We start from the raw sequence: 144,179 nt of genomic DNA, 5'->3' as shown, positions 1-144,179 counted from the left end.
ACAATACATTATATTGTACAGTGACTGTGTCCTCCTCACCAGTGTCACCAGGAGGAAGATCTGCATCCTACAGGAGATAACACAGCACATCTGTATAACAGCACCTCCGGCAGCTCTGTGTACTACAGCCAGGCTGGACAATACATTATATTATATAGTGACTGTGTCCTCCTCACCAGTGTCACCAGGAGGAAGATCTGCATCCTACAGGAGATAACACAGCACATCTGTATAACAGCACCTCCGGCAGCTCTGTGTACTACAGCCAGGCAGGACAATACATTATATTATACAGTGACTGTGTCCTCCTCACCAGTGTCACCAGGAGGAAGATCTGCATCCTACAGGAGATAACACAGCACATCTGTATAACAGCACCTCCGGCAGCTCTGTGTACTACAGCCAGGCAGGACAATACATTATATTATACAGTGACTGTGTCCCTCCTCACCAGTGTCACCAGGAGGAAGATCTGCATCCTACAGGAGATAACACAGCACATCTGTATAACAGCACCTCCGGCAGCTCTGTGTACTACAGCCAGGCAGGACAATACATTATATTATACAGTGACTGTGTCCCTCCTCACCAGTGTCACCAGGAGGAAGATCTGCATCCTACAGGAGATAACACAGCACATCTGTATAACAGCACCTCCGGCAGCTCTGTGTACTACAGCCAGGTAGGACAATACATTATATTATACAGTGACTGTGTCCTCCTCACCAGTGTCACCAGGAGGAAGATCTGCATCCTACAGGAGATAACACAGCACATCTGTATAACAGCACCTCCGGCAGCTCTGTGTACTACAGCCAGGCAGGACAATACATTATATTATACAGTGACTGTGTCCTCCTCACCAGTGTCACCAGGAGGAAGATCTGCATCCTACAGGAGATAACACAGCACATCTGTATAACAGCACCTCCGGCAGCTCTGTGTACTACAGCCAGGCAGGACAATACATTATATTATACAGTGACTGTGTCCTCCTCACCAGTGTCACCAGGAGGAAGATCTGCATCCTACAGGAGGTAACACAGCACATCTGTATAACAGCACCTCCGGCAGCTCTGTGTATTACAGCCAGGCAGGACAATACATTATATTATACAGTGACTGTGTCCTCCTCACCAGTGTCACCAGGAGGAAGATCTGTATCCTACAGGAAGTAACACAGCACATCTGTATAACAGCACCTCCGGCAGCTCTGTGTACTACAGCCAGGCAGGACAATACATTATATTATTACAGTGACTGTGTCCTCCTCACAAGTGTCACCAGGAGGAAGATCTGCATCCTACAGGAGATAACACAGCACATCTGTATAACAGCACCTCCGGCAGCTCTGTGTACTACAGCCAGGCAGGACAATACATTATATTATACAGTGACTGTGTCCCTCCTCACCAGTGTCACCAGGAGGAAGATCTGTATCCTACAGGAGGTAACACAGCACATCTGTATAACAGCACCTCCGGCAGCTCTGTGTACTACAGCCAGGCAGGACAATACATTATATTATACAGTGACTGTGTCCTCCTCACCAGTGTCACCAGGAGGAAGATCTGTATCCTACAGGAGATAACACAGCACATCTGTATAACAGCACCTCCGGCAGCTCTGTGTACTACAGCCAGGCAGGACAATACATTATATTATACAGTGACTGTGTCCTCCTCACCAGTGTCACCAGGAGGAAGATCTGCATCCTACAGGGGATAACACAGCACATCTGTATAACAGCACCTCCTGCAGCTCTGTGTATTACAGCCAGGCAGGACAATACATTATATTATACAGTGACTGTGTCCTCCTCACCAGTGTCACCAGGAGGAAGATCTGCATCCTACAGGAGATAACACAGCACATCTGTATAACAGCACCTCCGGCAGCTCTGTGTACTACAGCCAGGCAGGACAATACATTATATTATACAGTGACTGTGTCCTCCTCACCAGTGTCACCAGGAGGAAGATCTGCATCCTACAGGAGGTAACACAGCACATCTTTATAACAGCACCTCCGGCAGCTCTGTGTATTACAGCCAGGCAGGACAATACATTATATTATACAGTGACTGTGTCCTCCTCACCAGTGTCACCAGGAGGAAGATCTGCATCCTACAGGAGATAACACAGCACATATGTATAACAGCACCTCCGGCAGCTCTGTGTACTACAGCCAGGCAGGACAATACATTATATTATACAGTGACTGTGTCCTCCTCACCAGTGTCACCAGGAGGAAGATCTGTATCCTACAGGAGATAACACAGCACATGTGTATAACAGAACCTCCGGCAGCTCTGTGTACTACAGCCAGGCAGGACAATACATTATATTATACAGTGACTGTGTCCCTCCTCACCAGTGTCACCAGGAGGAAGATCTGCATCCTACAGGAGATAACACAGCACATCTGTATAACAGCACCTCCGGCAGCTCTGTGTACTACAGCCAGGCAGGACAATACATTATATTATACAGTGACTGTGTCCCTCCTCACCAGTGTCACCAGGAGGAAGATCTGCATCCTACAGGAGATAACACAGCACATCTGTATAACAGCACCTCCGGCAGCTCTGTGTACTACAGCCAGGCTGGACAAAACATTATATTATACAGTGACTGTGTCCTCCTCACCAGTGTCACCAGGAGGAAGATCTGCATCCTACAGGAGATAACACAGCACATCTGTATAACAGCACCTCCGGCAGCTCTGTGTACTACAGCCAGGCAGGACAATACATTATATTATACAGTGACTGTGTCCTCCTCACCAGTGTCACCAGGAGGAAGATCTGCATCCTACAGGAGGTAACACAGCACATCTGTATAACAGCACCTCCGGCAGCTCTGTGTACTACAGCCAGGCAGGACAATACATTATATTATACAGTGACTGTGTCCTCCTCACCAGTGTCACCAGGAGGAAGATCTGTATCCTACAGGAGATAACACAGCACATCTGTATAACAGCACCTCCGGCAGCTCTGTGTACTACAGCCAGGCAGGACAATACATTATATTATACAGTGACTGTGTCCTCCTCACCAGTGTCACCAGGAGGAAGATCTGCATCCTACAGGAGATAACACAGCACATCTGTATAACATCACCTCCGGCAGCTCTGTGTACTACAGCCAGGCAGGACAATACCTTATATTATACAGTGACTGTGTCCTCCTCACCAGTGTCACCAGGAGGAAGATCTGCATCCTACAGGAGATAACACAGCACATCTGTATAACAGCACCTCCGGCAGCTCTGTGTACTACAGCCAGGCAGGACAATACATTATATTATACAGTGACTGTGTCCCTCCTCACCAGTGTCACCAGGAGGAAGATCTGCATCCTACAGGAGGTAACACAGCACATCTGTATAACAGCACCTCCGGCAGCTCTGTGTACTACAGCCAGGCAGGACAATACATTATATTATACAGTGACTGTGTCCCTCCTCACCAGTGTCACCAGGAGGAAGATCTGCATCCTACAGGAGATAACACAGCACATCTGTATAACAGCACCTCCGGCAGCTCTGTGTACTACAGCCAGGCAGGACAATACATTATATTATACAGTGACTGTGTCCCTCCTCACCAGTGTCACCAGGAGGAAGATCTGCATCCTACAGGAGATAACACAGCACATCTGTATAACAGCACCTCCGGCAGCTCTGTGTATTACAGCCAGGCAGGACAATACATTATATTATACAGTGACTGTGTCCTCCTCACCAGTGTCACCAGGAGGAAGATCTGCATCCTACAGGAGATAACACAGCACATCTGTATAACAGCACCTCCGGCAGCTCTGTGTACTACAGCCAGGCAGGACAATACATTATATTATACAGTGACTGTGTCCTCCTCACCAGTGTCACCAGGAGGAAGATCTGCATCCTACAGGAGATAACACAGCACATCTGTATAACAGCACCTCCGGCAGCTCTGTGTACTACAGCCAGGCAGGACAATACATTATATTATACAGTGACTGTGTCCCTCCTCACCAGTGTCACCAGGAGGAAGATCTGCATCCTACAGGAGATAACACAGCACATCTGTATAACAGCACCTCCGGCAGCTCTGTGTACTACAGCCAGGCAGGACAATACATTATATTATACAGTGACTGTGTCCTCCTCACCAGTGTCACCAGGAGGAAGATCTGCATCCTACAGGAGATAACACAGCACATCTGTATAACAGCACCTCCGGCAGCTCTGTGTACTACAGCCAGGCAGGACAATACATTATATTATACAGTGACTGTGTCCCTCCTCACCAGTGTCACCAGGAGGAAGATCTGCATCCTACAGGAGATAACACAGCACATCTGTATAACAGCACCTCCTGCAGCTCTGTGTATTACAGCCAGGCAGGACAATACATTATATTATATTATACAGTGACTGTGTCCTCCTCACCAGTGTCACCAGGAGGAAGATCTGCATCCTACAGGAGATAACACAGCACATCTGTATAACAGCACCTCCGGCAGCTCTGTGTACTACAGCCAGGCAGGACAATACATTATATTATACAGTGACTGTGTCCTCCTCACCAGTGTCACCAGGAGGAAGATCTGTATCCTACAGGAGATAACACAGCACATCTGTATAACAGCACCTCCGGCAGCTCTGTGTACTACAGCCAGGCAGGACAATACATTATATTATACAGTGACTGTGTCCTCCTCACCAGTGTCACCAGGAGGAAGATCTGCATCCTACAGGAGATAACACAGCACATCTGTATAACAGCACCTCCGGCAGCTCTGTGTACTACAGCCAGGCAGGACAATACATTATATTATACAGTGACTGTGTCCTCCTCACCAGTGTCACCAGGAGGAAGATCTGCATCCTACAGGAGATAACACAGCACATCTGTATAACAGCACCTCCGGCAGCTCTGTGTACTACAGCCAGGCAGGACAATACATTATATTATACAGTGACTGTGTCCTCCTCACCAGTGTCACCAGGAGGAAGATCTGCTTCCTACAGGAGATAACACAGCACATCTGTATAACAGCACCTCCGGCAGCTCTGTGTACTACAGCCAGGCAGGACAATACATTATATTATACAGTGACTGTGTCCTCCTCACCAGTGTCACCAGGAGGAAGATCTGCATCCTACAGGAGATAACACAGCACATCTGTATAACAGCACCTCCGGCAGCTCTGTGTACTACAGCCAGGCAGGACAATACATTATATTATACAGTGACTGTGTCCTCCTCACCAGTGTCACCAGGAGGAAGATCTGCATCCTACAGGAGATAACACAGCACATCTGTATAACATCACCTCCGGCAGCTCTGTGTACTACAGCCAGGCAGGACAATACATTATATTATACAGTGACTGTGTCCTCCTCACCAGTGTCACCAGGAGGAAGATCTGCATCCTACAGGAGATAACACAGCACATCTGTATAACAGCACCTCCGGCAGCTCTGTGTACTACAGCCAGGCAGGACAAAACATTATATTATACAGTGACTGTGTCCTCCTCACCAGTGTCACCAGGAGGAAGATCTGCATCCTACAGGAGATAACACAGCACATCTGTATAACAGCACCTCCTGCAGCTCTGTATACTACAGCCAGGCAGGACAATACATTATATTATACAGTGACTGTGTCCTCCTCACCAGTGTCACCAGGAGGAAGATCTGTATCCTACAGGAGATAACACAGCACATCTGTATAACAGCACCTCCGGCAGCTCTGTGTACTACAGCCAGGCAGGACAATACATTATATTATACAGTGACTGTGTCCCTCCTCACCAGTGTCACCAGGAGGAAGATCTGCATCCTACAGGAGATAACACAGCACATCTGTATAACAGCACCTCCGGCAGCTCTGTGTACTACAGCCTGGCAGGACAATACATTATATAATACAGTGACTGTGTCCTCCTCACCAGTGTCACCAGGAGGAAGATCTGCATCCTACAGGAGATAACACAGCACATCTGTATAACAGCACCTCCGGCAGCTCTGTGTACTACAGCCAGGCAGGACAATACATTATATTATACAGTGACTGTGTCCTCCTCACCAGTGTCACCAGGAGGAAGAGCTGCATCCTACAGGAGATAACACAGCACATCTGTATAACAGCACCTCCGGCAGCTCTGTGTACTACAGCCAGGCAGGACAATACATTATATTATACAGTGACTGTGTCCTACTCACCAGTGTCACCAGGAGGAAGATCTGCATCCTACAGGAGATAACACAGCACATCTGTATAACAGCACCTCCGGCAGCTCTGTGTTCTACAGCCAGGCAGGACAATACATTATATTATACAGTGACTGTGTCCTCCTCACCAGTGTCACCAGGAGGAAGATCTGCATCCTACAGGAGGTAACACAGCACATCTGTATAACAGCACCTCCGGCAGCTCTGTGTACTACAGCCAGGCAGGACATTACATTATATTATACAGTGACTGTGTCCTCCTCACCAGTGTCACCAGGAGGAAGATCTGCATCCTACAGGAGATAACACAGCACATCTGTATAACAGCACCTCCGGCAGCTCTGTGTACTACAGCCAGGCAGGACAATACATTATATTATACAGTGACTGTGTCCTCCTCACCAGTGTCACCAGGAGGAAGATCTGCATCCTACAGGAGGTAACACAGCACATCTGTATAACAGCACCTCCGGCAGCTCTGTGTACTACAGCCAGGCAGGACAATACATTATATTATACAGTGACTGTGTCCTCCTCACCAGTGTCACCAGGAGGAAGATCTACATCCTACAGGAGATAACACAGCACATCTGTATAACAGCACCTCCGGCAGCTCTGTGTACTACAGCCAGGCAGGACAATACATTATATTATACAGTGACTGTGTCCTCCTCACCAGTGTCACCAGGAGGAAGATCTGCATCCTACAGGAGATAACACAGCACATCTGTATAACAGCACCTCCGGCAGCTCTGTGTACTACAGCCAGGCAGGACAATACATTATATTATACAGTGACTGTGTCCTCCTCACCAGTGTCACCAGGAGGAAGATCTGCATCCTACAGGAGATAACACAGCACATCTGTATAACAGCACCTCCGGCAGCTCTGTATACTACAGCCAGGCAGGACAATACATTATATTATACAGTGACTGTGTCCTCCTCACCAGTGTCACCAGGAGGAAGATCTGCATCCTACAGGAGATAACACAGCACATCTGTATAACAGCACCTCCGGCAGCTCTGTGTACTACAGCCAGGCAGGACAATACATTATATTATACAGTGACTGTGTCCTCCTCACCAGTGTCACCAGGAGGAAGATCTGCATCCTACAGGAGATAACACAGCACATCTGTATAACAGCACCTCCGGCAGCTCTGTGTACTACAGCCAGGCAGGACAATACATTATATTATACAGTGACTGTGTCCTCCTCACCAGTGTCACCAGGAGGAAGATCTGCATCCTACAGGAGGTAACACAGCACATCTGTATAACAGCACCTCCGGCAGCTCTGTGTACTACAGCCAGGCAGGACAATACATTATATTATACAGTGACTGTGTCCTCCTCACCAGTGTCACCAGGAGGAAGATCTGCATCCTACAGGAGATAACACAGCACATCTGTATAACAGCACCTCCGGCAGCTCTGTGTACTACAGCCAGGCAGGACAATACATTATATTATACAGTGACTGTGTCCTCCTCACCAGTGTCACCAGGAGGAAGATCTGCATCCTACAGGAGATAACACAGCACATCTGTATAACAGCACCTCCTGCAGCTCTGTATACTACAGCCAGGCAGGACAATACATTATATTATACAGTGACTGTGTCCCTCCTCACCAGTGTCACCAGGAGGAAGATCTGTATCCTACAGGAGATAACACAGCACATCTGTATAACAGCACCTCCGGCAGCTCTGTGTACTACAGCCAGGCAGGACAATACATTATATTATACAGTGACTGTGTCCTCCTCACCAGTGTCACCAGGAGGAAGATCTGCATCCTACAGGAGATAACACAGCACATCTGTATAACAGCACCTCCGGCAGCTCTGTGTACTACAGCCAGGCAGGACAATACATTATATTATACAGTGACTGTGTCCTCCTCACCAGTGTCACCAGGAGGAAGATCTGCATCCTACAGGAGATAACACAGCACATCTGTATAACAGCACCTACGGCAGCTCTGTGTACTACAGCCAGGCAGGACAATACATTATATTATACAGTGACTGTGTCCTCCTCACCAGTGTCACCAGGAGGAAGATCTGCATCCTACAGGAGGTAACACAGCACATCTGTATAACAGCACCTACGGCAGCTCTGTGTACTACAGCCAGGCAGAACAATATGTAATACCCTGAAGCTATTGCACCATGGAGATCCCCTTGTGATTTTTTTTTTTTTGTTTACATTGTGGAACTACAAGTCCCAGAGTAGATCGTGGGCTGAACTTTATGTGACCCTGTCAGATTGGGACAGGGATTTTGCCGCCAATTCTCTGGTCCTGTCACTTCTTACCCAGCAACATAAAAAGTCTGGGAAACATGTCCCCAGCTGATTGGGTCCCCTGGGTTGTAGGGCAGAGTGACCAGGGGGTAGTCTGTTGCTGGGGCCCCGGGAGCCAGTCATCATAGAGGAGAGGGGAGGTGGAGGAGCACCAGGACCCTTAAAAGAAGCCTCACAGCACAGGAGAAAGAGCCCCTGGAGGAATGGGAATATGTACCTGGGGAAGTGGAGCCATGTAGTGTCCAGAGCCTGAAGACTGGAGTATGCAGCGCTGGGAGGATCGCTGCCAGAGGAGCCCTGGAGGAATGGGAAGATTACCTGGGGAAGGTGTCGCCATGTAGCCCCAGGAGCCGCCTGCCAGTGTGTGAGGACCGTCTGCGCAGAGAAGAATCCGAGGGGAGAACCAGCGACCGGAGCACCAGTGCCAGAAGAATGCCGGAGACCCTGCCTGAGGAGAAGAGCTGGCCGCGTCAGTGCCAGCGGGGATGGAGTGCGGAGAAGAGCCGCCGCTGCTGAGAGACTGGAGCGCTGGGCCGGAGGAACCGCTGCCCGTCCAGCAGAGCAGTGATGACATCCGTCCCCTGGATTCCAAGGAGCGGCAGATGAGAAGCGCGCAGGCACCGCGAAGGACGACCCCGGGAAGAAGACCCCAGCGAGGACCCCTGGCGGCTGGAGTACGGCGAGGACCCGAGAAGACCCCAGCGTAGAGATGACGGCGCGGACCGGAGCCTGCTACACGGAGAAAAGCGACCTGCGGCTGGAGACCAGTTAGAGGACGGCGCGGACCCGCGGCTGGAGACCAGCGAGAGGACGGCGGGGACCGGAGCAGAAGAGGACATCGCCAGCAGAAGGAATGAAGAAGCGGAGCATCGGAGGTGGCAGAAGCGCCGCAGCAGGTGGTGAGACCCTGATCGCCCTTCCGCTGCCATACTCTGCCCCTGTTGTGCCCTCCGCTGCAAAAACTCTGCTAATAGGGGACATAGTATTTAGTAAAGGGTGTAGACACCCCTAAGATCCCCTGTGTCCGGTATTTAACCCCTTCCGCTGCATGAACTCTGCATTTGGGGAACATATTTACTAAGTGGGTAGGTTGCCCTTCATGAGTGCCCCGGTGAGACAATTAATAATAAAAAGGGGTGGGCTCCCCTCATCACAGTACCCCCGCAAGTTTAGATAATTAGGGGTTGCGCTCCCCTCATTTGTATGTGCCCGGCTTAACCCCCTCTGCTGCAAAGACTCTGTAATCTGGGGGCAATATATTGTATTCCAGGGGAAGAGGCTCCCCACTAGTGCTGTGCCCGGCATATTTGTTTTGTAATGTTAATGCATTTGTCCGCTATTAAGGAATGCTGGTACTGATAGTTCTTTTTATGCAAGTTCCGCCCAGCAGTGTGAAAGCTAATGTTAATGCATTTATCTGCTATTAAGGAATGCTGGTACTGATAGTTCTTTTTATGCAAGCTCCGCCCAGCAGTGTGAAAGCTAATGTTGATGCAAGTTCTTTTTATGCAAGCTCCGCCCAGCAGTGTGAAAGCTAATGTTAATGCATTTATCTGCTATTAAGGAATGCTGGTACTGATAGTTCTTTTTTATGCAAGCTCCGCCCAGCAGTGTGAAAGCTAATATTAATGCATTTGTCCGCTATTAAGGAATGCTGGTACTGATAGTTCTTTTTATGCAAGCTCCGCCCAGCAGTGTGAAAGCTAATGTTAATGCATTTATCTGCTATTAAGGAATGCTGGTCCTGATAGTTCTTTTTTTATGCAAGCTCCGCCCAGCAGTGTGAAAGCTAATGTTGATGCAAGTTCTTTTTTTATGCAAGCTCCGCCCAGCAGTGTGAAAGCTAATGTTAATGCATTTATCTGCTATTAAGGAATGCTGGTACTGATAGTTCTTTTATTGCAAGCTCCGCCCAGCAGTGTGAAAGCTAATGTTAATGCATTTATCTGCTATTAAGGAATGCTGGTACTGATAGTTCTTTTTTATGCAAGCTCCGCCCAGCAGTGTGAAAGCTAATGTTAATGCATTTATCTGCTATTAAGGAATGCTGGTACTGATAGTTCTTTTTATGCAAGCTCCGCCCAGCAGTATGAAAGCTAATGTTAATGCATTTATCTGCTATTAAGGAATGCTGGTACTGATAGTTCTTTTTATGCAAGCTCCGCCCAGCAGAATGAAAGCTAATGTTAATGCATTTATCTGCTATTAAGGAATGCTGGTACTGATAGTTCTTTTTTTATGCAAGCTCCGCCCAGCAGTGTGAAAGCTAATGTTAATGCATTTATCTGCTATTAAGGAATGCTGGTACTGATAGTTCTTTTTATGCAAGCTCCGCCCAGCAGTATGAAAGCTAATGTTAATGCATTTATCTGCTATTAAGGAATGCTGGTACTGATAGTTCTTTTTATGCAAGCTCCGCCCAGCAGTATGAAAGCTAATGTTAATGCATTTATCTGCTATTAAGGAATGCTGGTACTGATAGTTCTTTTTTTTATGCAAGCTCCGCCCAGCAGTGTGAAAGCTAATGTTAATGCATTTATCTGCTATTAAGGAATGCTGGTACTGATAGTTCTTTTATTGCAAGCTCCGCCCAGCAGTGTGAAAGCTAATGTTAATGCATTTATCTGCTATTAAGGAATGCTGGTACTGATAGTTCTTTTTATGCAAGCTCCGCCCAGCAGTGTGAAAGCTAATGTTAATGCATTTGTCTGCTATTAAGGAATGCTGGTACTGATAGTTCTTTTTTATGCAAGCTCCGCCCAGCAGTGTGAAAGCTAATGTTAATGCATTTATCTGCTATTAAGGAATGCTGGTACTGATAGTTCTTTTATTGCAAGTTCCGCCCAGCAGTGTGAAAGCTAATGTTAATGCATTTATCTGCTATTAAGGAATGCTGGTACTGATAGTTCTTTTTATGCAAGCTCCGCCCAGCAGTGTGAAAGCTAATGTTAATGCATTTATCTGCTATTAAGGAATGCTGGTACTGATAGTTCTTTTTTTTATGCAAGCTCCGCCCAGCAGTGTGAAAGCTAATGTTAATGCATTTATCCGCTACTAAGGAACGCTGGTTACCTGAGACTGTTGTTTACAAGCCATAACCAGCCTGCTTTAATTGTGCACAAGTTACCTGCTTACCTGCTACTTGTATTGATAACGCTGGTTACCTGAGACTGTCGTTTAATAGCCATAACCAGCCTGCTTTAATCGTGCACAAGTTCCTGCTTACCTGCTACCTGTATTGCTGACGCTGGTTACCTGAGACTGTCGTTTAATAGCCATAACCAGCCTGCTTTAATCGTGCACAAGTTCCTGCTTACCTGCTACTTGTATTGCTAACGCTGGTTACCTGAGATTGTCGTTTAATAGCCATAACCAGCCTGCTTTAATCGTGCACAAGTTCCTGCTTACCTGCTACTTGTATTGCTGACGCTGGTTACCTGAGACTGTCGTTTAATAGCCATAACCAGCCTGCTTTAATCGTGCACAAGTTCCTGCTTACCTGCTACCTGTATTGCTGACGCTGGTTACCTGAGACTGTTGTTTAGTAGCCATAACCAGCCTGCTTTAATTGTGCACAAGTTACCTGCTGACCTGCTACTTGTATTGCTAACGCTGGTTACCTGAGACTGTCGTTTAATAGCCATAACCAGCCGGCTTTAATCGTGCACAAGTTCCTGCTTACCTGCTACCTGTATTGCTAACGCTGGTTACCTGAGACTGTTGTTTAGTAGCCATAACCAGCCTGCTTTAATTGTGCACAAGTTCCTGCTTACCTGCTACCTGTATTGCTAACGCTGGTTACCTGAGACTGTCGTTTAATAGCCATAACCAGCCTGCTTTAATCGTGCACAAGTTCCTGCTTACCTGCTACTTGTATTGCTAACGCTGGTTACCCGAGACTGTCGTTTAATAGCCATAACCAGCCTGCTTTAATCGTGCACAAGTTCCTGCTTACCTGCTACCTGTATTGCTGACGCTGGTTACCTGAGACTGTTGTTTAGTAGCCATAACCAGCCTGCTTTAATTGTGCACAAGTTACCTGCTTACCTGCTACTTGTATTGCTAACGCTGGTTACCTGAGACTGTCGTTTAATAGCCATAACCAGCCTGCTTTAATCGTGCACAAGTTCCTGCTTACCTGCTACCTGTATTGCTGACGCTGGTTACCTGAGACTGTTGTTTAGTAGCCATAACCAGCCTGCTTTAATTGTGCACAAGTTACCTGCTGACCTGCTACTTGTATTGCTAACGCTGGTTACCTGAGACTGTCGTTTAATAGCCATAACCAGCCTGCTTTAATCGTGCACAAGTTCCTGCTTACCTGCTACCTGTATTGCTGACGCTGGTTACCTGAGACTGTTGTTTAGTAGCCATAACCAGCCTGCTTTAATTGTGCACAAGTTACCTGCTTACCTGCTACTTGTATTGCTAACGCTGGTTACCTGAGACTGTCGTTTAATAGCCATAACCAGCCTGCTTTAATCGTGCACAAGTTCCTGCTTACCTGCTACCTGTATTGCTGACGCTGGTTACCTGAGACTATTATTTAGAAGCCATAACCAGCCTGCTTCAATTGTGCACCAGTTACTTGCTTACCTGCTACCTGTATTGCTAACGCTGGTTACTTGAGACTGTTATTTAGAAGCCATAACCAGCCTGCTTCAATTGTGCGCCAGTTTCCTGTTTACCTGCCACTTGTAAATTTTGTTAGGATAATAAAATGGAGTTGGATACTATATTATGTTTGTGTTGTCATTGTGTCTGAGAGGTAAAGCAGGTCTGCCGCTCTGATCACCCGAACCTGACTCACACTAGCACCCCACAATTTAGTTCAAGTTTTCGGCACCGTAAATGTCATGTGTTTGTTTGTGGGTGGACATTACATAAATTTTGGCGTCACGAACAGGATCAGAGAATCGCAGGCGGGCCTGTGCTCCAGACACAATGACTTGTTTGCCAACAGAGCTGTACCCAGTTCAAGGCTTATGTTAACCGATGTATAGTGTTAAGGTGTATACGTGAGGACACGTATAATTTTAGGGGGGAAGAATGTAATACCCTGAAGCTATTGCACCATGGAGATCCCCTTGTGATTTTTTTTTTTTGTTTACATTGTGGAACTACAAGTCCCAGAGTAGATCGTGGGCTGAACTTTATGTGACCCTGTCAGATTGGGACAGGGATTTTGCCGCCAATTCTCTGGTCCTGTCACTTCTTACCCAGCAACATAAAAAGTCTGGGAAACATGTCCCCAGCTGATTGGGTCCCCTGGGTTGTAGGGCAGAGTGACCAGGGGGTAGTCTGTTGCTGGGGCCCCGGGAGCCAGTCATCATAGAGGAGAGGGGAGGTGGAGGAGCACCAGGACCCTTAAAAGAAGCCTCACAGCACAGGAGAAAGAGCCCCTGGAGGAATGGGAATATGTACCTGGGGAAGTGGAGCCATGTAGTGTCCAGAGCCTGAAGACTGGAGTATGCAGCGCTGGGAGGATCGCTGCCAGAGGAGCCCTGGAGGAATGGGAAGATTACCTGGGGAAGGTGTCGCCATGTAGCCCCAGGAGCCGCCTGCCAGTGTGTGAGGACCGTCTGCGCAGAGAAGAATCCGAGGGGAGAACCAGCGACCGGAGCACCAGTGCCAGAAGAATGCCGGAGACCCTGCCTGAGGAGAAGAGCTGGCCGCGTCAGTGCCAGCGGGGATGGAGTGCGGAGAAGAGCCGCCGCTGCTGAGAGACTGGAGCGCTGGGCCGGAGGAACCGCAGCCCGTCCAGCAGAGCAGTGATGACATCCGTCCCCTGGATTCCAAGGAGCGGCAGATGAGAAGCGCGCAGGCACCGCGAAGGACGACCCCGGGAAGAAGACCCCAGCGAGGACCCCTGGCGGCTGGAGTACGGCGAGGACCCGAGAAGACCCCAGCGTAGAGATGACGGCGCGGACCGGAGCCTGCTGCACGGAGAAAAGCGACCTGCGGCTGGAGACCAGTTAGAGGACGGCGCGGACCCGCGGCTGGAGACCAGCGAGAGGACGGCGGGGACCGGAGCAGAAGAGGACATCGCCAGCAGAAGGAATGAAGAAGCGGAGCATCGGAGGTGGCAGAAGCGCCGCAGCAGGTGGTGAGACCCTGATCGCCCTTCCGCTGCCATACTCTGCCCCTGTTGTGCCCTCCGCTGCAAAAACTCTGCTAATAGGGGACATAGTATTTAGTAAAGGGTGTAGACACCCCTAAGATCCCCTGTGTCCGGTATTTAACCCCTTCCGCTGCATGAACTCTGCATTTGGGGAACATATTTACTAAGTGGGTAGGTTGCCCTTCATGAGTGCCCCGGTGAGACAATTAATAATAAAAAGGGGTGGGCTCCCCTCATCACAGTACCCCCGCAAGTTTAGATAATTAGGGGTTGCGCTCCCCTCATTTGTATGTGCCCGGCTTAACCCCCTCTGCTGCAAAGACTCTGTAATCTGGGGGCAATATATTGTATTCCAGGGGAAGAGGCTCCCCACTAGTGCTGTGCCCGGCATATTTGTTTTGTAATGTTAATGCATTTGTCCGCTATTAAGGAATGCTGGTACTGATAGTTCTTTTTATGCAAGTTCCGCCCAGCAGTGTGAAAGCTAATGTTAATGCATTTATCTGCTATTAAGGAATGCTGGTACTGATAGTTCTTTTTATGCAAGCTCCGCCCAGCAGTGTGAAAGCTAATGTTGATGCAAGTTCTTTTTATGCAAGCTCCGCCCAGCAGTGTGAAAGCTAATGTTAATGCATTTATCTGCTATTAAGGAATGCTGGTACTGATAGTTCTTTTTTATGCAAGCTCCGCCCAGCAGTGTGAAAGCTAATATTAATGCATTTGTCCGCTATTAAGGAATGCTGGTACTGATAGTTCTTTTTATGCAAGCTCCGCCCAGCAGTGTGAAAGCTAATGTTAATGCATTTATCTGCTATTAAGGAATGCTGGTCCTGATAGTTCTTTTTTTATGCAAGCTCCGCCCAGCAGTGTGAAAGCTAATGTTGATGCAAGTTCTTTTTTTATGCAAGCTCCGCCCAGCAGTGTGAAAGCTAATGTTAATGCATTTATCTGCTATTAAGGAATGCTGGTACTGATAGTTCTTTTATTGCAAGCTCCGCCCAGCAGTGTGAAAGCTAATGTTAATGCATTTATCTGCTATTAAGGAATGCTGGTACTGATAGTTCTTTTTTATGCAAGCTCCGCCCAGCAGTGTGAAAGCTAATGTTAATGCATTTATCTGCTATTAAGGAATGCTGGTACTGATAGTTCTTTTTATGCAAGCTCCGCCCAGCAGTATGAAAGCTAATGTTAATGCATTTATCTGCTATTAAGGAATGCTGGTACTGATAGTTCTTTTTATGCAAGCTCCGCCCAGCAGAATGAAAGCTAATGTTAATGCATTTATCTGCTATTAAGGAATGCTGGTACTGATAGTTCTTTTTTTATGCAAGCTCCGCCCAGCAGTGTGAAAGCTAATGTTAATGCATTTATCTGCTATTAAGGAATGCTGGTACTGATAGTTCTTTTTATGCAAGCTCCGCCCAGCAGTATGAAAGCTAATGTTAATGCATTTATCTGCTATTAAGGAATGCTGGTACTGATAGTTCTTTTTATGCAAGCTCCGCCCAGCAGTATGAAAGCTAATGTTAATGCATTTATCTGCTATTAAGGAATGCTGGTACTGATAGTTCTTTTTTTTATGCAAGCTCCGCCCAGCAGTGTGAAAGCTAATGTTAATGCATTTATCTGCTATTAAGGAATGCTGGTACTGATAGTTCTTTTATTGCAAGCTCCGCCCAGCAGTGTGAAAGCTAATGTTAATGCATTTATCTGCTATTAAGGAATGCTGGTACTGATAGTTCTTTTTATGCAAGCTCCGCCCAGCAGTGTGAAAGCTAATGTTAATGCATTTGTCTGCTATTAAGGAATGCTGGTACTGATAGTTCTTTTTTATGCAAGCTCCGCCCAGCAGTGTGAAAGCTAATGTTAATGCATTTATCTGCTATTAAGGAATGCTGGTACTGATAGTTCTTTTATTGCAAGTTCCGCCCAGCAGTGTGAAAGCTAATGTTAATGCATTTATCTGCTATTAAGGAATGCTGGTACTGATAGTTCTTTTTATGCAAGCTCCGCCCAGCAGTGTGAAAGCTAATGTTAATGCATTTATCTGCTATTAAGGAATGCTGGTACTGATAGTTCTTTTTATGCAAGCTCCGCCCAGCAGTATGAAAGCTAATGTTAATGCATTTATCTGCTATTAAGGAATGCTGGTACTGATAGTTCTTTTTATGCAAGCTCCGCCCAGCAGAATGAAAGCTAATGTTAATGCATTTATCTGCTATTAAGGAATGCTGGTACTGATAGTTCTTTTTTTATGCAAGCTCCGCCCAGCAGTGTGAAAGCTAATGTTAATGCATTTATCTGCTATTAAGGAATGCTGGTACTGATAGTTCTTTTTATGCAAGCTCCGCCCAGCAGTATGAAAGCTAATGTTAATGCATTTATCTGCTATTAAGGAATGCTGGTACTGATAGTTCTTTTTATGCAAGCTCCGCCCAGCAGTATGAAAGCTAATGTTAATGCATTTATCTGCTATTAAGGAATGCTGGTACTGATAGTTCTTTTTTTTATGCAAGCTCCGCCCAGCAGTGTGAAAGCTAATGTTAATGCATTTATCTGCTATTAAGGAATGCTGGTACTGATAGTTCTTTTATTGCAAGCTCCGCCCAGCAGTGTGAAAGCTAATGTTAATGCATTTATCTGCTATTAAGGAATGCTGGTACTGATAGTTCTTTTTATGCAAGCTCCGCCCAGCAGTGTGAAAGCTAATGTTAATGCATTTGTCTGCTATTAAGGAATGCTGGTACTGATAGTTCTTTTTTATGCAAGCTCCGCCCAGCAGTGTGAAAGCTAATGTTAATGCATTTATCTGCTATTAAGGAATGCTGGTACTGATAGTTCTTTTATTGCAAGTTCCGCCCAGCAGTGTGAAAGCTAATGTTAATGCATTTATCTGCTATTAAGGAATGCTGGTACTGATAGTTCTTTTTATGCAAGCTCCGCCCAGCAGTGTGAAAGCTAATGTTAATGCATTTATCTGCTATTAAGGAATGCTGGTACTGATAGTTCTTTTTTTTATGCAAGCTCCGCCCAGCAGTGTGAAAGCTAATGTTAATGCATTTATCCGCTACTAAGGAACGCTGGTTACCTGAGACTGTTGTTTACAAGCCATAACCAGCCTGCTTTAATTGTGCACAAGTTACCTGCTTACCTGCTACTTGTATTGATAACGCTGGTTACCTGAGACTGTCGTTTAATAGCCATAACCAGCCTGCTTTAATCGTGCACAAGTTCCTGCTTACCTGCTACCTGTATTGCTGACGCTGGTTACCTGAGACTGTCGTTTAATAGCCATAACCAGCCTGCTTTAATCGTGCACAAGTTCCTGCTTACCTGCTACTTGTATTGCTAACGCTGGTTACCTGAGATTGTCGTTTAATAGCCATAACCAGCCTGCTTTAATCGTGCACAAGTTCCTGCTTACCTGCTACTTGTATTGCTGACGCTGGTTACCTGAGACTGTCGTTTAATAGCCATAACCAGCCTGCTTTAATCGTGCACAAGTTCCTGCTTACCTGCTACCTGTATTGCTGACGCTGGTTACCTGAGACTGTTGTTTAGTAGCCATAACCAGCCTGCTTTAATTGTGCACAAGTTACCTGCTGACCTGCTACTTGTATTGCTAACGCTGGTTACCTGAGACTGTCGTTTAATAGCCATAACCAGCCGGCTTTAATCGTGCACAAGTTCCTGCTTACCTACTACCTGTATTGCTGACGCTGGTTACCTGAGACTGTTGTTTAGTAGCCATAACCAGCCTGCTTTAATTGTGCACAAGTTCCTGCTTACCTGCTACCTGTATTGCTAACGCTGGTTACCTGAGACTGTCGTTTAATAGCCATAACCAGCCTGCTTTAATCGTGCACAAGTTCCTGCTTACCTGCTACTTGTATTGCTAACGCTGGTTACCTGAGACTGTCGTTTAATAGCCATAACCAGCCTGCTTTAATCGTGCACAAGTTCCTGCTTACCTGCTACCTGTATTGCTGACGCTGGTTACCTGAGACTGTTGTTTAGTAGCCATAACCAGCCTGCTTTAATTGTGCACAAGTTACCTGCTTACCTGCTACTTGTATTGCTAACGCTGGTTACCTGAGACTGTCGTTTAATAGCCATAACCAGCCTGCTTTAATCGTGCACAAGTTCCTGCTTACCTGCTACCTGTATTGCTGACGCTGGTTACCTGAGACTGTTGTTTAGTAGCCATAACCAGCCTGCTTTAATTGTGCACAAGTTACCTGCTGACCTGCTACTTGTATTGCTAACGCTGGTTACCTGAGACTGTCGTTTAATAGCCATAACCAGCCTGCTTTAATCGTGCACAAGTTCCTGCTTACCTGCTACCTGTATTGCTGACGCTGGTTACCTGAGACTGTTGTTTAGTAGCCATAACCAGCCTGCTTTAATTGTGCACAAGTTACCTGCTTACCTGCTACTTGTATTGCTAACGCTGGTTACCTGAGACTGTCGTTTAATAGCCATAACCAGCCTGCTTTAATCGTGTACAAGTTCCTGCTTACCTGCTACCTGTATTGCTGACGCTGGTTACCTGAGACTATTATTTAGAAGCCATAACCAGCCTGCTTCAATTGTGCACCAGTTACTTGCTTACCTGCTACCTGTATTGCTAACGCTGGTTACTTGAGACTGTTATTTAGAAGCCATAACCAGCCTGCTTCAATTGTGCGCCAGTTTCCTGTTTACCTGCCACTTGTAAATTTTGTTAGGATAATAAAATGGAGTTGGATACTATATTATGTTTGTGTTGTCATTGTGTCTGAGAGGTAAAGCAGGTCTGCCGCTCTGATCACCCGAACCTGACTCACACTAGCACCCCACAATTTAGTTCAAGTTTTCGGCACCGTAAATGTCATGTGTTTGTTTGTGGGTGGACATTACAAATACATTATATTATACAGTGACTGTGTCCTCCTCACCAGTGTCACCAGGAGGAAGATCTGTATCCTACAGGAGATAACACAGCACATCTGTATAACAGCACCTCCGGCAGCTCTGTGTACTACAGCCAGGCAGGACAATACATTATATTATACAGTGACTGTGTCCTCCTCACCAGTGTCACCAGGAGGAAGATCTGCATCCTACAGGAGATAACACAGCACATCTGTATAACAGCACCTCCGGCAGCTCTGTGTACTACAGCCAGGCAGGACAATACATTATATTATACAGTGACTGTGTCCTCCTCACCAGTGTCACCAGGAGGAAGATCTGCATCCTACAGGAGATAACACAGCACATCTGTATAACAGCACCTCCGGCAGCTCTGTGTACTACAGCCAGGCAGGACAATACATTATATTATACAGTGACTGTGTCCTCCTCACCAGTGTCACCAGGAGGAAGATCTGCATCCTACAGGAGATAACACAGCACATCTGTATAACAGCACCTCCGGCAGCTCTGTGTACTACAGCCAGGCAGGACAATACATTATATTATACAGTGACTGTGTCCTCCTCACCAGTGTCACCAGGAGGAAGATCTGCATCCTACAGGAGATAACACAGCACATCTGTATAACAGCACCTCCGGCAGCTCTGTGTACTACAGCCAGGCAGGACAATACATTATATTATACAGTGACTGTGTCCTCCTCACCAGTGTCACCAGGAGGAAGATCTGTATCCTACAGGAGATAACACAGCACATCTGTATAACAGCACCTCCGGCAGCTCTGTGTACTACAGCCAGGCAGGACAATACATTATATTATACAGTGACTGTGTCCTCCTCACCAGTGTCACCAGGAGGAAGATCTGCATCCTACAGGAGGTAACACAGCACATCTGTATAACAGCACCTCCGGCAGCTCTGTGTACTACAGCCAGGCAGGACAATACATTATATTATTACAGTGACTGTGTCCTCCTCACCAGTGTCACCAGGAGGAAGATCTGCATCCTACAGGAGATAACACAGCACATCTGTATAACAGCACCTCCGGCAGCTCTGTGTACTACAGCCAGGCAGGACAATACATTATATTATACAGTGACTGTGTCCTCCTCACCAGAGTCACCAGGAGGAAGATCTGCATCCTACAGGAGGTAACACAGCACATCTGTATAACAGCACCTCCGGCAGCTCTGTGTACTACAGCCAGGCAGGACAATACATTATATTATACAGTGACTGTGTCCTCCTCACCAGTGTCACCAGGAGGAAGATCTGCATCCTACAGGAGATAACACAGCACAACTGTATAACAGCACCTCCGGCAGCTCTGTGTACTACAGCCAGGCAGGACAATACATTATATTATACAGTGACTGTGTCCTCCTCACCAGTGTCACCAGGAGGAAGATCTGCATCCTACAGGAGATAACACAGCACATCTGTATAACAGCACCTCCGGCAGCTCTGTGTACTACAGCCAGGCAGGACAATACATTATATTATACAGTGACTGTGTCCCTCCTCACCAGTGTCACCAGGAGGAAGATCTGTATCCTACAGGAGATAACACAGCACATCTGTATAACAGCACCTCCGGCAGCTCTGTGTACTACAGCCAGGCAGGACAATACATTATATTATACAGTGACTGTGTCCTCCTCACCAGTGTCACCAGGAGGAAGATCTGTATCCTACAGGAGATAACACAGCACATCTGTATAACAGCACCTCCGGCAGCTCTGTGTACTACAGCCAGGCAGGACAATACATTATATTATACAGTGACTGTGTCCTCCTCACCAGTGTCACCAGGAGGAAGATCTGCATCCTACAGGAGATAACACAGCACATCTGTATAACAGCACCTCCGGCAGCTCTGTGTACTACAGCCAGGCAGGACAATACATTATATTATACAGTGACTGTGTCCTCCTCACCAGTGTCACCAGGAGGAAGATCTGCATCCTACAGGAGGTAACACAGCACATCTGTATAACAGCACCTCCGGCAGCTCTGTGTACTACAGCCAGGCAGGACAATACATTATATTATACAGTGACTGTGTCCTCCTCACCAGTGTCACCAGGAGGAAGATCTGCATCCTACAGGAGATAACACAGCACATCTGTATAACAGCACCTCCGGCAGCTCTGTGTACTACAGCCAGGCAGGACAATACATTATATTATACAGTGACTGTGTCCTCCTCACCAGTGTCACCAGGAGGAAGATCTGCATCCTACAGGAGGTAACACAGCACATCTGTATAACAGCACCTACGGCAGCTCTGTGTACTACAGCCAGGCAGGACAATACATTATATTATACAGTGACTGTGTCCCTCCTCACCAGTGTCACCAGGAGGAAGATCTGTATCCTACAGGAGATAACACAGCACATCTGTATAACAGCACCTCCGGCAGCTCTGTGTACTACAGCCAGGCAGGACAATACATTATATTATACAGTGACTGTGTCCCTCCTCACCAGTGTCACCAGGAGGAAGATCTGCATCCTACAGGAGATAACACAGCACATCTGTATAACAGCACCTCCGGCAGCTCTGTGTACTACAGCCAGGCAGGACAATACATTATATTATACAGTGACTGTGTCCCTCCTCACCAGTGTCACCAGGAGGAAGATCTGCATCCTACAGGAGATAACACAGCACATCTGTATAACAGCACCTCCGGCAGCTCTGTGTACTACAGCCAGGCAGGACAATACATTATATTATACAGTGACTGTGTCCTCCTCACCAGTGTCACCAGGAGGAAGATCTGTATCCTACAGGAGATAACACAGCACATCTGTATAACAGCACCTCCGGCAGCTCTGTGTACTACAGCCAGGCAGGACAATACATTATATTATACAGTGACTGTGTCCTCCTCACCAGTGTCACCAGGAGGAAGATCTGCATCCTACAGGAGATAACACAGCACATCTGTATAACATCACCTCCGGCAGCTCTGTGTACTACAGCCAGGCAGGACAATACATTATATTATACAGTGACTGTGTCCTCCTCACCAGTGTCACCAGGAGGAAGATCTGCATCCTACAGGAGGTAACACAGCACATCTGTATAACAGCACCTCCGGCAGCTCTGTGTACTACAGCCAGGCAGGACAATACATTATATTATACAGTGACTGTGTCCTCCTCACCAGTGTCACCAGGAGGAAGATCTGCATCCTACAGGAGATAACACAGCACATCTGTATAACAGCACCTCCGGCAGCTCTGTGTACTACAGCCAGGCAGGACAATACATTATATTATACAGTGACTGTGTCCTCCTCACCAGTGTCACCAGGAGGAAGATCTGCATCCTACAGGAGATAACACAGCACATCTGTATAACAGCACCTCCGGCAGCTCTGTGTACTACAGCCAGGCAGGACAATACATTATATTATACAGTGACTGTGTCCTCCTCACCAGTGTCACCAGGAGGAAGATCTGCATCCTACAGGAGATAACACAGCACATCTGTATAACAGCACCTCCGGCAGCTCTGTGTACTACAGCCAGGCAGGACAATACATTATATTATACAGTGACTGTGTCCCTCCTCACCAGTGTCACCAGGAGGAAGATCTGCATCCTACAGGAGATAACACAGCACATCTGTATAACAGCACCTCCGGCAGCTCTGTGTACTACAGCCAGGCAGGACAATACATTATATTATACAGTGACTGTGTCCTCCTCACCAGTGTCACCAGGAGGAAGATCTGCATCCTACAGGAGATAACACAGCACATCTGTATAACAGCACCTCCGGCAGCTCTGTGTACTACAGCCAGGCAGGACAATACATTATATTATACAGTGACTGTGTCCTCCTCACCAGTGTCACCAGGAGGAAGATCTGTATCCTACAGGAGATAACACAGCACATCTGTATAACAGCACCTCCGGCAGCTCTGTGTACTACAGCCAGGCAGGACAATACATTATATTATACAGTGACTGTGTCCTCCTCACCAGTGTCACCAGGAGGAAGATCTGCATCCTACAGGAGATAACACAGCACATCTGTATAACAGCACCTCCGGCAGCTCTGTGTACTACAGCCAGGCAGGACAATACATTATATTATACAGTGACTGTGTCCCTCCTCACCAGTGTCACCAGGAGGAAGATCTGCATCCTACAGGAGATAACACAGCACATCTGTATAACAGCACCTCCGGCAGCTCTGTGTACTACAGCCAGGCAGGACAATACATTATATTATACAGTGTGACTGTGTCCCTCCCCAATATAATAAGACGCTTTTCTGCAGGAAGATGTAAGACAAATTGTTCCAAATATGATTGTAAAATATCAGAAGGTGCCGGGAGCATTATACATGAGCAAAGACAATAAATAAACTCTCTGATTAAAAAAAACACCTGATTTAAACTTTCAAGTAATGCAAAAGTAAAAATGATCAGGTACAGCTCTGCAGCTGGTGTATATATCTATCTTGTATTCGGTGAGTGTAGCTACAATATGTTAATAATCCCAAACATACAAAGTAATAATTCATCCTGATTGGCCCAAACCCACCCTTAAATGCTCCCAGACTGTGAGAACACGTATGACCCCAGATCGCAGAGAACATGTGTGACCCCAGACCATGCAGAACATTTATGACCGCAGACCATGCAGATTATCCCACGTACCTGCTTCTTCTCCAGCACCGATGTGATGCAATATTCTGTACAGCTCACTCTCCTATATAGGAAGACAGGACATTATATGGGTCTGAGGGTTGCTCCCTGAGTAAACATCTCTCTGGCCTTCTGCACACACATATGGTCCTATAAAGTTATGTTATAGAGAATGTACAGAGAGTGTGAGGGATCCTGGGTGTGTATACAGTATATGTTATATCTCTTATTATTGATTGTGATTATCTCTAGGTGTAACCACTGTTTGTCCGGGTGAAAGTGTTATCCTCATCTTCTACAGTACTGTACCTTGCAGAACACCTGGCCGCTGCTCGGTCTCTCTCCCGCCTGTGCTGGCATTCAGTATATAAGTGGCCCTGCACATCAGAGCCGGACTGAGGGTTGTGGGGGACCCTGAGCAACTAACTTGTGGGGCACCTACCACTAAAATTGGAGCAATTCTATACTGCTGGCTTAATTAAGACGTATAATGAATAAATGCTCCCAGCGCTGCAGTGCCCCCACTCCGCAATACGCCACAGTGCCCCCAGCCAGCAATACGCCACAGTGCCCCCAGTCCGCAATACGCCACAGTGCCCCCACTCCGCAATACGCCACAGTGCCCCCAGTCCGCAATACGCCACAGTGCCCCCAGCACGCAATACGCCACAGTGCCCCCACTCCGCAATACGCCACAGTGCCCCCAGCCAGCAATACGCCACAGTGCCCCCAGTCCGCAATACGCCACAGTGCCCCCACTCCGCAATACGCCACAGTGCCCCCAGCCAGCAATACGCCACAGTGCCCACAGTCCGCAATACGCCACAGTGCCCCCAGTCCGCAATACGCCACAGTGCCCCCAGCACGCAATACGCCACAGTGCCCCCACTCCGCAATACGCCACAGTGCCCCCAGTCCGCAATACGCCACAGTGCCCCCAGCACGCAATACGCCACAGTGTCCCCCAGCCAGCAATACGCCACAGTGCCCCCAGCCAGCAATACGCCACAGTGCCCACAGTCCGCAATACGCCACAGTGCCCCCAATCCGCAATACGCCACAGTGCCCCCACTCCGCAATACGCCACAGTGCCCCCACTCCGCAATACGCCACAGTGCCCAGTCCGCCACAGTGCCCCCAGTCCGCAATACGCCACAGTGCCCCCAGTCCGCAATACGCCACAGTGCCCCCACTCCGCAATACGCCACAGTGCCCCCACTCCGCAATACGCCACAGTGCCCAGTCCGCCACAGTGCCCCCAGTCCGCAATACGCCACAGTGTCCCTAGTCCGCAATACGCCACAGTGTCCCTAGTCCGCAATACGCCACAGTGCCCCCACTCCGCAATACGCCACAGTGCCCCCACTCCGCAATACGCCACAGTGCCCCCACTCCGCAATACGCCACAGTGCCCCCAGTCCGCAATACGCCACAGTGCCCCCAGTCCGCAATATGCCACAGTGCCCCCACTCCGCAATACGCCACAGTGCCCCCAGTCCGCAATACGCTACAGTGCCCCCAGTCCGCAATACGCCACAGTGCCCCCAGTCCGCAATATGCCACAGTGCCCCCAGTCCGCAATACGCTACAGTGCCCCCAGTCCGCAATACGCCACAGTGCCCCCAGTCCGCAATACGCCACAGTGCCCCCAGCCAGCAATACGCCACAGTGCCCCCAGTCCGCAATACGCCACAGTGCCCCCACTCCGCAATACGCCACAGTGCCCCCAGCCAGCAATACGCCACAGTGCCCACAGTCCGCAATACGCCACAGTGCCCCCACTCCGCAATACGCCACAGTGCCCCCAGTCCGCAATACGCCACAGTGCCCCCAGCACGCAATACGCCACAGTGCCCCCACTCCGCAATACGCCACAGTGCCCCCAGCCAGCAATACGCCACAGTGCCCCCAGTCCGCAATACGCCACAGTGCCCCCACTCCGCAATACGCCACAGTGCCCCCAGCCAGCAATACGCCACAGTGCCCACAGTCCGCAATACGCCACAGTGCCCCCAGTCCGCAATACGCCACAGTGCCCCCAGCACGCAATACGCCACAGTGCCCCCACTCCGCAATACGCCACAGTGCCCCCAGTCCGCAATACGCCACAGTGCCCCCAGCACGCAATACGCCACAGTGTCCCCCAGCCAGCAATACGCCACAGTGCCCCCAGCCAGCAATACGCCACAGTGCCCACAGTCCGCAATACGCCACAGTGCCCCCAATCCGCAATACGCCACAGTGCCCCCACTCCGCAATACGCCACAGTGCCCCCACTCCGCAATACGCCACAGTGCCCAGTCCGCCACAGTGCCCCCAGTCCGCAATACGCCACAGTGCCCCCAGTCCGCAATACGCCACAGTGCCCCCACTCCGCAATACGCCACAGTGCCCCCACTCCGCAATACGCCACAGTGCCCAGTCCGCCACAGTGCCCCCAGTCCGCAATACGCCACAGTGTCCCTAGTCCGCAATACGCCACAGTGTCCCTAGTCCGCAATACGCCACAGTGCCCCCACTCCGCAATACGCCACAGTGCCCCCACTCCGCAATACGCCACAGTGCCCCCACTCCGCAATACGCCACAGTGCCCCCAGTCCGCAATACGCCACAGTGCCCCCAGTCCGCAATACGCCACAGTGCCCCCAGTCCGCAATACGCCACAGTGCCCCCAGTCCGCAATACGCTACAGTGCCCCCAGTCCGCAATACGCCACAGTGCCCCCAGTCCGCAATATGCCACAGTGCCCCCAGTCCGCAATACGCTACAGTGCCCCCAGTCCGCAATACGCCACAGTGCCCCCAGTCCGCAATATGCCACAGTGCCCCCACTCCGCAATACGCCACAGTGCCCCCACTCCGCAATACGCTACAGTGCCCCCAGTCCGCAATACGCCACAGTGCCCCCGGTCCGCAATACGCCACAGTGCCCCCAGTCCGCAATACGCCACAGTGCCCCCGGTCCGCAATACGCCACAGTGCCCCCAGCCAGCAATACGCCACAGTGCCCCCAGTCCGCAATACGCCACAGTGCCCCCAGCACGCAATACGCCACAGTGCCCCCACTCCGCAATACGCCACAGTGCCCCCACTCCGCAATACGCCACAGTGCCCCCAGCACGCAATACGCCACAGTGTCCCCCAGCCAGCAATACGCCACAGTGCCCCCAGTCCGCAATACGCCACAGTGCCCCCAGTCCGCAATACGCCACAGTGCCCCCAGCACGCAATACGCCACAGTGTCCCCCAGCCAGCAATACGCCACAGTGCCCCCAGTCCGCAATACGCCACAGTGCCCCCAATCCGCAATACGCCACAGTGCCCCCGGTCCGCAATACGCCACAGTGCCCCCAGCCAGCAATACGCCACAGTGCCCCCAGTCCGCAATACGCCACAGTGCCCCCAGCACGCAATACGCCACAGTGCCCCCACTCCGCAATACGCCACAGTGCCCCCAGTCCGCAATACGCCACAGTGCCCCCAGCACGCAATACGCCACAGTGTCCCCCAGCCAGCAATACGCCACAGTGCCCCCAGTCCGCAATACGCCACAGTGCCCCCAATCCGCAATACGCCACAGTGCCCAGTCCGCCACAGTGCCCCCAGTCCGCAATACGCCACAGTGCCCCCAGTCCGCAATACGCCACAGTGCCCCCACTCCGCAATACGCCACAGTGCCCCCACTCCGCAATACGCCACAGTGCCCAGTCCGCCACAGTGCCCCCAGTCCGCAATACGCCACAGTGCCCCCAGTCCGCAATACGCCACAGTGCCCCCACTCCGCAATACGCCACAGTGCCCCCACTCCGCAATACGCCACAGTGCCCCCAGCACGCAATACGCCACAGTGCCCCCACTCCGCAATACGCCACAGTGCCCCCAGTCCGCAATACGCCACAGTGCCCCCAGCACGCAATACGCCACAGTGTCCCCCAGCCAGCAATACGCCACAGTGCCCCCAGCCAGCAATACGCCACAGTGCCCACAGTCCGCAATACGCCACAGTGCCCCCAATCCGCAATACGCCACAGTGCCCCCACTCCGCAATACGCCACAGTGCCCCCACTCCGCAATACGCCACAGTGCCCAGTCCGCCACAGTGCCCCCAGTCCGCAATACGCCACAGTGCCCCCAGTCCGCAATACGCCACAGTGCCCCCACTCCGCAATACGCCACAGTGCCCCCACTCCGCAATACGCCACAGTGCCCAGTCCGCCACAGTGCCCCCAGTCCGCAATACGCCACAGTGTCCCTAGTCCGCAATACGCCACAGTGTCCCTAGTCCGCAATACGCCACAGTGCCCCCACTCCGCAATACGCCACAGTGCCCCCACTCCGCAATACGCCACAGTGCCCCCACTCCGCAATACGCCACAGTGCCCCCAGTCCGCAATACGCCACAGTGCCCCCAGTCCGCAATATGCCACAGTGCCCCCACTCCGCAATACGCCACAGTGCCCCCAGTCCGCAATACGCTACAGTGCCCCCAGTCCGCAATACGCCACAGTGCCCCCAGTCCGCAATACGCTACAGTGCCCCCAGTCCGCAATACGCCACAGTGCCCCCAGTCCGCAATACGCCACAGTGCCCCCAGCCAGCAATACGCCACAGTGCCCCCAGTCCGCAATACGCCACAGTGCCCCCACTCCGCAATACGCCACAGTGCCCCCAGCCAGCAATACGCCACAGTGCCCACAGTCCGCAATACGCCACAGTGCCCCCACTCCGCAATACGCCACAGTGCCCCCAGTCCGCAATACGCCACAGTGCCCCCAGCACGCAATACGCCACAGTGCCCCCACTCCGCAATACGCCACAGTGCCCCCAGCCAGCAATACGCCACAGTGCCCCCAGTCCGCAATACGCCACAGTGCCCCCACTCCGCAATACGCCACAGTGCCCCCAGCCAGCAATACGCCACAGTGCCCACAGTCCGCAATACGCCACAGTGCCCCCAGTCCGCAATACGCCACAGTGCCCCCAGCACGCAATACGCCACAGTGCCCCCACTCCGCAATACGCCACAGTGCCCCCAGTCCGCAATACGCCACAGTGCCCCCAGCACGCAATACGCCACAGTGTCCCCCAGCCAGCAATACGCCACAGTGCCCCCAGCCAGCAATACGCCACAGTGCCCACAGTCCGCAATACGCCACAGTGCCCCCAATCCGCAATACGCCACAGTGCCCCCACTCCGCAATACGCCACAGTGCCCAGTCCGCCACAGTGCCCCCAGTCCGCAATACGCCACAGTGCCCCCAGTCCGCAATACGCCACAGTGCCCCCACTCCGCAATACGCCACAGTGCCCCCACTCCGCAATACGCCACAGTGCCCAGTCCGCCACAGTGCCCCCAGTCCGCAATACGCCACAGTGTCCCTAGTCCGCAATACGCCACAGTGTCCCTAGTCCGCAATACGCCACAGTGCCCCCACTCCGCAATACGCCACAGTGCCCCCACTCCGCAATACGCCACAGTGCCCCCACTCCGCAATACGCCACAGTGCCCCCAGTCCGCAATACGCCACAGTGCCCCCAGTCCGCAATATGCCACAGTGCCCCCACTCCGCAATACGCCACAGTGCCCCCAGTCCGCAATACGCTACAGTGCCCCCAGTCCGCAATACGCCACAGTGCCCCCAGTCCGCAATATGCCACAGTGCCCCCAGTCCGCAATACGCTACAGTGCCCCCAGTCCGCAATACGCCACAGTGCCCCCAGTCCGCAATATGCCACAGTGCCCCCACTCCGCAATACGCCACAGTGCCCCCACTCCGCAATACGCTACAGTGCCCCCAGTCCGCAATACGCCACAGTGCCCCCGGTCCGCAATACGCCACAGTGCCCCCAGTCCGCAATACGCCACAGTGCCCCCGGTCCGCAATACGCCACAGTGCCCCCAGCCAGCAATACGCCACAGTGCCCCCAGTCCGCAATACGCCACAGTGCCCCCAGCACGCAATACGCCACAGTGCCCCCACTCCGCAATACGCCACAGTGCCCCCACTCCGCAATACGCCACAGTGCCCCCAGCACGCAATACGCCACAGTGTCCCCCAGCCAGCAATACGCCACAGTGCCCCCAGTCCGCAATACGCCACAGTGCCCCCAGTCCGCAATACGCCACAGTGCCCCCAGCACGCAATACGCCACAGTGTCCCCCAGCCAGCAATACGCCACAGTGCCCCCAGTCCGCAATACGCCACAGTGCCCCCAATCCGCAATACGCCACAGTGCCCCCGGTCCGCAATACGCCACAGTGCCCCCAGCCAGCAATACGCCACAGTGCCCCCAGTCCGCAATACGCCACAGTGCCCCCAGCACGCAATACGCCACAGTGCCCCCACTCCGCAATACGCCACAGTGCCCCCAGTCCGCAATACGCCACAGTGCCCCCAGCACGCAATACGCCACAGTGTCCCCCAGCCAGCAATACGCCACAGTGCCCCCAGTCCGCAATACGCCACAGTGCCCCCAATCCGCAATACGCCACAGTGCCCAGTCCGCCACAGTGCCCCCAGTCCGCAATACGCCACAGTGCCCCCAGTCCGCAATACGCCACAGTGCCCCCACTCCGCAATACGCCACAGTGCCCCCACTCCGCAATACGCCACAGTGCCCAGTCCGCCACAGTGCCCCCAGTCCGCAATACGCCACAGTGCCCCCAGTCCGCAATACGCCACAGTGCCCCCACTCCGCAATACGCCACAGTGCCCCCACTCCGCAATACGCCACAGTGCCCAGTCCGCCACAGTGCCCCCAGTCCGCAATACGCCACAGTGTCCCTAGTCCGCAATACGCCACAGTGCCCCCACTCCGCAATACGCCACAGTGCCCCCAGTCCGCAATATGCCACAGTGTCCCTAGTCCGCAATACGCCACAGTGCCCCCAGTCCGCAATACGCCACAGTGCCCCCAGCACGCAATACGCCACAGTGTCCCCCAGCCAGCAATACGCCACAGTGCCCACAGTCCGCAATACGCCACAGTGCCCCCAATCCGCAATACGCCACAGTGCCCAGTCCGCCACAGTGCCCCCAGTCCGCAATACGCCACAGTGCCCCCAGTCCGCAATACGCCACAGTGCCCCCACTCCGCAATACGCCACAGTGCCCCCACTCCGCAATACGCCACAGTGCCCAGTCCGCCACAGTGCCCCCAGTCCGCAATACGCCACAGTGTCCCTAGTCCGCAATACGCCACAGTGCCCCCACTCCGCAATACGCCACAGTGCCCCCAGTCCGCAATACGCCACAGTGTCCCTAGTCCGCAATACGCCACAGTGCCCCCACTCCGCAATACGCCACAGTGCCCCCAGTCCGCAATACGCCACAGTGCCCCCAGTCCGCAATATGCCACAGTGCCCCCAGTCAGCAATACGCCACAGTGCCCCCACTCCGCAATACGCCACAGTGCCCCCAGTCCGCAATACGCCACAGTGCCCCCAGTCCGCAATATGCCACAGTGCCCCCACTCCGCAATACGCCACAGTGCCCCCACTCCGCAATACGCTACAGTGCCCCCAGTCCGCAATACGCCACAGTGCCCCCAGTCCGCAATACGCCACAGTGCCCCCAGTCCGCAATATGCCACAGTGCCCCCACTCCGCAATACGCCACAGTGCCCCCAGTCCGCAATACGCTACAGTGCCCCCAGTCCGCAATACGCCACAGTGCCCCCAGTCCGCAATACGCCACAGTGCCCCCAGTCCGCAATATGCCACAGTGTCCCCACTCCGCAATACGCCACAGTGCCCCCACTCCGCAATACGCTACAGTGCCCCCAGTCCGCAATACGCCACAGTGCCCCCGGTCCGCAATACGCCACAGTGCCCCCAGTCAGCAATACGCCACAGTGCCCCCCGGTCCGCAATACGCCACAGTGCCCCCAGTCTGCAATACGCCACAGTGCCCCCAGTCTGCAATACGCCACAGTGCCCCCCGGTCCGCAATACGCCACAGTGCCCCCACGCTGGTGATGTAACTATGAGTGAGGGACCCTGGGCGGCTGCCCTGATGCTAATCTGCATTTCTGCGCATGAAGCTGTGACTGCAGGGAAGAAGATTAAGGGGGATATTCAATTACCTGCACTGACTGTCGGGTGTAAAAGTATCGCCGGGGGGGTATTAAATTAGCCCCAATAAGCCGTTGCGTGCCGTGGCTTTATGGGTAAAGTCCCTGAAAACAGGGCTGCTTCTACCTAACACACAGGTTTTGCTGAACCTGTGTGTTTTCGGGAGAAAAATATTTTTTCTGGGTGAAAAAACATCAATGAAACACTGGGAAATATCACCCGAAGCTTTATCGTCGGTAACTGAATATCCCCCATAGGGGTAAATGTGATCCCCACCTGTGACTTGCAGGTGTTGGCGAGATTCCAGCAAGTCTGCTGATGTTTTAAAGCGGCAATCATTTAAAAGGCAAAACCAGCCTGGTTTTTATTCATATATGATATCTGCCTTTAAGACGTTGGGCAGTCTCCCCGGGTTCTCGCTGACGCCTGTATGTCACAGGCTATTACATTCACCCCATAGTTTAGATGCCGCAGGGGGCGCAGTGATCCGCACTGACATAAATGGATGATTTTCTCCGCTCCAGCACCTAAAACTCAGTGTGTAGTACAGGCCTGGCCACCCTGCGGCTCTCCAGCTGTTCTGACACTACACGGCCCAGCATGCCCTGTCACAGTTTTATAATTCCCTAAAAGCTAATCTGTTGCAGGGCATTCTGGGATTTGTAGTTTCATGACAGCTGGAGAGCCACAAGTTGAAAAGGCCTGGTGTAGTATGTAACTGTCTTATCACAACACACAACACTTATCACAACACACAACAATGTTCACCTCACTGGTTAGAGAACAACTCTTGGCTCAGGAGCTTGCACTTTCCCAGGGGTGGTCTCTTTCTACTTCAGTAGTAGACTAGCTCTCTCAGGGTTAGTCTCTTTCTCAGGTATAGTCTGTCCCAATGGTAGTCTTTGTCAGGGTTGGACTGGCCCACAAGGGTAAAGGGGAAACCCCCGGTGTGTCCCACTGCCTGGGGGCCCATCTCCTCCTCTAAGGATCAGGTTCCAGATTGTGCACTAGAAATGGACATTGATCGTAGCTGGAACTAGAAGACCAGCTTGAGTATAAGCTTGTGCAATCACCATTCTAATCCATCTTGCCAGCGTTTGCTTATTAGCAGGAAAGCCCCACTTGTGAAATCCGAAGAGGATAAAGAGGTCATCCGACTGTCTAATAGAGGCTGTACAGTCCACATAGACACAGAAAGCCCTAACCACATCCAAAGAACGTTCTTTAGCCGACAGTTCTGGAGAGATAAAGGCTGGGACTACAATCTCTTGATTGAGTTGGAAGGATGACACCACCTTAGGCAGATAACCAGATTGAGTACGTAGAACTGCCCTGTCCCAGTGAAATATCAACAAGGATGGACAACAGGACAATGCACTTAAGTCTGAAACCCTCCTTGCAGATGCAATAGCCAGCATGAACAAGACATTGGACGTGAGCCATTTAAGGTCCACAGATTCTAGAGGTTCAAACAGAGCTTCTTGAAGAGCCTCCAATACAACAGACAGATCCCATGGAGCCACTTGAGGGACTTAGGGAGGCTGAATACGTATCACAAACTTGTTCAACGATTTGATCCTCCTTGTTTAAACTTTCGAAGAACTCTGGGCAGGAGTGACACTGGAGGGAACATGTAAGGCAGATGAAAGTTCCACGGAACTGCCAATGCGTCCACAAACATCGCCTGAGGGTCCATGGTTCGGGATCTGAAGACCGGAACCTTGTGATTGTGTTGAGATGCCATAAGATCCACGTCTGGTAGGCCCCATCTGTCGATCAGAAGTTGAAATACCTTGGGATGAAGGGCCCACTACCCTGAGTGAACATCCTGATGACCGAGGAAGTCTGCTTCCCAGTTGAGTATGCCCAAAATGAACACTGCTGATATGGCTGGCAGATGGCGTTCCGCCCAACAAAGAATTTTGGACACCTCCAACATTGCCCAGCGACTTTGAGTGCCACCCAGATGGTTGATATACGCCACCATGATGGCATTGTCTCACTGTATTAGAACAGGCCGGTTTTGCAGGAGAGGCCGAGCCAGAGACAGAGCGTAGAACACTGCTCTCAACTCCAGTATATTGATTGGAAGCAGAGATTCTTCCCTGGTCCAACGACTCTGAAATGAGTGTTGCTCAGTCACTACTCCCCAACCCCGAAGACTGGCGTCCGTTGTTAGCAGGACCCAGTTGGGGGTCCAGAAGGGTCGACCCACACTCAATTGCTGATCCTGTAGCCAGCAGGTCAGCAACAACCGAACCTCTGGAGTCAATGAGATCATTTGAAATCTGATCCGGTGAGGAAGGCCATTCCATCTGGAAAGAATCAACATTTGTAGAGGATGGGAATGAAATTAAGCATACTCTATCATGTCAAAGGATGACACCATCAGACCGAGTATTTGCATCGCCGAGTGTATGGACACCCAGGGACGATGAATTAAATGATGTATCCTGTCCTGAATCTCCAGAACCTTGTCTGGGGGTAGGAACAGTCTCTGACTGTGCGTATCCAGAAGTGCCCCTAGGGGTACCATGCACTGTGATAGGACCAGAGAGGACTTCTTCCATTTTATCAGCCAACCGTGTGTCTGAAGGAAGGTTGCCGTTAGTTGGAGATGACTGAGGAGAATTTCCTGTGACTTCGCCAATAGCAGAAGATCGTCCAGAATTTGGATTCCCTGCCAACAAAGGTAGGCCGTCATAACAGCCATAATCTTGGTACAGACATGAGGAGATGTAGTCAGTCCAAACGGCTGAGCCTGGAATTGGTAATGAAGGCTGCTAATAGCAAACCGCAGGAACTGCTGATGCGACTTGGCAATAGGAATATGCAGATATGCATCCTGTATATCCAGGGATACCATGAAGTCTCCAGGTTTCATAGCCAGAACTATTGAGCGCAAAGTTTCCATGCAAAACTTGGATACCCTCAGAAACTTGTTCAATGATTTGAGGTTGAGAATAGGCCGGTGAGACCCATTGGGATTTGGAACAAGAAACAGGGTCGAGTAATAACCTCTGCCCCTTTGGGACTGAAGGAGGGAAATGACCACCGTTTGCAGAGTCTGCACCCTTGCCGGGTCTGATGGAAGGCCCATGGTAAAGTACTGTTGAGGGGGACATCCCTTGAACGGGATAACATAACCGTGGAAGACAACTTCTAGCACCCAAGCATCCGAAGTGGTCATATGCCAAACCTTGGCAAAGTGCAGAAGTCGGCTTCCCATTCCGCAATGCGGCAGGCTTGACAGGATTATTGGAAGGCTGACGAGTTGCCCAGGACTGCTTGGATTTGGGCTTGGAGGATTTAGGGTTGCGAGACTGTATAGGGAAAGACTGTCCTTTCGCTTTTCACTGAGGTCAGAAGGAGCGAAATGTGGTACCCTTGACCTTCTTTAAAGGATTCGAAAGGGGTAGAAATCAGGGACGTGCAGTCAGGGGAGGCAGGGGAGGTAGGAGGCAGTGCCTCCCCTGTCATAATGATTAAAATAATAAAAAGAAGATATTTATAACAGAGTCTGTGATAAATATCTTCTTTTATTATTGGAATCATTTTTCCCCTCTTGCTATGGCTGCGTGTGATGGTGTGAGGCAGCGGGAGAGGTGCCTCCCGCTGCTAACACTAAAAGTCCGGGCAGCGGGGGGCGGGCAGGGGGCGGGGCGCAGCAATGGGCTGTGAAAGCCCATTGAAAATGAATGGTGAAGCGGCACCTATACTGGTGCCTCAATGACAGGGGCGTGCATTCAGCCCCGATGAATGCACGCCCCTGTCAGTGCCCCAGATGTGATTGGCCCAGCGGATCCAGTGCTGGGTCAGCTGTCCAATCAGTAGCAAGCCCCCTTCCCGGCTGCAGCGAGCGCCGTGGGCTGTGTGGGCGTCCGCTGCAGCCAGCGCCGCTGACTGACACCAGAGGTCATAATTGACCCCTAGTGTCTGAGCGGCGCTGCTATGGGAGAGACTTCATTAGTCATGATGTTTCTCCCATAGTAGAGAGGAGCCGGCGGACGGAGACGGAGGACAGCGCTGCAGGAGCGGTAAGTATGTGTGTGTGTATTTTTTTTTTTTTTATGTGTTTGTGTTGGGGGCACAGCTACAGGGGCACAGCTACAGGGGCACAACTACAAGGGGCACAACTACAGGGGGCACAGCAACTGGGGGCACAGCAACTGGGGGGCACAACTACAAGGGGCACAGCAACTGGGGGGCACAACTACAAGGGGCACAGCAACTGGGGGCACAGCAACTGGGGGGCACAACTACAAGGGGCACAGCAGCTGGGGGGCACAACTACAAGGGGCACAGCAACTGGGGGCACAGCAACTGGGGGGCACAACTACAAGGGGCACAGCAACTGGGGGCACAACTACAAGGGGCACAGCAACTGGGGGCACAACTACAAGGGGCACAGCAACTGGGGGGCACAACTACAAGGGGCACAGCAACTGGGGGGCACAACTACAAGGGGCACAGCGTGCTGGGGGCACAACTACAAGGGGCACAGCAACTGGGGGCACAACTACAAGGGGCACAGCAACTGCGGGCACAACTACAAGGGGCACAGCAACTGGGGGGCACAACTACAAGGGGCACAGCATGCTGGGGGCACAACTACAAGGGGCACAGCAACTGGGGGGCACAACTACAAGGGGCACAGCGTGCTGGGGGCACAACTACAAGGGGCACAGCAACTGGGGGCACAACTACAAGGGGCACAGCGACTGGGGTCACAACTACTCGGGGCACAGCTAGGGTGCACAGCTATTGGGGGCAAAGCTACAGGGGGCACAGCTACAAGGGACACAGTGACTGGGGTCACAACTACAAGGGTCACAACTACTGGGGGCACAGAAACTGGGGGCAAAGCTACAGGGGCCACAGCAACTGGGGGCACTGCTACAAGGGGCATAGTTACAAGGGGCACAGTTACAGTGGTCACAACTACTGGGGGCACAGCCACAAGGGGCACAGCTACTGGGGGCAAAGCTACAGGGGGCACAGCTACAGAGGGCACAGCTACAGGGGGCACAGCTACAGAGGGCACAGCTACAGAGGTCACAGCTACAGAGGGCACAGCTACAGGAGGCACAGCGACTGGGGGCACAACTACAGGGGTCACAACTACTCGGGGCACTGCTACTGGGGGCACTGCTACAGGGGGCAAAGCTACTGGGTTCACAACTATTGGGGGCGCCTGCTCCATCATCCCAGCCAGCAGCAGCACTCTCCCCTGTCTGTGCTAACGTCTTCCAGCGTTAGCGAGTGTATAATATTCATTCATTTCTCTCTCTCTCTCTCTCTCTCTCTCTCTCTCTCTCTCTCTCTCTCCCTGTGGATTACTTCGTTTGTAAGTATAATTTTCATTTTTACAGGAACCACCTATTGGATTCTACATGGACAAGTGGACGTTACCGGCGTGGGATGTAGGTAAGTAATCTCTCTCTCATTTTTACAGGTACCCCTATTGGATTCTACATGGACAAGTGGACGTGACCGGCGTGGGATGTAGGTAAGTATGTGTGAGTATGTAAGTGTGTTTTAATAAACTTTTACTTTCACGGTGTGTGTGTTGTTTTTATTTGGGTATTTTTTTGTTGTAGAACTACAGGTACCAGCGGGCCCGTTATTTCCCCGCATGCTGGTACTTGAGGTTCTCCAAGTACCAGCAAGCGGGGGAGGCTTGCTGGGCCTTGTAGTTCCACAACAAAAAACAATATTCTTTTTTTTACACACTTATGGCTATCAGTCCGGCACCCACCGCCCAGGGGTGCTGGGGACAGCCTCGGGCTTCACCCCTGGCCCTTGGGTGCCTGGAGGGGGGGACCCCTTGATTTAAGGGGTCCCCACTCCTCCAGGGAACCCCGGCCAAGGGTGACTAGTTGGGGGGGTAATGCCACGGCCGCAGGGACCTACATAAATGTGTCCCCCGGCTGTGGCATTATGTCCCTGGCTGGTGGAGCCCGGTGCTGGTTTTAAAAATACGGGGGACCCCTACATCTTTTGTCCCCCGTATTTTTGGAACCAGGACCGGTCTAAGAGCACGGTGCTGGTTGTCTAAATACGGGGAACCCCTGTCCAATTTTTTCCTAGTATTTAAACAACCAGGACCGGCTCAAAGAGCCCGAGGCTGGTTATACTTAGGAGGGGGGACCTCACACATTTTTTTTTACATTTTTTTAACCCATTAAGACCCTTCTCCATTAAGTTAATGGAAGCCCTGGGCAACAAAATTGCATTCATGTCCTCCTCCCACTCCCTTCCCAGTCCCAAACACTAATTTTTATTTTTTTCTATAAAAATGTACAATATATCACAAGTATGGTGAGCAGGCAGGCAGCGGGCATTGGCGGCATCGGACTGAGATGCAAATTAGTGGCGGAGGGCTGGGTCAGTTGATGGTGGGCGAGTTTGTAAGCCACTGGCGGTGGCAGCAGGCATCGGCTCAGAGGCAGTAGCGGGCATTGGCTCGGCGGCGGTAGGGGTCATCGGCAGGATCTGGCGTACATTATGGCTGTAGTGCTTCACCAGCCACTGACCTCACCGCACGCCACTGGTAGAAATGCTGTCTTGGCAGCCACTAAATCAGACACAATCTTATTAAATTCTTCCCCAAACAGAATATCCCCAGTAAATGGGAGGATTTCTAAGGTTTTCTTAGAACCCAGGTCCACCTTTCATGACCTCAACTACAAAATATGACGCACCAGAATAGACGTAGCAGATGCCTTGGCGGCCAACACACCTGCCTCAGATGAAGCTTCCTGAATGTAATAGGAAGCTGTTCTGATATGGACAGGTATTGTCTGGCTTCCTCTGAGATATGATCGGGCAGCTCATCCTCTAGCGCCTGAACCCAAGCCGCAATCGCCTTTGCTGCCCATGAGGCAGCTATAGTAGATCTATGGACAGCCCCTGTAAGGGAGTAAATAGACTTCATGCAACCCTCAATATGTTTATCAGTCGGTTCCCTTAGGGAAGTGACCGTAGTAACAGGTAGGGTGGATGATACCACAAGGCCAATGACATTTTCCCATTAACCCGGCTGAGCACACTCTGCATGATCCTAATACAGGGGCTATGACCTGTTTGCGGCCCTTTTTGCCAGACATAATAGGACTGAGGAACAAAGTGGACTTACATAGTGGGCGGGATGTATTAACATACATCGCCGCCCCTCGCCGGTTACCGCAGCGATGTTGATCGCATATGTACTAACATATGCGATCAACATCGCGATGCGGTGACGGAGGCCCCCCGCGATACCTGTTAGGTGGTCAGCGGGGGGTCTCCGTCACCTCCCCGGGGTCCCCACACTGGCTAGATGCCGGGAAGCAGCAGCAGGCTGCCCCCGGAACTAGAGATGAGCGGGTTCGGTTTCTTTGAATCCGAACCCGCACGAACTTCACTTTTTTTTCCACGGGTCCGAGCGACTCGGATCTTCCCGCCTTGCTCGGTTAACCCGAGCGCGCCCGAACGTCATCATGACGCTGTCGGATTCTCGCGAGGCTCGGATTCTATCGCGAGACTCGGATTCTATATAAGGAGCCGCGCGTCGCCGCCATTTTCACTCGTGCATTGAGATTGATAGGGAGAGGACGTGTCTGGCGTCCTCTCCATTAGAATAGAGATAGATAGATTAGATAGAGAGAGATTGTGCAGAGTCGCAGACAGAGTTAGTTTACCACAGTCAGTGACCAGTGCAGTTGCTAGTTAACTTTTATTTAATATAATATATCCGTTCACTTCTCTCTGCTATATCCGTTCTCTGCCTGAAAAAAAAAACGATACACAGCACAGTCAGTCACACAGTGTGACTCAGTCTGTGTGCACTCAGCTCAGCCCAGTGTGCTGCACAGTCATCAATGTATAAATTAAAAGCTTATAATTAATTGTGGGGGAGACTGGGGAGCACTGCAGGTTGTTAGCAGGAGCCAGGAGTACAATTATATTAATTAACAGTGCACACTTTTGCTGCAGGAGTGGTGACCAGTGCCTGACCACCAGTATAGTATTGTTGTATACTACTAATATCTCTTTAAATATCAACCAGTCTATATTAGCAGCAGACACAGTACAGTGCGGTAGTTCACGGCTGTGGCTACCTCTGTGTCGGCACACGGCAGGCAGTCCGTCCGACCAGAATTGTATTATTTATTATTATATACCTACCACCTAACCGTGGTTTTTTTTTCATTCTTTATACCGTCATAGTGTCATCCTAATTGTTACGAGTATACTACTATCTCTTTATCAACCAGTGTACAGTGCGGTAGTTCACGGCTGTGGCTACCTCTGTGTCGGCACACGGCAGGCAGTCCGTCCGACCAGAATTGTATTATTTATTATTATATACCTACCACCTAACCGTGGTTTTTTTTTCATTCTTTATACCGTCATAGTGTCATCCTAATTGTTACGAGTATACTACTATCTCTTTATCAACCAGTGTACAGTGCGGTAGTTCACGGCTGTGGCTACCTCTGTGTCGGCACACGGCAGGCAGTCCGTCCGACCAGAATTGTATTATTTATTATTATATACCTACCACCTAACCGTGGTTTTTTTTTCATTCTTTATACCGTCATAGTGTCATCCTAATTGTTACGAGTATACTACTATCTCTTTATCAACCAGTGTACAGTGCGGTAGTTCACGGCTGTGGCTACCTCTGTGTCGGCACACGGCAGGCAGTCCGTCCGACCAGAATTGTATTATTTATTATTATATACCTACCACCTAACCGTGGTTTTTTTTTCATTCTTTATACCGTCATAGTGTCATCCTAATTGTTACGAGTATACTACTATCTCTTTATCAACCAGTGTACAGTGCGGTAGTTCACGGCTGTGGCTACCTCTGTGTCGGCACACGGCAGGCAGTCCGTCCGACCAGAATTGTATTATTTATTATTATATACCTACCACCTAACCGTGGTTTTTTTTTCATTCTTTATACCGTCATAGTGTCATCCTAATTGTTACGAGTATACTACTATCTCTTTATCAACCAGTGTACAGTGCGGTAGTTCACGGCTGTGGCTACCTCTGTGTCGGCACACGGCAGGCAGTCCGTCCGACCAGAATTGTATTATTTATTATTATATACCTACCACCTAACCGTGGTTTTTTTTTCATTCTTTATACCGTCATAGTGTCATCCTAATTGTTACGAGTATACTACTATCTCTTTATCAACCAGTGTACAGTGCGGTAGTTCACGGCTGTGGCTACCTCTGTGTCGGCAGTCGGCAGGCAGTCCGTCCATCCATAATTGTATTATTATTATAATATATACCACCTAACCGTGGTTTTTTTTTCATTCTTTATACCGTCATAGTGTCATACTAGTTGTTACGAGTATACTACTATCTCTTTATCAACCAGTGTACAGTGCGGTAGTTCACGGCTGTGGCTACCTCTGTGTCGGCAGTCGGCAGGCAGTCCGTCCATCCATAATTGTATTATTATTATAATATATACCACCTAACCGTGGTTTTTTTTTCATTCTTTATACCGTCATAGTGTCATACTAGTTGTTACGAGTATACTACTATCTCTTTATCAACCAGTGTACAGTGCGGTAGTTCACGGCTGTGGCTACCTCTGTGTCGGCAGTCGGCAGGCAGTCCGTCCATCCATAATTGTATTATTATTATAATATATACCACCTAACTGTGGTTTTTTTTGCATTCTTTATACCGTCGTCATAGTGTCATACTAGTTGTTACGAGTATACTACTATCTCTTTATCAACCAGTGTACAGTGCGGTAGTTCACGGCTGTGGCTACCTCTGTGTCGGCAGTCGGCAGGCAGTCCGTCCATCCATAATTGTATTATTATTATAATATATACCACCTAACCGTGGTTTTTTTTTCATTCTTTATACCGTCGTCATAGTGTCATACTAGTTGTTACGAGTATACTACTATCTCTTTATCAACCAGTGTACAGTGCGGTAGTTCACGGCTGTGGCTACCTCTGTGTCGGCAGTCGGCAGGCAGTCCGTCCATCCATAATTGTATTATTATTATAATATATACCACCTAACCGTGGTTTTTTTATACCACCTAACCGTGGCAGTCCGTCCATAATTGTATACTAGTATCCAATCCATCCATCTCCATTGTTTACCTGAGGTGCCTTTTAGTTCTGCCTATAAAATATGGAGAACAAAAAAGTTGAGGTTCCAAAATTAGGGAAAGATCAAGATCCACTTCCACCTCGTGCTGAAGCTGCTGCCACTAGTCATGGCCGAGACGATGAAATGCCAGCAACGTCGTCTGCCAAGGCCGATGCCCAATGTCATAGTACAGAGCATGTCAAATCCAAAACACCAAATATCAGAAAAAAAAGGACTCCAAAACCTAAAATAAAATTGTCGGAGGAGAAGCGTAAACTTGCCAATATGCCATTTACCACACGGAGTGGCAAGGAACGGCTGAGGCCCTGGCCTATGTTCATGGCTAGTGGTTCAGCTTCACATGAGGATGGAAGCACTCAGCCTCTCGCTAGAAAACTGAAAAGACTCAAGCTGGCAAAAGCACCGCAAAGAACTGTGCGTTCTTTGAAATCCCAAATCCACAAGGAGAGTCCAATTGTGTCGTTTGCGATGCCTGACCTTCCCAACACTGGACGTGAAGAGCATGCGCCTTCCACTATTTGCATGCCCCCTGCAAGTGCTGGAAGGAGCACCCGCAGTCCAGTTCCTGATAGTCAGATTGAAGATGTCAGTGTTGAAGTACACCAGGATGAGGAGGATATGGGTGTTGCTGGCGCTGGGGAGGAAATTGACCAGGAGGATTCTGATGGTGAGGTGGTTTGTTTAAGTCAGGCACCCGGGGAGACACCTGTTGTCCGTGGGAGGAATATGGCCGTTGACATGCCAGGTGAAAATACCAAAAAAATCAGCTCTTCGGTGTGGAGGTATTTCACCAGAAATGCGGACAACAGGTGTCAAGCCGTGTGTTCCCTTTGTCAAGCTGTAATAAGTAGGGGTAAGGACGTTAACCACCTCGGAACATCCTCCCTTATACGTCACCTGCAGCGCATTCATAATAAGTCAGTGACAAGTTCAAAAACTTTGGGTGACAGCGGAAGCAGTCCACTGACCAGTAAATCCCTTCCTCTTGTAACCAAGCTCACGCAAACCACCCCACCAACTCCCTCAGTGTCAATTTCCTCCTTCCCCAGGAATGCCAATAGTCCTGCAGGCCATGTCACTGGCAAGTCTGACGAGTCCTCTCCTGCCTGGGATTCCTCCGATGCATCCTTGCGTGTAACGCCTACTGCTGCTGGCGCTGCTGTTGTTGCCGCTGGGAGTCGATGGTCATCCCAGAGGGGAAGTCGTAAGCCCACTTGTACTACTTCCAGTAAGCAATTGACTGTTCAACAGTCCTTTGCGAGGAAGATGAAATATCACAGCAGTCATCCTACTGCAAAGCGGATAACTGAGGCCTTGACAACTATGTTGGTGTTAGACGTGCGTCCGGTATCCGCCGTTAGTTCACAGGGAACTAGACAATTTATTGAGGCAGTGTGCCCCCGTTACCAAATACCATCTAGGTTCCACTTCTCTAGGCAGGCGATACCGAGAATGTACACGGACGTCAGAAAAAGACTCACCAGTCTCCTAAAAAATGCAGTTGTACCCAATGTCCACTTAACCACGGACATGTGGACAAGTGGAGCAGGGCAGGGTCAGGACTATATGACTGTGACAGCCCACTGGGTAGATGTATGGACTCCCGCCGCAAGAACAGCAGCGGCGGCACCAGTAGCAGCATCTCGCAAACGCCAACTCTTTCCTAGGCAGGCTACGCTTTGTATCACCGCTTTCCAGAATACGCACACAGCTGAAAACCTCTTACGGCAACTGAGGAAGATCATCGCGGAATGGCTTACCCCAATTGGACTCTCCTGTGGATTTGTGGCATCGGACAACGCCAGCAATATTGTGTGTGCATTAAATATGGGCAAATTCCAGCACGTCCCATGTTTTGCACATACCTTGAATTTGGTGGTGCAGAATTTTTTAAAAAACGACAGGGGCGTGCAAGAGATGCTGTCGGTGGCCAGAAAAATTGCGGGACACTTTCGGCGTACAGGCACCACGTACAGAAGACTGGAGCACCACCAAAAACTACTGAACCTGCCCTGCCATCATCTGAAGCAAGAAGTGGTAACGAGGTGGAATTCAACCCTCTATATGCTTCAGAGGTTGGAGGAGCAGCAAAAGGCCATTCAAGCCTATACAATTGAGCACGATATAGGAGATGGAATGCACCTGTCTCAAGTGCAGTGGAGAATGATTTCAACGTTGTGCAAGGTTCTGATGCCCTTTGAACTTGCCACACGTGAAGTCAGTTCAGACACTGCCAGCCTGAGTCAGGTCATTCCCCTCATCAGGCTTTTGCAGAAGAAGCTGGAGGCATTGAAGAAGGAGCTAACACGGAGCGATTCCGCTAGGCATGTGGGACTTGTGGATGCAGCCCTTAATTCGCTTAACAAGGATTCACGGGTGGTCAATCTGTTGAAATCAGAGCACTACATTTTGGCCACCGTGCTCGATCCTAGATTTAAAGCCTACCTTGGATCTCTCTTTCCGGCAGACACAGGTCTGCTGGGGTTGAAAGACCTGCTGGTGACAAAATTGTCAAGTCAAGCGGAACGCGACCTGTCAACATCTCCTCCTTCACATTCTCCCGCAACTGGGGGTGCGAGGAAAAGGCTCAGAATTCCGAGCCCACCCGCTGGCGGTGATGCAGGGCAGTCTGGAGCGACTGCTGATGCTGACATCTGGTCCGGACTGAAGGACCTGACAACGATTACGGACATGTCGTCTACTGTCACTGCATATGATTCTCTCAACATTGATAGAATGGTGGAGGATTATATGAGTGACCGCATCCAAGTAGGCACGTCACACAGTCCGTACTTATACTGGCAGGAAAAAGAGGCAATTTGGAGGCCCTTGCACAAACTGGCTTTATTCTACCTAAGTTGCCCTCCCACAAGTGTGTACTCCGAAAGAGTGTTTAGTGCCGCCGCTCACCTTGTCAGCAATCGGCGTACGAGGTTACATCCAGAAAATGTGGAGAAGATGATGTTCATTAAAATGAATTATAATCAATTCCTCCGCGGAGACATTGACCAGCAGCAATTGCCTCCACAAAGTACACAGGGAGCTGAGATGGTGGATTCCAGTGGGGACGAATTGATAATCTGTGAGGAGGGGGATGTACACGGTGATATATCGGAGGGTGAAGATGAGGTGGACATCTTGCCTCTGTAGAGCCAGTTTGTGCAAGGAGAGATTAATTGCTTCTTTTTTGGGGGGGGTCCAAACCAACCCGTCATATCAGTCACAGTCGTGTGGCAGACCCTGTCACTGAAATGATGGGTTGGTTAAAGTGTGCATGTCCTGTTTTGTTTATACAACATAAGGGTGGGTGGGAGGGCCCAAGGATAATTCCATCTTGCACCTCTTTTTTCTTTTCTTTTTCTTTGCATCATGTGCTGATTGGGGAGGGTTTTTTGGAAGGGACATCCTGCGTGACACTGCAGTGCCACTCCTAGATGGGCCCGGTGTTTGTGTCGGCCACTAGGGTCGCTAATCTTACTCACACAGCTACCTCATTGCGCCTCTTTTTTTCTTTGCGTCATGTGCTGTTTGGGGAGGGTTTTTTGGAAGGGACATCCTGCGTGACACTGCAGTGCCACTCCTAGATGTGCCCGGTGTTTGTGTCGGCCACTAGGGTCGCTAATCTTACTCACACAGTCAGCTACCTCATTGCGCCTCTTTTTTTCTTTGCGTCATGTGCTGTTTGGGGAGGGTTTTTTGGAAGGGCCATCCTGCGTGACACTGCAGTGCCACTCCTAGATGGGCCCGGTGTTTGTGTCGGCCACTAGGGTCGCTTATCTTACTCACACAGCGACCTCGGTGCAAATTTTAGGACTAAAAATAATATTGTGAGGTGTGATGTGTTCAGAATAGGCTGAAAATGAGTGTAAATTATGTTTTTTGAGGTTAATAATACTTTGGGATCAAAATTACCCCCAAATTCTATGATTTAAGCTGTTTTTTAGGGTTTTTTTAAAAAAACACCCGAATCCAAAACACACCCGAATCCGACAAAAAAAATTCGGTGAGGTTTTGCCAAAACGCGGTCGAACCCAAAACACGGCCGCGGAACCGAACCCAAAACCAAAACACAAAACCCGAAAAATTTCCGGCGCTCATCTCTACCCGGAACCTCCTCCTCCCCCCTGCAGCCGGAAGGACGTCCGGCTGCGTTGCTAGGGGGAGGAGGACACTACCTTCCGGGTCCAGGGCAGCCTGGAGGAAGGTAAGCCAGGGGGAAGGGGGGTCGGCGTCTGCGGCGGGGGTCGACGGTGTCGGCGGGTTGCGGCGGTCGGCGAAAAGAAGCCCATAGGCTTCTATAGGGTTTCGCCATCCAGAGATGGCGAAACCCTGGACGCCGAAAACGCTGCGGTAGGGTCTTAGTAAATATGAAAATGCGGTAAAACCCCCGTTTTCGGGGGTTTTACCGCATTTTTGCTTTAGTACATCCCGCCCATAGTGTGAGTACAAATAAACAGAACAGGGTATAATGTGACTGCAACACAGATGTAATATGCTTATATAAACATATAGATAAACATTGAAAACTGCAATTCTAACCCAAATGCACCTAGCCCAGGGTATAGAATATCGGGTATGGAACTCCAGGTCGACACAAAAAAAAAGTCGACACCAATTGGTCGACACACCTTAGATCGACATGGACAAAAGGTCGACGTGAACAAGATCGACATGAGTTTTTTATTATTTTTTGGTGTCGTATTCTCCGTAATGTGACTGGGAACCCCAATTAGTGCACCGTGTCCCCTCGCATGGCTCGCTTAACTCGCCATGCTTCAGGCAAGGTATCTCGCTGCGCTCGGCACAGGTTACCGTTCCTAATTGTAGTCCACGTGGATCGTAAAGTATGAAAAAGTTCAAAAAATGAAAAAAATTGTGAAAAACTCATGTTTTTCCATGTCGACCTTTCCATGTCGACCTTGTCCGTGTCGACCTATTGTCTATGTCGACCTTTTTCAGGTGTCGACCAATTGGTGTCGACCTTTTTGGTGTTGACCTGGAGTCTGGATACCTAGAATATCAGAGACAGATATCTGGGATACCTGAAAATGGAAACCAGACAGCAGATAAAGGCACTCAGGGGGTCATGCCGACCCGTTCGCACGCAGCGGTTCTTCGCTGCAGTGCGAACGGGCCGGAAATGCGCACGCGTGGCGCAACGACGCCGCCAGCGACAAATGTGATTGCAGCGGCAATCGCAAGAAGATGGACAGGTGGGAGGCGTTCCGGGGCGGATACTCACCGTTTCCAGCTGTTTTCGGAGAGTGGTAAGAAAAACGCAGACGTGTCCAGGCGAACGGAGGGCGGATGTCTGACGTCAAAGCCGAGCCCATCATCGCTGGATCCGTCGCACAGGGTAAGTATGTCCAGGGCTGGTCTTGTTTTGCAGGAAGCTTTGTTAGCATAGCAGCACTGCACAAGCGTTCGCACCCTGCTATGCAGAAATACACTCCCCCATAGGCGGAGATTAGTTGATCGCACCAGCAGCAAAAAGTTGCTTGGTGCGATCAACTCGGAATGAGGGCCTCAGTCACATACAATGCAGGCTACAAATAGTTAATAATGCTGCAAAAAGACCCTTATATCACAGCACAGCCCTGAGGCTGGAGGATAATGCAGGAAACTTGCACAAATGTAACTGCAATGAACACTTCCCTTCACTAGCGCTGCCTTATGAGACAGGTAGGATACTTAAGTGTAATGTATAAAACAGCCCTGTTCAGGCGTTTTTACAGAGAGGCTTGTCCTGCATCACGGAGACCTGCGGCTGCTGATGGCTGCCCGGACTCCTGTGACGGAAGAGGAAGGAGAGAAACAGCCCAAGGGTGGGAACATCTACTTGAGATGGTGCCCTGGGCTGAGGGAGAAGCTACAGGTCAAGCGCTGCCTTCCCTAAGCTGGACTTCCACCCCAGGTTCTATGGAGCCTTATATAAAACAGGTGTTAATACACCTGACCTGTGCTCCTAATGCCCTGGTGGTCTAGTGGGTCCCTGCTCAGTGACTGTGTCCACGCCAGCGCCGCGGTCCACCTATCTAGACCGCGGACCGAATGCAATTTCAAACTTACCTGTCCCCCAGTGACAGCCACACAATCCTGGGTAGCGTCTCACAGAAGTGCCTTGTGCCGTGAACGTTCCCTCCGCACGTACCCGGGCAAGGCAGTGGGAGTATGTAGCGCCACATGGAGGGTGATGGAGCTGCAGCGCTGAAGTCTCTCAGACTTACAGCGCTGCCAGACCTTGTTGAAAAGTTCATTCTGTAAAGCTTTCAGGCTGCCTGCGCGGCCCTCCTGTTTAGTGACCTGCTACTGCAGGCACCAACTACAAAACTGAGCTCACCGTGCCTGGAGGTGGGGTCATAGAGGAGGGCCCCAATGCATCCTGGGACAGCTAAAGCTTTACCCTTTTGGTGCCCTCGATCCAGATCCATCTCTACACCCTGATGTTTCCCTGTGGAAACCCTATGTACCCTGCTACAGAAATTCTGTTTTTACTGTTTTTGGATATTTAAACACATGTCCTTAGACTTTAGCACAGGCTCTGCTGCCTCCTCAATTGACAGAATAGATTTAAGTGCCTCAATTAAATCAGGAATATCCACTGCAGAACAGTGCTCCTCCTCGCTAGATGCAGATTCAGAATGGGATGATTCAGCTTCATCACCTGAAGTATCCTCTGATTCTGAAAATTGTGTAGACCGTGAAGATGTAGCTCCCTGTCTATCTGACCTCCATTCCTTTGGCCTATCAGCTTGTTTTTGCTGAAAGGCAGCCAAGAACTGATTTGAATCTAACACTGGATGTGGCATGACCCAAGTGGGATGTTGCATGTAAGGGTTAAGTGGTAGCCCCATACCTGGTACCATAGCAGGTGCTATACGATCTGCTAATTTAGACAATGACAGTGCAAAAGCTGCCCAAGGAGGTTCTTGTGATTGAACAGGTACCTGACTTGGAGCTGGTTTATTCAAAAGGCTTTTATGAACATTATAGCAATTTGCACACAAGTCATCTTGTACCAGATCCTGGGTGGCTAACCCAGCATTGCAGGACAAACATGATGTTAATGTAGGTGCCTCGTCACTTTTGCCTTTCTTGGACATAGCAACAAATATTACCACAATAATCAGCGTAATTATACGCATAAATGTGACCGTCCTCACGTTAATACTTTAAAGTGAAATACAATCAGATCCCACCCTGCTTTGCACCAGCATTGAGGATCTGAATAACAGAGAGAAACAGCTAACAGATACAGAGTTTAAAGTTAGCAGTCACACTAGCAATCAGTCACATAAAAGCATGCATTAATATTATGCAATATGAGCACATTTTCAACTACTCAATACCGCTAAGGCACCTAATCAGCTACTCAATACCGCCCAGGGTAGGGAGGAACTCAGTGCTGTATCACCTGCCTCAGGAGAGCGGGATACAGAGAGACTTAAACCCTGCTTCCATATGTGACCATGCTGCAAACAAACGGCTGCGCAAATTCAGACGCACCAGTGTACCCAACCGCACATGCGACTCTGACCGGTATAATATGTAATGCGTCTCAGATGGAAGCGGAAATAGCAGTTCATGGCAGGAGACTCGGCGGAAACTGGTCATCAACTAGGGGTAGGGACGACAAGGGGAGCGTCTTACTCCCCACTGCTGACATCAACATCAGGGATCGCGGTCCCATAGGCGTGCGCAGAGACTGACTGGCGGGTGCCGCTCCGGACTTCCCCCCCTCCACGGCATTATAGTGTTCTCTCACCTCCCCTGTCCTGCATATAGACTGCTCACCTGGTCCGCTCACCTGGGCCGCCCAGGTGAGCAGTCTATATCCAGGACAGGGGAGGTGAGAGAACACTATAATGCCGTGGAGGGGGGGGGGGGGGAAGTCCGGAGCGGCACCCGCCAGTCAGTCTCTGCACACACCTGTGCGCGGTCTCAACTACTCCCCAGAACCTATGATCCCTGAGACCTAGCGCTGGTGCACCCGAGGTGGCAGCCGCGTCAGTGACAGTCCGGTAGTCGCTCCCCTGAACAGTAAGGCTGCTGAATATGCATCTTAAACCGATAAGCGGAAAAAAACACCTTACCTTCTCCTCGTGCTCCAGCCGCAGCCTGGGATCGTCAGTATGGGATTGCTAGCACATCCAGTCTGGCGACCGCCGAAACAGCAGTGTACTCGGAGGTAACAGTTGTCAACGTCCCGGTCGGGGATTTGTGGGAGCGTCTTTTCTATTATGCTTTTTTTAGACGGATATAAAGATCACTCAGAAAAAGTAAAAATACTATATAAAATAACAAAGCTTGTAGCTGTGAAAATTTTTGCAGCCCAACCGTTCTACTGGTCCTGCTCCTGCCGCACCAAACAGAAAACTGAATTCCCTGAGCTAGGAGGCGGGGGTATAGGGGGCTGGCCCATTGCATCTTGGGAGTCTGAAAAGCTTAACTGTTTGGTGCCCAAACCGCTGTCACTGCCATATACCCCAAGGTAAATCCTGTGGATAACTGTGGACCCTGATAGAAAAAATGGGGGTAAGGTGCAATCAGGCAGATCAGGGAGATTGCTGGACTATTCAGGGAGTCAGGGATCTTGCTGCTATTTCAGGGAGTTTCCTGCAGAATGAGGGAGGTTAGGCAGATACAGTCCTCAGCACACTGGCACACACCCTGGAGCAGATTGTTTGCCTTTGGCAAGGTACAGTACATTATGTTTAGTCATTGCCATATCTGCCATGCATGATTTATTGCTATACCAATTAGATTTTGATACAGCTTTCTTAAATGGAGAACTAATTCATACGTGTGTATGGAACCTCCTCAGCATTACACAGGCCTAATTCAGATGTGGTTGCAAAGCGGCTATTGTACGCACATCGGTCAATGTTTTGTTACTGCGCATGTGTCTGAGCCGCAGAGCGCACATGCAGTAGTGAGTTGTGATTGCGGTCGCACCAAGGAATTAGTCACAAACTGAGTGACAGGAAGAAAGCGATTGGGGGTGTAATGGGGAGTGGTCAGGGTTTACTGAGCGTGTATAAATTAGCAGCTGCAATCTTATTTGCTACTGCAGAGCCCTCTGCGTCCCGGGAGAGCAGCTCAGCCTGTGCGTCTACAGAGGCACTCAGACTCTGTGACATGACCCGATGGTACCGATGTATCAGCAATTATACACCATCGGGCAGAAATTCTGCAATAGCAGTGGGCGTCCCTATGCACAGGGCAATTTCTGCCCATATCAGAAAATAATCACAACTGCATACAGCAAAAGATAGCAACAGTCAGGGTGAGACTATCAACATAGAACGGGACAACAAGGGTGCAAGTGACTTGTCCTACACTTGTCACTTTCCCCACTCACACTCAGCTGATTCAAAACAATATAAAAAACCATCAAACCTGATCATTCTCACATCTCCTATCTCCCTCCAAGTCACTAAAATGTGCATTCTGGAACGCACAGTATGTTTGTAACAACCTAACATCAATCCATGACCTCTTCATCTCTGACAGCATTAACCTGCTGGCTATAGCAGAAACATGGCTCACACAGACACAGTCTCCCCTGCAGCACTGTTACATGGTGGTCTCCACTTCACACACACCTCCAGGCCTGGTAACAGTAAACGAGGTGGGGTTGGAATATTACTATCACAATCCTTCACATACACAGCTCTACCACTGGTTCCATCACTCACATTCACATCAGTTGAAGTACATTCCATCAGGGTGTAAACTCCTTTCTCTCTGCGTGTTGCAGCTATCTATTGCCCACCTGGGCAACCCAATTTCTGGAAGATTTTTCTACTGGGTGCCTCACTTCCTATCCTCTGACATCTCCATTATCATCATGGGTGATTTCAGTATCGCTATTGACAGTTCACAATCTCCCCATGCCTCGAGAGTCCTCTCTCTAACCTCCTCTCTCGGCCTCGCACAATGGTCTGACTCCTCTGCTCATCAGGAGGGCCACTGCCTTGATCTTGTGTTCACCAGGCTCTGCATCGGTTTCTGATTCATTAATACTCCTCCTCCTCTCTCAGATCACAACTTTATCACCTTCTTGTTGTTATAGACTTCATGAAATCTAAGAAAACCAGTATTCGGCCGCTGATATTGAATAGAGAGGAGGTGGATAAGGTTACTGATGTGAAATTTTTGGGGATTAAATTTACCGAGGACTTATCATGGTCTCTGCATATCACGTCAGTGGTTGGGAAGGCCCAGCAACGTCTTTTCTTCTTACGGAAGCTCCGAGCAGCAGGTCTGCAGCAATAGACTCTTGTTAATTTTTACCGCTGCGTGATTGAGAGCTTGCTAACCTAAGATATCACGGTGTGATATGGTAATGCTAAGTGTTCTGATCTTGTTGCCTTGGATAGAGTGATTAAATCTGCAGAGAGGACCATTGGCCAGTCTTTGCCTAGGTTGGCGGATGTACTCACCGCAAGGAGTCTGTCGAAGGCAAATAAGATGATTGAAGATAGGGGTCACCCTTGTAATGTGTTTTTTTTCCCTCTAGCCGTCGGGGAGACGTTATAGGTGTTTGGGATGTCGAACCAGCAGGTTGAGGAATAGTTTCTTCCCCTCTGTGATTGTTGGCTTGAATTCTCAGCTTTGCTAATTTTATTTATGGTGTATTTTTTTAATATGACATGAGAGAACTGTATGTAATTTCGCTATACATGTTCATGCTATAGTGACAATAAAGTATTCTTATCTTATCTCTTAATATCTTCCATCACTCCAAACTCTATGACACTGAAATCAAGCAAGCCTCCTCTAACCTGCAGAAATACTAACACTATTAATTTTCAACAACTTCCCACCTCTCTGCAACAACTGATCTCACCAATTTCTACATTTACCTCTCCTGAGACTGCTTTATCCCACCTGAACCAGACTCTAGAGAGAGCCCCTGATGAAGTGGCTTCAGCTACCCATCACCCTCCACGTAGGCTTAGATGCCAACCGTGGCCCTCTAAATCAACAAGACACCTACAAAAACTGTCATGTAAAGTAGAACGTCAGTGGCGTAAATCTCAGAATCCATGTGACTTCCTCACATATAAGACTATCTACCACTCCTGCCATAATGCCCTGGACACTGCCAAACAAACATATTTCCAATCTCTCATCTCTTCTCATGCCACCAACCCCAAGTGACTTTTTAATACATTTTATTCACTTCTTATCTCTCCCTCAACCCACCCACTAGCTACTATCAGTGCACAAGGGCCCTCATTCCGAGTTGATCGCTAGCTGCTTTCGGTCGCAGCGCGGCGATCAGGCAAAAAAATCGGCTTTTTTGCGCATGCGTATGGCCCGCAGTGCGCACGCGCGAAGTACTTTCACTTAAAACTATGCAGTTTTACACAAGGTCTAGCGGCGCTTTTCACTCGCACTGCTGATCGGTGAGTGATTGACAGGAAATGGGTGTTTCTGGGAGGTAACTGACCGTTTTCCGGGAGTGTGCTAAAAAATGCAGGCGTGTCAGGTAAAAACGCAGGCGTTCCTGGGGAAACGGGGGAGTGGCTGGCCGAACGCAGGGCGTGTTTGTGACGTCAAAGCAGGAACCAAACTGTCTGCAGTGATCGCAAGGTAGGAGTAGGTCTGGAGCTACTCAGAAACGGCATGAAAATTTTTAACAGCAGAACTGCGAACCTTTCGGTCGCACTTCTGCTAAGCTAAGATACACTCCCAGAAGGCGGCGGCTTAGTGTTGCATTGCTGCTAAAAGCAGCTAGCGAGCGATCAACTAGGAATGAGGGCCAAGATCTTGCTTCCTACTTCAGGGACAAGACTGAAAAGATCTTAGATGAAATTGTATGCTCGTCCTTAGTCAGTGATCTGCTCAATTCCCTGCCTGAACCCTCTGACACTTTCTCTTCATTTCATCCCACAAATGAAGATGAAGTATCAACACACTTCTCATCCTCCTACTCTACTACCTCTCCTCTTGATCCTATACCCTCACAAATAATTAAAGCTCAGACTCCTGTGCTCATCCCAACCTTAACTAAAATCTGTAATCTCTCTCTCTCTCTACTGGTATCTTTCCTTCTCTGAACAAGCATGCAGTGATTACTCCCATTCTTGAAAAGAACATAATTCTGACCCTAAAGGCCAGTACTGACGGGAGAGATGTGTGCTGAGCGATCTTAACACACACCACTCAGCACATATCTCTCCGCCTGCTCAGCATAGCGCGATGTGTACTGAGCAAGACGGACGGACGGGCCGCTCATTTCACCCAGTGGGTGAAATGAGCAATGTGCTAGATTGAATATACAAAGAAAAAATAGTATACACCTACGCTGGAACAGTGAAGGCAGCAAACGAAAATCTTCCAGTGTTATCAAAACAGGAATAAATAAGGAACATAGAACAAAGATGTGATATTCAATCTGCGCCAAACAAATGAAGGGTAATAGATACTTATTTTCGAGAACGGTCCATATATAATTTTCAAAAGTCCCAATGTCTTGTTTCCTTGAATACAACCGAGAGACAGTCTCCTCCAAATGGATACCATATGTAAAAGAGAACACACAAAGAAATCCAATGTGTAGTATAGTTTTTTGTTATAAAAGTCTGGATAAAAGGTAATAAGGGAAGATCCGATAATACTCTTTAATTCCGTGAACTTCAAAGATTATAGGGTCACCCCAAAATCGTGCACTGATCAAAGAAATGGATGCTCACTCTTAGGCTTACATAGAGCAAAGGGTCCTATGCTTATAAAGGTATCTTTACTTTATACGTCCTCGATTGGCACCAAAGTGAACCTAATTCATACAGCCAGAAGAAAATTACGCTTACACGTATGCTTACTTGTAGCGAGTATTGTAAGTTCATGTAAAGGTTTCTTTACAATTCTTCCCCCGCTGTCGAGAATCTCCTCACAAATCCGTACCAGTATTTCGTGGAAAAAATTATAAAAGCAGGTCTCAGGCTAAAAGGACATTTCTCATACCTGTACAACTTTATATACAGTATATGTAATTAAAATGTAAGATATCAAACACGCTTACACGTGTGCTTACTTGAAATGGATATGGTCAAATCCCGTAGGGTTTTCTTTTCCTCCCCACACAAATGATTTGATTCCCAAAACACACAACCGTTTGTAAATAAAAACTGTGTTTATTGGGTACATAAAATAACAAATAAAACAACAAATGGGACACCAAGCTGTCAAAGCCTGACCTGGGTCATAGATTGAATTTCACAACTCAGTGGATAGACCATACGATTTTGGGGTGACCCTATAATCTTTGAAGTTCACGGAATTAAAGAGTATTATCGGATCTTCCCGTATTACCTTTTATCCAGACTTTTATAACAAAAAACTATACTACACATTGGATTTCTTTGTGTGTTCTCTTTTACATATGGTATCCATTTGGAGGAGACTGTCTCTCGGTTGTATTTAAGGAAACAAGACATTGGGACTTTTGAAAATTATATAAGGACCGTTCTCAAAAATAAGTATCTATTACCCTTCATTTGTTTGGCGCAGATTGAATATCACATCTTTGTTCAATGTGCTAGATTGAGCCTGCATGCAAGCCAATCTAGCACCGGCGATAGCGACATGCGGGACCGCGCATCGCTATTGCTGTGGGACATACACACGGAGAGATCAGTGCTTAACTTCTAAGTAATCTAGTCAGATTGCTTAGAATTTAAGCACTGATCTCTCCGTGTGTACCCCGCTTAACTCTCTCTACCATCCTATCTCTTAGCTCCCATGCCCCTCCAAGCTACTTGGGAAACTTGCCTACACTCGCCTCACACACTTTCTTAACTCATACAACTTTCTGGGCCCGCTTCAGTCAGGATTTCGTACCCAACACTCCACAGAGACAGCATTGATTAAGGTAGTGAATGATCTGGTCACTGCGAAGTCTGAAGGCCATTACTAACTTCTTATTCTTCTAGATCTCTCTGCTGGATGTGACACTGTGACCACTCTCTTCTCATACAAACACTACAATCCCCAGGTCTTCAGGACACGGCCCTCTCTTGGTTCCCATCCTACCTTATCTAATCGCTCCTTCAGTGTCCGTTTCTCTGATTCCACCTCCTTTTCCCTACCTCTATCAGTCGGAGTACTGCAAGGCTCAGTCTTAGGTCGTCTGCTTTTTTTCAATCTATACCTCACCTTTTGGCAAACTAATTAGCTCTTTTGGATTTCAGTATCATTTGTACGCAGATGATACTCAAATCTACATATCCTCCCCAGAGCTGTTACCATTGGTCTCTGAATGCCTTTGTGTCGTTTCATCTTGAATGTCATCTCGCCACCTCAAACTCAACATTTTCAAATCAGAATAAATTATATTCCCGCCAGCGAAGAGTAGTTACCAACATTATATCTTCATAACTGTCGACAACTCGACAATCATCCCTACCCCACAAGCTGCCTAGGTGTCATCCTTGACTCTAAATTGTAATTTGTTCCCCACATTTAATCTGTCACTAAATCACATTACATGCATCTAAAAAACATATCCAATTTATGACCTTATCTTACACAAGACACTGCTAAAACCCTAATCCATGCTCTCATTATCTCCCGCATTGATTATTGCAATAGTCTCCTGACCGGTCTTCCCAAACATAGGCTCTCACCACTACAATCCATTCTGAATGCAGCTGCGAGGCTAATCTTCCTCGCTAGACGTTCAGCGTCTGCAGATCCACTCTGTTAGTCCCTCCATTGGTTACCTGTATTCTACCGTATTCAATATAAAATACTTTTAATTACATATAAATCTATTAGCCAAACTACACCTACATACATCTCTTCACTCATCTCAAAATATCTCCCCACCCGACCTCTCCGCTCTGCACAATGTCGGTGTCTCTCATCCACACGGATTACTCCCATTCACGATTGCAGGACTTTCTTTGGCCTGCACCCACTCTGTGGAATGCCCTCTCACGCACAATAAGACTCTCCTTCAAACTTTCATGCGTTTTCTGAAAGCTCACCTCTTCAGGCAAGCATATTAAATTCCGTAACCGCTCACATAACCTTCAGAAGCATTAATATCTAATTACATCCCATCAGGACTATCTTTGCAATTTGGTGGGACCGCTATGCTAAAGATCCTTGTGCATCCTTCCTATTTCCCTTTAGGGTGTAAGCTTGTGAGCAGGGACCTCCTACCTCTATTTTTTTATTACCCAGTTTGTCTTATCACTGCTGTTTCCTATTGTAAAGCGCAACGGAATATGCTGCTCTATATAAGAAACAGTAAATAAATAAATAACAAATAAATACAGAGCAACGCCATCCCCACCGCATCTAAGCCCGCTGAAACAATCACATTCCAGGGTCTGGTGCATTAGCGGCCAAACCTCCAAAAACTGCATTTTTAACTTTGGGGCCTACGGCCCTTACACATGTTTAATCTAAAACAGCTCTGGGACATCACGGAGGAAATGGCAGAGTGAGAGCAGGAGATGTGAGAGAGGTCATGGGGGGAGAGGTAGATCTCAGTATCATCATGTATGAGCGATATAAACATGTATGAGACGTGTGGAGATAATTATCACTTGTTATAGTACATACAGTAATTCCTGGCACCACAGATGAATGTCAGTAATAAGTCAGTCAGGCAGCCTTCAGTAATGATATAGGAAAGTGTTTATTAATGCTGAGCAATGTGACTAATGATTTACACATTACAGCGCGTCCTCCCCTCTACAGTCCCTCTATAGACAAGACACGCCCCCGGCTCCATCTGACCAGTCCGTCTTTATAGCAGCAAATCAGCGGGGAATGCTGCAGGGTATATGGGTGTAATAGCCTCTGTCTACCAGCAGACATAATTGGATTCCTGATCCTGCTCATAGACCTCCACCTCACACACGTGCAGGACCCTCTGTACACCAGGAATGACTACGCTGACGTAGCGACCTTCCATCCCGTTACAGCACAGCGTGGTGATGTGATCAGCATCGGTGATGACGCCACAGCTGCGGACACAGAAGAGGAGAGAGGATGATGGGAGATGCAGTGTAATTGGTACATGTAACGCTGCACAATGAGACAATTTGGCTGATTCTGAGTTCGGAATAAAGCAAAAATAAAAAAGCCAGAACTTTGCATCTTGGAAAATATACGTTATGGTAAGAACTTACCGTTGATAACGGTATTTCTCCTAAGTCCACAGGTTCCACAGGATAACAATGGGATATGATGGAGCGACAGTGGATTTGCACCAATCAGTCAAAGCTTTCCGGCCTCCCAGCATTCAACGGGCCCGTCCATATATCCCCGCCCCCTGACTCCGGCAAATCAGTTGTATTTCAAAGCAGAAGGCAGGAGCATCATGTAGAACCTTAATCAGGCGAGAAGAACACACATGCACACCATTCCGTACAAGAAGGAAGAGGTTAGTGAGTAAAAAGGATCCTCAAATCAGGTGCGTCAGGGTGGGATCCCTGTGGAACCTGTGGACTTAGGAGAAATACCGTTATCAACGGTAAGTTCTTACCATAACGTATATTTCTCCGGCAGGGTCCACAGGTTATCCACAGGATAACAATGGGATTTCCCAAAGCAGTTTAGTGGTGGGGACGCTTCTGATGCATAGGAGAATCATTCGCCCGAGTTCAGAATTGTGAGAGGCAAAGGTGTCCAAAGCATAATGTCTATTGAATGTGTAAACGGCAGACCATATGGCTGCCTTACAACCCTGTTCTGTTTAGGCACCACATTGTGCTGCTCAGAAAGGACCTACTTTACGGGTAGAATGAACAGAGACATTAGCCAGAATAGGGAGATCAGCTTAGAGAATATGCTTCTGAAATCGTCCTCTGAAGCTATCTTGCCAGCATCTGCTTACCAGCCTGCCATCCTCTCTTGTGAAATCCATAGCGAATGAAGAGGGAATCTCTTTCCTGATGGCACTGGTATATTACAAGTAGATCCCTTATGCACGGATCACGTCTAGTGATGAATCTCCTGCAGCGAGGCCCGGAACTTGAAAAACCGGGACAGCATTTTCCTCGTTAAGGTGGAACTTAGTCATCACCTTGGAAATATACCCAAACCTAGGGGTAAATTTACTAAGGTCCCGATTTTGACAGAGATGCCGTTTTTTCATCAAAGTGTCATCTCGGTAATTTACTAAGCAATAATCACGGCAGTGATGAGGGCATTCGTAATTTTTTGGAAGTCCAACAAAAAAAATACAAATGAATACACCGTCGGTCAAAACGCGGCTGTTTAAGTATCAATCTCGGTAATTTCCTAAGAAGTGCAAAGCAAAAAAAAAAACAAACACTGCCGTGAAAAATTACAACTCGTAAAAAAGTGCTAAAAAAAAACAGACCTGCTTTTTTAATCCGTGATTGTATAGGCATGCACGGATCCATGAGATCCGTGCATGTATATCAGTGGGAAGGGGTGGGAAAGTGATTATTTTCTCAAAAAAAATTGCGTGGGGTCCCCCCTCCTAAGCATAACCAGCCTCGGGCTCTTTGAGCCGATCCTGGTTGCAGAAATATGGGAAAAAAATTGACAGGGGTTCCCCCATATTTAAGCAACCAGCATCGGGCTCTGCGCCTGGTCCTGGTTCCAAAAATACGGGGGACAAAAAGAGTAGGGGTCCCCCGTATTTTTAAAACCAGCACCGGGCTCCACTAGCTGGACAGATAATGCCACAGCCGGGGGTCACTTTGATATAGTGCCCTGCGGCCGTGGCATCAAAAATCCAACTAGTCACCCCTGGCCGGGGTACCCTGGGGGAGTGGGGACCCCTTCAATCAAGGGGTCCCCCCCCCCAGCCACCCAAGGGCCAGGGGTGAAGCCCGAGGCTGTCCCCCCCATCCAATGGGCTGCGGATGGGGGGGCTGATAGCCTTTTGTGATAATGAAAAGATATTGTTTTTAGTAGCAGTACTACAAGGCCCAGCAAGCCTCCCCCGCATGCTGGTACTTGGAGAACCACAAGTACCAGCATGCGGCGGAAAAACGGGCCCGCTGGTACCTGTAGTACTATTACTAAAAAAATACCCAAAAAAAGACAAGACACACACACCGTGAAAGTAAAGATTTATTACATACATGCACACAAACATACATACATACTTACCTTATGTTCACACGAGGGTCTGTCCTCTTCTCCAGTAGAATCCAAGGGGTACCTGTTGAATAAATTCTACTCACCAGATCCCGGGTCCCAGGGTCCTCGGGGCAACCATTTGTAATCCAGGTACTTGCATAAAATAACAAAACGGAAAGCCGAGCCACGAACTGAAAGGGGCCCCATGTTTTCACATGGGACTCCTTTCCCCGAATGCCAGAAACCCACTCTGACTGATGTCTAAGTGGGTTTCTTCAGCCAATCAGGGAGCGCTACGTTGTAGCACCCTCCTGATCGGCTGTGTGCTCCTGTACTGAGTGACAGGCGGCACACGGCAGTGTTACAATGTAGCGCCTATGCGCTCCATTGTAACCAATGGTGGGAACTTTCTGCCCTGCGGTTGACCTAAAGTGACGTCACCGCTGAGCAGAAAGTTCCCACCATTGGTTACAATGGAGCGCATAGGCGCTACATTGTAACACTGCCGTGTGCCGCCTGTCAGACAGTACAGGAGCACACAGCCGATCAGGAGGGTGCTACAACGTAGCGCTCCCTGATTGGCTGAAGAAACCCACTTAGACATCAGTCAGAGTGGGTTTCTGGCATTCGGGGAAAGGAGTCCCATGTGAAAACATGGGGCCCCTTTCAGTTCGTGGCTCGGCTTTCCGTTTTGTTATTTTATGCAAGTACCTGGATTACAAATGGTTGCCCCGAGGACCCTGGGACCCGGGATCTGGTGAGTAGAATTTATTCAACAGGTACCCCTTGGATTCTACTGGAGAAGAGGACAGACCCTCGTGTGAACATAAGGTAAGTATGTATGTATGTTTGTGTGCATGTATGTAATAAATCTTTACTTTCACGGTGTGTGTGTCTTGTCTTTTTTTGGGTATTTTTTTAGTAATAGTACTACAGGTACCAGCGGGCCCGTTTTTCCGCTGCATGCTGGTACTTGTGGTTCTCCAAGTACCAGCATGCGGGGAGGCTTGCTGGGCCTTGTAGTACTGCTACTAAAAACAATATCTTTTCATTATCACAAAAGGCTATCAGCCTCCCCATCCGCAGCCCATTGGATGGGGGGGGGACAGCCTCGGGCTTCACCCCTGGCCCTTGGGTGGCTGGGGGGGGGACCCCTTGATTGAAGGGGTCCCCACTCCCCCAGGGTACCCCGGCCAGGGGTGACTAGTTGGATTTTTGATGCCACGGCCGCAGGGCACTATATCAAAGTGACCCCCGGCTGTGGCATTATCTGTCCAGCTAGTGGAGCCCGGTGCTGGTTTTAGAAATACGGGGGACCCCTACTCTTTTTGTCCCCCGTATTTTTGGAAACAGGACCAGGCGCAGAGCCCGATGCTGGTTGCTTAAATATGGGGGAACCCCTGTCATTTTTTTTCCCATATTTTAGCAACCAGGATCGGCTCAATGAGCCCGAGGCTGGTTATGCTTAGGAGAGGGGACCCCACGCAATTTTTTTTTTGGATTTTACAGTGTTTAATTTAAAAAAAAAAAAAATATGAACCCCAGCACGGATCACACAGATCCGGCCGAGATTCATTGTAAAAAAGTCGGCAGTGTTTTGCTAATCACTGCCGTAAAAATAAAAAAATAAAACACGAATGACATCGACATCGGAACAAAAGAAAAACCCGAATACGACAGCTTAGTAAATCCGTCGTAACAAATTCAAAAAGTTGCAGTTTTACACTTTCGATGTCATTCGTGATTATTCTCCCACCAAATCGGGAGAATTACGAATGTTAGTAAATATACCCCCTAGTTCCGAGAACTGGTTTATGTGGATAAAAGATCAGAAATGGGGAACAACACGACCATGCCCCTAAGTCTGATATTCCTCTAGCTGACACCTTAGTCAGTAGAAAACACATTTATGATCCATTTTAACCAATGGTTCAAATTGGGCAACTTGAAGGGCTTTAAGGACTAACACTAGTCCCACGGCACTGTAGGAGGAACAACCAGAGACTGAATGTGCCGCATAACCTGGAAAAAATTACGCACATCCTGCAAGTTGGTTATTTAGTTTTGGAACCCTACAGTCAATGCCGACCCTTGCTTTTCCAAGGGAGCCATCTTCAAAGCTTTATCCATTCGTGCCCGAAAGTATGCTAAGACCCCAGAACTCTGAAAGATCTAAGATCCAACCTCACTGCAAGCCTGAACATAGGCTTGCCATATTTGGTGATAAAGGCGAGCTAAGGAAGGGTTCCTTGTTCTGACCTATTGTTTAAATCACCTGCTGCAAATATCCTGTTACCTTCAGAATAAATGTATCAAGGCCATGCCATCAAAGACCGTAGATCCAGATGTCTGTGATAACCAGGACCCTGCGTCAGTAGTTCTGGACCTTGGGAGAGCAGAAATGGAGTATCCATTGCCATTCTCTGCTGGTTTTCCTGTTTAGCTTTCTCACCACCCTGGCTGGGGTGCCTTGTTTCCACCAGGCTGACGACCTTCTTACTTTTATCGTAAATACCATTCCAATTTCATTATGTGAAGCCTTCCATAATTACCTACAGCACCTTGTATTCCCAGGTGGTTCCTCCAAGTACCAACCCGGACAACACTGCCCATCTTTCACGATCCAATGAGATTGGGCACATTTAGTGTGGTGTGACTGTAGATTCTATTTGGTAAAATTCAGACGCTGCAGAGACGTCGAGTGGAATTGTGCATACTTCACTCTGTTGATGTAGATACCATCAAACCCATCACCCGCTTTGTTGCGTGAATGGATCCATTTGACTGTGTAACAAAAACTTGAATCCTAGACTACACCCTGGATATTTTTGTTGCAAGGTAAAAATTACTTCTTGCAGACCTGATCCAGTACAGCCCCCAAGTGAATCATCCGATGTGACGGAACTGGAGACACTTAATGGTTCATTATTGATTCACTTGTGTTTCTACATACAGGTTATTGTCTGTTGCAGAGGACGTAAGGGTAATCCCTGCGTGTCAGGATTAAAGATCGTCTAGGTCTGAGAAAATTCTTAACCGCTGCTAGCGGAGATAAGATGTGCTCACCTTCATATGTTTGTTAAATAGTCCGGCTAACCGAAAAGGTAATCAGGCATGTCCAAACTGCGGCCCTCCAGCTGTTGTGAAACTACATATCCCAGCATGCCCTGACACAGTTTTGCGGTCAGAGAATGCTAAAGCTGTGTCAGGGAATGCTGGGATGTGTAGTTTCTCAACAGCTGGAGGGCCGCAGTTTGGACATGCCTGAGGTAAGTCCTAAAACTAAAAACTGCTGTTGGAAGATAGCAAATCCTTAAATAACTGTGATGGACAGTGATATAGCACCTGAAGGTAAGCATCCTGTAGATCCAGGGGTAGCCTTAATCCCCTGGCTCTATGCCAAGCATAAGGAACATGTTTGCAATTGCAAGTGCAACCGAGGTTCCAAATGTATTTGTTCAGCATTTTGAGATTGAGCATAGGCCGAAATGACCCGTTTGGCTTCTGAATTTACCAGGTTTGGGTAAAAACTTTGTCCTCATTTGCAAGAGGAATTGGAATGACTATTCTTGCTGAAGCAATTTCTGAACTGCTTCTCGCAAGCCTTGTCCTTCGTCTCTACCCAAGATGGCTGTGAAGGCAAAAACATACCTAGTACTGTGTCAGAACTGTATGCCTGAAGAAATCCCCCCCCCCCCCCACGAGCCTGGGGTCCCCATACCATGCTACTGATGGCTTATCTTTCTACAGCACCTGTCCAGATGGTCTCGCATCCGAGTATCAACCAGGCTCAACACTGCTTATCTTCCAAACTCCGTTGAGATTTGGCCTATCCAGTGTGGTGTAGCTGTAGATCCAACTGGACTTTTGGCAGCCCCATGCCTTATTAGTCTTCCTAGGAATCAAACCCAGGGGCCGAAAAGCAGAACTTTAAGCTTAAAACTGTATGTGGAAGAAAGTTGACCTTTTTGGAGTCTGCTCCTGATTTCAGAATATCTGTTAATTCTTTATCAAATAAACACTTTCCAGAAAGGACAACGATTCCGAACCTTTCCTAAATTCTGAATTGGCTTCCACCTTCCAGCCAAAACTGCTCTGCGTGCAGATATGATTGGGGCTAATGCCCTGGAGGAAATAGTGCCCAAATCTATTGGTGCTTCTCCAGGATCATTGCACTATATGAGAACTTTGCCATTATTGAAAAGATTCTCCTTCAATTGCATTAGCCCAGACAACCACTGTCTTTGCCATTTAAGCCAAAACCAAGGCTTGGCCCTATGACTGCCCCAGACAGGGAAAGCAAAGATAAAGTAGATCATCTTCCGATTAATTCAACAGTGTGTAGCCTGTGAATGTGAAGATTTTACTTAACATTGCTCTGAGCAGCTGCTGCTGGGAGTGATGCGCCATAGGTGGATCTGAATGTAAAGGCTCTACCTGGTACAGGATTCTGAAGAGATTATCCATTCAGCTTCTTGGATAAAACGTGTGCAAAGATAGCCCAAGGAGGATACATTTGTACCTGAATCTGCCTTGTATTTCTGCTGAAGCTAAACACTATGCACATAAACCATCCTGAACCAGATCATGAGAGGACAATACAGCTTTGAAAAACAAACATAATATGAGTGTCCTCACCTTTACCGCTTTTATACAAATAATCAGCACTTCCACAGTGTACTACACAATTTTGTGACTATAATCTTTAAATGATATTCATCCGACCCTCCATGCATCAGCACTGAGGATCTGCAAGACAGACTAAACATACATATAGTAAAGTCAGCCTAAATACTAGCAGACAGTCACATTAGTATAATAAGCAATATAAGTATATTATCAACTACAAATAACATATTATTTATGTAGGAGCACACATTTACTGAATCATGTTTAAAACAGATCTAACGTATTCAGACGCAATGTGAAAGAAACAACAGTAATGGTACAGACTCATATGCAATAGACACTTTATCTAACTATTCATACTCAAAAGGTAGATCGAGACTTGGGGGGTCATTCTGACCCGTTCGCTCGCTGTTTTTTATCGCAGCTGAGCGAACGGGTCCCTACTGCACATGCGCAGGCGCCGTAGTGCGCCGGCGCATGCCAGGCGCCCGAAGGCCGTAGCTGGGATGCGATCGCCTCTGCCTGATTGACAGGCAGAGGCGGTCACTGGGCGGAAGGGGGAGGAATGGTGGCGTTTGGCCGCCGTTTCGAAGGCGCGGTCTGGCCAATACAGGCGTGGACGGACCGTGCAGGGAGTGGCCTGCAGCGGCTGCATGACTTCATACGCAGCCGCTGCGGGCCGGGGAGCGACGAGTAGCTCCCGGCCAGCACGCTAAATCTGTGCCTGTCGGGAGCTACTCTTGCAGTGCAAAGGCATCGCCGCTGTGTGATGCCTTTGCACTTCTGTGGGGGAGCCGGCACTGACATGTGGGGCGGGATAGCCCTGTACTGGGCGTCCCCCCGCATGTCAGCGTGAATGATCGTAGCTGTGCTAAATTTAGCACAGCTACGATCATCTCGGAATGAGGGCCTTAGTGCTGTATTACCCGTACTCAGTAGAGTGGGATACAGGGAGACTCACCCCACTTCCAAGAAAGATCATACGTTAATGAACGCTGAGTGGATCCAGATGCTAGTAGTGTACACTGCCGCTTCCTAACCAGTGATCACAGACGCTCCGGTCACACAGCCGCCTATGCTGCGACCGGATCCCCTCGTGATAGCGCTTAGTGAATACAGACGCTCTGGTCACCCAGCTGCCTATGCTGTGACTGGGTCTCCTCGGGGTAGTCCTCAGTGAACACTGACTCACCCGTCACGCAGCAGCCTATGCTGCGACCAAGTCCCCTCGTGGTAGTGCTCAGCGAACACAGACGCACCAGTCACACAGCCGCCTATGCTGCGACTGGGTCCCCTCGTCTCCTAGTGTAGCTAGTAGTGTCTGAGACAGAAGCGAGGAAACAGTTCATGGCAGGAGACTCGGCGGAAACTGGTCATGAACCGGGGGGAGGGGCGACCAGGACAGCGTCTGACTCCCCACTGCTGACATCAACTCTAGGGATCGCGGCCTCATACTACTCCTGGAGCCTCAGAACCCTAAAGCCTAGCGCTGGAGCACCCGTGGTGGCGGCACGTCAGCTACTGTTTGGTAGTCTCCTCCCAAAACAGTGCGGCTGTGTCCGTATTCCCCTTCTAAGTGGAACCAATGCCTTACCTTCTCCCCGTGCTCCGGCCACAGCCTGGTAACGTTTGATGGACCTGCTAGTATATCTGACACAGATGCCTGCCAAAACAGCACTGTACTCGTGGGTAAGCGATGTCGCGACCCAGCTGAGAGTTGTTGGAGTGACTTTTTCTAATGTACGTATAAGACGCTGTTTAGAAAGAAAATAGTAACAGACTATAAAAATAAAATAAAGCTTAGTGCTGCTAAAAAAACTGCAGCCCTCTGACCATGGTCCGGCACCTGCCGCACCAAACAAAAAACTGATTTGCCAGAGCCTGGGGGCGGGGATATATGGACGGGCACGTTGCATGCTGGGAGGCCGGAAAGCTTTGACTGATTGGTGCAAATCTGCTGTCGCTCCATCATATCCCAGTGTTATCCTGTGGACCCTGCCGGAGAAAACCAAGACAGCAACAGTCAGAATGAGACTATCAACATAGAATATGACAACAAGGGTGCAACTGACTCTGTAACATGTGCAGAGAGACCTGGGTAACACCATGCTGCACAGCAGGAGGGACAGATGTAACATGTACAGAGAGATCTGGGTAACATTATGCTGAACAGCAGGAGGGGCAGATGTAAGATGTGCAGAGAGACCTGGGTAACACCATGCTGCACAGCAGGAGGGGCATATGTAACATGTGCAGAGAGATCTGGGTAACACCATGCTGCACAGCAGGAGCGGCAGATGTAAGATGTGCAGAGAGATCTGGGTAACACCATGCTCCACCCTGACGCACCTAGCTTCTATGGCAGGCTTTTTCAACCAGTGTGCCGTGGCACACTAGTGTGCCGCGACCAGTTGCAAGGTGTGCCGCGGAGCCAGAGCAGCTTCCTGCATCTACAGAGTGAACTGTTGGCCTGGGCTCTTCTTAGAGGATCAGTCATGCTCCGGCCGTGACCTATGCCTTCAAGACGCGGCGGTGTGATATCATAGGTCACGACCGCCGCGTCTCACCATCCAGCATGCCCACCCGCCTGCATACACATCTTCCAGTTTCTGCCTGCATACACAGCTTTCCTTGCCCACCCACATCCACACCTGCCCGACTGCCCACTGCTCAGTATTCGCAGCACTCCACTATGAACAACCCCCGCCACTGAGGGACAGGAAGGAGGACAGCTGACCGGTAGGGGCTAATATTTGTTATTTTAGTTTTCCTGTGGGGAACAATAGGATTTATGTGGGGAGAATAAGGATTCATGGGGGGAACAATGTGAATAATTCATGTGGGGAGCAATAGGATTTATGTGGGGAGCAATGTAATTGATTTATGTGGGGAGCAATAGGATTTATGTATTGAGCAACATGACTTATGTGGGAAGCAATGTGATTGTATTTTCTGTGTAGGCCAATGTATGTGTGGATTTTTTTTTTCTGTGCGGGCTAATGTGTGTGTGGGGGGGGGGGGGTTCTGTGGGGAACTTATGGTGTGCCTTAGCAATTTTAAAATATTGCTCGGTGTGCCGCGAGTAAAAAAAGGTTGAAAATCACTGTTCTATGGGTTTGTATGGCATTAGCCGCTGGTCCCTTCTCCTGTCGTGAGAACGTGATTCTATGTGACTAACATCTGCCTTCTTTTTTACCTGCTTCTACATTGGACTGATTATCGAAACTGAGCTCTCAGTGCCTGGAGGCGGGGTTACAGAGGAGGCCCCAATGAATTCTGGGACAGCTAAAGCTTTAGCCTGTTGGTGCCTCTGGATCAAGATCCACTCTACACCCTGATATTTCCCTGTGGAACCCTGTCAGTGATCGCAAAAACACACGCTATGGCGCGTATTTTACCCAGAAACGGCTACCTGGGACTCACGTTTAGAAGATGAGCTCATCTGGATCTGTGTTGGATCGCTCTAGCCATCAGCGGCACACAGGAGGTGACTGGCTGTTTGTGTCTCAGTGCTCTACCTGGTGCAATGTGTCTCAGTGTTCTACCTGGTGCAATGTGTCTCAGTGCTCTACCTGGTGCAATGTGTCTCAGTGCTCTACCTGATGCAATGTGTTTCAGTGTTCTACCTGGTGCAATGTGTCTCAGTGCTCTACCTGGTGCAATGTGTCTCAGTGCTCTACCTGGTGCAATGTGTCTCAGTGTTCTACCTGGTGCAATGTGTCTCAGTGCTCTACCTGGTGCAATGTGTCTCAGTGCTCTACCTGATGCAATGTGTTTCAGTGTTCTACCTGGTGCAATGTGTCTCAGTGCTCTACCTGGTGCAATGTGTCTCAGTGTTCTACCTGGTGCAATGTGTCTCAGTGCTCTACCTGGTGCAATGTGTCTCAGTGTTCTACCTGGTGCAATGTGTCTCAGTGTTCTACCTGGTGCAATGTGTCTCAGTGCTCTACCTGGTGCAATGTGTCTCAGTGCTCTACCTGATGCAATGTGTTTCAGTGTTCTACCTGGTGCAATGTGTCTCAGTGCTCTACCTGGTGCAATGTGTCTCAGTGTTCTACCTGGTGCAATGTGTCTCAGTGCTCTACCTGGTGCAATGTGTCTCAGTGTTCTACCTGGTGCAATGTGTCTCAGTGCTCTACCTGATGCAATGTGTTTCAGTGTTCTACCTGGTGCAATGTGTCTCAGTGTTCTACCTGGTGCAATGTGTCTCAGTGCTCTACCTGGTGCAATGTGTCTCAGTGCTCTACCTGGTGCAATGTGTCTCAGTGCTCTACCTGGTGCAATGTGTCTCAGTGCTCTACCTGGTGCAATGTGTCTCAGTGCTCTACCTGATGCAATGTGTTTCAGTGTTCTACCTGGTGCAATGTGTCTCAGTGTTCTACCTGGTGCAATGTGTCTCAGTGCTCTACCTGGTGCAATGTGTTTCAGTGTTCTACCTGGTGCAATGTGTCTCAGTGCTCTACCTGGTGCAATGTGTCTCAGTGCTCTACCTGGTGCAATGTGTCTCAGTGCTCTACCTGATGCAATGTGTTTCAGTGTTCTACCTGGTGCAATGTGTCTCAGTGCTCTACCTGGTGCAATGTGTCTCAGTGCTCTACCTGGTGCAATGTGTCTCAGTGCTCTACCTGGTGCAATGTGTCTCAGTGCTCTACCTGGTGCAATGTGTCTCAGTGCTCTACCTGGTGCAGTGTGGCTCAGTGCTCTACCTGGTGCAGTGTGGCTCAGTGCTCTACCTGGTGCAATGTGTCTCAGTGCTCTACCTGGTGCAGTGTGTCTCAGTGCTCTACCTGGTGCAGTGTGTCTCAGTGCTCCACCTGCTGCAATGTGTCTCAGTGCTCTACCTGGTGCAATGTGTCTCAGTGTTCTACCTGGTGCAATGTGTCTCAGTGTTCTACCTGGTGCAATGTGTCTCAGTGTTCTACCTGGTGCAATGTGTCTCAGTGTTCTACCTTGTGCAATGTGTCTCAGTGTTCTACCTTGTGCAATGTGTCTCAGTGCTCTACCTGGTGCAATGTGTCTCAGTGCTCTACCTGGTGCAAATTGTCTCAGTGTTCTACCTGGTGCAATGTGTCTCAGTGCTCTACCTGGTGCAATGTGTCTCAGTGTTCTACCTGGTGCAATGTGTCTCAGTGTTCTACCTGGTGCAATGTGTCCCAGTGTTCTACCTGGTGCAATGTGTCTCAGTGCTCTACCTGGTGCAATGTGTCTCAGTGCTCTACCTGTGCAATGTGTCTCAGTGCTCTACCTGGTGCAATGTGTCTCAGTGTCTCGGTGCTCTACCTGGTGCAATGTGTCTCAGTGCTCTACCTGGTGCAATGTGTCTCAGTGTTCTACCTGGTGCAATGTGTCTCAGTGCTCTACCTGGTGCAATGTGTCTCAGTGCTCTACCTGGTGCAGTGTGTCTCAGTGTTCTACCTGGTGCAATGTGTCTCAGTGCTCTACCTGGTGCAATGTGTCTCAGTGCTCTACCTGGTGCAGTGTGTCTCAGTGCTCTACTTGGTGCAATGTGTCTCAGTGCTCTACCTGGTGCAATGTGTCTCAGTGTTCTACCTGGTGCAATGTGTCTCAGTGTTCTACCTGGTGCAATTTGTCTCAGTGCTCTATGGCGCTCTACCTGGTGCAATGTGTCTCAGTGCTCTACCTGGTGCAATGTGTCTCAGTGCTCTACCTGGTGCACTGTGTCTCAGTGCTCTATGGCGCTCTACCTGGTGCAATGTGTGTCAGTGCTCTACGACGCTCTACCTGGTGCAATGTGTCTCAGTGCTCTATGGCGCTCTACCTAGTGCAATGTGTCTCGGCACTCTACCTGGTGCAATGTGTCTCAGCGCTCTACCTGGTGCAATGTGTCTCGGCACTCTACCTGGTGCAATGTGTCTCGGCGCTCTATTGGTGCAATGTGTCTCGGCGCTCTACCTGGTGCAATGTGTCTCGGTGCTCTACCTGGTGCAATGTGTCTCGGTGCTCTACCTGGTGCAATGTGTCTCGGTGCTCTACCTGGTGCAATGTGTCTCGGCGCTCTACCTGGTGCAATGTGTCTCAGTGCTCTACCTGGTGCAATGTGTCTCTGTGTCTCAGCGTTCTACCTGGTGCAATGTGTCTCAGTGTTCTACCTGGTGCAATGTGTCTCAGTGCTCTACCTGGTGCAATGTGTCTCAGTGCTCTACCTGGTGCATTGTGTCTCGGTGCTCTGCCTGATGCAATGTGTATAATGTGCGCTACCTGGCGCATTGTGTATAGGAGGTTCTACCTGGCGCAAAGTGTATAATGTGCTCTGCCTGGTGCAATGTGTATACGTGCTTTTCCTGGTGCAAAGTGTAGACATGCTCTATGTGGCGCAATGTTTATAACGTGCTCTACCTGGCACAGTGTGTATAGGAGGTTCTACCTGGTGAAATGTGTATAAGCTGCACTACTGTGTGGTGGAATGTGAATTTACACTATAAATTTTTGCTGCGCGTCGCTTTGCCATGTCGGAAGGGGAGCACCAATTCGCTTTTCTCTTAGGGCACCAAAATGTCTAGTTACAGCTCTGGGGCAGAGTGTCCTGTATACTTCACATCCCAGCAGCATTGTCACCCCCCCCCCCCCCCCTTCCCCTTTCAACACTTTGTAGTGTCAAAATCAAGTCTGTCTTTTTATATTTGAATAATTAATAAGATTAATAAAAACCTTCATTCCGATGGGATCCAGAAAAAGACACATAGGACCCCAATTTTTAAAAGTGAAGGGTCCCTGGGACCCACTTTTTTTTGGACTCATTTTGTATTTTTGTATTTTTTTTGGATCACTGCCTGTGCACTTCGCAGAAAAAGTATTCACAATGGTAAGTCTACCATGACACTTCTTTTTATTGATAACTTTGGAAAAAAATATGACATTCAGTAAACTGTGCCTACTTGCCAGCCTTAGGGAGAGTTATGTGGTGGTGTGCAGCTGTGCGTCTGATTGGCCACATGATATATGATTGGCAGCCACTAGCACTGGTTTTGCCTATCATTTTGACAAGTGCCTCGTGGCACCCCGGGGTGTCTAGGCACACAGTATGGGAACCATTGCCATATGGGTGTTATATTCATGGTGCTAGGTAAATATTATGAGAGGTGACAATATCAATGAATATTAATCTTTACTTATTAAAAACATGTAGGTGCACATATTGACTATAAAACACGTTGTTCATTACATTTATATTGTCCTTAATGGCCAACGTCACGCTTTACCGTTACACAAGTGTCCAATCATATGAGTGGAGATATTTTTCCACCCCACAGTCAGTCCCCTTATGTAAAAGTGAGATCCTCTGTCCTTCAACACGTTTTGGTCGAACAACTGAAATATTAACATTAACCATCACCTCTCATATTACCTAGGACCCTTAGAGTTTATAAAACCACTAATGATGTCTGGCGCTATTGTATATATATATATGTAATTGCGAATGGGTGCCTGTATCCACAATCACACCCACTCTGCACAGGTATCAAGGATATAATCCAATGTTCTTATCTCTTATACCTCGTAAAATCTATCCAGCAGCAACAAAGGTGAAATGGCCTGTGGATGTGGCCAACACAATCCACCAGATTTTAAAAAAACGGGTGTATACTAAAACAAACAGAAAAACCCCTTGCGCTATTTAGACTCAATTAGAGGCAACAAAGCATGAATGAACTCAAGAAGATTATAATTACAAGATAATTTTATTACAGGTTGAGTATCCCTTATCCAAATGCTTGGGACCAGAGGTATTTTGGATATGGGATTTTTCCGTATTTTGGAATAATTGCATACCATAATGAGATATCACGGTGATGGGACCTAAATCTAAGCACAGAATGCATTTATGTAACATATACACATTATACACACAGCCGGAAGGTCATTTTAGCCAATATTTTTTATAACTTTGTGCATTAAACAAAGTGTGTCTACATTCACACAATTCATTTATGTTTCATATACACCTTATACACACAGCCTGAAGGTCATTTAATACAATATTTTTAATAACTTTGTGTATTAAACAAAGGTTGTGTACATTGAGCCATCAGAAAACAAAGGTTTCACTATCTCACTCTCACTCAAAAAAGTCCGTATTTCGGAATATTCCGTATTTCGGAATATTTGGATATGGGATACTCAACCTGTATCTATAAAATTGATCAAATGTGAACACTTATATAGTTCATTGACAACTGTAATATGCGCATATAAACAAAACTAAAACTAAAACATTACTAATAATAAAACTACTATTGAGCATAAGAGGTGGATCATATAACTAGCAGTGACCACAGTGGGCTAAACATTGATAACGTCCTTGTTTTTAATTTTCAAGTAGGACATTCTCATCCGATGTGCTCATGAATAATTCATGATTAGATATTATATGGTGTAATAAATTTGAAGCCTTTGTTTATATATCTCTTGATGAATAAACTTATCCAATTGCACATATAAACTGATGGTTCTTTACTTGTGGGATAACCGCTCAAAAGTCATGGAGGAATTGATACACACCCGGGACTCTAGTGCATCGCAAGCACCTGTATAAACAAAGCTCCCGTCTCAATTACCACGAATGGCGTCCTCCGTCTCCCACTGAAACTGGCTCTCGTGCACACACCTTTACTGATTTTCGGAGAGAGAAGTATCAGTCCAGCTCCCGGAGCTCTGCGCACTGCAGGCGCTGGAGGTTGATTCAGCTCCCGTCTTCAAGCCGCCGCGTATAGCGTCCTCCGGTCTCCTGCTTGTCAGTCTCAGACACCACTGCACATCAATGCGGGCAAACAGCCAAGGTCCACCGGGTCACAGATAGGGCACTTTCCCTGACGCGTTTCGCTTCTAATTGAAGCTTCCTCATAGAGTTTATGTCGGACATAATATATCCATAGGATTAACACTGAACTGTAGTAAAAGGGTGAGTGCTGTACATTTCCTATAGGGGGTTAGGCAGCCCCTGGTATTAGGCGCATACCCCAAAAAGCTACCTCAGAAAGCTTTGCAAACGGCCATCTGCAAATCCGTTCGCATCTCACTCACCATCGAATGATTTTTCCAGTCTGCGAAGCATGTGCGTAGCCCGGGACCTAGTCCTACAATGCGATGGAATAAGGCTGATGGGGGCCGGAGCTGACGTCGCACACCCGCCCCGAAAACACTTGGGAGAGCCTGTATTTTTCCTGACAGAAAATGGGCAGTTACCCCACAAACATCCGCTTCCTGTCAATCAATCTGACAGAGAATTTTTCATAGTTTGGCCTCGCGCCTACGCATTATTATCCATACGCACGCGCAGTTGTTCGATATTCGGCCACAGTGCGAATTCGCACAACATCAGTCAGGTCTGTATTAGGCCTCGGAACATAACGCATAGTCTCACTGAACAAGTCAGCTTGCCTGTGACCAGACGCCCCTCGCTGCCTACACCCAGAGATTACACAATGGGTTTGGGTCTCACAGAACCTGGCCAATAGGGAATTTCCTGTTACCGCCTGTTACTGACTCCACCCACTGTGCAATGGGCAGGTATGTCGCTGCCACTACCAGGGTCTGGAACCACGTGCAGCTCAGGCTTCTACCACCGGAACCTGTACAGCTAGCTGCTGTGTATGCGTAGACACGCTGCTACCACACCACTGGTTGGCATTGGCTGACCCGCAATGGTCACTGACCAGGCTCTTGCATTGCTAGCTGGTAGAATGCAGAGCTTGGAGATGCTGGGCTCAACACAGGACAGGTGGAGACAGAGCCGTCCCTAATCAAAATGAGGCCCCCTAGCACTTGCGCTAGTTCCGTCTCTGACCCTGCACCCCTTTCCCATCACTATTACCCCTCAATCATAGCAGTCCTGATTTTGGTGCTCCTACCCCCTATATTTGAAATAGATACACTGGGCACATTCGGCGTGCAGCCCAAAAAGGGGCATGTTCTTTTGGGAAGGGGCATGGCCATACAATAGTGCCCCCAATTCAAATGACACCATACCCTATTGCTCTTTATTCACATTACACCACACAGTAGTGCCTTTTCTATACATTACACCACACAGTAGTGCCATTTCTATATGTAACACCACAGTAGAGCACCTTATACACATAATGCCACACATTAGTAATGCCTTTATACACCTAATACCACACAGCAATGCCCCTTACACATATGACACACATTAGTAATACATTTATACACATAATACCACACAGGAATGCCCCTTACACATATGACACACATTATTAATGTCCTTGTAAACATAATGCACCTTACACATTATTCCAACCATTATTAATGCCCTGATACACATAATGTCCCTTACACTTATGCCACACATTATTAATGCCCTTATACACATAATGACACACATAATGCCCCTTACACTTATGCTGAACACTACTGCACAACGAACCTAGCCACACACAGCACTCACATGGCCGCTAACACTGTGACCTCTGCCTCTGCTTGGATACAGATGTGTCCTCATACATTTTGCCTCAATATGCCATGCAGCTCCCGTCCAGCTCTGCTAACGTTGGTCGCCTTTTCCCCCCAGAAAATGCATCTTATTTGCATTGCTATGTGACTAGGACACACAAGCAGCTTCTACTGATTAAAATTATATGTAGCATGCCTATAATCCGTGTGCTACTGTGGCTGTATCTGCATACAAAATGCTACATTACAGTGATTTCATGGAATACACTGTAATGTAGCATTTCATATGCAGATACAGCCACAGTCACACACAGAATATAGGCATGCCGCATATCATTTTAATCAGCAGAAGCTGCTTGTGCCCCTAGGCATTCCAAATGCCCTAGGCATTTGCCTAGTTTGCCGGCTCTGGGTGGAGAACAGGACTGTGTTTGTCGCATTCCTGTTGGTAGCAAGATGAAGGCAAATCTTCAAGTGTTCCCTGAAAACTCACCTCTTCAGACAAGCTTATCACATTCCAGAACCGCTCACATAACCTTCATACGCTTTCCTATCCGATTATATCCCCACTGTACAGTCCGCACATATCCTCACATATTTCCTCTATCTTTACTCTCCCTTCCTCCTGACCCTGGTTCATCACTGCTGTGATGTGATATCATACAGCCCACCAAGAACCTTTGCAGTCTGGTGGACAACTGTGCAATAGATAGCACCTACCCTTGTGTATCAGTGTCTATTTCCCTATAGAGTGTAAGCTGGTGAGCAGGGCCCTCCTACCTCTATGTCTGATTGTTATTACCCAGTTTTGTCTTATCATTGTGTCCGAATGTAAAGTGCAGCGGAATTTGCTGCGCTATATAAGAAACTGTTAATAACTAAATAATAAATAAACAGAAGGCATTCCGTTTGCCTGGGAGGGGGATGGGAAATCCAACAGCCAACACAGAGCTCTGGATACCCCCATGGACACAAGTAAGTGCACTTTTAGTTTAAATATATTTAAATACTTTTTAAATCGCTATACATTTAAACACTTGTACATATATGTATTTTCAAAACTAGTGCCAGCACTCGGGGGCAGATGCATTAACCTGGAGACGGCATAGAGAAGTGATAAAGCAGTGATAAGTGCAAAGTGATAAATGCACCAGCCAGTCAATTTACATATTGGAGCTGATTGGCTGGTGCGTTTATCACCTTGCACTTATCACTTCCTTATGCCTTCTCCAGGTGAATACATCTGCCCCTCGGAGCTGCTACTTTACCCATCTTACTGCTGGTGGTACTAGGAGCTGCCCTCCCAGTCCCCAGCACCCTCACAATAGCCAGGCTCCCTCTCCTGCCACCTGGGTAGTGCTGGGGCTCCCCCCAGTGCATCTATCAGTGTGAGTCGCTACAGCCTGTGGAACTCTGCCCCAGCCGCAGTGCTCAACGTGAGGTGTCTGCTCAACGCTGTGGGGAACGGGATACCAGGAGCTGTGCTCCCCGGCCTCCCAGTGCCACTGGCTGCCCTGTAATGTTGACGAGCCGGGAGTCAAGCTCCCAAACCTCAGCAATCAGCACACAGCCCACTGTTCCCTGGTAAAAAGAAAAATATTCCGAATTACGTAATAATCTGTTATCCAAAATACTTATGGTCCCAAGCATTTTGGATAAGGGATACTCGATATATATATATATATGTATATCTTGCCAATCAGCTGCTCTGTATACATTTTATAGCATGCAAATCATACATTTTACTTCAATGCTGATTGGTTGTCATTAGCAACTTGCTGCATGTGACACTGTGAACACTGTCTTCTCATACACACAGTACACATTACAATCCCCAGGTCTTCAGGGCACGGCTGTAAATGCTGATTTACTTACAGGACTAAAAGCAATACCTTAATACATTCAATACACTTAAATTCGAGCCGCTGTGGCCGCTGTATGTAATCCTTAAACTACGTACTTTTTACACAGTTAGCGTACAAAGGCCCGTACCGTGTATGCACTTTGCGTACACACGCCGCAACGGAGGTACAAAGTACACGTAGTGCATACACACACACATCGACACACTGAGAGCACAATGCAGCTACACGTGTGTCTGAAATACACTTTAAACCTTAGCAGGAAGGAGACACGACACCAATTGTATTTAAGATGTTGGGATTCGACCCACCAACATATAATTGCTGAAAGGGGGTTACAACAGATATACAATCACAATAACAGAAAAGAGGCTACAATCTAGTGTTCATTCTAGCACCCTGCACCTTTCAAATCCTGTGCAGTTCATCTTTCCTGCCTGGGGTGTCACTCTCTGCTCTGGTGCTTCTCAGCACACACAGGTCTTTATCACAGCACTGAGTAACAGATCAGTGTGCTGAGAAGCACCACAGCAGAGAGCGACACCCCAGGCAGGAAGGAGGAACTGCACACATTTTGAAAGGTGCAGGGTGCTAGAATGAACACTACAATCAATGGTACATACGTTTGGTTTCGCTAGCGCAACACAGTCCGGTGCTCAGTAAATCAAGCAAGATGACCTTCAGAGAGAGATGAATGACCGGCTCGGCAGCTTGGCTTTTATACAGTTAGTCAAAACACAATACAATAGAAACTGTAACCTCTTCATCTATAGAACAAAGGGCTGGTCATTTACAGTACAGGAGGGGTCATAGGTTGGTTTGAATAGGTGGGCGATGTCTGACCCAGGTGTGCTTGCAGTTGGTCTCCACTGGGTTCCTGCCGAATATCAGAGTACAATAAACACAGTATAATATTAATATCCTGTTCCTGCACATAATTATGCGCAGGAACGTGCTATCTTCTGCAAACTGCTACCGGAATGTTGCCCTTAAAATACCCTACAGTTGGATACCAAACACCATCTCATAACCTAATGCTGTCCCCTCATATCCTGTAAAGGTGAATCCCTTTGTTGTTGTACCTTTTAAACAAGTATAACTTGCTGGTGTGGTGCGTGTGGGCTATGTGTACATTATGCACTATGTGGATTAAATATGGGATATGTCTTTGTGGCTTTTCCATGCGAATACAAATACTACCGTAATTACTCATACCACACGCTAATACGCAGGACCGCGTGAGCGGTCATATGCAAATTGCGAATATGCGCACGCACGGCAGAACAAGTACGCGCACGGAGGCCATCTGTGTGGAGTTTGTACGTGATGTGTGTACTGTAATATTTTCCGACTTCGACACAGCCCTCTCTTGGTTCCTAGCCTATCTAATCGCTTCTTCAGTGTTTGTTTCTCTGATTCTACCTCCTCTGCTCTACCTCTATCAGTTGGAGTACCGCAAGGCTTAGTCTTGGGTCCTCTGCTTTTCTCAATCTATACCTCCTCTCTTGGTAAACTAATCAGCTCTTTCGGATTCCAGTGTCATCTGTACGCAGATGATACTCAAATCTACCTATCCTCCCCAGAGTTGTCACCATTTGTATTGAGCCGTGTCACTGAATGCCTCTCTGCCATTTCATCTTAGATGACATCTCGCCACTTCAAACGTAATGTTTCCAAAAGAGAATTAATTGTATTTCCACCGGCCAATAGTAGTTACCAACCTGATTTTATTTTATCAATGTTGATAACTCAACAATCATTCCTACCCCACAAGCTCGCTGCCTAGGTGTCATCCCTGACTCTGACCTGTGCTTTGTCCCCACATTCAATCTGTCTCACAGTCACGTTGCATACATCTAAGAAACATATCCAAAATACGACCATATCTTACACAAGACACAGCAAACACTCTAATCCATGCTCTCATTATCTCCCGCATTGATTACTGCAATAGTCTTCTTACTGGTCTTCCCAAACATAGGCTCTCACTACTACAATCCATTCTGAATGCAGCTGTGAGGCTAATGTCACAAACCAATCACTCACCTCTGCGGGTTCTGGGGTCCGTCCGTTGCCGGCACAGTTGCTCACGATGCTGTGCGGCCGCGTGGGGAAGCGACGTGGTCAGCGGCAGAGGTGATGCAGGTTCTGGGAGCAGGGAGTGCAGGGACCAAATGGCCAAAGGCACCGCTGTGTGTCTGCAGTATAGGAGGTGGCCATGTTGGAGACCAAATGAGCACATGAGAGCACTTGTGAAACACCTGTGGGTAAGTGTTAGCCAATCCCGTGCTTGTGTTGCCTTTAAGTAGGCTGGGATTATGTTACTCTGAGTCAGTGCTTTGTTGTAGTTACTCTGTACCCTTGCTATGTGCTCTCTCCGTGATTTTCTGTGTGATTCCAGTGGTCCAGATATCGCCCCCGCTCCCAGAGGTCTTCCTGCAGCCTTCACTGCAAAAGATCCACCAGCTCCCTGCTGTGCTGTCAATCGCTCTCCCAGTGGCAACAAGTGGATTTTCAGAGTCTTGTGAGAAGTTACCCTGTCTTGCCTGCTTCAATCACACAGCCTGTGGAAGATTCTACTAAACTCAGGTGCTCGTTTAATCAGCTCTGAGTTTAACTTATTCTTCACCATTGTCGTCTGCTGCAGTTTCACAGTGCTTCAAGTGTTATCTTCCCAATTTGCAAGTATTCTATTTAGTATTGTATCTTCATTGTTGCTGTAATCAAGGACAATTCTTCACAGCTTTCCAGTTTTACCTTTAAGCTTCAGTACAAGTCTCTACAGTTATTCATTTATGTCTGCAATATCCAGTTAACACTCCTTACAGTTTGGCACCAATCATTGCTTCATTTGGACAATTCTTCACAAGCCTGTTTAAATTTAGTTGTATGAACATTTCTTCAATGCATCTTTAAGACTGTTCTTGTGTGTCTTTTAACTCCTTACTGGAATTGTTGCCTTTAATAAATATATGAAACAGAACTTTCTTCTTCCTCCCTGCTTTCATTATACACCAGCACCTACACCTTTGGTTGGTCCAGGATTAACGGATTCACAAAAACACTGACAGCTAATCTTCCTCGCTAGACGTTCAGCGCTTGAAGTTCCCTTCTGACAGTCCCTCCATTGGTTACCTGTATTCTACCGTATTTAATATAAAATACTTTTACTCACACACACAAAGCTATTAAGCAAACTACACCTACATATATCTCGTTGTTCATCTTAAAATATATTCCCACTCGACCACTTTGCTCTTCACAAGATCTGCGTCTCTCATCCACACGCATCACTGTTCCCACTCAAAATTACAGGACTTTTTCCAGACTGCATCCACTCTGTGAAATGCCCTCCCATAAACAATAAGACTCACCCAGTGATCGCGCTGAGCCCCAAAAAAAGTGGGTCCCAGGGACCCCTCACTTTTAAAAATTGGGGTCCTACCGGTCCTTTTCTGGGTCCCATCGGAATGAAGGTTTTTATTAATCTTAATCTTGTTGCAAGGTGGGGGGATGGGGGTGACAGTGCTGCTGGGCTGTGTAGCATGCAGGACACCCTGCACCAGAGCTGTAACTACACATTTTGGTGCCCCTCGGCAGAAAGTGAATTGGTTCTCGATCTCCTAGAGAAGGGGCGTGGCCACATAATAGTACCAATTCACATTATACCACACAGTAGTGCCGCTTATACATATTGCACCAGGTAGAACCTCCTATACACACTGCACCAGGTAGAGCACGCTATACATATTGCTCCAGGCAGAGCACGTTATATACTTAGCGCCAGGCAGAGCATATTATACATATTGCACCAGGTAGCGGACAATATGCACATTGCACCAGGTAGAGCACGTTACACACACTGAACCAGGTAGAGCACGTTACACACACTGCGCCAGGTAGTGCACGTTACACACACTGCACCAGGTAGTGCACATTACACACACTGCGCCAGGTAGAGCACGTTTCACACACTGCGCCAGGTAGAGCACATTACATACACTGCGCCAGGTAGAGAACATTACACACACTGCACCAGGTAGAGAACATTACACACACTGCGCCAGGTAGAGCACATTACACACACTGCGCCAGGTAGAGCACGTTACACACACTGCGCCAGGTAGAGCACATTACATACACTGCGCCAGGTAGAGCACGTTACACACACTGCGCCAGGCAGAGCACGTTATACACTGCGTCAGGTAGAGCACGTTATACACACTGCGCCAGGTAGAGCACGTTATACACACTGAGCCAGGCAGAGCACGTTATACACACTGAGCCAGGCAGAGCACGTTACACACACTGCGCCGGGTAGAGCACGTTATACACACTGAGCCAGGTAGAGCACGTTACACACACTGAGCCAGGTAGAGCACATTACACACACTGCGCCAGTCAGAGTATGTTACACACACTGCACCAGGTAGAGCACGTTATACACACTGCGCCAGGTAGAGCACGTTATACACACTGCGCCAGGTAGAACACGTTATACACATTGCGCCAGGTAGAGCACGTTATACACACTGCGCCAGGTAGAGCACGTTATACACACTGAGCCAGGCAGAGCACGTTATACACACTGAGCCAGGTAGAGCACGTTATACACACTGCGCCAGGTAGAGCACGTTATACACACTGAGCCAGGTAGAGCACGTTATACACATTGAGCCAGGTAGAGCACGTTATACACACCGAGCCAGGTAGAGCACGTTATACACACCGAGCCAGGCAGAGCACGTTACACACACTGCGCTAGGCAGAGCAGGTTACACACACTGCGCCAGGTAGAGCACGTTACACACACTGCGCCAGTTAGAGCACGTTATACACACTGAGCCAGGCAGAGCACGTTATACACACTGAGCCAGGCAGAGCACGTTATACACAATGCGCCAGGTAGAGCACGTTACACACACTGCGCAGGGTAGAGCGCGTTACACACACTGCACCGGGCAGAGCACATTATACACACTGAGCCAGGTAGAGCACGTTACACACACTGCACCAGGTAGAGCACGTTATACACATTGCGCCAGGTAGAGCACGTTATACACACTGAGCCAGGAAGAGCACGTTATACACACTGCGCCAGGTAGAGCACGTTATACACACTGCGCCAGGTAGAGCACGTTATACACACTGAGCCAGGTAGAGCACGTTATACACATTGAGCCAGGTAGAGCACGTTATACACACTGCGCCAGGTAGAGCACGTTACACACACTGCGCTAGGCAGAGCACGTTATACACATTGAGCCAGGTAGAGCACGTTATACACACTGCGCTAGGCAGAGCACGTTATACACATTGAGCCAGGTAGAGCACGTTACACACACTGCACCAGGTAGAGCACGTTATACACATTGCGCCAGGTAGAGCACGTTATACACACTGAGCCAGGAAGAGCACGTTATACACACTGCGCCAGGTAGAGCACGTTATACACACTGCACCAGGTAGAGCACGTTATACACACTGCGCTAGGCAGAGCACGTTACACACACTGCGCCAGGTATAGCACGTTATACACACCGAGCCAGTTAGAGCACGTTATACACACTGAGCCAGGTAGAGCACGTTATACACACTGAGCCAGGTAGAGCACGTTATACACACTGAGCCAGGTAGAGCACGTTACACACACTGCGCTAGGCAGAGCACGTTACACACACTGCGCCAGGTAGAGCACGTTATACACACTGCGCCAGGTAGAGCACGTTATACACACTGCGCTAGGCAGAGCACGTTACACACACTGCGCCAGGTAGAGCACGTTATACACACCGAGCCAGGTAGAGCACGTTATACACACTGAGCCAGGCAGAGCACGTTACACACACTGCGCTAGGCAGAGCACGTTACACACACTGCGCCAGGCAGAGCATGTTACACACACTGCGCCAGGCAGAGCACGTTACACACACTGAACCAGGTAGAGCACGTTACACACACTGCGCCAGGTAGTGCACGTTACACACACTGTGCCAGGTAGTGCACGTTACACACACTGCACCAGGTAGTGCACATTACACACACTGCGCCAGGTAGAGCACGTTTCACACACTGCGCCAGGTAGAGCACATTACATACACTGCGCCAGGTAGAGAACATTACACACACTGCACCAGGTAGAGCACATTACACACACTGCGCCAGGTAGAGCACGTTACACACACTGCGCCAGGTAGAGCACGTTACACACACTGCGCCAGGCAGAGCACGTTATACACTGCGTCAGGTAGAGCACGTTATACACACTGCGCCAGGTAGAGCACGTTATACACACTGAGCCAGGCAGAGCACGTTATACACACTGAGCCAGGCAGAGCACGTTACACACACTGCGCCGGGTAGAGCACGTTATACACACTGAGCCAGGTAGAGCACGTTACACACACTGAGCCAGGTAGAGCACATTACACACACTGCGCCAGTCAGAGTATGTTACACACACTGCACCAGGTAGAGCACGTTATACACACTGCGCCAGGTAGAGCACGTTATACACATTGCGCCAGGTAGAGCACGTTATACACACTGCGCCAGGTAGAGCACGTTATACACATTGCGCCAGGTAGAACACGTTATACACATTGCGCCAGGTAGAGCACGTTATACACACTGCGCCAGGTAGAGCACGTTATACACACTGAGCCAGGCAGAGCACGTTATACACACTGAGCCAGGTAGAGCACGTTATACACACTGCGCCAGGTAGAGCACGTTATACACACTGAGCCAGGTAGAGCACGTTATACACATTGAGCCAGCTAGAGCACGTTATACACACCGAGCCAGGTAGAGCACGTTATACACACCGAGCCAGGCAGAGCACGTTACACACACTGCGCTAGGCAGAGCAGGTTACACACACTGCGCCAGGTAGAGCACGTTACACACACTGCGCCAGTTAGAGCACGTTATACACACTGAGCCAGGCAGAGCACGTTATACACACTGAGCCAGGCAGAGCACGTTATACACAATGCGCCAGGTAGAGCACGTTACACACACTGCGCAGGGTAGAGCGCGTTACACACACTGCACCGGGCAGAGCACATTATACACACTGAGCCAGGTAGAGCATGTTACACACACTGCACCAGGTAGAGCACGTTATACACATTGCGCCAGGTAGAGCACGTTATACACACTGAGCCAGGAAGAGCACGTTATACACACTGCGCCAGGTAGAGCACGTTATACACACTGCGCCAGGTAGAGCACGTTATACACACTGAGCCAGGTAGAGCACGTTATACACATTGAGCCAGGTAGAGCACGTTATACACACTGCGCCAGGTAGAGCACGTTACACACACTGCGCTAGGCAGAGCACGTTACACACATTGAGCCAGGTAGAGCACGTTATACACACTGCGCTAGGCAGAGCACGTTATACACATTGAGCCAGGTAGAGCACGTTACACACACTGCACCAGGTAGAGCACGTTATACACATTGCGCCAGGTAGAGCACGTTATACACACTGAGCCAGGAAGAGCACGTTATACACACTGCGCCAGGTAGAGCACGTTATACACACTGCACCAGGTAGAGCACGTTATACACACTGCGCTAGGCAGAGCACGTTACACACACTGCGCCAGGTATAGCACGTTATACACACCGAGCCAGTTAGAGCACGTTATACACACTGAGCCAGGTAGAGCACGTTATACACACTGAGCCAGGTAGAGCACATTATACACACTGAGCCAGGTAGAGCACGTTATACACACTGCGCTAGGCAGAGCACGTTACACACACTGCGCCAGGTAGAGCACGTTATACACACTGCGCTAGGCAGAGCACGTTACACACACTGCGCCAGGTAGAGCACGTTATACACACCGAGCCAGGTAGAGCACGTTATACACACTGAGCCAGGCAGAGCACGTTACACACACTGCGCCAGGCAGAGCACGTTACACACACTGCGCCAGGCAGAGCACGTTACACACACTGCGCCAGGCAGAGCACGTTACACACACTGCGCCAGGCAGAGCACGTTACACACACTGCGCCAGGCAGAGCACGTTACACACACTGCGCCAGGTAGAGCACGTTATACACACTGAGCCAGGCAGAGCACGTTATGCATACTGCGCCAGGTAGAGCACGTTATACACACCGAGCCAGGCAGAGCACGTTACACACACTGCGCCAGGTAGAGCACGTTATACACATTGCGCCAGGTAGAGCACGTTATACACACTGCGCCAGTTAGAGCACGTTATACACATTGCGCCAGGTAGAGCACGTTATACACATTGCGCCAGGTAGAGCACATTATACACACTGAGCCAGGTAGAGCACGTTACACACACTGCACCAGGCAGAGCACGTTACACACACTGCGCCAGGTAGAGCACGTTACACACACTGCGCCAGGTAGAGCACGTTATACACACTGCGCCAGTTAGAGCACGTTATACACATTGCGCCAGGTAGAGCACGTTATACACATTGCGCCAGGTAGAGCACGTTATACACACCGAGCCAGGCAGAGCACGTTATACACATTGCGCCAGTTAGAGCACGTTATACACATTGCGCCAGGTAGAGCACGTTATACACATTGCGCCAGGTAGAGAGGCAGAGATATAGGGGTGTGAGGAGGTAACACTGGGAGGGGAATCAGTGTGTCTGGACTGACAGGGTGGTTCTAGATGGTAGGGCAGTGAGATAACACACTGGGCTGGCAGGGTCAGTAATGGTGGGGGACACTGGGCTGGCAGGGTCAGTAATGGTGGGGGACACTGGGCTGGCAGGGTCAGTAATGGTGGGGGACACTGGGCTGGCAGGGTCAGTAATGGTGGGGGACACTGGGCTGGCACGGTCAGTAATGGTGGGGGACACTGGGCTGGCAGGGTCAGTAATGGTGGGGGACACTGGGCTTGCAGGGTCAGTAATGGTGGGGGACACTGGGCTGGCACGGTCAGTAATGGTGGGGGACACTGGGCTGGCAGGGTCAGTAATGGTGGGGGACACTGGGCTGGCATGGTCAGTAATGGTGGGGGACACTGGGCTGGCAGGGTCAGTAATGGTGGGGGACACTGGGCTGGTAGGGTCAGTAATGGTGGGGGACACTGGGCTGGTAGGGTCAGTAATGGTGGGGGACACTGGGCTGGCAGACACTGATAAGGCAGCATTAGCCTGCTGCTGTTCAGTTTCTGCCTGGCCCCGCACACTGGCTCAGCTAAATTACCTCTGCCCTGCCAGCTCTGAGTAGGGATCTGTTCACAGGTGGCGGGTCCGACTTCATCACTCTGCTGGGTGATGTCATCTTGCGGCGGCTCCGGCATCTCCCGTATCATCTGTAATCTAGTGGGCCCTCCCCTCTCCCCTCCCGTGGACTAGTGCAGCCGGGGAGAGGGTGAGAAGTGTGGATCAAGCCCCGGAGCGCCACGCTGCAGCTTCCCGTCAGTCCTCTCAGCGTGTTACTGTCTGGTTCCCTTCGTGGAGAGGACCTTTGCTGTGCGGTGCGCAATGACGTCATCGCGCACCACACAGTAAAGGACCTCTCCATGAAGGGAAACTCTAGTTTCCTTTCACAGTGGCCAGCGGCAGCGGGGGGCACAGCAGCAGCGGATCTTGCCCTGGTGCAGCGCCCTCCGGAAGGCGGCGCCCCGGGCAAAAGTCCTGCTTGCCCATGGCAAAATCCGCTGCTGATCACTGTGTGACCATATCATACAGCCCACTAAGAACCTTTGCAATCTGATGGACCATTCTGCAATAGGTAGCACTTATCCTTGTGTATCAATGCCATTCTCTATAGAGTGTAAGTTGCGAGCAGGGCCCTCCTACCTCTATGCCTGTCTGTTATTACCCAGTTTTGTTCTATTACTTTCAGTCAACCGGAATATGCTGCGCTATATAAGAAACTGTTAATAAATAATTAAATATTAAATACCGTCCCACTACTTTTATATGATAATGTGATTGTTCCTATTGATACTCACACAGGATTGTTGTTGTCTAGAGAGTTCCCAACACGGACCTCAGCCCCCACAAGCTGGAAAGCGCAGCAATCTTGACGGTTTGCCACAATAATGGTTCCAATCTTATAGAGTTTCCTGAATTCCAGTCTCCACCAGGGATTTGCCTCTACACCAGTGTGAATGCAGGAGCCTCTAGAAAAATCCCCATATCTATTGCCATCAACGGCTTTCTCGGGGTGACTGTTTCCGTTATAGAGAGAGCTCTGAACGACCTGTCCATCCCTGGCCAAATTAATACCTGAAACAAGACGGAAGAGTTTGTCTGCATTCACAGGATATAGTAGATCAATTACAGGCGCAGATCTATCAACAATCATTACCTGGTCCTCACTGTCTACCATCCTTCACCTCCTCAACCCTCTGAGATGTATCTGGACCACTGTGGACCCACTTCATTTTATCTTATAATCAAATTAAATGAGAACTGGAGGAGAATGAAATACCTTGTGGGTTGGGATTGCAGCACTGGCTCTGCCTCAGCGCTCCTGCCACCACTGTCACCAGGAGGAAGATCTGCATCCTACAGGAGATAACACAGCACATCTGTATAAACTAGAACATGTATGACCCCAGACTTCTCAGAACATGTCAGACTCCACACCTCACAGAACATGTATGACCACAGACCATGCAGAACATGTATGACTGCAGACCATGCAGAACATGTGTGACCCAAGACCGCTCAGAACATGTCAGACTCCAGACCTCGCAGAACATGCATGACCACATACCTTGCAGAACATGTATGTCCACATACCATGCAGAACATGTATGACCACATACCATGCAGAACATGTATGACCGCAGAACATGTATCCCAGGTATATTACTTCACTGAAGACATTTTACATAATTTGTTTTCTGTTTAATAAATACAGTGTTGAGGTTGCCATGTAATAAATAAGTAGATAAAAAGTAAAATAGCGTATATATATATATATATATATATACTGTATATATATATATATATATATATATATATATAAAATATAAAAAATATATGGTTAATTTATGAGATAATTCATTGTGGAGATTTCATATACTGAAATATATATATATATATATATATATATATATATATATCTAATACAAGAGTTACTGTACAATAATAAAATGTTTTTCTAACATTAATATAAATGTAATAGTTTAAATTTACATAGGTCGTGCCTATCTATGTTAATTATCATATATATAGGTTTATTGTGTAAATAAGCATATGGTATGTGTATATAGGGGGTACTTTCAAGTTGATCGCAGCAGGAAATTTTTTAGCAGTTGGGCAAAACCATGTGCACTGCAGGGGGGGCAGATATAACATGTGCAGAGAGAGTTAGATTTGGGTGGGTTATATTGTTTCTGTGCAGGATAAATACTGGCTGCTTTATTTTTACACTGCAATTTAGATTGCAGATTGAACTCACCACACCCAAATCTAACTCTCTCTGCACATGTTACATCTGCCTCCCCTGCAGTGCACATGGTTTTGCCTAACTGCTACCAAAATTCCTGCTGCGATCAACTTGGAATTACCCCCAAAGTGTTGTATAAAATGAGGCATGCCACCCGCTGTAGGTAGTGGTCAGCATATAGGTATAGTGCACACAGTGCGCGAGACAAGTAATCAGCTGACATGACAGACTTACAGTTGGAGTCTGTCAGTGATCCCCGCGCGCCGCTTCAAGCCCTGTGGAGATAGCCTGCAGGGCGGCAAAAGTGTGTCCTCGAGCGGCATCCACCTCCTCGCGCTGCTAGAGAAATGATCTGCCGGGTGGGAAGAGCCGCTCCCTCGCGGCCCTGATCATGTCACCGCGAGCCGCTGGAGTTGGGGAAAGGTGATTGGCGGCGTGGATGGCAAGGGACCAATTAGAGTCTGCCGGTCAGCGCAAGCCTCACTGTATCAGAGGCTAAAAGAGGGCTCTTCAGCGCTGAGGGGCAGACTGGAGATCCCTTGGTGAGAGCGCAGTCCTCGGATGACTCCCCGTCACTTAAGAGCTGTAAAGGGCGGTGGATAATTCTGGGGCTGTCGCCGGCGCCAAGCATCAGCAGCCTATAGTGCAGTGGCGCATAGTAGCCATTGCCGTTGATGTCCCTTCTGCTACCGCTCTCCCGCTGTAAACATTAGGGTGTCTATTCATGAAGCAGTGAAAAGAGTGGAGAAGTGAGCCAGTGGAGAAGTTGCCCATGGCCACCAATCAGCATTGAAGTAACGTTTATAATTTGCATACTATACAATTGTATGGAGCAGCTGATTGGTTGCCATGAGCAACTTCTCCACAGACTCCCTTCTCCACACTCTTCACTGCTTCGTGAATAGACCCCTAGGTGAGCAGACAGGAGACTGGCGGTGTGGTCATGCCCAGGGAATAAGGGATCTCCCCCGCTGTAAACATTAGGTGGGCAGACAGGAGACTGGCGGTGTGGTCGTCTATGCACACCCAGGGAATAAGTGCTCTACTCGCTTCACCTGCTGTCGCTCACATCTGGCTGTAAACAGTGAGCGGGTAGTGGGGAGGCTGAGAACGCTACCCTGATGCATATGATATAGCTGGGCACATCTAGGGTGTTCTGAGACCTCGTGCAGATGCAAGCTATACATATAGAGTAGGAGAGCAGGGCGCCATAGGTGGTTAATGCCACTAAAACTGAAGGTATATCACAGTCAGGTGCAGAGTCAGGGGTCAGCAGGAGTACAAGCCAGTCATCTCCGCAGAAGCTGAGGGTAGTCAGACAAGGTGCCAATAGGGAGCAGGAGGTCGAGGGAGAGAATAAGGGTGTGTACACCCGCTGAGATCTTTGCTATGCCCGATTTTTCACTTTGCGATTTCCCCTAGAACTCCCCGGAGCCCAGCACCACAGATTTTAAGTAACTTTTCTTGAGATATGGACTACGTGTGCTTACGATTTTGGCTTATGTGAGATTTTGGCTTATGTGAGATGTCATTGACATGTGAGATGAACTAGATAGTACACCGATCTAGCAAGGATTGACTTGCCTGCACAGTCTATCTTTTCTTGCAATGCCGACCTGGCGGGACCACGCATCGGGATTGAATCGGGATCGCAAGGTGACTTTCACCTTGCGATCTGCACTAACTTTTCTATATAGTCAAAATCTAAAGAAAATATCTCACCGTGTGTACACACCCTTAGCCAGCACCTCCCGCAGCAGCATATGGAGAGCCAGTCTGAGAGAGAGTACAGCTATACGTGGATTGGTGAGATTCGAAATTGCACTCACCCACATCACCTATAGACATATTAAGTTTTACAGCTAATTAGACTCCAAGGGACATCACTGACATTCTCACCTGTCAGCTTTAGTTAATTAATATACTTCGACATCCAATATAACTTATGGATGGTTAAATGTAGCACACTACCAGGGAGACGCCAGTGATTGCTGCCAGACAAGTAAAATAGACTTGTGACTTTGGCAACATTACAGTGTTTGGATACAAAATATACAGTCGGGTTATACAAAGTAACTATTAGATTCTGGGAGCACTGACAGACAATCTAGCAGCATTGGATACAACAGGAAAGACACAAAATTGTAACAAGTTCTGTCTGCTGAAGTGAAGTTCTGTGTCTTGAGGAAACTCCTAAACTGCAGGCAGCATAATTCAATACATGAAATGAACTTAGGGGGTAATTCCAAGTTGATCGCAGCAGGATTTTTGTTAGCAGTTGGCCAAAACCATGTGCACTGCAGGGGAGGCAGATGTAACATGTGCAGAGAGAGTTAGATTTGGGTGTGGTGTGTTCAATCTGCATTCTAATTTGCAGTGTAAAAATAAAGCAGCCAGTGTTTACCCTGCACAGAAACAAAATAACCCACCCAAATCTAACTAGTTCTGCACGTTACATCTGCCTCCCCTGCAGTGCACATGGTTTTGCCAGTGAAGTGCGGTGAGGTCAATGGCTGGGGAGGCACTGGCTTCTCCAGTACATCTCCAGCAGCACAAGAACACAAACCTCAGCTCACGTTTTAGGAACAGCAGATACATTATGGTATATGGGGGGTCAGCTAGTACTGCAGCCATTGTGTATATACTGTGATTACAGGACAGACCCCAAAGTACCCAGAGAGCAGCCAGATGCCGGCTCCAGGCCGACTAGTACCTTGAGTAAGATCATTTGAAGTGCCCCCCTCTCCCCAATGTGCGCGCCTTCGCTCCTATAATAGTGGGCATGGCCTCGCAACTATATATTATGAAATCAACTTATAAATATATATACCGTATTATCAGCCCCCTACACACACAATTGGCAGTATTACACATAATGCCCACAGCAGTGCTCCTTACACGTAACGCCCCCAGTATAGTGCCAGATAAACATAATGCCCCCAGTATAGTGCCAAACAAATGTAATGCCCCCAGAATAGTGGCAGTTACCCGTAATGCCACCAGTATAGTGCCAGATAAACGTAATGCACCCAGTATAGTGCCAGTTACACGTAGTGCCCCCAGTATAGTGCCAGTTACACTTAGTGCCCCCAGTATAGTGCCAGTTACACTTAGCACCCCTTGTAATGCCAGTTACACGTAGTGCCCCCATGTAGTGCCAGTTACACGTAGTGCCCCCCTGTAGTGCCAGTTACATGTTTTGCCCTCCTGTAGTGCCAGTTACACGCAATGCATCCCATAGTGCCAGTTACACGTAGTGCCAATTACACGTAGTACCCCCTGTAGTTCCAGTTGCATGTAGTGCCAGTTACACGTAATGCATCCTGTAGTGCCAGTTACATGTATTGCCCCCCCTGTAGTGCCAGTTACATGTAATGTGTCCTGTAGTGCCAATTACATGTAGTGCCAGTTACACGTAGTGGCCCCTGTCTCTGATGAGGGTATGAGCTAACCCCCCCCCCCCCCCCATCCCGGCGGGAGAGTGCAGCAGGCACGGTGCTGCTGCTCAGACACGGCCCTAGACAATTTGATGCACTAGGCAAGATTTTTGTTGTTGCCTCCTAGCAGATAATCCCATCCCTCCCCCCAGCATGCACAGCCAGAGAGTTAGCCACAGCATCTCATCGTCGACTTGAAGAGTGATGATTGATCTCATCACCTTTCATTTGAACTGATGACACCACTACTATGGGTCCCATCAGAGTTTACCAAACTCCACCATTACAGTCCAGGTTTTCAGGATATCCATGCTTGAGTCCAGATAGTTAAGTCAGATCGACTGAGTTACTAACTAAGTCACCGTGCTCAAGTATGGCTATCCTTAAAACCTGGTCTGGATGGCAGAGTATGCAAAACTCAGGCCTACATTAAAAAAGCTAGATCCACATAAAAATACACTGAAAATACCAGATCCAGTGAAAATACATAAACAAAAAAAGCAGATCCATATAAAAGTACATAAAAAAAAAAACAGATCTACATAAAAATACAGTTCAAAGTATAAAAGGTTGTCTGGTAACAGGCTGGGGGACAGAGGTTGTGGGGTGACGGACTGTGACCAGTGGGTAGATGTGTGGGGTGACAGGCTGTGAGCCGGTGACATATTGTGTGAAGTGATAGCATGTGAACAGGGGTAGAGGGTGTGGGGTGACAAGCTGTGACTGTGAGGTTTTGGGGTGATGAGCTGTGGCCGGGGGACAGAGGTGAATACATTATTGATTATGGGTGATGAGCTGTGATTGGGGACAATGGGTGTGGGTGACGGGTTGTGACCAGGGGACAAAGGAATTTGTGGATGCTGACTGGGAGCCAGGGACAAGGGGTATGAGTCGAGAGAGGAGGGGAGGGGGGGAATACAATAAAAAATCAAATGTAACCCCTTTCACAGGTCCATTGCTGTTAGTGTATATATTACAGATAAAAGCATGCATGGGTGTTATTCAGTATGCCGGCTGTTGGGATCCTGGCGCTCAGCATACTGGCACCGGAATCCCGACACCTGGCACACTGACAACTATTCTCCCTCTTGGGGGTTCCACCGTGCCAGCAGCATGGCGAGCGCCGCGAGCCCGCAAGGGGCTCAATTGCGCTTGCCCCACTGTCGGCATGACGGTGGCCGGTATCCTGGCGACGGTATGCTGGGCGCCCGACCGCCGGCAAACCATACTACACCCGCATGCATATAGAAGAGCGAAAGGCCAACATACGGTACTGTATAATATGGGGAGGGGGGGGGGGGGGGTGTTACAGGGTGACAGACACACAAAGGTAGTGGGAACAGTGTGTCAATCATGGGGGGCTAGAGGGTACAAGGTGTCACGTACACAGGGGTAGGGGGGTATAGGTGGTCACACATCAGGGTGAGGAGGTACAGGGGGTCACACACACACAAAGTTACCAGGTTACTCACCGTGCGGGATGAGCTGTACTGCTGCAGGGTGTGACTGAGGGAAGCCTGCGGACCCAGGTACAGCTCAGAGGAGGTCGGCAGAAGGAGGATCCACGCTGCATGCGGTGGCTGGCTGACTGCACAAAGACTGCTGCATCTAGGCATGTGCAGTGCAGAAGTGCAGCAGCCCTCCCCCAGGACCAGCAGCCATATTTGTTAATTGCAGCTGGCCCAGTTATTGTTAGTGGCAGCCAGCCCTCCCCCCACCCTACTCTGCAATGGCAGGCAGGTATTGCCAGCTGTGCACCCCCCTGCTGCCGGCTCAGGTCAGCTTAATAAGCTCCCCTGCCGGCGGCCTCAGCGGCATGTTTGAAATTTGCAGCCTCTCCGGAGCTCCCTCCCGTTGCAGGCTCAGCTCAGCTGTGTGAGCTGTCCTGCCAGCTGCTGTCCGATCTTAATGGAGACGGGCAGTGCCGGACCCTAGGCAGCGCAAATGCAGCAGTCGCCGGCGGATGTCCCGTCTGAGAGGAGGAGGAGGAGAGTGCCGGCCACCTGCTGCTCTCTCTGGGCTTACCGCCGCCAGCACCTCCGTGCGCCGGCTGCCACTGCTGCGCTTTGCTCTCCTGCTCCCTGGTGCTGTCGGCTAGTCTGCGGGGTAACAGTGATAATCGGGTGCAGGCGGCTGCAGGCTCCCACCACCAGCAGCAGGTGAGGAGTCAGGGGAAGGTGATAATTATTGGCAGCTCCGAGAACCTTGTCCCGCCGCGGCTTACGGGTGATTGGACAGCGGATCCAGCACTGGATCCGCTGTCCAATCACATGTGCCTCACTGACAGGGGACGTGCTTCTTGTCAACGAGGCACTTCTATAAGTGCCGCTTTTAAAAAAAATTTAATGGGCTTTTACAGCCCAGCGCTTGGCCTCGCCCCCCCCTCTCTATCCCGTTCTCATTGACTACGGGAGGCACTGCTATCAGTGCCTCCCAAACTACTTTAATTGGTTACAATGATTAGAAAAATATAAAGAGGATACTTATGACACAGAATATGTGTCATAAGTATCTTCTCTGTATTATCTTAATCATTAATGTCTGGGGAATGACAAGGGAGGCACTGCCTCCTCTGCCTCCCCTGACTGCACGTCCCTGGACCGTTTTGCTCCACTGATAACAAAATTCCTGCTGCGATCAACTTGGAATTACCCCCTTAATACGAATATACCGGATACACGGATTCATGAGTTATTATACAGCTCAGTAAACGTAAACAAACACTTAAAGAGGAACATTTACTGGGTGTCTGTAGCGCCCATAGCCAGAAAGAAATATATTCATAGTAAGGTGTATAATTTACATATCTTTGAGTCTAGATTATACTTAATGTATGTATGACATTTAATTTGCAACTCAGGTGTACACCTAGGGATATATATTTTTTTATTTGCCTAGGCAAACTCTGGTGGCTACCAAAAGGTAATTTTTGTATTGCATGCAGGTAACCTGTATAGGCCATGAGGGTCGGATTAGAAGGGAAAGCGTGACCTATAAATTGTATTCTCTTGTTATATTACAATCTTTGCAATATTTTACTATCATCACTATTAAATATTGTCACATTCATTTAAAACACGAGAATGCAGAGTATGTAGTGTTAATATTTATCTATTAAAGGGAAATATTATCAGCTGTCCCAAGTCTGCCCTGTATAACGTAATATAAAACACTTTGAGTTAAGCTTGGGTGGAGGCACTGGATAATAATAGTTTAGTAGTGCATAGCACACATAATTATACGTAACCGAGGGTTACATTGCTTTTGTGTATCCATAAAATCCAGGGGTTTTGATTTACAATCCGGGGGAAGCAGGAGATTACACACTGAAACAGGAGTCTCCTGCAGGAGAAGGGAGGGTAAGCAACTATGGGCCACACAGGAACCTCAGTACACATATGCCACAGTCTAATGGCCCTCATTCCGAGTTGTTCGCTCGCAAGCTGCTTTTAGCAGATTTGCTCATGCTAAGCCGCCGCCTACTGGGAGTGAATCTTAGCTTCTTAAAATTGCGAACGACGTATTCGCAATATTGCGATTACACCTCTCTTAGCAGTTTCTGAGTAGCTCCAGACTTACTCGGCATCTGCGATCAGTTCAGTGCTTGTCGTTCCTGGTTTGACGTCATAAACACACCCAACGTTCGCCCAGACACTCCTCCGTTTCTCCAGCCACTCCCGCGTTTTTCCCAGAAACGGTAGCGTTTTTCCGCACACACCCATAAAACGGCTAGTTTCCGCCCAGAAACACCGACTTCCTGTCAATCACACTACGATCACCAGAACGATGAAAAAGCCGTGAGTAAAATTCCTAACTGCATAGCAAATTTACTTAGCGCAGTCGCACTGCGGAAATTGCGCATGCGCACTAAGCGGAAAACCGCTGCGATGCAAAAAAAATTACCAAGCGAACAACTCGGAATGACCCCCAATGTGCTGTTTCATTTCTACATAAGAAAAGGTGCTGATATAACTGCAATATAACTGTATTGAACAAATGATTTAAATAAAAATGTGAAAAAATATATATATACATATGCCACAGTGGCCCCACGCTGGTGATGTATTTTGCGCAGCGGCCCCTTAGTGACAGATCCGGCTCCCCTGTGGTTAATCCGAATCTGCCTGCCGCACACTGCTCTGCATACCCATTACTAATCCCTCTTATTGCAGCTATGTATTACAGGGGCCCCTAGCCAGGGACATAACCAGCAAACACATAGCCCTACAGCAAAACTTAGAAGGGGCCCCATATGTGCATCCCCCAAGAGTCACCTCTTTGGAGCAGCAGAGCGGGGGCCCTTATTATTTATCTATATCATAATCCCCCCAATAACTCCATATACAAGCCTCGTCCCTGTGTGTAGATGATCCCACTTACAGTACCTGCTTCTCCTCCAGCACCGATGTGATGCGATACACTCTCCTATATAGGAAGACAGGACATTATATGGGTCTGAGGGTTGCTCCTTGAGTAAACATCTCTCTGGCCTTCTGCACACACATATGGTCCTATAAAGTTATGTTATAGAGAATGTACAGAGAGTGTGAGGGATCCTGGGTGTGTATACAGTATATGTTATATCTCTTATTATTGATTGTGATTATCTCTAGGTGTAACCACTGTTTGTCCGGGTGAAAGTGCTATCCTCATCTTCTACAGTACTGTACCTTGCAGAACACCTGGCCGCTGCTCGGTCTCTCTCCCGCCTGTGCTGGCATTCAGCATATAAGTGGCCCTGCACATCAGAGCCGGACTGAGGGTTGTGGGGGACCCTGGGCAACTAACTTGTGGGGCACCTACCACTAAAATTGGAGCAATTCTATACTGCTGGATTTATTAAGACGTATAATGAATACATTTTCTGAGAACTGCAGTGCCCCCAGTCCGCAATATGCCACAGTGCCCCCAGCACGCAATACGCCACAGTGCCCCCAGCATGCAATATGCCACAGTGCCCCAGTCCGCAATATGCCACAGTGCCCCCAGCCCGCAATACGCCACAGTGCCCCCAGCCCACACAGTGCCACAGTGCCCCCAACACGCAATACGCCACAGTGCCCCCAGCACGCAATATGCCACAGTGCCCCAGTCCGCAATATGCCACAGTGCCCCCAGCCCGCAATACGCCACAGTGCCCCCAATCCTTAAGAAAGACTATAGGGACTTAGGAAAGAAACTGAAGGCAAGGACATCTAAGGTAATATTCTCGGAATTATTACCCGTGCCACGCGCTAGTCCAGGGAGGCAGAGGGAGATTAGGGAGGTAAATGTGTGGCTTAGGGATTGGTGCAGGAAAGAGGGGTTTGTGTTCCTGGAACACTGGGCGGACTTCTCAGTCAGGCGCCATCTCTTTTGTCGTGACGGATTGCACCTGACTGAGGAGGGGGCAGCGGTGCTGGGGGGGGAAGGATGGTTAGAAGGTTGGAGGAGATTTTAAACTAGAAGCCTGGGGGGAGGGTTTAGCTAGAAACTACGGGTCATGCAGTGAGAATAGTGGGGATGGCGGTAGTAAACGAAATGGGGGAGAAGTTGGGGGGAGGGTAAGAGCAGGCGGTAAGGTTACTAACATGGGTACTAAAAGGGATTTTACTAAAGCACTAACCAATGACGATTACAGGTCATCCTTGCCACATAAGGTGAAAGATGTCCCTAACGCAAGGGAAAATACTTATCTTAGTTGTATGTATGTAAACGCCAGAAGCATTACTGGTAAAAAGGGTGAACTAGAAATACTTGCAGCAAGCAATCAGTATGATATTATAGGCATTACTGAAACTTGGTGGGATGAATCTCATGATTGGACAGTCAATCTAGAGGGCTATACACTGTTTAGGAGAGACAGACTAAATAAAAAGGGTGGAGGGGTGTGTCTGTACGTAAAGTCGTTTTTAAAACCTGATATACGGGAAGATATTCAGGAGGGGACTGTAGACACTGTTGAGACATTATAAGTAGAAATTGCATGCGGGGAAAAAGGAATAAAAAAGTTAGTATTGGGTGTATGCTATAGGCCACCTGGTATCAACGCATCTGATGATGAATTGTTACTAAAGCTAATTGAAAGAGCAGCAGGAGTAGGAGACATAGTAGTGATGGGAGATTTTAACTATCCAGAGATAAACTGGAAAAACGATTCATGTGATACTGCTAGGGGCAGTATGTTTTTAATCACACTAAATGATAACTACTTAGTCCAACTAATTGAGGAGCCAACTAGGTACAATGCAATCTTAGACCTGGTATTAACAAACAATCAGGATTTGGTATCGGTTATTATAGTAGGGGAACCCATAGGAAACAGATACCACAATATGGTCACATTCAATATCAGTTTCTACAAACAGCCCTATACTGGCTCAACTAGGACTTTAAACTTTAGCAAAGCAAATTTTGAAAAGATGAGGGTATTTTTCAGGGATATTGAATGGGAAGGTTTGTTTTTAGGAAAAAATACTACGGAGAAATGGGAGGTACTAAAATTCCTGCTAGCTAAAAATACACTCAAATATATTCCTATGAGTAGCAAAAAAGGGAATAAAAATCATAAACCGATGTGGCTTAACAAAAAGATTAAGGAACTTATGGGCAAGAAAAGGCGAGCATTTAAAAAATACAAATCTGACGGGGAAGCAGAGTCATTTCAGCACTATAAGGAATGTAACAAAAATTGCAAAAAGGAAATAAGAGCGGCTAAAGTAGAAACTGAAAAACTAGTAGCAAAGGAAAGCAAAGCGAATCCCAAAAAAAATCTTTAAATACATTAATAGCAAGAGATTAAAAAAGGAGAGTATAGGCCCTTTAAAAGACAAGTTGGGAGTCTTAAGCAAAAATGATAATGACATAGCGGACACACTAAATGAGTTTTTTTCTACAGTATTCACTAGAGAGGACCCAATTCAGGGACTGACACACAATCTCAATAATGAGAATATCACACTGATAGGTACTTATTTAAGCGAGGAAGTAGTCTGTGACCGATTAAAACATTTAAAGATTAATAAATCACCAGGGCCCGATGGTATTCATCCAAGGGTTCTAATGGAGCTTCACTCTGAACTGGCAAAACCGCTATCTTTGATCTTTGAGGATTCAGTTATATCAGGTATGGTTCCCAAAGACTGGCGTATAGCGGAAGTAGTGCCTATATTCAAAAAGGGAAGTAAAGCTGAACCAGGTAATTATAGACCAGTTAGTCTTACATCTATAGTGGGGAAAGTATTGGAAGGTATTCTAAGAGATAGTATTCAGAAGTTCCTTGAAACCAATAAGGTCATTAAAAGGAATCAACATGGGTTTATGAAGGACAGATCCTGTCAAACCAACTTACTTGGCTTTTATGAAACAGTAAGCGCAAACCTAGATCAGGGTAAAGACGTGGATGTAATCTTTTTAGACTTTGCCAAAGCGTTCGATACTGTACCACACATGAGACTTATCTACAAGCTACAAGAATCAGGGCTAGGAAGCACAATATGCACTTGGGTCAAAAACTGGTTAGATAATAGGAAGCAGCGCGTTGTGGTTAATGGATCTTTTTCAACTTGGACTGAAGTGCTAAGTGGTGTGCCGCAAGGCTCAGTATTAGGACCGCTATTGTTCAATATTTTCATTAACGACCTAACAGAAGGTCTAGAGAGCATGGTGTCAATTTTGCAGATGATACCAAATTGTGTAAGGCTATAAATACAGAGGAGGATGCCGAGTCTCTTCAGAACGACTTAGTTAAATTAGAAGCATGGGCAGCCAAATGGAGAATGCGCTTCAACACAGACAAGTGTAAGGTAATGCACAGTTGTAACAAGAACAAAAATTACACCTACCTACTAAATGGGGTAAAATTAGGGGATTCTGTACTGGAAAAGGACTTCAGTGTCCTCATAGATAGCAAGCTAAGCAGTAGTACCCAAAGTAGGACTGCAGCAAAGAAGGCTAATAAGATATTAGCATGCATAAAACGGGGTATAGATGCTATATTATACTCCCGTTATATAAATCACTAGTGAGGCCACATCTTGAATACTGTGTACAATTCTGGGCACCGTACTACAAAAAGGATATCCTGGAGCTTGAAAAGGTACAGAGGAGGGCGACCAAACTAATTAAGGGCATGGAGACGATGGAATACAAGGAAAGGCTTGAAAGACTAGGCATGTTTACATTGGAAAAGCGGAGACTAAGAGGGGATATGATCAACATCTACAAATATATAAGGGGACAATACACAGAGCTTGCGCGGGACCTGTTTTTGGTTAGATCAACACAGAGGACTCGTGGACACTCGCTCAGGTTAGAGGAGAGGAGATTCCGCACAATACGGCGTAAAGGCTTTTTCACGGTAAGGACAATACGTGTTTGGAATTCCCTGCCCGAGGGAGTTGTAATGGCGGAATCTGTCAACACCTTTAAGAATGGGTTAGATAAATTCCTAATGGATAAGGATATCCAGGGGTATGGTGCATAGTCATGCATTATAGTTACTATAAATAGGGATAAAATGCAACGGCTGACAGCAGCATCAGTCAGAAATTTTAGTCAAATAATCATGCATAGGAGACCACAAATAGGTTGAACTCGATGGACAATTGTCTTTTTTCAACCTCAGATACTATGTTACTATGTTACTAATACGCCACAGTGCTCCCAGCCCGCAATACGCCACAGTGCCCCCGGTCCACAATACGCCAGTGCCCCCAGCCCGCAATGCGCCACAGTGCCCCCAGCCCGCAATACGCCACAGTGCCCCCAGTCCGCAATACGCCACAGTGCCCCCAGTCCGCAATACGCCACAGTGCCCCCAGCCCGCAATACGCCACAGTGCCCCCAGTCCGCAATACGCCACAGTGCACCCAGTCCGCAATACGCCACAGTGCCCCCAGTCCGCAATACGCCACAGTGCCCCCACACTGGTGATGTAACTATGAGTGAGGGGACCCTGGGCAGATGCCCTGTTGTACTTGAAGCTGTGGCAGCAGGAAGAAGATATAGGGGTAAATGTATACCCTGTGACTAGCGGGCATTGGCAAGATCTTGGCAAGCCTGCTGATGTTTTAAAGGGGCAGTCATTTAAAATGCAAAACCAGCCTGGTTTTGATCAATATATGATATATGCTTTTAAGACGTTGGGCAGTCTCGCCGGAATCTCGCCGACGCCTGTATGTCACAGGCTATTACATTCACCCCATAGTTTAGATGCCGCAGGATCCGCACTGACATAAATGTATGATTTTCTCCTCTCCAGCACCTAAAACTCGGCTTCTGCATTATTATTATTATTATTTCTTTATTTAAGGCGCAGCAAGTGTTGCGCAGCGACATACATAAACACACATTAGAACAACACACGGTACACAGAACTTAACATCACAGAAAACTAAAAGACAGCACAGGTAACAATTAGCAGCACAGTTCTCAATACACAGGGGGGTAATTCAGACCTGATCACTCGCTAGCATTTTTTGCAGCGCTGGGATCAGGTCAGAACTGCGCATGCGTATGCACCGCAATGCGCAGGCACGTCGCACGGGTACAAAGTGGATTGCCGCTCAGCAATGGGTTTGTGCAAAGAATCCATTCGCACGGGCGATCGCAAGGAGATTGACAGGAAGAGGGCGTTTGTGGGTGGCAACTGACCGTTTTTAGGGAGTGGTTGGAAAAACGCAGGCGTGTCCAAGCGTTTGCAGGGAGGGTGTCTGACATAATTCCGGTCCCAGACAGGCTGAAGTGATCGCAGCGGCTGAGTAAGTTCTGGGCTACTCAGAAACTGCACAAACTCTTTTCTCTTAAGTCCTAGAGGATGATGGGGTCCACATTAGTACCATGGGGTATAGACGGGTCCACCAGGAGCCATTGGCACTTTAAGAGTTTGAGAGTGTGGGCTGGCTCCTCCCTCTATGCCCCTCCTACCAGACTCAGTTTAGAAAATGTGCCCGAAAGAGCCGGTCACAGCTAGGGGAGCTCTACAGAGTTTCTCTAGCAAAAGTTTTTTTTTAACAGTTTATTATTTTGGAGGGAGGCTGCTGCTTCGTGGGACTTCGGGGGGGAGTAGCATTGGCGTTTCTATAATGGGTGCAGTGTGTGCGAGGCACACGGGCCCCCAGGTCCAGGGGGGACCACCCCGCACCCATTTGCTTAATACTTACCTCTCTGAAGTCCCCCGTCGAAGCCATCTCTTTTCGGCAGCGCAATAGAGTTTAAGCACTAGGGGGAACAAACTCTATTGCGCTTGCTGAAAACTCCGTAAAGATGGCACGGCGGCCATTTTTCTGACGTTTCACGCATGCGCATTAGCAAAATCTTCGAGAAAATGGCCGCCGCGCCGTGTTCCCAGAGTTTTGCGCATGCGCAATAGAGTCTGCTCAGACTCTATTGCCGCGGAGAAGGATGGCACCGCCCATAGGCAAGTATTAAATGCTGAGCATCAGTCAGAGAGGAGGGGGCCCCTGAAGCAGAAGGCTGCACACAGGCCTCCTCCTCTCTTAAAACACCCCTGGGGAGTAGTGTCCTACCCTACGGGGTGAGAGCCACTATCTCCGCTGAGGGGATCAATCATTAGCTGCCCCAGGCGACCGCTCACCCCGGCAGCATGCCAACACCCCCTAACAGAGCCAGAAGATGTTTGTGGCGTGTGAGTCACCGCCCCCCCTAGCAAGCGGGGAGACGGTGTGAAGATGCCGGCAACAGGGTAGAGAGCACGGTACTAACCGCGCTCCGGGGCTCAGCGGTACATAGTGCGGCGTTATGAGGGGCGCTCTGAGCCAGTGCCTATACCCTAAACTGGTCAGCAAGCCTGTCAGGGTCCCCAGATCGCTGCCAGCAGAAATCCCTTAGGCCAGTATAATACAATGAAAAGCGTGAAGCAGCACCATGTGCGGGGGCGGAGCTTCTACTCAGAGCGGACCCAGCAGCGTTCACGCCATTTTCCTGCCTGCAGTTCCTGTGCAACAGACGCTGACAGGGAGAGCTGTCCCTCCAAGCAACTCCAGCTATCCTGTGCGGTACCAGGGGGTTGTAGAAGGGGGGGAGGCTGTGTAAAGTCTGTGTAGTCTATTAAGGTATACAGACAGCGCAGGTAGTTTCATTAGTTCTACCTTAAAAAGCGCTGTGTGTGGGTTGGCTCCAATCTCTGTGTCTCTCTGTGGCATACTTGGGGGGAAACGGTGTCTGACATTTCTGTGTGTGTGTGTGTGTGTGTGTGTGTGTGTGTGTGTGTGTGTGTGTTAATATCTCACATAGCCATGTCTAGGGACTCTGTGTCATATGCTGCAGGAGATGTTTCCTCTCAGGAGGGATCCATTCCATGTACACAGGATTGTAATGCTTTGTCTCAGATCCCTATTGTTGAACCTGAGTGGTTAACTTCTATCAAAGGAATGATCTCTCAGAGCTCTACTAGGGCAGCTAATACTGAGACTGAAACTCAGGTGTTGAAGAAGTCTATGGTAGTTTGGTCAGGCTCTGTCCCTATTCCTGCAAAATCCCCTTGTATGTTCCCACAGAAATGTGCACTTGCCCAAATTATGCAAGATGACACGGATACCATTTCTGATACTGCAGACGGTGATGGGGAGGTGCTGAGGGGGCGGCATCCCTTGCAAAGGGGGTGCAGCTCATGATTGAGGTCACTAGAGATGTGTTAAATATTAATGACACCACACCTGAGCAGGTTGAGGAGGCTTACTTCACTGAAAATAAGAAAGCTCCGCTAACCTAAAGAATAAAACGCTATATTTGAAAAATCCTGGGAAAACCTCGGAGAAAAAATTCCAGATCCCAAAAAGAGTTCTGGTTGCTTTTCCCTTCCCTGAGGAAGATAGGAAAAAATGGGAACACCCACCAATTGTTGACGCATCTGTTGACTATCTAAAAAGGTGGTTTTACCTGTTCCAGGATCTACCGAGTTAAAAGAACCAGCTGATCGTAAGATTGACACTACGCTCAAATCCATATACACTGCTTCAGGAGGGGCGTTAAGGCCCACTGTTGCCTGTGCATGGATTTCTAAAGCCATAGTAAAGTGGACAGGCACATTACTAGAGAATTTGGATACAATGGATAGAAGTGACATTGAATTGTTTTTACGCAACATACAGGATTCTGCAGGGTTCATGGTGGAATCCATGAAAGTCCTGGGTATGCTGACTGCACGGATTTTCTCCATGTCGGTATCAGCTCGCAGGGGACTCTGGCTACGCCAATGGTCTGCAGACGTGGAATCCAGGAGAAGTGTGGAGAACCTACCCTACACAGGTCAGGCTCCATTTGGGGAAGAGTTGGATGCGTGGATTTCTACGGCAACCATGGGTAAGTCACCTTTCCTTCCCTCTGCTACTCCTTCCACGAAGAAACCATTTTCTTCAGCTGTGCAGCAGTCCTTTCGGACCGATAAGACAAAAAAAACCAAGCCTTCTACCACTTTCTTTAGAGGTGGTCGGGCAAAATGCAAAAAGCCTGAACCCGCAGGCTCCCAGGACCAGAGACCTGCTTCTGGTACCTCAAAATCCTCAACATGACGGTGGACCTCAAAGCCTGGCGGACGGGCTGGTGGGTGTGAGACTCAGAAATTTCAGCCACGTCTGTGTGTCGTCCGGCCTGGATCCCTGGGTACAGAATATTGTGTCCAAGGGGTACAGACTGTAGATTCAAGAACTCCCGCCTCACCGATTCTTCAAATCAGGCTTGCCAGCTTTGCTGACAGACAGGGCTATCCTATAGGAAGCCATCCTCAAATTGGAAAAGTCACAGGTCATTGTCCCAGTTCCACCTCATATGCAAAACAAGGGTTATTATTCAAATCATTTTGTGGTACCGAAACCGGATGGTTCGGTCAGATCAATTTTGAACTTGATATCATTGAACCCATACCTGAAAGTGTTCAAATTCAAAATGGAGTCTTTCAGAGCAGTGATTTCCAGTCTGGAGGAGGGAGAGTTTCTGGTATCCCTGGATATCAAGGATGCGTACCTCCACATTCCGATTTGGCTGCCACATCAGGCTTATCTCAGATTTGCACTGTTAGACAGTCACTATCAATTCCAGGCACTACCATTCGGCCTCTCCACAGCACCGAGGGTGTTCACCAAGGTGATGGCAGAGATGATGGTTCTCCTCCGCAGACAGGGGGTGAACATAATCCCATATCTGGAAGATCTGCTGATAAAGGTATCGTCCAGGGAGAGGTTGTTGCAGTCCATTGTTCTCACGACTCATCTGCTCACGGAACACGGTTGGATCCTGAATCTTCCAAAATCACATTTGGAGCTGACCAGGAGATTGTCTTTTCTGGGAATGATCCTCGACATGGATGTGCAGAGGGTGTTTCTTCCGGAGGAGAAAGCGTTGGTGATACAAACAATGGTCCGGGATGTCCTAAAGCCAGCCCGGGTTTCGGTTCATCAGTGCATTCGCCTTCTGGGGAAGATGGTGGCCTCTTACGAGGCTCTACAGTACGGAAGGTTTCATGCTTGGCCTTTCCAACTGGATCTCCTGGACAAGTGGTTGGGATCTCATCTACACATGCACCAGAGAATACGTCTGTCGTCGAAAGCCAGGATTTCACTCCTCTGGTGGATACAACTACCCCACCTTCTGGAGGGCCACAGGTTCGGGATTCAGTACTGTATCCTTCTAACCATGGATGCAAGTCTCCGGGGGCTGGGGCGCAGTCACTCAGGGGGAAACCTTCCAAGGAAGGTGGTCAAACCTGGAATCCATCCTTCCAATAAACATTCTGGAACTAAGAGCCGTCTACAATGGTCTTTTCCAAGCGGTCCATCTTATGCGAGATCGAGCCATTCAAGTGCAGTCGGGCAATGTAATGATGGCGGCTTACATAAACTGACATGGCGGAACGAAGAGCAGAGCTGCAATGTCAGAGGTAACAAGAATCATCCTCTGGGCAGAAAAACATGAGTTGGCGCTGACAGCAATCTTCATTCCGGGAGTAGACAACTGGGAAGCGGACTTCCTCAGCAGACACGATCTCCATCCAGGAGAATGGGGACTCCATCCAGAGGTGTTCACAGAGGTGACAGATCTTTGGGGTGTACCTCAAATAGACGTGATGGCCTCTCGTCTCAACAACAAGCTTCAGCGGTATTGTTCTTGGTTGAGGGACCCGCAAGCTGTGGCGGTGGATACCCTAGTGACTCCGTGGGTGTTCCAGTCAGTGTACGTGTTTCCTCCACTTCCACTCATTCCAAGAGTTCTAAAACTCATAAGGAGAACAAGAGTTCATGCAATCCTCATTGCTCCGGACTAGCCAAGAAGGTCTTGGTACGTGGATCTTCTGGATCTACTGCTAGAAGAGCCGAGGCCTCTTCCTCTTCGGGAGGACCTGCTGCAGCAGGTGCCGTTTGCTTATCAAGACTTACCGCGGCTACGTTTGATGGCATGGAAGTTGAACGCCAGATATTAGCTCGGAAGGGCATTCCGAACAAGGTTATTCCTACCCTGATACAGGCTAGGAAAGGAGTAACGTCTAAACATTACCATCATATTTGGAAAAAATATGTATCTTGGTGCGAGTCCAAAAAGTTTCCTATGGTGGAGATTCAACTGGGATGGTTTCTCCTCTTCCTGCAAGCATATGGGCCTGAGGTTGGGGTCCGTAAAGGTCCAAATTTCGGCCTTATCCATTTTCTTCCAGAAACAGTTGGCTTCCCTTGCTGAGGTTCAGACTTTCCTGAAGGGGGTTCTGCACATCCAGCCTCCCTTTGTGCCACCTATGGCGCCCTGGGATCTTAACGTGGTGTTACAGTTCCTCCAATTGGATTGGTTCGAACCTATACCGGAGGTTGAGGTCAAGTTTCTCACATGACGTGTGTCGGAGTTGGGGGCTTTGTCTTGTAAGAGCCCCTACTTGATCTTCCATGAAGAAAGAGCTGAGCTCCGGACACGTCAGCAGTTCCTTCCGAAGGTTGTGTCGGCATTTCATACCAACCAACCTATTGTGGTGCCAGTTGCTACTGACTCCTCAATTTAATCAAAGTCCTTGGATGTTGTAAGGGCTCTAAAAATCTATGTGAAGAGGACTGCTCGTCACAGAAAATCGGACTCTCTGTCCTGTATGATCCCAAGAAACTTGGGTGTCCCGCTTCTAAGCAGACAATCTCTCGCTGGATCAGGTTCGCTATCCAGCATGCGTATTCTACGGCAGGATTGCCGTGTCCTATGTCTGTTAAGGCCCACTCTACTCGTAAGGTGGGGTCTTCCTGGGTGGCTGCCCAGGGTGTCTCGGCTTTACAGCTTTGCAGAGCGGCTAATTGGTCTGGGTTGAACACGTTTGCAAAGTTCTACAAGTTCGATACTTTGGCCTCTGAGGACCTGAGGTTTGGTCAATCAGTTCTGCAGCAGCCAAAGCGCTCTCACTCCCGTTCTGGGAGCTTTGGTACATCCCCATGGTACTAATGTGGACCCCAGCATCCTCTAGGACGCAAGAGAAAATAGGATTTTAATTACCTACTGGTAAATCTTTTTCTCATACGTCCTAGAGGATGCTGGGGTCACCATTAGAACCATGGGGGCATAGACGGGATCCACAGGAGACATGGGCACTTTAAGACTTTGAAAGGGTGTGAACTGGCTCCTCCCTCTATGCCCCTCCTCCAGACTCCAGTTTTAGACTGGACGCACTACAGGGAGCACTACTGAGTTTCTCTGAAAATACTTTTTTGTTAGGTTTTTTATGTTCAGGGAGGCTGCTGGCTGGCTGCTGTATGACCCACTTCCAGTGAGTTCAAGGGCTCTGCTTCTGGCTACAGGACACCATTAGCTCCTGAGTGTGTGATCGCTGGGTACGCTCAGATGCTCGCTCCCACAGCCTGCCGTCACCCCCTTTCAGAGCCAGAAGTCAGGTGAGTAACCGAAGAAAAGAAGACTTCAACTTCAGTGACGGCATTTTATGAGGTACCGCGCAGCGGGCAGACACTGTGCGCCAAGCTCCCACCAGTAGCGGATCTTGCCATGGGCAAGCAGGACTTTTGCCCGGGGCGCAGCCTTCCGGAGGGTGCCGCACTATGGCAAGATCCGCTACTGCAGTGCTGTGCCTCCCGTTGTGTCCAGGTGCCGCTGCGTCCCGCTGTGAAGGGTGTCAGGGAACTAGACGCGTAGCGTCATTTCCCTTCGTGGAGAGGACCTTTGCTGTGCGGTGCGCGATGACATCATCGCGCACCGCACAGCATTTCAGCGGCGCTACTACTGTACAGGGGGCATAACTGACCATGCCCCCTGTATGAAGCCACGCCCATACTACCCGCACGGGGCGCAAAAAGGCCTAGAACCGGCCCTGGCTCCCACTCACACAGCACTGCAGGGTGCAGGGCAGGGGGGGGGGGGTGCCCTGGGCAGCTGAAAAAACATCCTCATTAAGCCCACTGGCAAGAGGGGGCATTAGTGCTGCGGCACTGTCCCAACCCTCGCCAGTATAAATATTGAGAAAAGCAGGATAGAAGCGCGCCATTAAGGGGGCGGAGCTTCTTCCTCACAGCTCACGGCACCATTTCCTCTCCAGAAGCTGCAGAGACGCTGGTCCTCCTCACTGACAAGTACGAGGAGTGCAAAACGGAGGGGGGAGGCATATAATTGGTGCAATATATATATGTGATAAAAGCGCTATAGGTCTGACATTGTCTTGGCTATTTCAGACCCGTTTTTCAGCGCAGGGTTGTGAGCTGGCAAATCCTCTCTGTGTCTCTCTAACAGACTTTACTATGGGTCTGTCCCCTATATGCCCGGTGTGTCTGGGGGTGTTTGATGCACGAGTGTTGACATGTCTGAGGCTGAAGGCTCTTCCCAGGAGGAGGCTGTATTAGGGACACAGACGGCTGTGGGGGTGACCCTGTCGGCACCGCCGACACCTGATTGGGTAAATGTGTTGAACGCTTTGAATGCTAATGTGGCTCTTATTAGTAAGAGGCTAGATAAGTCTGAGTCGCAGACCCAGGCATGGAAGAAATCTGTGGAAGATATGTTATTCCAAAGTCAGGTCCCCTCAGGGTCTCAAAAACGTACGTTGGCCCAGTTGGCGGACACTGATACCGACATGGACACTGATTCCAGTGTCGACTATAGCGATTCCAGGTTACACCCAAAATTGGCTAAAAGTATTCAGTACATGATTGTGGCGGTGAAAGATGTATTACATATCACTGAGGACCCAGCTATCCCTGATAAAAGGGTCTGTATGTATAAAGAAAGGAAACCTGAGATAACGTTTCCTCCCTCTCATGAACTGAACACGCTATTTGAAAAAGTTTGGGAAGGTCCTGACATAAAGTTTCAGATTCCCAAAAGAATTATGGCAGCTTATCCGTTTCCCTCGACGGATAGGGAAAAGTGGGAGTCACCCCCCACTGTGGACAAGGCCTTGTCTCATTTGTCTAAAAAGGTGTCTCTCCCGTCACCTGACACGGCGGCCCTTAAAGATCCCGCGGATCGTAAACAAGAAACTACGTTGAAGTCTATTTATGTGACCACAGGTACACTACTCCGACCTGTCATTGCGTCTGCGTGGGTAAGTAGTGCTATTGAGAAGTGGGCAGATAACTTGTCATCTGATATAGATACCCTAGATAGGGATAGCGTCCTCTTGACGCTGGGTTATATCAAAGACGCTGCAGCATACCTTAAGGAAGCTTCAAGAGATATTGGTCTTTTGGGATCAAAGGCCAATGCCATGGCAGTCTCAGCTAGACGAGCGTTGTGGATTTACCAATGGAATGCTGATGCTGACTCCAAGAAAAGTATGGAATCTCTACCATATAAAGGTAAGGCCTTATTTGGAGACGGCCTTGATGAATTGGTATCTACGGCTACCGCGGGTAAGTCATCCTTTTGACCATATGTTCCTCCACAACAAAAGAAACCGCACCATTATCAGATGCAGTCCTTTCGGCCCAATAAATTCAGAAAGGGCTGAGGTTCTCCCTTCCTTGCTACTAGAGGATGGGGAAGAGGTAAATGATCTCCAGCCTTGTCAGGATCCCAGGAGCAGAAGTCCTCCCAGGCTTCTGCCAATTCCACCGCATGACGTTGGGGCTCCTGTTCGGGAGTCCGCACCGGTGGGGGCCCGTCAGAAACTCTTCAGTCAGTTTTGGGTTAGTTCGAACCTAGACCCTTGGATTTTACAAATAGTATCCCAAGGGTACAAGCTGGAGTTTCAAGACGTCCCCCCTCGCCGGTTTTTCAAATCGGCCTTACCAGCTTTTCTTCCGGATAGGGAGGTAGTTTGCGACACAATACAAAAATTTTGTCAAAATCAGGTTATCGTCAAGGTTCCCCAGTCACAACAGGGAGAAGGTTTTTATTCGAGCCTGTTTGTGGTCCCGAAGCCGAACGGCTCGGTCAGACCAATCCTAAACCTGAAATCCCTGAATTTCTACCTAAAGAGATTCAAATTCAAGATGGAGTCTCTCCGAGCAGTGATCTCCAGTTTGGAGGAAGGGGATTTTATGGTGTCGGTGGACATAAAAGATGCCTATTTGCATGTTTCCATTTATCCTCCGCATCAGGCTTACTTGAGATTTGCAACTCAGGATTGTCATTACCAATTTCAAACGTTGGTATTTGGTCTATCCACGGCTCCGAGGATTTTCACCAAAGTGATGGCGGAGATGATGGTTCTCCTTCGCAAGCAAGGAGTCACAATTATCCCATACTTGGACGATCTCCTGATAAAGGCGAGATCCAGGGACCAGTTGGTCCGAAACGTTGCACTCTCCATGACAGTTCTTCAACAACATGGTTGGCTCCTAAACTTGCCAAAATCACAGTATATTCCGACGACGTGGTTGTCGTTTTTGGGAATGATATTGGACACAGAACTACAGAGAGTCTTTCTTCCTGTGGAAAAGGCTCTGGAACTTCAGAGTCTGGTCAAACAAATTCTGAAACCAGCAAGAGTGTCAATCCATCAATGCATTCGGTTGCTGGGGAAGATGGTTGCGGCCTACGAGGCCATTCAGTTTGGCAGGTTTCATGCCAGGGTATTCCAGTGGGACCTGTTGGACAAGTGGTCCAGGTCCCATCTACACATGCACCAGAGGATAACCCTGTCTTCCAAGACCAGGGTATCACTGATGTGGTGGCTGCACAGCTCTCACCTCCTAGAGGGGCGCAGGTTCGGGATATAGGACTGGATCCTAGTGGCCACTGGTGCAAGTCTCCGAGGTTGGGGGGCAATCACAATGGGAGAAAACTTCCAAGGAAGATGGTCAAGTCAGGAAGCTTGTCTCCACATAAATGTTCTGGAGCTAAGGGCCATTTACAACGGCCTACTACAAGCGGAACATCTTCTTCGAAGTCTGCCTGTACTGATCCAGTCGGACAATGTAACAGCAGTAGCGTACATAAACCGTCAGGGCGGAACGAAAAGCAGAGCGGCGATGGCAGAAGCCACAAGGATTTTCCGCTGGGCGGAAAAGTATACAAGCGCTCTGTCAGCAATCTTCATTCCAGGAGTGGACAACTGGGAAGCAGACTTCCTCAGCAGACACGATCTCCATCCAGGAGAGTGGGGACTCCACCAAGAAGTCTTCGCAGGTGACAGGTCATTGGGGAGTTCCTTAAGTGGACATGACGGCTTCTCGTCTCAACAAGAAGCTTCAGAGTTATTGTTCCAGGTCAAGGAACCCTCAAGCGATCGCAGTGGATGCTCTGGTGACACCGTGGGTGTTTCAGTCGGTGTATGTGTTCCCTCCACTTCCTCTCATTCCAAAAGTTCTAAAGATCATAAGAAGAACAAAGGTCTGAGCGATCCTCATTGTTCCAGACTGGCCAAGGAGGGCTTGGAATCCATATCTTCAGGAATTACTCATCGGAGATCCCTGGCCTCTTCCTTTGCGCGAGGACCTGTTACAACAGGGGCCGTGCGTGTATCAGGACTTACCGCGGCTATGTTTGACGGCGTGGCAGTTGAACGCAAAATCCTAGCTTGTAAGGGTATTCCCAGTGAAGTCATTCCCACACTTAGTCAGGCCAGGAAAGTGGTAACTTCCATACATTACCACCGTATTTGGAGGAAATATGTTTCTTGGTGTGAATCCAAGAAGGCTCCTACGGAAGAGTTTCAGCTAGGACGGTTTCTCCATTTTCTACAAGCAGGTGTGGACACGGGCCTAAAATTGGGCTCAATTAAGGTTCAGATTTCAGCCTTATTGGTTTTCTTTCAGAAACAATTGGCCTCCCTTCCAGAAGTTCAGACTTTCGTGAAAGGCGTGTTGCACATCCAACCTCCATTTGTGCCTCCAGAGGCACCATGGGATCTTAATGTGGTGTTGCAGTTCCTTCAATCACATTGGTTTGAACCTTTACGGAAGGTGGAGTTAAAATTCCTCACTTGGAAAGTGGTCATCCTGTTGGCCTTGGCATCTGCAAGGCGGGTGTCTGAGTTAGCGACCTTGTCTCACAAGAGCCCTTATTTGATCTTCCATGAAGATAGAGCTGAATTGAGGACACGTCTTGCAATTTTTACCGAAGGTGGTTTCCTCTCTCCTCATAAACCAACCTATCGTGGTTCCTGTGGCTACTGACGCCTTCGTTGAGTCAAAATCTCTGGATGTGGTCAGAGCTTTGAAGATTTATTTCATAGTTTTGCAAATGCATTTTAACGGAAAAGTCACACATAATGACGCTCGGCACTACTGAATCACACCACGGCATGATGTGACTAGAAGGGCTGTTTAACATGCAGGGAGGCTAGATGTAAGTGGACATATCTGTATGTGACTGTACAGGATACGCAACCACCATCTCCTGTGACTAGGAAACAGGGCCCCTGGGTTACAAACTTGTGGGAGACCCATCAAATAGTACAGTATCAGATATATATATGAGTATATATACTATACCGTCCCGTCAGGCAGCACACCTTGATACATGCATCAGCTCCGGTGCCCGCTGTAGGTCCTCCCCAACCAGGAGTCCAAACATAAAAGCGGCACCCGGATAAATGCAGTTACAGACACAGCAATGTTTCGATTATATATATATATATATATATATATATATATACTGTATACACACACACACACACAGTGCTGCTTATCCATACACAGGGAGAGCACTGACTGCTTCTGCAGCTGCCTCTCTTCCTAGCCCAGCACATAGCAGTGTGTGTTGTGTGGTGGGCTGGGGAGAGACAGAGGCTGCTGCGGCAGCAGTCCATGGTCTCTCTCCCTGCTGTCTGGGACCGGGGAGGGGGAGCAGCGGGACCTGGGACCCTGCATCCAGCCCGGGGAAAGAGTTACCGCTCCACCACTGGGTGCCTGAAAAGTGTGGTGCCTACCTGGGTGGCATCTGTTTAGGATTGGCAGGCCGGCTACCCGATGGGGTATCTGTAGTCATAATGGGATGTAGTCATGTGACCAGCGGTCGGGATCCCGCCGGTCACTATACTGATGCTGGAATCCTGATATCTGGCCAGCCCGACAGTCGGCATGCCGATTAACAGGGACTATTCCCATTCGTGGGTGTCCACGACTCCCATAGAGTGGGAATAAAATCTGTGGCGAGCACAGCGTGGTGATTACAGAGAGCCCGCAAGGGACTTCTTTGTGCTCCCCCCCACCGGCAAACTGGAGACCGGGATCCCGGGGTTGGTATGGTGACCTCCGGGATCCCAAACACCGGTCTCCCACTACCAACCCGTCATAATTACAAGACCGTCCCCGTCGGCAACAGCAGAAAGGAGGAGCCGAAGGTGTGAGGTAGGGAGAGGGGTGGGGCTGGGGAAGGGCCCCTCCTCCTTTCCTCTGGTCTCCTTTGTTGTTGTTGGGACTGCCCGCGGCTACTAATAATGAGTCAATCTGACTCCATATTAGTACTACCCACTGCCGATTGATCTGCCACTGAGTGGAGAGACTGGGGGACAGTGTGTGGGGGCCCCGGGATGACCGCCCCTGTCGCCCCTCCTATAATCCGGCTCTGCTAGGAAATGAGATGATAATTGTCCTTTCCTAGCAGGAGGTCTGGTGATTGACCAAGGCCTTTGATAATGGTCAGTGCACACCACTCGATATTCCTGGATGTTGCAGCTTCCTGTGGGAAGGTGTTAATGACTGAGCGGTTATTCAGAGTTGTTAGCAAACCAAAAATGTTATCTAATGGGCAAAACCATGTGCACTGCAGGGGGGTTGGGGGGCAGGTGTAACATGTGCAGAGAGAGTTAGATTTGGGTGGGGTGTGTTCAAACTGAAATCTAAATTGCAGTGTAAAAATAAAGCAGCCAGTATTTAACCTGCACAGAAACACTATAAACCACCCAAATCTAACTCTCTCTGCACATATTACATCTGCCCCACCTGCAGTGCAGCATGGTTTTGCCTATTAGTGTGCTATTTTGGTTTGCTAACCTGAATAACCCACATTGTCGGAGTCATTAGCATATTTTCACAAGTCCGCTGCATACAAAATCACAGCAGCGCATGCAACAGTGAGCACCTCTAAATCGGGCCCATTGTGTGGTCTATATTGGTTGAGTATAGAGAGGTCAGTGGTGTTGGGGCAGAGGTAAATCGATCCTTGGTGGACGGAAGACGCGTTCATTACCCCAGCAGCTGGTACAGATTCAGGTGGATGCACAGGGCCTGATTCACATGTGGATGGAGTAGGCATCTTGGAAGCAGCGGTGACGCTCTCATAGGGTAAAGCAGCAGGAGGCTCCTGGAATAAGTAGACGCCTCATGTATGTATGCATGATCCGCTGCTGCGTCCCAAGGATGGAGCAACGGATCACTTGTGACACCATCCGCCGGCTGAGTGACCCATGAGGTCACAGAGGAAGCCGCCATGAAATCTCCGTCGGGAGTAGACCCTGGCCTTGGCACTCCCACAAAACAGAGGAACGTTACTGCCCTCTTCCAACCACCAAAGGGATGCACTCTGTCAAGTGTCAGGAAGGCGAAGCCAAATCCACAATGTGACCATTTTGTGCAGGAAAAGTGCAGAGAAAATACATACGTAAGTGGCTTTTCGTGGGACCTATGTATTTTCGTAAGAAAAATTGGTGTATTTCACCCGAGGTAATTGGATAGGGGTAAATATAAAAAAACTTGAAAAACACCTTCTTTTCATGACTATGGATACCCCCATAGTGTTTTCGCAGGGCACTACGCTATACTTATTTTTTAAAGGGCAAACTGCACCCTGACCCTTTAGCGGCGCCCTGCTAAAGCAGCCAGCACATTGCCGCGCCACCAAGTAAAAAGATGCCGTCTATTTACATTTAAGGGAGAGCTTGGTGGTATACCAGCACTCAGTAAGCGCTGGCCAGCACTCCCCCATTAGTGACGTAAAGGGGGACGCACTGCACCTAATAGTGATGTCTGCAGGGTCGTAACCTCCTTCCCGCACAGCTGCGGACCCTTTTTGATCGTTCACATGTTCTGGCCTGGCACCTCTTCCTCTGCCCGCAACGCATCCTAGAAGGAACACTAAGATGGGATGATTTGCGCTGAGCGATCTGCTAATCCGAAAGACGTTCATTTGGCAGAGATAGAATACGAGCCAATAGGACCCTAGAGAACACTATTAGTGAAAGGCAACAGGACTTGCAATGTTTGCCCTTCACTGCCCTGGTGTATCTGTGCTCTGCAGGAGGTATAATTACTTGTCGGCCACAGACGGGCGGAATCCCCAGCACAGTCTGGGTAGAACAACATTGCAGTAATGTAATATAGAGGTACGGGGGCTGGACGGTGGCTAACCAGGGTAAGATCAGCACACCATGGTGATAGACCAATAAAAGCAGATCGCTATTCTTCTCAGCTGGTGGAAGTATTAAATAAACATCTACATTTAATGTCACACTGTCCAAATCCCTCAGTCTTCTTGGGGACTAGGAGGCCTCAGACGCCTGGCTGTTTACTACAGATTTCCATAATTATAGGTGATGCCAGGTTGGTATTGGGACCCTCATAACCACATGTAGCCATTAATGTTACTACATTGTGACGGCACTCATTGCAGGACGGACAGGAACCCATCACCAAGGTCACCAGAACTGTGGTCAATGCTTGGACATAGCCATACCTGACACAGTGATTGTCTACGTGTATATATAATCACACGGGATCTGTAACCTCTACCCCCTTACTGAGCATCCACGACTGGTTATCAGAGGTTCTTGGAAACCACTTTCTAGGGTTCGGTAGTAACTTGTCTTGTGAAAAGCAGATTCAGGAGAGGACATTCATATACAGAGGTCTACCATGCAGGGATGGAGGTCAGAAGCCATCACACGGGAATCTCACCGGGCAGAATGTCTGAAACCAGACAAGCCCTGAGTAGATGATATATACTGTATACAGCTTTGCATGTATTTATCTGTTATTAGACCATACAGTGAGCTGCCAACACTGATCCATTTCCAGTTTGGTATAATGTCTGTGTGGCCAGCTTGGACAGATCCACCCCATAACGCTCTATTTATGTATCATGGCGGCCTGCGAGTGAGGTCAGCAGATGAAAAGACACTGTGAGATAATGCGTCATCTTCAGATATCCCTGAGTGTTGTCCAACATCAGATGAAGAACAGCATAAGGAAGCGTGGAACGTACATGACAAATGGAACAAGTAATTGCGAGCTCTCGGCGCAGGAACTGCAACGTACAGGTCTATTCACACGATTACTGTACCTCTTGCAGACAGAGTTCGTGCTTTTTAGCAACTGCACATAAAATTTCAGATGCAAGGATTGCGCCGATAATGATGGTGGCGTATGGTTAGGCGTGACGCAGATATACACAACTCTGCACATGTGTGGAATAGGGGAGCCATAATGACCACAACAGTAACATCAAATATCCTGAGGGAAGGAAAAATAGGATTTTAATTACCTACCGGTAAATCCTTTTCTCGTAGTCCGGGTCCACCAGGAGCTATTGGCACTTTAAGAGTTTAATAGTGTGGGCTGGCCCCTCCCTCTATGCCCCTCCTGTGACAGAATCTACTGTCCAAGGTCCATTCTGACAATGTTGTAGTACAGAATTGAACCATCAGCTATTGTTCTTAAACAGGGCCAGGTGTGATGTTTTATTCTGGACCAGTCACTAGACACTAATAGCAGGAAGCTGGGAGCAGTTGGAGCCCTCTGAGGTCATAAATATACGATAAATATACAAGGTTAAAACAGGGAGTGACTGGCTATCTTCCCCCCATCACCAAGGGATTAATTGCATCAAGACCCCATTGTTCTCCCCTAGGACAGACACTGGGGCATAAGACCAGCAGGGGGGATCTCCTCATGACTCATCTCTTTTACAGACCCTCATTGATCTCTACCAATCAGGGAGGACCTTTCCCTAAAACCACCCTTTGCAGGAGGGTTGTTGGTGGGGGAAATTGGAACCTTTTTTAAAAAGGGAATGTAAGAGATCACCAGGTGTGTGTGGTTTTGCTTCTAAAAGCTACTAGTCTTGGAGTCTCAGCTGCTGCTAGTGTCCTGAGGATTTGGCCTGGGAGCATTGTGGCTACTGGATTACCAACTTTTCTCCGGATTTGCAGACTTGTTGGCTCTGCTGTATGAACACTGCTTCAAACTCCTGTGATCCTCCACAATTATACTACATCCAGACAAGAGCATGTGGGAAAGTGCTGAGAAGTCTGACAGTAAACTGGTGTTTATTGGGCCCTGTTGTTCTGGGGTTAATTTCAACTGTGGTTATCTTATAGTTGATTTAGAGAGCTTGTACTATGTAAATCCCTAATAAATATATTGTTATATCTTTATCTGTCTCCTGTCTGCGTGACCTGACCCAGAAGTCCAGGAGTACACTCTGAGTTTATGCTCTAATACTCCTGGTCTTCACAATCGGTGACAGCAGTGGGGTCATGCAGTCCTGTCCAGTGGGAAGAGCATAAGGTGCTGTATACAAATACACCAAGCTCTACAGGAACAGGTTTCAGTAAAAAGTAGAGATGAGCGGGTTCGGTTCCTCGGAATCCGAACCCGCCCGAACTTCAGCTTTTTTTACACGGATCCGAGCGACTCGGATCTTCCCGCCTTGCTCGGTTAACCCGAGCGCGCCCGAACGTCATCATGACGCTGTCGGATTCTCGCGAGACTCGGATTCTATATAAGGAGCCGCGCGTCGCCGCCATTTTCACACGTGCATTGAGATTGATATGGAGAGGACGTGGCTGGCGTCCTCTCCATTTAGATTAGAAGAGAGAGAGAGAGAGATTGACCTGATTTACTGGAGCTTAGGAGTACTGTAGAACTGTAGAGAGTGCAGAGTTTACTAGTGACTGACCACAGTGACCACCAGACAGTGCAGTTTTATTTAATATGGCCCTCATTCCGAGTTGATCGGTCGCAAGGCGAATTTAGCAGAGTTACACACGCTAAGCCGCCGCCTACTGGGAGTGAATCTTAGCTTCTTAAAATTGCGACCGATGTATTCGCAATATTGCGATTACTAACTACTTAGCAGTTTCAGAGTAGCTTCAGACTTACTCTGCCTGTGCGATCAGTTCAGTGCTTGTCGTTCCTGGTTGACGTCACAAACACACCCAGCGTTCGCCCAGGCACTCCCACCGTTTCTCCGGCCACTCCTGCGTTTTTTCCGGAAACGGTAGCGTTTTCAGCCACACGCCCCTGAAACGCCGTGTTTCCGCCCAGTAACACCCATTTCCTGTCAATCACATTACGATCGCCGGAGCGATGAAAAAGCCGTGAGTAAAAATACTTTCTTCATAGTAAAGTTACTTGGCGCAGTCGCAGTGCGAACATTGCGCATGCGTACTAAGCGGATTTTCACTGCGATGCGATGAAAAATACCGAGCGAACAACTCGGAATGAGGGCCTATATCCGTTCTCTGCCTGAAAAAAACGATACACAGTGACTCAGTCACATACCATATCTGTGTGCACTGCTCAGCCCAGTGTGCTGCATCATCTATGTATATATCTGACTGTGCTCAGCTCACACATCTTATAATTGTGGGGGAGACTGGGGAGCACTGCAGTGCCAGTTATAGGTTATAGCAGGAGCCAGGAGTACATATTATTATTAAAATTAAACAGTGCACACTTTTGCTGCAGGAGTGCCACTGCCAGTGTGACTGACCAGTGACCTGACCACACTGACCACCAGTATAGTTAGTAGTATAGTATACTATATTGTGATTGCCTGAAAAAGTTAAACACTCGTCGTGTGACTTGTGTGGTGTTTTTTTTTAATTCTATAAAAAACTCATTCTGCTGACAGACAGTGTCCAGCAGGTCCGTCATTATATAATATATACCTGTCCGGCTGCAGTAGTGATATATATATATTTTTTATATCATTATTTATCATCCAGTCGCAGCAGACACAGTACGGTAGTTCACGGCTGTAGCTACCTCTGTGTCGGCACTCGGCAGTCCGTCCATAATTGTATACCACCTACCCGTGGTTTTTTTTTCTTTCTTCTTTATACATACATACTACTACTACATCTCTTTATCAACCAGTCTATATTAGCAGCAGACACAGTACAGTACGGTAGTCCACGGCTGTAGCTACCTCTGTGTCGGCACTCGGCAGTCCGTCCATAATTGTATACCACCTACCCGTGGTTTTTTTTTCTTTCTTCTTTATACATACATACTACTACTACATCTCTTTATCAACCAGTCTATATTAGCAGCAGACACAGTACAGTACGGTAGTCCACGGCTGTAGCTACCTCTGTGTCGGCACTCGGCAGTCCGTCCATAATTGTATACCACCTACCCGTGGTTTTTTTTTCTTTCTTCTTTATACATACATACTACTACTACATCTCTTTATCAACCAGTCTATATTAGCAGCAGACACAGTACAGTACGGTAGTCCACGGCTGTAGCTACCTCTGTGTCGGCACTGGGCAGTCCGTCCATAATTGTATACCACCTACCCGTGGTTTTTTTTTCTTTCTTCTTTATACATACATACTACTACTACTACATCTCTTTATCAACCAGTCTATATTAGCAGCAGACACAGTACAGTACGGTAGTCCACGGCTGTAGCTACCTCTGTGTCGGCACTCGGCAGTCCGTCCATAATTGTATACCACCTACCCGTGGTTTTTTTTTCTTTCTTCTTTATACATACATACTACTACTACTACATCTCTTTATCAACCAGTCTATATTAGCAGCAGACACAGTACAGTACGGTAGTCCACGGCTGTAGCTACCTCTGTGTCGGCACTGGGCAGTCCGTCCATAATTGTATACCACCTACCCGTGGTGTTTTTTTCTTTCTTCTTTATACATACATACTACTACTACATCTCTTTATCAACCAGTCTATATTAGCAGCAGACACAGTACAGTACGGTAGTCCACGGCTGTAGCTACCTCTGTGTCGGCACTCGGCAGTCCGTCCATAATTGTATACCACCTACCCGTGGTTTTTTTTTTCTTTCTTCTTTATACATACATACTACTACTACATCTCTTTATCAACCAGTCTATATTAGCAGCAGACACAGTACAGTACGGTAGTCCACGGCTGTAGCTACCTCTGTGTCGGCACTCGGCAGTCCATCCATAATTGTATACTAGTATCCATCCATCTCCATTGTTTACCTGAGGTGCCTTTTAGTTGTGCCTATTAAAATATGGAGAACAAAAATGTTGAGGTTCCAAAATTAGGGAAAGATCAAGATCCACTTCCACCTCGTGCTGAAGCTGCTGCCACTAGTCATGGCCGAGACGATGAAATGCCAGCAACGTCGTCTGCCAAGGCCGATGCCCAATGTCATAGTACAGAGCATGTCAAATCCAAAACACCAAATATCAGTAAAAAAAGGACTCCAAAACCTAAAATAAAATTGTCGGAGGAGAAGCGTAAACTTGCCAATATGCCATTTACCACACGGAGTGGCAAGGAACGGCTGAGGCCCTGGCCTATGTTCATGGCTAGTGGTTCAGCTTCACATGAGGATGGAGGCACTCAGCCTCTCGCTAGAAAAATGAAAAGACTCAAGCTGGCAAAAGCAGTAGCACCGCAAAGAACTGTGCGTTCTTCGAAATCCCAAATCCACAAGGAGAGTCCAATTGTGTCGGTTGCGATGCCTGACCTTCCCAACACTGGACGTCAAGAGCATGCGCCTTCCACCATTTGCACGCCCCCTGCAAGTGCTGGAAGGAGCACCCGCAGTCCAGTTCCTGATAGTCAGATTGAAGATGTCAGTGTTGAAGTACACCAGGATGAGGAGGATATGGGTGTTGCTGGCGCTGGGGAGGAAATTGACCAGGAGGATTCTGATGGTGAGGTGGTTTGTTTAAGTCAGGCACCCGGGGAGACACCTGTTGTCCGTGGGAGGAATAGGGCCGTTGACATGCCTGGTGAAAATACCAAAAAAATCAGCTCTTCGGTGTGGAAGTATTTCACCAGAAATGCGGACAACAGGTGTCAAGCCGTGTGTTCCCTTTGTCAAGCTGTAATAAGTAGGGGTAAGGACGTTAACCACCTCGGAACATCCTCCCTTATACGTCACCTGCAGCGCATTCATAATAAGTCAGTGACAAGTTCAAAAACTTGGGCCGACAGCGGAAGCAGTCCACTGACCAGTAAATCCCTTCCTCTTGTAACCAAGCTCACGCAAACCACCCCACCAACTCCCTCAGTGTCAATTTCCTCCTTCCCCAGGAATGCCAATAGTCCTGCAGGCCATGTCACTGGCAATTCTGACGAGTCCTCTCCTGCCTGGGATTCCTCCGATGCATCCTTGCGTGTAACGCCTACTGCTGCTGGCGCTGCTGTTGTTGCTGCTGGGAGTCGATGGTCATCCCAGAGGGGAAGTCGTAAGCCCACTTGTACTACTTCCAGTAAGCAATTGACTGTCCAACAGTCCTTTGCGAGGAAGATGAAATATCACAGCAGTCATCCTGTTGCAAAGCGGATAACTGAGTCCTTGACAACTATGTTGGTGTTAGACGTGCGTCCGGTATCCGCCGTTAGTTCACAGGGAACTAGACAATTTATTGAGGCAGTGTGCCCCCGTTACCAAATACCATCTAGGTTCCACTTCTGTAGGCAGGCGATACCGAGAATGTACACGGACGTCAGAAAAAGACTCACCAGTGTCCTAAAAAATGCAGTTGTACCCAATGTCCACTTAACCACGGACATGTGGACAAGTGGAGCAGGGCAGGGTCAGGACTATATGACTGTGACAGCCCACTGGGTAGATGTATGGACTCCCGCCGCAAGAACAGCAGCGGCGGCACCAGTAGCAGCATCTCGCAAACGCCAACTCTTTCCTAGGCAGGCTACGCTTTGTATCACCGCTTTCCAGAATACGCACACAGCTAAAAACCTCTTACGGCAACTGAGGAAGATCATCGCAGAATGGCTTACCCCAATTGGACTCTCCTGTGGATTTGTGGCATCGGACAACGCCAGCAATATTGTGTGTGCATTAAATATGGGCAAATTCCAGCACGTCCCATGTTTTGCACATACCTTGAATTTGGTGGTGCAGAATTTTTAAAAAAACGACAGGGGCGTGCAAGAGATGCTGTCGGTGGCCAGAAGAATTGCGGGACACTTTCGGCGTACAGGCACCACGTACAGAAGACTGGAGCACCACCAAAAACTACTGAACCTGCCCTGCCATCATCTGAAGCAAGAAGTGGTAACGAGGTGGAATTCAACCCTCTATATGCTTCAGAGGTTGGAGGAGCAGCAAAAGGCCATTCAAGCCTATACAATTGAGCACGATATAGGAGGTGGAATGCACCTGTCTCAAGTGCAGTGGAGAATGATTTCAACGTTGTGCAAGGTTCTGATGCCCTTTGAACTTGCCACACGTGAAGTCAGTTCAGACACTGCCAGCCTGAGTCAGGTCATTCCCCTCATCAGGCTTTTGCAGAAGAAGCTGGAGGCATTGAAGAAGGAGCTAAAAGGGAGCGATTCCGCTTGGCATGTGGGACTTGTGGATGCAGCCCTTAATTCGCTTAACAAGGATTCACGGGTGGTCAATCTGTTGAAATCAGAGCACTACATTTTGGCCACCGTGCTCGATCCTAGATTTAAAACCTACCTTGGATCTCTCTTTCCGGCAGACACAAGTCTGCTGGGGTGCAAAGACCTGCTGGTGACAAAATTGTCAAGTCAAGCGGAACGCGACCTGTCAACATCTCCTCCTTCACATTCTCCCGCAACTGGGGGTGCGAGGAAAAGGCTCAGAATTCCGAGCCCACCCGCTGGCGGTGATGCAGGGCAGTCTGGAGCGACTGCTGATGCTGACATCTGGTCCGGACTGAAGGACCTGACAACGATTACGGACATGTCGTCTACTGTCACTGCATATGATTCTCTCAACATTGAAAGAATGGTGGAGGATTATATGAGTGACCGCATCCAAGTAGGCACGTCACACAGTCCGTACTTATACTGGCAGGAAAAAGAGGCAATTTGGAGGCCCTTGCACAAACTGGCTTTATTCTACCTAAGTTGCCCTCCCACAAGTGTGTACTCCGAAAGAGTGTTTAGTGCCGCCGCTCACCTTGTCAGCAATCGGCGTACGAGGTTACATCCAGAAAATGTGGAGAAGATGATGTTCATTAAAATGAATTATAATCAATTCCTCCGCGGAGACATTGACCAGCAGCAATTGCCTCCACAAAGTACACAGGGAGCTGAGATGGTGGATTCCAGTGGGGACGAATTGATAATCTGTGAGGAGGGGGATGTACACGGTGATATATCGGAGGATGATGATGAGGTGGACATCTTGCCTCTGTAGAGCCAGTTTGTGCAAGGAGAGATTAATTGCTTCTTTTTTGGTGGGGGTCCAAACCAACCCGTCATATCAGTCACAGTCGTGTGGCAGACCCTGTCACTGAAATGATGGGTTGGTTAAAGTGTGCATGTCCTGTTTATACAACATAAGGGTGGGTGGGAGGGCCCAAGGACAATTCCATCTTGCACCTCTTTTTCTTTTATTTTTCTTTGCGTCATGTGCTGTTTGGGGAGGGTTTTTTGGAAGGGACATCCTGCGTGACACTGCAGTGCCACTCCTAGATGGGCCCGGTGTTTGTGTCGGCCACTAGGGTCGCTAATCTTACTCACACAGCTACCTCATTGCGCCTCTTTTTTTCTTTGCGTCATGTGCTGTTTGGGGAGGGTTTTTTGGAAGGGACATCCTGCGTGACACTGCAGTGCCACTCCTAGATGGGCCAGGTGTTTGTGTCGGCCACTAGGGTCGCTAATCTTACTCACACAGCTACCTCATTGCGCCTCTTTTTTTCTTTGCGTCATGTGCTGTTTGGGGAGGGTTTTTTGGAAGGGACATCCTGCGTGACACTGCAGTGCCACTCCTAGATGGGCCAGGTGTTTGTGTCGGGCACTTGGGTCGCTGAGCTTAGTCACACAGCTACCTCATTGCACCTCTTTTTTTCTTTGCGTCATGTGCTGTTTGGGGAGTGTTTTTTGGAAGGGCCATCCTGCGTGACACTGCAGTGCCACTCCTAGATGGGCCAGGTGTTTGTGTCGGCCACTAGGGTCGCTTAGCTTAGTCATCCAGCGACCTCGGTGCAAATTTTAGGACTAAAAATAATATTGTGAGGTGTGAGATATTCAGAATAGACTGAAAATGAGTGGAAATTATGGTTTTTGAGGTTAATAATAATATGGGATCAAAATGACCCCCAAATTCTATGATTTAAGCTGTTTTTTTAGGGTTTTTTGAAAAAAACACCCGAATCCAAAACACACCCGAATCCGACAAAAAAAATTCGGTGAGGTTTTGCCAAAACGCGGTCGAACCCAAAACACGGCCGCGGAACCGAACCCAAAACCAAAACCCGAAAAATTTCAGGCGCTCATCTCTAGTAAAAAGTAGCCAAGTAACATCAGTCCCATCAGATAACCCAAGAGACATCTCAGGAAGAATGGCTAGTGAAGCTGCAATAGGCGATTTAAGGGAAGCAGAGAAATATTACAGGAGGACTAGGAAACAGCAGTTGTTTGAGTTCTGCAAGCTAAAGAAGATCCCCTGTAATGGAACTGAACAAAAGGAAGTGTTAATCACTCTACTATTGGAGTTTGACAGAGCTCACCCAGGGGAGATTGCTCTAAGTGATGAGGAGGAAGAGCAAATCCCAGCAGTGGGGACAAGAATGGGGAGAATGCAGAGACCAGAGGCAACTCCTGAAACATTGGAGCGGTGGATGAAAGCCCTAGGGGACAGAGCTACCTCTAGGGAGAGGGCAGGAGTAATACAAACTGTGCTGGGAGTAAATATCTACCCAGAGGGATCAGCTAGACAGACTGTTCAAGAAGAAGAAAGTAGAAAGCCACCTCTAAGATTCGGAGATGTGCCCAGATTTAAGGAAGAAGAGACGGACATTGATACTCAACTGCAGGTTTTTGAGAAACTGATGACAGTGCACCAGATTGATGAGCGGGAGTGGGCTTGTTATGTGGGACCCAGTTTAACAGGCAAAGCTCAGCAAGCCTATCAATCGCTAGCAAATGAGGATGTGGGAAACTACCAACTGGTGAAGACAGCCCTGCTGGCAAAATTCCAAGTCACCCCCGAATCCTATCGGGCAAAATTCCGGACTATAAATCGTGGGGGGGGGATGACTCCCATGCTGAATTTGCCAGACAACTGAAGAGAGCATGCCAGCAGTGGTGGGATGGACGACATGTGTATTCCCCTGAACAAATCCTGAATGAAGTGGTGCTAGAACAATTATTAAATAAAATGGCACCAGAGGTTCGAGAGTGGGTGGCTGACCATGAACCTCCAAACCCAGAGTCAGCAGCCCGAATGGCAGATGAGTATCTTGCTAACCGGGTCAGATGGAAGGCACCCAGTGTACAGCAACCAGGAACACAGAGAATGGGAATGAGAGAGACCCAGAAAACCAGATTATTATCTGCCCCATCTTACCAGAGGGATACAGCACCTCGACACTCACTAGTGCAACAGGCCTATCCCCGCAGATGTTACCGATGTGATCAGCCAGGGCACATGCAGAAGGATTGCACCCAGTCTCGAGGACCTTATGTGGGAGCTCGTCCTGCCCAGTTAATGTGGTCTACCAACTAGTGGGGGGATTTGAAAGGGAATATTCCCATCCTGATGCACCAGAGGTGATGGATGGTGTGTATGTGGTGGACCTGGTAGTGGGGGAGGGACGCCAAACTCCCAGAAACATGATAGGTCATTTGCAGTCTGTCTGGGTGGATGACCAGGAGGTCCAGGGTCTGAGAGATTCAGGAGCCTCCGATACCCTCATAGAGCCTGACCTTGTGTTGGTAGACAAGATCCTGGAGGACCAAAGGGTTAGAATCACCACGGCAGGGGATCAAGTTCGGGATATCCCAGTAGCTCGAGTGCATCTGGGCTGGGGGGGCAGCCCATGGCCATGTGGATGTAGGAGTTCTTAGCGGCCTGCCACCAAAAGTAATTCTGGGAAATGACCTAGGACAGGGACTGGTCACACATTTTGTTCAAGTGGTGACCAGGAGCCAAGCCCGGAGAATGACCTCCTCAACAGAGACAAACTCTGTATCTTCTTCCACCCTGGGGCCCGCTCTCACTCAGATCCAACACACTACTGCTTCTGAACTCAATCCACAGGTGGTGAGTATGCCCATCACTGAGAATGATATGTTTAGGAATAGGGGTACAGCGGTTGACCTGTGGGAGGTAGATAGGAGTGAATTCAGAAAGTTACAGAAAACTTACTCCACCTTAGCCAAACTACGAAGTGCAGCAGATAGTGGGTTATCTGACTCTAAGGGGTACAAGGCAGGATGGGTTAACGGACTGTTGTATAGAATTTCTCCTCATAGTGATGATCTGGACCACGGCAGTGCCTTAAAGCAATTGGTGGTTCCCCAAAGGTATCGACAGCAGCTGTTGACCTTAGCCCATGACATACCAGCAGCTGGACACTTTGGGGTCAGGAAAACCCTTGCTCGAGTTTTGAGAAGTTTTTTTTGGCCCAAGGTATCCCATGTTGTGAAGCATTATCGAGCCTCCTGTGATACCCGTCAGAGGTTGGGAGGTGTACCGCAAAGAGTCCCTCTACATCCTTTACCTATAATTGGGGAACCCTTTCAGTGGGTAGCCGTAGATATAGTTGGGCCACTTAAGATTCCTAGTCATTCAGGAAAAATATATTGACCCTCATAGACTTTGCAACTCGATATCCCGAGGCTGTAGCACTCTCCTCTATAGATGCAGAGCATGTAGCTCAGGCCCTGAGTGACATATTTAGTAGACTGGGCTATCCCCAAGAGATTGTAATGGATCAGGGGGCCCAATTTCAGGGGGAATTGTAACAGACATTATGGAAAAGGGGGAATACGTCCCTTAAGGGAATACGTCCCAGACTAATGGATTATGTGAGAGATTTAATAGAACCCTCAAACACCTGTTGCAGGCATATGTGCAATCAGAGGGGAGGGACTGGGAAAAGGCACTGCAGCAGCTCCTGTTTGCATATAGGGAAGTGCCACAAGACTCTACTGGTTTTTCCCCCTTTCAATCGTTGTATGGCCGCAGGGTTAGAGGACCACTGGATCTAGTTCCTGAAAGCTGGGAAGGAAGCTTTATTGATCATAGTCAACACATCCTGCAGTATGTTGCACAGATGCGGGAAAGGATGGCGAGGTTAATGGCCTTAACACAAACAAATCTCCAAGGGGCACAGGCCCATCAATCTGAATGGTATAATCAGAATGCCAGACTCAGGGAATTACACGAGGGACAGAAAGTAATGGTGCTTATTCCTGTACGTAAGAATAAATTACAGGCTACCTGGGATGGCCCTTATACTGTGGTAAAACAGTCAGCCCAGTGAATTACATTGTTGCCCTGGATAAGGGTGGCCGACAAGTCAGGAATTTGCACATTAATCGTCTCAAAGCTTATGTGGAAAGAAATGTAGCAGCAATGGTAGTATGTTGTCCCCCCATGGAGGCCCCTGAGTTAGACCCTTTACCTGATTTGTTAGAGGAATGCAAGAAGGGCAAAGGATTGGAGGCAGTCCAATATGGGGAAAAACTTAGTGTTGCCCAACGTCAGGACACGGGGGAGGTGTTAATGGCCCAGGCTTTACAATTTACATGTATTCCAGGGACCACCTGGTAAAGGTCACATGGCTGGTCCAGGAAAAGGACCCAACCCTGTTCCCTTGATTTAAGAAGAGGGAGGTATGTGACAGAATCTACTGTCCAAGGTCCATTCTGACAATGTTGTAGTACAGAATTGAACCATCAGCTATTGTTCTTAAACAGGGCCAGGTGTGATGTGTTATGCTGGACCAGTCACTAGACACTAATAGCAGGAAGATGGGAACAGTTGGAGCCCTCTGAGGTCATAAATGACTATAAGAGGTTAAAACAGGGAGTGATTGGCTATCTTCCCCCCCATCACCAAGAGATTAATTGCATCAAGGCCCTATTGTTCTCCACTAGGACAGACACTGGGGCATAAGACCAGCAGGGAGGATCTCCTCATGACTCATCTCTTTTACAGACCCTCATTGATCTCTACCAATCAGGGAGGACCTTTCCCTAAAACCACCCTTTGCAGGAGGGTTGTTGGTGGGGGAAATTGGAACCTTTTTTAAAAAGGGAATGTAAGAGATCACCAGGTGTGTGTGGTTTTGCTTCTAAAAGCTACTAGTCCTGGAGTCTCAGCTCCTGCTAGTGTCCTGAGGATTTGGCCTGGGAGCATTGTGGCTACTGGATTACCAACTTTTCTCCGGATTTGCAGACTTGTTGGCTCTGCTGTATGAACACTGCTTCAAACTCCTGTGATCCTCCACAATTATACTACATCCAGACAAGAGCATGTGGGAAAGTGCTGAGAAGTCTGACAGTAAACTGGTGTTTATTGGGCCCTGTTGTTCTGGGGTTAATTTCAACTGTGGTTATCTTATAGTTGATTTAGAGAGCTTGTACTATGTAAATCCCTAATAAATATATTGTTATATCTTTATCTGTCTCCTGTCTGCGTGACCTGACCCAGAAGTCCTGGAGTACACTCTGAGTGGATGCTCTAATACTCCAGGTCTTCACCTACCAGACTCAGTCTAGAAACTGCCCGAGGAGACGACATACTTCGAGAGAAGGAAATACACAGATAGCGGCGAGATTTATACCAGCTCACACAACAGGCAAACCAGCTAACATGCCGGAACAACTCAGCAACAGCTGAAACAGTAAATAATGCAGAACTTACCTAGGAAGCAGGCAGTACTGAACTATAAAACCAATGCAGGAAAACGCAGCGCTGGGTGAGCACCCAACATCCTCTACGGACTACAAGAAAAGGATTTACCGGTAGGTAACCAAAATCCTATTTTCTCTTACGTCCTAGAGGATGCTGGGGTCCATATTAGTACCATGGGGATGTACCAAAGCTCCCAGTATGGGAGGGAGAGCGCGGAGGTCATCAGAGGCCAAAGTATCAAACTTGTAAAACTTGGCAAACGTGTTCGACACAGACCAAGTAGCTGCTCGGCAGAGTTGTACAGCCGAGACACCCCTGGCAGCCGCCCAGGAAGAACCCACTTTACAAGTAGAGTGGGCCTTTACAGAGTTTGGACTATGGAATAAGCATGCTGGATAGTGAACCTGATCCAGCATGAAAATCGACTGCTTAGAAGCAGGACACCCAAGTTTCTTGGGATCATAGAGGACAAACAGAGTCACATTTCCTATGACGAGCCGTCCTCTTCACATAAATCTTCAAAGTCCTCACTACATCCAAGGCTTTTGAAGCAATTGAGGAGTCAGTAACCACTGGCACCACAATAGGTTGGGTGATATGGAAAGCCGATACAACCTTAGGCAGGCACTGTGGACGAGTCCTAAGTTCCGCCCTGTCTTCATGGAAGATCAGATAAGGGCTTTTACAAGATAAAGCCCCCAATTCCGACACGCGTCGTGCAGAAGCCAAGGCCAACAAAGTGACCGCCTTCCACGTGAGAAACTTGATGTCAGCCTCCTGTAGAGGCTTAAACTAAGCAGATTGCAGGACCTGCAACACCACATCAAGATCCCCAGATGCCGTTGGCACCACAAAGGGAGGTTGGATGTGCAGAACCCCTTTCAAAAAGGTCTGAACCTCAGGGAGGACAGCCAATTGTTTTTGGAAGAAGATGGACAAAGCAGAGATCTGGACCTTGATGGAGCCCAATCTCAGTCCCATATCCACCCCTGCTTGCAGGAAAAGGAGAAAACGTCCAAGTTGAAACTCCACCGCAGGAAACTTCTTGAACTCACACCAAGAAACATTTTTTCCAAATGCGATGGTAATGTTTAGACGTTACCCCCTTCCTAGCCTGTATCAGGGTAGGAATGACCTCACTCGCGCCATGCCGTCAAACGTAGCCGTGGTAAGTCTTGATAAGCGAACGGCCCCTGCAGTAGCAGATCCTCCCGAAGAGGGAACAGCCTTGGATCTTTCAGCAGATCCGCGTACCAAGCCCTCCTTGGCCAGTCCGGAGCAATGAGGATTGCCAGAACCTTTGCTCTTCTTACCAGTTGAAGAACTTTTGGTATCAGAGGAAGTGGAGGGAACACATACACTGACGTGAACACCCACGGTGTTACCAGTGCATCCACTGCCACTGCCTGTGGGTCTCTTAACCTGGAACAGTACCTCTGCAGCTTCTTGTTGAGGCGGGAGGTCATCATGTCTATGTGAGGAACCCCCCACCAACCGGTTACCTCCTCGAACACCTTCTGGATGGAGGCCCCACTCTCCTGGATGGAGATCGTGCCTGCTGAGGAAGTCTGCTTCCCAGTTGTCTACACCCGGAATGAAGATTGCTGACATCGCCACGCGTGCCTTTCTGCCCAGAGGAGGATTTTTGACACCTCTGACATGGCAGCCCTGCTCTTCGTTCCGCCCTGTCGGTTTATGTAGGCCACTGTGGTCACGTTGTCCGACTGCACCTGAACAGCCCGATCCTGTAGAAGGTGTGCTGCTTGCAGAAGGCCGTTGTACACGGCTCTTAGCTCCAGAATGTTTATCAGGAGAAGGGATTCTTGATCCGACCACCGTCCTTGGAAGGCTCCCCCCTGAGCGACTGCTCCCAAACCTCTTAGACTTGCATCTATGGTTAGAAGGATCCAGTTCTGAACTCCGAACCTTCGGCCTACCAGAAGGTGAGGCAGTTGTATCCACCAGAGGAGCGAAATCCTCTGGTGCATGTGTAGGTGAGATTCCGACCACTGGTCCAAGAGATCCAGCTGAAAGGATCGAGCATGAGACCTTCCGTATTGTAGAGCCTCGTAGGAGGCAACCATCTTCCCCAGAAGGCGGATGCACTGATGAACAGAAACCCGGGTAGGCTTTAAGACATCCCGGACCATTGATTGAATCACCAATGCTTTCTCCACCGGCAGAAACACCCTCTGCACTTCCCTGTCTAGGATCATTCCCAGGAAAGTCAGCCTCCTTGTGGGCTCCAGATGAGACTTCAGAAGGTTCAGGAACCAACCGTGCTCCTTGAGCAGATGTGTGGTGAGAGCAATGGATCGCAACAACTTCTCCCTAGACGACGCCTTGATCAGGAGATCGTCCAGATCCGAAATTATGTTCACCCCTTGCTTGCGCAGGAGAACCATCATCTCCGCCATCACCTTGGTGAAGACCCTCAGTGCTGTGGAGAGGCCAAACGGCAGCGCCTGAAACTGATAGTGATTGTCCAACAGTGCAAACTGGAGATATGCCTGATGCGGAGACCAGATGGGAATGTGGAGGTACGCATCCTTGATGTCCAGGGACACCAGGAACTCCCCCTCCGTCAGACCTGAGATGACAGCTCTCAGAGACTCCATTTTGAATTGGAACTCCCTGAGATAAGGGTTCAAAGATTTTAAGTTCAGAATTGGCCGTACCGAACCATCCGGCTTCGGTACCACGAAAAGGTTTGAGTAGTAACCTTTGTTCCACTGATGAGGTGGAACTGGAATAATTACCCTGGACACCAATTTTTGGATAGCTTCCAGAAGAATTTTTCTGTCTGCCAGCAGAGCTGGCAAGCCTAACTTGAAGAAACGGTGAGGCGGGAGATCTTGAAACTCCAGCCTGTACCCTCTGGACACTATATCCAGTACCCAGGGATTGACGACACCCAGACGTGGCTGAACTGCCAGAGTCTTGCCCACACCTGACCTTCCTCCAGGCCTAGCTGTCCACCATCAAGCGGAGGACTTTGGGGTATCAGAAGCTGGCTTCTGGTTCTGGGAGCCAGCGGGAGCAGGCTTTTTTCCTTTAGCACGACCACCTCTGAAGGTGTTCGAAGGCTTGTTCTTTCTAGGCCTCGTGGGCTGAAAGGGCTGTGACGTGGCAGGTGTAAAAGGCTTCTTCGTAGCCGGTGCAGCTGAGGGGAGAAAAGGTGACTTACCCGCTGTAGCCGTGGCAATCCACGCATCTAGCACCTACCCAAAGAGAGCCTGACCTGTATAAGGTAGTGTGGCCGGAGAGACCCACCAACCACACGTGTAATGGCGTTAATCCTCAGCTGCCAGGCACCATTTGGACAATAGGCGATTGGCGTCACTGTTAAACGTACTTATGGCGCTGGGCGCGGACTGTTTAAAAATATGTTTAATGATGTGTTTTAACATGTCATATGTAGCGCTCTGTGCACAATTGTAGGATTGCATGTTTAAATGTATTTATATTTAAGATATTTTAGACCTGCATTTTAACTGGAAGGATGCACTTCCTATGTTTGTCTGGATGACCATCCTCTGTTTTCTGTGAATAGGAAGTGACATGCTAATGGCCCTGTCCTAGCAGAGGTGTGAATGACAATACCTTTTGATGTGTAAGTTCCTTAGAGAAAGATGTTAATCACGGGGATCTCCTTATCCCATATGTAAAGTAGTATGGGCTTGGAACCTGTTTCATGTAGCGGATTTAATTGATTTACGATTCCTGAATGGTATATGCAGGAAGGAAGAACATTTGTTTGGTAAATCAAATACAAACCGTATTTGAAGCTATGTGATAAATTTATCAATAGTGAATGTTAAACTGATACCAAACGTCTGTGTGACAAGGAGGAGGAAATTGCTTCATGCACTTATATCCTTTTGAAATGTAATTTATTTATTTGTATTTTGTAAGATATCCTGATTGGATGGAAAGGACTCAGGGGGGACATGACCCCCTGTGGTACTGTGTGGTTTTATTGTATAAAAAGAGGAGGCCTCTGAGCTCCAAGGGGTATATTTACTAAAGTCACGATTTTGACCGAGTTGGTGTTTTTTCTTCAAAGTGTCATCTCGGGAATTTACTAAACACAAATCTCGGCAGTGATGAGGGCATTCGTATTTTTTTTGAAGGCAAAAAAAAAAAAAAAAGATACGAATGAATACATCATCGGTCAAACATGTCTGTTATTTTATACAACTCGGTAATTTACTAAAAATTAGAATTCACAATCACTGCTGGCAATAGCCAAATACATGCACACTTACATTCATACATACTTACCTATGTTGACACGAAGCAGTCGGTCCTCTTCTCCAGTAGAATCCCCGGGGGTACCTGTAAATAAAAATTATACTTACAAAAAATCCTGTGTAGATCGGTCCTCTTCTTTAAATGTGTAATCCAGGGACTTGGCAAAATAAAAAAACGGATTACCCGAACCACGCACTGAAAGGGGATCCATGTTTACACATGGATCCCCTTTCCCCGACTGGCGGGACCCCCCCCCCCTTGACTGCTGTCAAAGAGGGTTCCTTCAGCCAATCAGGAAACGCCATGTCATGGCACTCTCCCGATTGGCTGTGCGCTCCTGAGCTGTCAGTCAGGCTGCGCACTGTAGATACAATGTAGCGCAGAGGCGCTCCATTGTATCCAATGGTGGGAACTTTGCGGTCTGCGGTAGACCGTGAGGTTAAGTGGGGCCAACCACAAGAGTGACCTTACTTAACCTCGCGGTCTACCTGATTGGCTGAAGGGACCCTCTTTGACAGCAGTCAGGGGGGGACTTGATTTAAGGGGTCCCCACTCCTCCAGGGTACCCCGGCAAGGGGTGGCTGGTTGGTGATTTAATGCCAGGGCCGCCGGGACAAATATAAGTGTCCCCCGGCTGTCGCATTATCTCTCTGACTAGTGGAGCCCAGTGCTGGTGGAAAAAATACGGGGGACCCCTACGTCTTTTGTCCCCTGTATTTTTTGCACTAGGACCAGGCGCAGAGCCCGGTGCTGGTTGTTAAAATATGGGGGAACCCCTGTCAATTTTTTCCCTGTATTTTTACAACCAGGGCCGGCTCAAAGAGCCTGAGGCTGGTTATGCTTAGGAGGGGGACCCCACGCAAATTTTTTTTTTTTTAACCCATTCTGCACTGCTCACAATGCACACAATGAAGCCCTGCACGGATCTCACAGATCCGGCCGGGATTCATTGTGTTAAGTTCGGCAGTGTTTTACTAATCACTCCCGTAAAACACTGGCCGAAATTATGAATGACATCGACATCGGAAAAAACGAAAAAGCAGAATACGACAGCATAGTAAATGAGGCGTAAAAAATTCAAAAAGTTGCAAATTCACACATTCGATGTCATTCGTGTTTAATCTCCCTCCAAATCCCCAACAATTACGAATCTTAGTAAATATACCCCCCGGTGTATTATACCAGTTTCATTCTGTTGTAACATCTGCTGTATTGCTGAGTCCTTTTCAGAACTATTTGTTGGCATTAAACATCATATGCCTCAAGAAGACTGCTTCATCTTGTGACCTGCAGGGCTATGCCAAACATAGCTCCATTCTTCGGCTGCCCAGGGTGTAACCAGCGTCTTCAAGTTCCGCCTTCCGCCAGCTACCGGCAGAGGCCTAGTCAAGCGACTAGTGGGGATTCATCAACACCACACAGGTGTGGTAAGACGGAATTTCGACGCATACAGAGTAGAACCATGGTTCCAAACGCCACGGCTGGTTAGGAGTTTGGTGGTGGCAGCATAAACCCACCCACGGCGCAGTGGGTGGAGTCAGTAACGGGCGGTTACTGACGGTAAGTGGGAATCCCCTATGTGGCCTAAACATCCATTCTGTGTACTGGGGACGAGACGCGAAAGCGATGAGGGCTTTCGTACGGGACTGTCCGGTCACAGGTAGACCCTCCACACTTTTCCTGGATTCCGCTTCCGCAGACCATTGGCGCAGCCAGCGACTCCTGCGAGCCGAGACGGACATGGAGGAGATCCCCGCAGTCATGGAGCCCAGGTCCTTCATGGAATCTACCAGGAACCCTGCGTAAAAATAAATCAACGTCACCTCTATCTAGCGTAGTCGATTCCTCCTGCAGAGTGATTGACCACCTGGCAATAGCTTTTGCAATCCAAGCACAGGCTATAGTAGGCCGAAATATAGCCCCTGAAGCCGTGTAAATGGATTTTAGCGTAGCATCCACCTTTCGATCTGCCGGGTCTTTCAACGCGGTGGATCTCGGGACTGGCAGCACCACCTGTTTGGACAGCCTAGATAGAGGCGTCGACTATCGGCGGGGACTCCCATTTTTTTCCTATCTTCCTCTGGAAAGGGAAAAGCAACCAAGACCCTCTTAGGGATCTGGAATTTCTTTTCCGGAGTTTCTCAGGCTTTTTCAAAGATAGCATTTAATTCTTTGGATGCCGGGAAGGTGAGGGGGGTCTTTTTACGGTCTGTGAAAAAGGCCTCCTCCACCTGCTCAGGAGCTGTGTCAGAAATGTGCAACACATCCCTTACAGCTACAATCATTAACTGCACCCCCTTAGCAAGTGATGCCGTTCCCCTCGACACATCCCCATCACCGTCTGCAGTGTCAGAGTCGGTGTCCGTGTCATCCTGCATAAGCATTGCAAGTGCACGTTTGTGAGAATGCACCGCAGGGGATCCCGAGAAAGTAGTATCAGACCATACAACCATAGAGGATTGTAGGACCTGAGTAGCATGCTCAGTCCTAGCAACTCTATCAGAAATCTGAGAAATAGTCCCCCTCAGAGAGACTAACCATTCTGGCTCTCTAGCTGGGATCTGCGCTACAACAGTGCAATCCTGATTACATGGTATGGAGTCTTCCTGAGAAGATAAATCCTCTGCAGCATATGAAACAGTGTCCCTAGACATGTTGTCACATACACACCAAACACCCCACAAACACACAGGGTACTGGGCAGACAGAGTTTCCCCTCAAGAATAGCAGAGAGACACAGATATTGGAGCCAACCCACACACAGCGCTATTACAGGTATAGGGAGACCCTAACCAGCGCTGACTGTGTCCCTTAATAGGTGACACAGCCTACAACACAGCCTCCCCTCCCTTCTACAACTCCCTGGTACAGTACAGATAGCTGGAGGTGCTCTCGAGGGACCAGTTCATCCACTGGCAGTGAGCTGCAGGCAGGAAAATGGCGCTGAATGCTGCTGGGTCCGCTCTGAGAAGCTCCGCCCCCTTAATAGCGCTGTCTTCCCGCTCCTGTAAGATTATACTGGCCTGAGGATTTGTTTGCTGGCTGAGATCCGCGGACCCCGACAGGCTGGAAATGGTCAGTGTAGGTTTCGTTGCCGGCTCAGGGCGCCCCTTACAGCGCCGTACCGCTGAGCCGTCTGCGAGCGCAGTTAATACCACAATCCTACACATAAAGCCGCCCACTTAACACTGACCCCCCCCCCCCCCGCTTGTAAGGGGGGACAGCATGCTGCCGGGGTGAACGTTCCCCTGTGGCAGGGCACGATCTGTCCCCACTGGAGCTCAATGTCCAGTCAGCGGAGTCAGTGGCTCAGACCACGCAGGGCGGACACTGCTCCCCCTTCAGTCCCTCGAAGCAGGGAGGCTGTTGCCAGCAGCCTCCCTGTAAAATAACAAACTCTAAAAAAAACTTTTACTAGAGAAGCTCTGTAGTGCTCCCCTAGCTGTGACCGGCTCCTCCGGGCACATTTTCTAAACTGAGTCTGGTAGGAGGGGCATAGAGAGAGGAGCCAGCCCCCACTATTAAACTCTTAAAGTGCCAATGGCTCCTGGTGGACCAGTCTATACCCCATGGTACTAATATGGACCCCAGCATCCTCTAGGACGTATGAGAAACCGGGATTGGTGGAAGACAGATCAGCACGGATAGATCCGGTACAACCGGGAGCAGCTGCTGTGACACGGAATGCATCAGGGCTGGCAACAGAGACCTGGGAAACGCTCCCTGGTAACAAAACAGATACACCCATTGTCCTGCAACTGCACTACACTAAATGCCTGGCAGGGTCAGCCGAAACGTTTCTGTCTTCTGGTTATGAGGCTCTAATTACCCCTCCTCAAGGATGGGTTGGGATAGTTTGGACAATTAAGACATCATCAAATGCAAAACAATCTGTTCAGCTACAAGAGAGGAAACCAGGGGATGGGGAACTGCATTCAATACATAATTGTCTAAACACATGGAAATGTATAAAAAAATAATAATACATGAATAAAATGACTGCAGATCTGCAAAGTGACAATGAAATAAAATGACAAATGAAATCAGTAACTATTAGGAGTCGGCTTCTTGCCGTCATTTTATTGCCGTTTTATAAAATACACATCTGTGCTTAATATCTGTGCAGTCAGACCTCAGGCCCCTCCCATCTGTATGACATCACTCCCGTGCAGAACCAGACTCACTATAACAAAGGGCTCAGTGGGCTACAGCCGGTAATAGGGAGGCGTTTACTAGCAGTAGCCCGTAACAACAAACGCATCTCACTTTATCGAGGGGCATTTACAAGTGTCACACCCAGAGAGCACTGGTACCATGACACGAGGAACCCGGGCCTGGCATATAGATAGGAGGGGCCGTGCACGGGTTACCGCGTCATGACGTACACAGGTGATGGGCAGATTGGGGACGGGAATACTGTCCCTCTACCACATAGGTCTGCAAACTCGGTTCTCATTACCCCACGCGGTGCATGATTTGCAGGTAACCCAGCAGGTGCACAGGTGGATTAATTACTCACTGACACATTTTAAAAGGTCCGCAGGTGGAGTTAATTATTTCACTTGTGATTCTGTGAGGAGACCTGGAAAACATGCACTGTGTGGGGTCCTGAGGACAGAGTTTGCAGACCTATGCTCTACCGTAAGGGGCAAAAACATTATTATTTTTTCTGTAACAAGATATTGTGTTAAGGTGTATACACACGGTGAGATATTTTCTTTCGATTTTGACTATATAGTCAAAATCGCAAGAAAAGTTAGTGCAGATCACAAGGTGAAAGTCAACTTGCGATCCCGATGCGCGGTCCCGCCAGGTCGGCATCGCAAGAAAAGATAGACTGTGCAGGCAAGTCAATCCTTGCTAGATCGGTATACTATCTAGTTCATCTCACATGTCAGTGACATCTCACATAAGCCAAAATCTCACATAAGCCAAAATCGTAAGCACACATAGGGGGTGATTCCGAGTTGTTCGCTCGTTATTTTTTTTCGCTACGGAGCGATTAGTCGCAAACTGCGCATGCGCAATGTACGCAGCGCGCCTGCGCCAAGTAAATTAGCACAAAAGTTTGGTATTTTATTCACGGCGTAACAAAGTTTTTCATCGTTCTGCTGATCGTAGTGTGATTGACAGGAAGTGGGTGTTTCTGGGCGGATACATGCCGTTTTCTGGGAGTGTGCGGAAAAATGCAGGCGTGTCAGGGAAAAACGCAGGAGTGTCTGGAGAAACGGGGGAGTGGCTGGGCGTGTGTGTGACGTCAAACCAGGAACGAAACTGACTGAACTGATCGCAGTGTAGGAGTAAGTCTGGAGCTACTCAGAAACTGCTAAGAATTTTCTATTCACAATTCTGATAAGCTAAGATACACTCCCAGAGGGCGGCGGCTTAGCGTGTGCAAAGCTGCTAAAAGCAGCTAGCGAGCGAACAACTCAGAATCACCACCATAGTCCATATCTCAAGAAAAGTTAGTCAAAATCGGGGGTGCTGGGCTCCGGAGAGTTCAAGGGGAAATCGCAAGTGAAAATCGGGCATAGCGAGGATCTCACCGGGTGTACACACCTTTAGTCTGGAAGAAGTGGAAACTGTGCATACCTGACGCTGGGCCTGAGCTCCAGGAAACCTGCGCAGGTCCCGATCACCCCCCCACCTTCGCACATGAGGATGTAAATCACATGCAGCCAGCAGAAAATACCAATTTGTCCTATTACACAAATTCCATATAGAGAGAGAATAAGATACAGGAAGCTCAAATGTCCTGTTACTTGCAGGAGATGAACTATAGTATAGTAAGATAATACAGCAGGATTTCAGAAGATTCTAACAAGATAAATAATGACGTATAAATGAGCCTGGGAGGAACATGGTGGGGAGTGATGTGGAAGTAATATCACCGCTGCAGCGCTGCCTATAGAAGTGCAGAACCACAAAGCGCTGGTGAATGCAGAACAGGAGCCTGTGGGGTTTCACAATCGTTCCTGTTAGCACGTGTCCCTCACCAGACTGGAGATATTGCTGAATAAGGGCCGGATTCATAGCTGTACGGTATAGCACAGCCGCAGGGGAGGGACTGCCAATACCGTACATCTAATATGCTAATGCCACAGGAAGAAACGCCGCCTGCCGGCATCGCAGTTCCGAGTGCTGCGTCCCAAGACCATCGGTAGCAATGGCCACAGTCATCGCCCGTCTGAGTATGACTACTCAGACCCTGGCCACGCCTACATAACGAGGGCTACAAAAACCAGTCTCAGTCAATCACGCTGCGGCTTGGGGGCACAGGACGCGCAGTGCACCCACAGTCGGAGTTGTGCACAGACTATCGGGTTTGCACACAACTGTGAATCAGGCCCTATGTACGGTCATTTGCACAGTAATCTGGAATTGCTCTACAGGATGTACAGATGTGACCTCATACGCCTGTTACTTCTGCACAATATGGGGCGAGATGTCCGGCGCTATTCCCGTGCTGCCTGTTTTGCATGTAGTGTATAGGGAGTTAGGATTTCACTGCAAAGGATTTGGTATAAAGTCGCACATGAAGCGTAAGGAAGGACGCATGGCGCGGGTCACTGGTATCAGGCCGGTCTTTTCCCTGTATAACATGAATGATGGACTTTGGGGCTAATTCAGGTTGGATCACAAATCCAACTGGAATTTTTGCGATCGCACTGCGGGCGCATGCATCAGTCCTCCTGCTGTCGTAGCCAGGCTGCGCCGGCAGGAGGCTTCCATAATTTCTGCAATCACTCTGAAATTGCGATCGCGCCGCAATTTCAGCGTGATTGCAACGGGTGGGCGGTGGACAGCATCCTGGGCGGACCACAGCATGCAAGTGAAAGGATTGCAAATTCTGCTACAAAGCCGAATTTGCAATCCTTACTGAAAAGGAGGGCCATTCCGAGTTGATCGCTCACTAGCTACTTTTTGCAGCGCTGCGATCAGATAGTCGCCGCCTATGGGGGAGTGTATTTTAGCTTCGCAAGTGTGCAAACGCTTGTGCAGCCGAGCGGTACAAAAAAGTTTTGTGCAGTTTCTGAGTAGCCCAGAACTTACTCAGCCGCTGCGATCACTTCAGCCTGTCCGGTCCCGGCCCGCAAAACACCCGCCCTGCAAACTCTTGGACACGCCTGCGTTTTTCCCAAACACGCCCAGAAAACGGTCAGTTGCCACCCACAAACGCCCTCTTCCTGTCACTCTCCTTGAGAACGCCCGTGTGAATGGATCCTTCGCACAAACCCATCGCTGAGCGGCGATCTGCTTTGTACCCGTACGACACGCCTGCGCATTGCGGTGCATACGCAGTTCTGTCCTGATCGAAGCACTGCGAAAAACGGCAGCGTGCGATCAGGTCGGAATGATCCCCAAGGTCCCTTGTCCTCAAAAGTGAGTCTTATTTGGTGGGTACGTCGGATTAGTGTTTTGGCGCGGCTAAGCAGTATGTTGCGCACTAAATGGGGCTATCTAGTGCGATTTCAGTATAGGTTTATGTGGACACAACTGTACTATGCCTACCCGAAATATCACAAGGGATACCCTAAAACCGGGAATTCCATCGTTATACTATGGAGAAAACTCCTATCACGCATCCCTCACAGACAGGTCGGTAGGGAGAACTCAGCGATACCATCCCCAATCTTCATCCGACTGTCATCCCTGAATGCCCCCCGCACAGTAAGTGACGTTATCCCTGCACTCGCTGTTTCTAACCATCTAAGTGGCCAGGGGCAGCCGTGTGGCTTCAGCACATGAGAATGAGAGACACGGAACCCTAAACAGATGGTGGAGACGTAACACGGATGTGCGACCAATAGGAGCCTGCCATAATGTGTACTTGAAATCCGGCTAATGCTGACAATAGCCATTCTTTAATCATGTGGTATAACATTAAACAAACACGTACTTAGGACTACACGTTGATTGGTTATTATGTGTAAACATGGAGAGTAAGCAGCTGGTCCGACACCAGCTCAGTTCTGCACAACATACATGTTCATCTTGGCACTAGCACTAGCTAAGGCCGCAGTTCCGTCCTAACTTAGGACCTTGTGCCCGACTCCCTTGCATACGTTTTGGGGAACGGAGACAGTAGCCAGATGCGGCTCTCCGGAATGAATGAACCCGTCCTTCCAGCGCTGCTATAGATTCAAGTAATCCAAAGCGCGGTGCATGCACATATCTGTCGTCCACACAATGTCCGTCCTCTCCGCTCTCACCAGCAGTTCTTGCAGTTCTGCCCCAACCCGCACAAGCTTCTCCTGGTCAAACAAGCTGTCCAACAGCGAGGCAGAGGAGACCGGCCAGGGCAAGGTGCAACAGTCCAGCGGGAACGGGTAGACCACCAGCTGTAACTCCGGCATGTGCACGCAGTTCTGCAGGAGGGTCTTCAGGCCCTGAGAAGATATGGGATTACAGAACAGTCCGAGGTAACGGAGACGGGAACAGCGGCAGAGTGTGGGCAGGAACGTGGAGAGGGTGGCATCAGTCAGCTTGCACTCCATAATGTCCAGGTGGAGGAGGGAGGCAGAGACCGTGCTGAGGAGCTGCTGGAAGGGCTGCAGGAGGAGCTCCGACAGGTTGTTCCCACTGAAATCCAATTTCTTGAGCGTGGAGACGTGGATGCTCTGAGAGAGATAGTAGAGGTCTACGGGGAGAAGATAACAGAAGGCCAGTTCCAAGCTCTCCAGCGGCGTCTGCAGACCTCTGCGGGGGAAAAGAACAGACAGCATTTACTACAAGATGATCTGGGGCCTCGTTACCCCAGTGCAGCCCCGGGGCAGGCGCGTTCTCTACATTTACTCAAATACCACCCCCTAGTCATCCGCCTCTCCACATAATAACCCTGCTCCGACTGCTTCACCTTCATCATTATACTCAGAATAACCTTCCAGCCACAATCACCTTTATCATAATCATCAATCATTACTAGTTACCCCAACAATGATTATTAACCCTCCTGCACTAAGCTCCTGTTCTATCACTAACCCAATCCTTCACAATGTACCCCTCAGTCATCAATCCCTCACCCTCCCGCATTTACTCCCACCACTGAGCCAGATCAAGCTTCATCTGCGACCAGTTCTCCTCTATACAGGTTACATTTGGCGCCGCAGAATGCCGGGGTTGGTGGTTAGAGCAGAGAGTTCATTACAGAGCTTTCCATGCAGTTTACACCAAGGCTTTTCCTCCGAATGTCAGACTCTCCACAAGTCCAACATTCTATGGTGACCCAGCAACATGGTTCTTCAAACGCCGATTTCCTAAACTGTGCCCTTTATCTAAGGAAGTTCTACACTGAGCACACAATATATCATCAGGAGGAAAGTGCAATTAGTCTGGAACACCTGCATGGGACATTCAATCTATTACAAAACCCCACAGCCTGTGCCTGAGATACCCCCACAGGGTGCGTCATGAGACTCTGGGGTAATTCAGAGTTGATTGCAGCAGCAAATTTGTTAGCAGTTGGGCAAAACCATGGTGGTCATTCCGAGTTTATCGCTCGCTAGCAGTTTTTAGCTATGTCGCCTCCCACTGGGAGTGTATTTTAGCTTAGCAGAAGTGCAAACGAAGGGATCGCAGAGCGGTGGCAAACTTTTTTTGTGCAGTTTTAGAGTAGCTCAATACCTACTCAGCGCTTGCGATCACTTCAGACTATTTAGTTCTTGTTTTGACGTCACAAACACGCCCTGCGTTCGCCCAGCCACGCCTGCGTTTTCCCTGGCACACCTGCATTTTTTCGAACACTCCCTGAAAACGGCCAGTTGACACCCAGAAACGCCCACTTCCTGTCAATCACTCTGCGGCCACCACTGCGACTGAAAAGCTTCGCTAGACCCTGTGTGAAACTACATCGGCCGTTGTAAAAGTACGACGCGCATGCGCAGAAGTGCAGTTTTTTGCAGATAGCAATCAACTCGGAATGACCCCCCATGTGCACTGCAGGGGGGTGCAGATGTAACATGTGCAGAGAGAGTTAGATTTGGGTGGGTTATATTGTTTCTGTGCAGGGTAAATACTGGCTGCTTTATTTTTACACTGCAAATTAGATTTCAGTTTGAACACACCCCACCCGAATCTAACTCTCTCTGCACATGTTACATCTGCCCCCCCAGTGCACATGGTTTTGCCCAACTGCTAACAAATTTGCTGTTGCGATCAGGTCTGAATTACCCCCTTTGCGTGTTCAGTTACAGGATTACAGCCATTCTAGCCCACCCACAGACATGTGCATTGTATGGCTTAATGCGAGGCACAAGAACATTTTTATGTTTCTGGTGGTATTAGTTTACCCAAAACAGAATACAAAGTTTTACACTTTGCAGCCACCAAGATGCCAGAGGCACTGCACCCAAACCCACACATCCAGCAACTCTACAGAATGACGACGATCAGACATCTTACCCCAGCAGCTGGCGTAGGCGGCCGGAG

The 144,179-nt window shown here is 48.8% G+C and overlaps 2 protein-coding genes across 2 annotated transcripts in view; both read right to left on the bottom strand.

The window, feature by feature from the left end:
- Positions 1–58,174: 58,174 nt before the first annotated feature.
- LOC134928727 (fucolectin-1-like) lies at positions 58,175–107,723 on the bottom strand. The gene is made up of 4 exons (XM_063924743.1): positions 107,632–107,723; positions 87,921–87,997; positions 87,439–87,715; positions 58,175–58,450 (listed from the first exon to the last, which is right to left on the bottom strand). Exons 1-4 carry the CDS (start codon positions 107,721–107,723, stop codon positions 58,288–58,290), a joined length of 609 nt encoding a protein of 202 aa, XP_063780813.1. The 3' UTR covers positions 58,175–58,287.
- A 33,854-nt stretch (positions 107,724–141,577) lies between these two features.
- Positions 141,578–144,179, bottom strand: part of LRRC14 (leucine rich repeat containing 14) — a 6,499-nt gene continuing 3,897 nt past the window's right edge. Inside the window, exons 3-4 of the mRNA XM_063921108.1 lie at positions 144,153–144,179; positions 141,578–142,451 (exon numbers count right to left, since the gene is read on the bottom strand). The exon at positions 144,153–144,179 is cut by the window's right edge and continues 615 nt beyond it. Coding sequence (XP_063777178.1) covers positions 141,887–142,451; positions 144,153–144,179 — 592 coding nt within the window. The 3' untranslated portion in view covers positions 141,578–141,886. The remainder of the gene's footprint in view (positions 142,452–144,152) is intronic.

Source organism: Pseudophryne corroboree, chromosome 5, assembly GCF_028390025.1.
Source record: "Pseudophryne corroboree isolate aPseCor3 chromosome 5, aPseCor3.hap2, whole genome shotgun sequence".
NCBI lineage: Eukaryota > Metazoa > Chordata > Amphibia > Anura > Myobatrachidae > Pseudophryne > Pseudophryne corroboree.
The sequence above is the reverse complement of the archived record's forward strand: the minus strand, read 5'-3'. Positions and strand labels throughout refer to the sequence as shown.

Coding starts and splice junctions, on each gene's coding strand:
- LOC134928727 (XM_063924743.1), bottom strand. CDS start 107,723: ATGGGGATGTACCAAAGCTCCCAGAACGGGAGTGAGAGCGCTTTGGCT. Junction 87,998..107,631: donor TCAGGTCCTCAGAGGCCAAA/GTATCGAACTTG, acceptor TATCTCCTGTAG/GATGCAGATCTTCCTCCTGG. Junction 87,716..87,920: donor CTGCAATCCCAACCCACAAG/GTATTTCATTCT, acceptor GTCTTGTTTCAG/GTATTAATTTGGCCAGGGAT.